Source organism: Thamnophis sirtalis, unplaced genomic scaffold (genome assembly GCF_051295495.1).
Source record: "Thamnophis sirtalis isolate CommonGarterSnake01/CBP01778 unplaced genomic scaffold, rThaSir2_p1.2 scaffold_8, whole genome shotgun sequence".
In the NCBI taxonomy this organism is placed as follows: domain Eukaryota; kingdom Metazoa; phylum Chordata; class Lepidosauria; order Squamata; family Natricidae; genus Thamnophis; species Thamnophis sirtalis.
This window is the reverse complement of record NW_028261388.1, coordinates 20458969-20603147: the sequence shown is the minus strand read 5'-3', so window position 1 is coordinate 20603147 and position 144179 is coordinate 20458969. Positions and strand designations below refer to the sequence as shown.

The 144179-nt window shown below is 38.2% G+C and overlaps 2 protein-coding genes across 2 annotated transcripts in view; both read left to right on the top strand.

The window, feature by feature from the left end:
- The window catches only part of LATS2 (large tumor suppressor kinase 2), a 61066-nt gene extending 16036 nt beyond the window's left edge, over positions 1-45030 (top strand). Inside the window, exons 3-8 of the mRNA XM_087721215.1 lie at positions 32098-32230; positions 32905-34451; positions 36253-36835; positions 38660-38842; positions 39445-39551; positions 41643-45030. Coding sequence (XP_087577341.1) covers positions 32098-32230; positions 32905-34451; positions 36253-36835; positions 38660-38842; positions 39445-39551; positions 41643-42137 — 3048 coding nt within the window. The 3' untranslated portion in view covers positions 42138-45030. The remainder of the gene's footprint in view (positions 1-32097; positions 32231-32904; positions 34452-36252; positions 36836-38659; positions 38843-39444; positions 39552-41642) is intronic.
- Positions 45031-55218: 10188 nt separating this feature from the next.
- On the top strand, positions 55219-135391 carry XPO4 (exportin 4). The gene is made up of 23 exons (XM_087721214.1): positions 55219-55317; positions 71676-71781; positions 73543-73684; positions 76249-76387; positions 89882-89998; positions 92713-92866; positions 97511-97623; positions 100536-100693; positions 100901-101075; positions 105868-106044; positions 111841-111983; positions 112089-112231; positions 115717-115894; positions 117925-118084; positions 118844-119013; positions 120499-120673; positions 123807-124100; positions 125345-125525; positions 127092-127210; positions 128358-128488; positions 129110-129227; positions 130353-130445; positions 130705-135391. The coding sequence occupies exons 1-23, from the start codon at positions 55237-55239 to the stop codon at positions 130900-130902; spliced, it is 3465 nt and encodes a 1154-aa protein (XP_087577340.1). The 5' UTR covers positions 55219-55236; the 3' UTR covers positions 130903-135391.
- The last annotated feature ends 8788 nt before the right edge of the window (positions 135392-144179 follow it).

Here is a 144179-nt window from a genome sequence, read left to right as displayed (position 1 = left end):
CTATGGCACGCATGCTGGAAGTTGCACGCAGAGCCATCTCTCTGGGCACAGCAAACGTTGCCCATTTCTCTTCCGGGTTCCAGCACACACATGTGCACTGGCCAGCTGGTCTTTGCATGTGTGTGAGCAGGGGAAACTGAAAGAGCAGCTCCCTGGTGTGCATGCATGTGCCGGGCCTTCTGGTTTCGCACCGGCCAACTGGTCTTCATGTGTGCATGTGCGCCAGAATCCAGAAGACTAGATGACCAGCATGCATGCGCACACTGGAAACTGGTTCCCATCACTCCTCCATGAGCAGTCTAGTTTCAGCACTCGGTGCCGAAAAGGTTCACCAACACTGCTGTAGAAGTTGAATCCACACATCATAGACTTCTACATAAAAACTGTACTACTGAACTAAAGAGAAGTACACCCCCTGACACTTCCCGAAAAATGGTCTGAAAAGCACCGTGGCTAGGTTTGGGGGTGGTGGGAATGTTGTTTTTGCTTTTGCTTTTTGCCTAGTCCTCAATTCTTTCAGATTTATTGAAAGGCATGTGATATAAACACTGCAAAACCTGGCGTTATAAATCCAACAACTAGAATGCTCTGAAAATTTTATGACTGCAGTTGAAAGTTTAACGCTGAAGCCTAGCAATCATTTGTTGAAAAATAATACTATTTTTTTGAACAATTTATTGAATTCCTTCATAAATGTTGCAACTGTTCCCACATTGTGTGAAGTGGCCTGTTGTGTTAACCCAGGCATTGTGGTTGGTAAACTGTCACTTATGATTAGCATTAGGTATGATCCCAGATAGTTGTGGCTTATTTAGCAAAGCATAGTTAGGCAGGGTATCGCATAATCCTGTATGTCTCTTAAGTATTATAAATTTTATCTGTATAACTATCTACTAAGAAGGTCTTAATAAAACCACAACAATTAATTTTACTTTCTTAGTAATATCTGCATGAAGCTCACACTGCTATAGATGTTACTCTTTCGATAATTATAAGATAGCCCCAGAATTTGTACAACTTTAAACGAAAAGGCATGACCTTGCTAATTTAAAAAAATATGAAGCCAGAAATGCTGTTAGTGGCCTATCAACTGGTAAACAAAACTTGCTTAGCTTGAGAGTGCTTGTTGCAGCCTTCAAGAAAGAGTGGAGCACAAGCCAAATGTGTTTTTTTCTAGATCAGTAAGCCATTTAGAAGCACCCCAGGCTATTAAATGTGGAATGCTGTGTGCAGTTATAGATAGTAGCTTTCAGCATTTTAATTTCATGGAATGCAACCGAGCATGTGATTGGAAGAGTTCAACCACTTGAAGAGCTTTAAATTGTATTGTGATCTTTCTCTCTCTCACTGTTTGAAATGAAAAAAAAAAGCTGGCATGGTTTTCTTGTTTCCATTGTAAATCAGTAATGCGGATATACCTTTTTGAGTTGTTGCAATTTGTCATTGGATTACAAAGATGCCTTGAGCAACTATGTGAATGCACTTGGTTTTTCCACTAATACTATTTTCCATTATTGCCTTCTGGTTTGTTTGTACTTCCCACTATCCACTGTAGCCCTGAGATTTAGTGGTGGCTATTATTGTTGTTGTTGTTATAAATCTGCCTTTTAGATTGTTAAGGGCACCCAACTACAAAAAAAAAAAAAAAAAAAAGACTAGGCAGCTTACAAAACCAGATCTGATCATACTCAATTCTTTTCAAGTCAGCTGTATCAGCCCCCCCCCCAAATTTCTTGATATTAGGATCAACAGAAAATCCAGGATTGTAGGGTAAAAAAACTGTTGTAAAATATATTGAAAGAAGACAAAAAACAGACCATTTCTGTACTTGAAAAAAAATGCATAGATGCATTCATGTTTTCACTAGAATTCAAGCTCAGCTCAGTAGCATCTTTGCTTCTTGAAACTCAGTTAAATTCTTCTTCTCCTTCTCCTCCTCCTCCTCCTCTTTTCTTTGGCATCTGAAGAGCCAAGGTGGCGCAGTGGTTAAATGCAGCACTGCAGGCTACTGCTAGATCAGCAGGTCAGCGGTTCAAATCTCACCGGCTCAGGGTTGACTCAGCCTTCCATCCTTCCGAGGTGGGTAAAATGAGGACCCAGATTGTTGGGGGCAATATGCTGACTCTCTGTAAACCGCTTAGAGAGGCCTGAAAGGCCTATGAAGCGGTATATAAGTCTACTGCTATTGCTATTTCAGCTGTGGTTGTCAGAATGCTAAATTTTGTATTCACTTTCCAGTTCTTTGCTTAGGCAGAGCTGAAGGCTGTTCCTAAGGGGCTGCTCTTTAGATTAATAGCTATTCAACTTATGCCCTATTGGGTCATCATTTCAGAGACATTTCCTTACCTAAACAAAGAAAGAGAATAACCAAAAGGCAGTGGGAGCAGAAGAAGCTTCCAACTTCCTGCCAACTTGACTTGCAGCTGACTATGGTGGGACCAGCCTACCTGGCCTCCACAGGGCTTGGGTGGGACCAGTCTACTAAACCTCTGGGCAGTGGCTCAGGAGACTTAAGTGACCACAAATTTGAAAATTTCAAGCACAAATGTCAATCCCATTGAAGACATGGTTCCCAGAATTTGGATGCTTTGTGTAAATTAGCCCATTTGAGGCACCTTGGTTCAAAAATGTTGCCTTAGTTCAGAGGTCGGCAACCTTAAACACTCAAAGAGCCACAAAGGTCCTAACTGGAAGCCCCCCCCCACTTTAATTCTTGAGCTGACTGGAAGTCCGGTTCTCCCACCATAGAGTCTCTTCCTAGTGCGGCATCGTTTTTCCTCTGCAAACCGGAAGTTCGGTTCCCCCACCATAGAGTCTCCTCCTAGCGTGGCATCCTTTTGCCTTTACCTGTCCTAACCAAAAGCCCTATCAATTGTGGAGCTGACCGGCGAAAGGGAGCCTCAGCAGAGGGATGAAAGAGCCACATGCGGCTCCAGAGCCATGGGTTGCTGACCCCTGCCTTAGTTAAAAGTTATAGACAAAAGAGTTTTAGTATTGTATAGCTACATTATATAGGAATCTGAAATATTAAACACTTGATCTTAGCCAAAAGACTGAGGAGCAGTGGAATATTGATTACTTATGGACAATGGTCAGCATATCTGTGAACATCTGCTTATGCCTATCTTAAAGATACAAGATTGAAATTTGTTATGGCCACATTCTTGATTATACTGCATTGTGCTAGATGCATTCTGAAATGATAAGGTCCCGTAAAAGCTAATGCATCCATTAATTTGTTTTTGTGTGTGTGGATGACAGTGCTTCCCCCCCCCACAATCTGATGTAAGAGACTATTGCTGTGTTTCTAGAAAATGCAGCAGTATATGTTTATGATGCTTAAAAGCCTGCTTTAGAAAAGGAGCCAACATTGTCAGATCAAATACTTATGCAAATGCAGGGAGGTTTTTTCATCTGTTGGGAAAGTTAACAACACATTTCCTGGTAAAAAGCTTGAGTTGGGAAAGAGGTGACTCTGGTTTCACAATATGCAAGTGACTTACAGGATGCTCTTCTCTAGTGAAGGTGGATGACGCAGACAGGTAGGAGGAGCAAGATGGTTGAATGTTCAATTATGCATAGAATTGGGAACAGTCTGATTGTGGATAAAAATTTCTGCCTAGCTATAATTGTAGAATGTATTATGAATTTTCCGCTCTTTTCAAATATGTACATCTCCAGCCAAAAATAATCTGTTTTTGTTTCCCAGTGTCTGATTTCCTCCTTAAAAGAAATGTCATTTTTATACTGGCTAATTTTCCTGTAAAATTCACTGGCAGAGTTGAAGCCTTTTCCCCAAATTGTTAATTAAACAGATATGTAAACAATAAGACATAGGAGTTTCTAGTTCTCAGGATTTTTTTTTTATGACAAGGAGCATTCACAGGACTAAAACAAGACTCAGTATATTTCTTGTTTTCTGTGAATATGCAACTAAAGAACAGGACAACAGTTTTGTAGAAGCAATATAAATCATGCATTAAAAATTATCTTCCAAACTGTAGGACTATGCAGTGCTTTATATTCAAAAATAAGAAGGTACTTCAGAACACACAGGGATGCACAATATAGCACTCTCTGCAGTTTACCTGAAATGAAATATAGGAACCGTATTTTTGGAGTATAAGACGCACCAAAATTTTGAAGAAGCAAATTAAAAAAGTTTTTGCACTCTGCAAACCTCCCAAAAACGGCCTGTTTTTCATGAAAAAGGGCCCGTTTTTTTTTAAAAGGGCATGACTAGCCTTTAGGAGGCTTGTAGAGTGCTTCTGCGGGGTGGGGGCAAAAACAAGCAAAAAATGGCTCAGTTTTTGCTCATTCTGCCCTCCCAAGCCCCAGGAGTATTCTGGAAGCCTCCTAAAGGCTATGTACAGCCATTTTTGCGAAGTGGCAGGGTTTCGGGAGGCAAACAAAATCCTGTATTCAGTGTACAAGGCGCACCCAGATTTTCAGCCTAATAATATACCTTTATAATATCACCTATATCATTTTATTATTCTTATGGTATGAAAAATTATCCAACCTTTTTCATTTCCATTCCATTTTTTTATCTAACCACTTATAGAATAAATCCCATACTTTATAAAATTGTTCATCTTCTTGTTCTCTAATTTCAAATGTCAATTTTCATTTCAGCACATTCCATTATTAAAAAGAAAAGAAAAGAAAAAGAAAAGGGTGCGTCTTATACTCTGGAAAATACAGTAATCCTTGACTAATAACCATTCGTCTAGTGACATTTAAAGTTAAAACAACTTTGAAAAAAAGTCACTTACAACCTGTCCTCATATTTATAACTGCCACGGCATCCCTATGCTCATATGGTCAAAATTTGGGAGCTTGTCAACTAGTATTGACAATTACAATTGCAGTATCCCGGGGTCACATGATATCTATTTGGGACTTTCCTAACTGGCTTCCGACAAGCAAAGTCAATGGTGGAAGCCAGAATCACTTAACCACCACAGTAAAAAAGGTTGTAACATTGGGCATGACTAAGTTAACCACCACCTTGCTTAGCAGCAGAAATCAACTACCAAATTAAAGTTGTAAATGAAGGACTACTTTTATGCCTTTTCCCAGGACTGAACTGCAGATGCAGAGCACTTGCAAAAGCTTCAGAAAAGACACAGCTGCTTTCAGAAGATGCAGAGAGATAGGTGTTTCATCTTTGTGCTTTTGACTCTCAAGCACTTTGCAATCCTATTAAATTGAAATATTCTTTCTTTCATTTAACCAAGTTGTGTTAAACTTTTACTTAATATCATTATTTAATTTTATTATGAGTATTATCACTTTTAAGAAGAACTTGCTGACTTTCTAATCATAAGTAATATAAAAGTTAACAAGAGAGCATTTAGAATGCACTCAGTTGCCTGGTTCTAAATATGGTTTATTTGATTTTGTGTTAGTGTGTTGTATGGTTCTAGCCAAGTAGGTTGTGTAATGTTACCTGTATCATTTGGCACTATATATTACTCCAGTTGTTGAACAAGCCAGGGCTTAATGTGGCCAAGATTTCATATTCAGAGGAGATATTTTTCCTCTTTTTTTGCAGTTTATCATAGAAATCTTGGTTTCTATATTTAAATATGCAGGTAGTACATTAGATATTTGGAAGCCAAAGGAAGTACAGGCATATCGGATAGGGAAATACTAGTCTTCCTGATATTTTGAACCCCGTGTCCCACTATTGCATTAAGTCATAAATTATGGTTTATAATAGCAGGGTTAATATATCATGCACATTTAATCAATGTGTTTTGCCTGATCAGCTGAGCAACCCAGGGTCTTTTCAGTGAGGTTAGCTTGTAAAATATTGCACTTGTGGAATAATTAAAAGCAAATGTCATATCTTAATTCCATACATAAAATCAGTTTCCTTATAATAGGATGTGGCTGCTTTTGTGTAAGCAGAGTGTACAGTAATGCTGTAATAACTCACATGGTAGTATTTTATCCATGTATTTGCCCACATTAAAGAAAAATAAGGAGTTAAAATAAATAAAACAAGCTATATATGTGTGAGAACTACATCTTATTTTGCAAAGAGGAAATGGCTTCACCAGGTCATAGATATTTCTATTACTTGTACATTTGTATGGTCAAAAAAGTAACTTCTGACCAAAAGGTTAAGAATGCTATTAATGCTTCCGGAAGTGATATCACAATATTATCAGGGTGTAGTGGTTCCTCTTGGAAGGTTTTTATGAAACCTTGATTCTTCTTGATAACTTAGCCTTGACAAGATTCTAAATTGTTTTGGGAAAAACACAAAAGCTATGTTTTGTGGATAGACCAATCTCCTTTAAAAAAAAACTTATAGAAAAATCAGTTTCTTATAAGGCAGTTTTGGCGATCTCTATCCAAGATTAGGCTTATAGCTCAACATTTTTATATTTCTTGATTTTCAGATAGTCTCCTCTTTTTTCTTGACCTCATAGAATGTGGATTTTAAAGTATGAAGTAACAATAAATTCATTTTACTCACCAGGAAATATTTATCATTAGAACAGATTTCACCAGAAATAGCAGAGCTCCTTGGTTGACTTGTATAATGAATACAGGTAGTCCTCAACATCCGACCATTCATTTAATGACTACAGTTATGATAGCGCTAAAAAAATTGGTCTTCACATGTGACTGTCACAGTGTCTTAAGTAAAATTCAGGAGTATGGCAACCAGCATTTATTTAGGATGGTTGCAGAATGGTGTAGTTTCCATCAGTGGTGGGTTTATACCAATATTACTACCGGTTTGCTCATTCGCATGTGCAGGAGCATCCGGGCGAGTGGATGGAGCCTCCTGCCGCCACCACTACTGGTTTGGCTGAATGGGGAGCAACCCACCTCTGGTTTCCATGATTGCTATTTGCAATCTTGGGGCTTCCAACAAGCAAAATCAATGGGGAAAGTTGGATTTGCTTAATGTCCACATGATTTTCTTAATGACTGTGGCAACAAGGTAGTAAAATTCGATGCAACTCACTTCACCTCATTACTTAGTAACAGTTCCAGTCCCAACTGGGCTTGCAAATTGACGACTACCTTATATATAATACAATGTAAGAATTTGTATTTGTTGTTATAGCAATTCATCCATGCAGATTTGTTCCTTAAAATTACAGACAATTAGCAATTACTTCCTAAGAAAGCCTTTGAGTTTATATATAGTTTCCATGGAAGCTAAAATATAACAAAATTAATTGTGGTCAGGATCTTTATGGAATCCAAATGTACGCACATTATAAACTATGAATCAGTCACTATGACTGGGGGCACACATTTTAAGCCGTGATGTGGTTTGCTTAGTTTTGGCTTAGTATGTTGAATGAACCCAGCCACTGAAGTGGTTTATGGCTTATAAAAAGAGATTTTGACAATATGAACCAAGTTAAAATGAATAATCTAGTCGTCGGAATGAACTGGAGATGGCTTATTACAACAAACTAAATACAACTAAGTACAGTGTGTAAATCTTACTTTTGCTTTAGTACCTTGGCTCAAAATTAGAAAACAAGCAGTTAGAAACACAGAGGCTGAATGTGAGAGGATCAAATCCTGAGCTATTGCCTTAAGAGAGATAATGACTAAAAAGTAATAGTTGTCTTCCAAGCATCAGAACTAGAGGCGGCGTTCAGTGGTTCGGACTAGTTCTGGTGTACTGGTAGCGGAAATTTTAAGTAGTTAGGAGAACCGGCAAATACCACCTCCGGCTGGTCCTGCCTCCGCCATTACCTGTCCTATATTCCCTTGTTTTTTAGCTCAGCTGATTTGCACGGCAGAGCGGATTGCTGTGCCTCAGGTGAGCTGAACAACAGCTCAGCACACTAGCGCTGACATCGAGGGCGGTCTTTGAGTGCTGCGGCAGGAAAATATTTGGAATCCCACTGCTGATCAGAACCATAGGTTGGTTCTATACTGGTGATGCGCTTGTTTCTTTGCTTCCAGAGATTTAGTACATGAAGAACGACAGCACCGAGAGGTGAAAATAGACTTCATCTACTAGTCAGGGAAGGGGAGAACATTCATTATATTGATATTGTTCATTCTAGAGTTTGCAGATGCTTAAATCACCATATTTCACCTAGTGACAGGTAGTTGAATAAGAGAGAGATTGTAAGCAAGTAATTGCATGACTCACAATACGAATGCAGTTGTGAAGAGGTAAACAATTTAATAGATCTTGAAAACAGAAGACGCTGAAAACTGAGTTGCCGGAGACATCCTACGCTAAAGGATATTAATGCCAGTAATATTCAGCATGTTATCAGTCAGGAAAGTATGACGAGGTGCTTTGGAATGCAGAAGCTACATGCCAATTTGCACTGGGCTATCATTTAAGGCACCATATGGATATGGGGTGGAATCAAGATTTTCAGGTTTTTCTCCTAGTTTGGGGGACAAGTGCTGAAAAAGTTTGCTTTTAAAATTATGTCAAATCCCTATACTACAGCTTGTGTATATTTTTTTTAACTAGAAACATGCAATTTCTAACAGTTTACAGACTGTCCCAGGCTTTGTAGCATATCAGGGGCCGTCTACAAAACTGAGTGGTTCAGAATCTTTAATAAAACATATTTAGAAGCGAAATGAGCGTCTTAAGCCTCTGTGAAGCTTGTCCATTAAACCTCTAATTACAAGTAAAAGATATTATAGGAGGTGAAATGTTTGGCTTTGTGTACTCTGGGGGGACTCCAGGGGGATTCAGGTGGGCTGTGTTTTCTGTCTTTTTGGCCTAAACTGGTGTTTTTCAACCGTAGCAAATTTTAAGAGGTGCAGAAGTCCACACATCGTAAAGTTGCCAAGATTGAGAAACTCTGCTCTAATAGGAAATTCTGCTGCTGCATTGTAGCAGTAGTGGCCAAAAAAGACACCAAAGGGCCACAAAAAGGAATTTGGGACCATTTGTGGCCATTGATAAATCTTTGGAAAAATGTAAATATTTGGAAGAAGATTCAGAGTAATCATTCTCAGCTTTAACTTGTAAGAATTCATTAATTTGGAAATGTACCTTGTTTGTCGAAAGCATAATAGTTCTAAAATCTAGAAACTTCAGACCATATTTCAAGATTGGGGAACTTTAACATCAAGAAAAAAAAGTCATTGTGTTTTGAACATTTATTGAGCTAATACATGTGGAATGAATACTGTCTGTAATTAACTTGTGCTATCATAAAATTGCAGCAAGCTAAGTTTAATAACTAATGATATGTCTGAAGTTATTACACATACACACACAGACACACACACACACACACACAGAGAACAGACGCACACGCACTCTCACTCATACACATATCTTGTATGGAGTATTTTTCTTGCAGCACTTTTTACATTATTGCCATGATGAAAGAAACAGAATATTTAAACAGATTTGAAACTGCAGCCACATTTACAAAAGTCAATAAAGGCTAGGAAAGTCATAAGCTAGCTGGTCTCAAATAATTTATGTGGTTGTCTCCAATTTATTTGGCACTACCGTATTTTCCCAAAAATGAAACAGGGTCTTTTTTTTTTTTGACCCCTGAAATAAGCACTTGGCCTTATTTTCAGGCGGTCTTATTATTTTTGAGGTGCAGGAGGAAGCGAACATGGTCATCTCATGGCTGCTGCTGTGTGTTGTAATATTTTTGGGAAGGGCTTATTTTCAGGGGAGGGCTTATTTTAGCGCATGTGCTCAAAAGCCCAATTGGGCTTATTATCCAGGGAGGTCTTATTTTCAGGGAAACAGAGTAGACAAATTTTGAAAATTGGCGGGGGGGGGGAGAAATATGGTCTATCTTGTATATTTTATGCTACCTATTTTGCTCTGGAAATTTTATGTTATGTACCACCAAGAGTTGTATGATTGTGGTGGCATACAAATATTTCCAAAAAACAAGGTTTAGGTGAATGCCCAATGTGGTGATTCCAGGTTTAAGACTTCTAAACAAGATCAGTACCTTGAATTGAGTCTAGCAACGCATTGGAAACAGCTGCAATTAATGTTAGAGTGGTATAATGGTCATGCAATAGTTAATACAGTATATTTTCCTGTTTTCTGAGATGAAGGTCCTGCAGCTGTTGCTTGCTTTCTCCCTGGAATCTTATTCTTGGTCAATTGTAGACCTAGACAGAAATTGAATAATATTGCTGCAGCTGCTTTGCATGGAAATGCCTGACCTTTTGGATGTTTCATCTAGCTGATTCTTTTGCCTCCAGCAGGCACTGAACAATTCAAAAATTGTACCCTACCTTTTTCAAACTCAAAGCAAACTGATGGTGTATTAATTAACAAGCCTCTCTTCTAATGGTCTAGTATGTTGACAGTCTAAATTCCAGTCTTGCAGCTGTTCAGGCTGTATCATAAGAGTATATTCAAAGAGGAGTTCTTTTTTCCCCTTCTCTCAGGATTTTAATATTCCCTTCCTTCTCCGTCATTTGTTGTGTTCTGTCTGTATGTTATGTACAAGTTGGTTTGGAATGTCCTGGCAGCTTTAGTGGAGATTTAAAGACTACAAGGGAGACTGAACAGAAAGCTGTGGAAGGATTAGTACACTGCAGATAAAAATAATAATTTATTAGATTTCTAAGGCCACCGATTCAAAAAGACTCAAGAGGGCATGCAGAATAAAAACCACAATAAGAAGATAAAACCAGTACAGAAAAACGAATGTATTATCTCTCATATTGTTTCTGGGTACCATCATCTACGGCAGGGATCAGCAACTTTAAACACTCAAAGCCATTTGGACCCGTTTCCCACAGAAAAGAAAACACCGGTAGCCACAAAACCCTTCCGTGCCTGACTGTTTCCGGCCACAAAACTAGCATATGTAGTTGAATTAAACATTCTGTTTCCTTCTGAAACTTTTCTTTTCTTGGCTGGCTTACCGGGGATCGAAAAGCTCAATAAATCGCATGCCAGTGGGTGTCGCACATTGGCAGTTGTGACGCATATTTTGAGCGACAGGGAGCTGCAGCCGAAGGATAAAAGAGCCACATGCAGCTCCAGAGTCGTGGGTTGCCAACCCCTGAGTATCAGCTGCCGGTGCCTTGAAAGAGAGCCTTATCTGCTGCGGCTCCTGCCCTTTGAAACATCAATTTCCCTGGGATTAGATTGTCCCTGTCCCTGTTGGCTTTTCATGAGATCAGGTCTTATAAAATTATCATTCTCTTCCCATCTTTCAAAGAATGATAATTTGATAATACAAACCCCAAAGGCATCTGTGCTGTAATATAGATAGTCCTCAAATTACAACTGGAATTTCAGTCATAGGAAACATTGAGCGGGTCACCATGAGACCAGGCCCAGTGTTGTGTCCTTTTTGTGGCGCTCATTAGGCAAATGTGCCAGTTGTTAAGCATACCCATTGTACCCAATGAGCAGTTTTTGCTGAAACAGATGTAAACACCAATTTCTGGCAAAAAAAATGCCGTGTCATAGTCACATGATCACGAGACACTGCAAATTGCGAGCCGGTTTCCAAGTGCCCAAAATGGGGGGAAGGAGCACTTTGACATGGGGTCATAAGTAGCTCTGGGAGGGTCATCATAAATTTGAACATTTGCTAAGGTACAGGTCGTAAGTTGAGGACTACCTGTTCTATAACAAGCGGAAGAAAGGCTAACTGCACAAACTAGAAATCATTCCCTACACCAGTGACAGTGAACCTTTTTGGCTCGCATGCCAAAAGTGGGGGGAGCGCATGGGGGTTGTGCGCAGGTGTGCCACACCCATAATACTATGCACACGACTCCAGTGCGCATGCACGCATGACCAGCACTTCTCCCTGTTTTTGGTGTGCTTTTTTCACCTTCCCCAGGCTCCAGAGGCTTTATAGGAGCCTGTGGAGGATGAAAACAGTCTCCCCCGCCTCCCCGGATGCCCTCTGGAGGCTTCAAGAGCTTCCCTGAAGCCTCTCGAGCGCGAAAAACTGACCCTATGGGCAAACCGGAAGTTCATGAATGGACTTCCAGTTTGCTTGCCGGGTCGTTTTTTGCCCTCCGGAGTCTTCATGGGAGAACGAAAAAGGGCCCTACGGACAAACCAGAAGTCATTTCCGGTTTGCACGTAGGGTCATTTTTTGGTCCTCCAAAGCCTTCAGGGAAGTCTCCTGAAGGCCCCGAAGGCTCCGGGGGGCTAAAACGGGCCCTATGAGCAAACCGGAAGTACGTTCCTGAAAAATGCCCTCAAAAGAAGGCAAAAGTCAGCTGGCCACCACGTGCATGCGTGCTGGCCAGGTGACAGGGCACTGCCTGAATGCCCTGACAAATGGCTCCGTGTGCCACCTGTGACACGCGTGCTATAGGTTCGCCATCACAGCCCTACACCAATTCTTACATTCAGCTGGATCAGAAGGGCTATTCATTTTCATAGAAGAAGTAGGGGAAAACAATTTGTACAGAATAATGTAAAGATCAGTGGTGGGATTCAAATTCTTTTACTACCGGTTCTGTGGGCATGGATTGGTGGGTGTGGCATGGATTGGTGGGCGTGGTGTGGTGGGCATGGCAGGGGAAGGATACTGTAATCTCCATTCCCTCTCGATCAGCTTGGACTCAGCAGAGAATAGATGGGGGCAGGGCCAGTCAGAGGTGGTATTTACCAGTTCTCCGAACTACTCAAAATTTCCACTACTGGTTCTCCAGAACTGGTCATAACCTGCTGAATACCACTTCTGGTAAAGATCCACATTGAAGCAATACCTTTTTGTTAGATGAATTCATCTTTTTGATTGTGGATTCTGTCAAGGAAAATGGCAAACACAGCAAAAAGTAGATGGAAAGAAAAGAACTGGCAGAGATTCAAGCCGTATCTGTATTTTGTTACAGACTCGGATGAAATGTGGGAGTGAGCCACAGACATTCATACAGGGTTCCCATCAGGTGCGAAGAGAGTGTCAAGTTGCATCAAAATTCTTTGAATGACTGCTAGGAAAAAGAAGCAAGCAAGCATATATCATACAATTCACCAGTACAGAATAATCTCGAATCTTTGGCAAACATACCGGTACATAGATCATTTCGCGGGGGCTGGGAGTAAAAGATAAAGAAGGGGGGAAATGGAGATTGTTTAAAATGTCTTATTAGATGATCAAAGATGAATTCTCTTTAAAAAAAAAAACCCTGCCTTGATATATTTCAAAACCAAAACGAACCAGGGGAGTGAAAAACATTTTCCCCAGCTGGAGGTCTTGACCCAGGTGGAGAGTTTATCATCCATCATCCATTGAGAGCTGAACACTCAACTGGAGAAGACTGACGGAGACAATTCGAGGACCAAAAAACAGATTGTGGAGAAATGAAGCAGCAGATGGTGGACGGAAGAGCGAAGTGTGGGAGGCATCCGTGCTTAGAGGAAATAATCAGCCAGAGATAAGGCATGGCAGATAGCAAAGCACAGAGGTTCAAGGAAATTACCAGGATCCGCATAAGAAGAGAGGGATGAAGAAAACAGGTTGCAGAAATGAGGAGTCTCATATGGCAATTGGTTTAGGAGTTTGTTACCCACACCAGAAGCTCTTACGATGCAGCTCAATTTATAAAGGAGAAGAAGGAAGGATTTGTGTGTATGTTGAATGGGAGACTTTTTGCTATAAAATTATGCCCTATAGTTCTCTGAGCTAACAAAAATGCTTAAGCTGTGTATCCTGCACTGATAGAAAGTTCCCAAAGAAAAATATGATTTAAATAGAGCCATTCAGATCAGCTGACCCTAAGGATTTATTGCCTTTAATGTTTTTCTGAGGTAATATTAAAGATAAAAATGAGGCTCTTTAACAGAATAAAATAGTTGGAAGGGACTTTGGAGGTCTTCTAATCCAACCCCCTGCTCAAGCTGGAGACTATTCCATTTTCAGATAAATGGTTGTCCAATCTCTTCTTAAAAATTTCCATTGTTGGAGCACTCACAATTTTTGGAGGCAGATTCTTCCACTGACCAATTGTTCTCACTGTCAGGAAATTTCTCCTTAGTTCTAGGATAATTCTCTCCTTGATTAGATTGCTTCTTGTCCTGCTTTCATGTGCTATGGAGAATAGGATGGCCTCTCTTCTTAGATGTTGGAATACTGCTATTATGTTACTCATCTCCCTTCTTTTCGCTAGACTAGATACACCCAATTCCTGCAACCGTTCATCATATGTTTTAACTTTCAGTACCCTAATCATTTTTGTTTCTCTTCTTTGCACTTGTTCTAGAGTCTCAACATATTTTTTAAAACAATAATTTAACAATTATTATTAAAGCTCATAATACTAAACTTCATACAACTTTGTCTTAAATGCAAAGGAGCCTTTTTCTTTTAGAAATATTTGTGTATTCTATGTGAGATTACCATGCTTACCCCCTAAATTGTTGATTTTGTTACTCTAGTCACCACATATATCCATAAACTGTTACTGCTAGAGTGGCACAAGCTTCAGTCCATGCTTTTTATTGTCATTCTGCTGCAATTATTTATAATTAAATTTATATGCTGCCCATCTCACTGCCAGGTGAGTCTGAGCAGCTCTGAGAGATGTAAATTTCCAGGGAACAAGGATCATATTTGGCCTTCAAATAATATAGTGAGGCTTGTCTTCAGAAAAGTAGTGAACACAAGAAGGAGAAAAATTAGAAAAAATAATTTGAGGATCATGCGCAAACAGCTTTTGGGGAATACGTATCTCCTATGAACTATCTAGTAAATAAATTTGTCAATCAGTAGAAGAATCTTGTTACTAGAGGTGCTTCATTTGAGCAATGCCTTTAAAATATTAGTTTTATTAGTAATTACTCCCCAAGTTGCCTGTAGAAAAGCTTATGTCCTTCTATGCATGTTGTTGTTCAACAGCATCTGAAGAACAGCACAATTCCAGTTGTAGACTGGCAACAAAAGCATGAAATTCAGGTTTGTATAAGCAAAGCTTCCATTACAAAATAGTATGGTTACGCTACATCTTCTTATATTTTCAAAAATTCAATTTTAAGGGGAAATGCTTTGCTTGGGCTAGTTCAATTTACCTACCACTGCTTTTGAATGCTTTGGGTAGGCTTATCAGTTTCTTTGAGTTCTTTAGAAAAACAATGCAGCAGAAAAAAAGATAGGACAACATTCTGTAAGGATATAAACTTTAATTAATTAATGATCAGTGTATAGTGGGGAATTTATATACAGGTGAAACTCAAAAAATTCAAATATCATGCAAAAGTTCATTTATTTCAGTAATGCAACTTAAAAGGTGAAACTAATATATGAGATAGACTCATTGCATGCAAAGCAAGATAGCTCAAGTCGTGATTTGTCATAATTGTGTTGATTATGGCTTAGAGCTCATGAAAACCCCAAATCCACAATCTCAGAAAATTGTGAAAAGGTGCAATATTCTAGGCTCAAAGTGTCCCACTCTAATCAGCTAATTAAGCCACAATACCTGCAAAAGGTTCCTGAGCCTTTAAATGGTCTCTCAATCTGGTTCAGTAGGAATCCCAATCATGGGAAAGACTGCTGACCTGACAGTTGTGCAGAAAACCATCATTGACACCCTCCATAAGGAGGGAAAGCCTCAAAAGGTAATTGCAAAAGAAGTTGGATGTTCCCAAAGTGCTGTATCAAAGCACATTAATAGAAAGTTATGTGGCAGGGAAAAGTGTGGAAGAAAAAGGTGCACAAGCAGCAGGGATGACCGCAGCCTGGAGAGGATTGTCAGGAAAAGGCTATTCAAAAGTGTTGGGGACTTTTACAAGGAGTGGACTGAGGCTGGAGTCAGTGCATCAAGAGCCACCACACACAGACGGATCCTGGCCATGGGCTTCAAATGTTGTATTCCTCTTGTCAAGCCGCTCCTGAACAACAAACAACATCAGAAGCATCTTACCTGGACAAAAGAAAAACAGACATGGCCTGTTGCTCAATGGTTCAAAGTCCTCTTTTCTAATGAGAGCAACTTTTGCATCTCATTTGGAAACCAAGGACCCAGAGAATGGAGGAAGAATGGAGAGGCATACACTGCAAGCTGCTTGAAGTCCAGTGTGAAGTTTCCACAGTCTGTGTTGATTTGAGGAGCCATGTCATCTGCTGGTGTTGGTCCACTGTGCTTCATGAAGTCCAGGGTCAAAGCAGCCGTCTACCAGGAGATTTTGAAGCACTTCATGCTTCCTTCCACAGACGAGCTTTATGGGGATGCTGACTCCATTTTCCAGCAGGACTTGGCACCTGCCCACACTGCCAAAAGCACCAAAACCTGGTTCAATGACCGTGGGATTACTGTGCTTGATTGGCCAGCAAACTCACCTGACCTGAACCCCATAGAGAATCTATGGGGCATTGCCAAGAGAAAGATGAGAGACATGAGACCGAACAATGCAGAAGAGCTGAAGGCCGCTATTGAAGCATCCTGGTCTTCCATAACACCTCAGCAGTGTCACAGGCTGATAGCTTCCATGCCACACCGCATTGAGGCAGTAATTGCTGCAAAAGGGGCCCAAACCAAGTACTGAGTACATATGCATGCTTATACTTTTCAGAGGTCCGATATTGTTCTATGTACAATCCTTGTTTTATTGATTGCATGTAATATTCTAATTTTCTGAGATTGTGGATTTGGGGTTTTCATGAGCTGTAACCCATAATCATTACAATTATGACAAATCGCGGCTTGAACTATTTTGCTTTGCATGTAATGAGTCTCATATATTAGTTTCACCTTTTAAGTTGCATTACTGAAATAAATGAACTTTTGCACGATATTCTAATTTTTCGAGTTTCACCTGTAAGGCTTACCGTATTTTTCGGAGTACAAGATGCACCAGAGTATAAGACACACCTTAATTTGGGGGGAGCAAATCAGGAAAAAAACCTTTCTGCCTCTTTCCCAGCAGCATGCATCAATATTCATCTGGCTAACATCTTTGCTGCCTCAGTCGGAACCGGATTCCTGAAACTGCCTGGGGAACTGTGATGAAAGCCTTTTCAATAAAAGCATTTTTTGTGTGTAGGGTCTCTTCCCCGATTCCAAAAAGGACGCATGCTGAGGCCAAACAAGTGCATCGTGTTTCAGGTGGCAGGCAGTTCCAGCACACGCTGCCACCTGAAAATGCTTTCCTTCCCAGTTCCCCGGTGCACATCACAGAGCCACGTGCCCTCCTGTGAGAGGGCAGCGCAGTCGGGCGAAGGCGCAGGAGCTGGGCGCGGACACAGGGCAGGCAGATTAGAGGCAGCTGGCCGATTGCTGGCTTGGCGGCTTGGCTGCTGGCCACCCAGTGTGCGCAGGCAGCAAAGGAAACCTGCATTGTGGCTCTATTAAAATGTGCATTTTGCGGTGGGGCACAATTTGGGAGTGGCAGGTGGGACAGGGAATGGGGTGCCCTGGCAGCCACTTCTTGGAGCCCACTGCCCAAGGCCTTAAGTGTCACTGCCAGCGACCATGGTTTCATGCCCCCTCTCTCAGATAACAGCCCACAGAAGATGAGAGGCAGCATGCCCGGCAAAGTTTCACCACCCCAACGAGCAAGGGCAGAGGAGAGTCCAGCAGTGCCCAGGATACTTCTTTGCCACTACCAGTGCAATTGGTTGGCTGCCTCTAATCTGCCTGCCCTGTGTCCACACCTGGTTCCTGCTCCTTCGCACGACTGTGCTGCCCTCTCGCTTTTCTCCCTGCCTCTCCCAGCCGATGATGCTGGCCAGGAGAAAACAGGCGGTGAGTTTGTAGAGGAGGAGGAGGGCGTGTGGCTCTGCGATGTGCACCGGGGAACTGGGAAGGAAAGCATTTTCAGGTGGCAGCGCATGCTGGAACTGCCTGCCACCTGAAACACGATACACTTGGCATCTGCATGCGCCCTTTTTGGAATCAGGGAGGGGACCCTACAGCCCAAAAATGCTTTCATTGAAAAGGCTTTCATCGCAGTTCCCCAGGCAGCTTCGGGAATCAGGCGCCATGTGAAAGTGAGGATCCCCGCCGCTTGGAACCCCCTGAAAATGCGCGCGTGGAGCGGGTGGGTGGAGCTACATTTGGAGTATAAGACACACCCAGATTTTCACCCTCTTTTGGGGGGTAAAAAGGTGCGCTTATACTCCAAAAAATACAGTATGTATTTCTTCAAGATATTCTGTGGGCAGTGGGTTTAATAATTTGATCTGTACACAACTGATGGATTTCTTGGGTTCTGTCTGACAGGATTATTCTCTTTGAATCCTAAGCAGAGTTGTAGACAGAACAGATTTTGTACATAATTTACATTTTTCTCTGTGACAGCATAGAAGGAATTAATAGAATCTAGCTGTTTCAAAAGTAGTAACTGCAATGCTGAAATGGTTAACATATTATACTTTTTATAAAAACAATGTCATCCAGCAGTATTTTGTTATAAATACAGTGTTTGGAAAAAGTGTGTATGGTAAAATTAGCAAAATGCATCATTGATGCTAATGACGGAGAATAACCTCATCACAGAGGTTCATTGGAAGTGCTATCCAGACAGATTGCTTACCCTGAAAGTTGAGGTCAAGATGTTGCTATCAAGTGTATTTGTGTTTGTGGCTATGGGAGAATGCAATAGAATGAATGGTTGCTATTTATGATGTGGTATAATTACACTCTGACAGCTGAACACATGGAGAGTATGTCTTGATGATAACTAGTAGAACATCAGTGGGGGGGGGAACCTGTTATCACAACTCATTACTCTTAAAAAACCACATATCAATCACTATTTTTAATTACAGATAAACAAGCAAGTGCATCTTGCTTGAATGCCATTGTGCATATGTTCTACTTTATAGAGGAGAATATAGCATCTGAGATCTTTCAACATGGTTATGCTATTTTCCTTATCAGAACTGAATGAATTGAAGTAATGAAAAGAAGCATTAGGGTGACATGATAGCAGTATTCCAATATCTCAGGGGTTGCCACAAAGAAGAGGGAGTCAAACTATTCTCCAAAGCACCTGAAGGCAGGATAAGAAGCAATGGATGGAAACTAATCAAGGAGAGACGCAACCTAGAATTAAGGAGAAATTTCCTGACAGTTAGAACAGTTAAACAGTGGAACAACTTTCCTCCAGAAGTTGTGCTCCAACACTGGAGGTGTTTAAGAAGAGATTGGACAACCATTTGTCTGAAATGGTATAGGGCCGTAATTGTGAATCTATGGCATGTGTTGCATCACCCGTTCCTCTTCTGGGCTACTGCCGCACAAGCATGGGCGATGTTCATCTGGCCTTCATGCATGTGGCAGAGTCGGAACCTGGAAGAGCTGGTCTTCCCTTTTCTGGCATGACCATGCGCGCTGGCAAGCTGATCATCATGCGCGCATGTGCGCCAGTAACCGGAAGTCTAGCTGGCTAGCGTGCATTTTCCAGCATGTGCATGTCCCCTGGCCAGCTCCACTTCCAGGTTGTGTCCCAAACTTGGTGCTGAAAAGGTTCGCCATCACTGGTATAGGGTTTCCTGCCTGAGCAGGGGCTTGGACTAGAAGACCTCCAAGGTCCCTTACAACTCTGTTATTCTGTTATTGTCTTGCAAACGGGAATCTTTCTTCTTTTGACTTACTTTAGTAAATTAGCAAACTGCCATCTCTGAATTCATAAACATGTCAGCCAGGTTTTAAACATTGCCTTTGAAGATGTCGGTGAACTTTCCCTTTTGAAATATCGTTGGATTTCCTTACTGAATCAAGAAAAGATATTGGCTGGGTACTGCTATGTAGAGCAGTGTTTCCCAACCTTGGCAACTTGAAGATGTCCGGACTTCAACTCCCAGAATTCCCCAGCCAGCGAATGCTGGCTGGGGAATTCTGGGAGTTGAAGTCCGGACATCTTCAAGTTGCCAAGGTTGGGAAACACTGATGTAGAGGATGGGAAGCTTTTTTTTAAAGAAATGTAGCTCTCAGCTGACTCAGTTGAGTTTTACATCCAGTGGCAGAGCCAGAACAAAACCGGGAAAACAGCTTTTCCTCTACGCATTCCATAGCTTCCTTAATCGTTTGCACAGCCATAAGTTGCTGAGGACTTTTCAACTCAGCATTAAGTGCTCTTCTGAAGCCAGGTTTTCAAAAATATTTTGGCATGTTTTTAAGATTTAACAATATCAGAACCAGTTCTTTCCTTTTGCAAAATCTCATTTCTTTTGTAAAGAAGAAGCAAGTAAAGGGTAAAGGAGTTCTGTTGCGTTTTGCTATGCTAATTGTTGCCAATCATATGGGTCGGGGCTCTTCTCCATTACAAGGCCATTGAGCCTGCACTATTAGAAGACATTTCCACAGTCATGTGGCCAGAGTGATGTCACTGGATGCTGTTACCTTTGCACCTAAGTGGTACCTATTTATCTACTTGCATTTGTATGCTTTTGAGCTGCTAGGTTGGCTGGGGCAAGAATGGGAGCTCGCCACATTGTGGGTCTTGAACCAGGGCTGCCAGTTTTCCAGCCAACAAGCCAAGTGTCTTAACTGTTGAGCCAACGCACCACCCCTCTTGTGTCAAGGGAGAAAGGAAGGATATATAGATAGTCTCATTTAACAACCACAATTGGGATAGGCAACTCTCTGCTAAATGATACAGTCATTAAGTGAAACATGATGATACCGATGATACCTAACTCATGATGTCACTTCTACTGTGGTCAGTAAGTGAATAATCAGCGCAATGTCACATGATCATAACTTTTCTTGTGGCAATTTTCCCATTTACTTTGCTTGTGATAAGTCAGCTGTGAAGGTCTCAAGCAAAGTTATATATGACCACAGGATGCTGTAATAGTTGTTCGAGAACTGCTTTTTCAGTACTGTCCTAAATTCAAACGGTTGTTAAGTAGGGGAGTCATTAACTGAGGATTTCTGTATATTGAATAAATAGCATATTGAGAGCTGTCAGAGATTTGATATATTTAGATTTTACATTGTAACGCAATGGATCAAATTCAGCTGCTACATACTGAAGAGAAATAAGCCTATAAACTGTGGCTGTTAAAGTTGCTTTCAACATTACCACTACATTTTCAGTTTGTGTATTCAAAATGTATTTCAATCCACAATATTAGAGATTGACTTTGAAACAATATGTTGATCTGATCTAATACGAAACTTGTTATATGTATTCAAAACGTTATTGTCTTTTCACTCTGAAAAATAGAATAATTACAGCAAGATTATGACAATGTACAATTACTGGAGGAACAAATTCAAAGATTAAAATAAAAGGCTGTATAAAATGGATCCTTTAATCCAAATAAATAAATATAGTTGTCTAAGGCTATACTGAGTTTCCTGCAAATGTGGGAAATGCCACGAAAATATAAAATGGCCTGCCCCAGTTCGTGGCGTCCAGTTACATTGTTATAGAAATTACCGTATTTCTCAGAGTATAAGATACATCTTTTTGCCCTCAAAAAGAGGGTGAAAATTTGGGTGCGTCTTCTACACTGAATACAGCATTTTTAGCCTACCGAAACCCCACCCCCTTTGCAAAAATGGTCATACAGATGGTCTGGGAGGCTTCCAGAGTGTTCCTGGGCCTTTTTTGCCCCATCCCAGCCGCCAGGAGCACCTCTACAAGCCTCCCAAAACCTCTACATGCCCCTTTTTTGTGGAAAATGGCTCGGTTTTTGCTCATTCCACCCCCAGCCTCCAGGAGCACTCTACAAGCCTCCCAAAGCTCTGAATGCCACCCCCAATTTTTATTTTTATTTTTTGCAAAAAACAAGGCATGCAGAGGGTTTTGAAAGCCGGCAGAGTGCAAAAACTTTTTAAAAATTTACCTCTTCAAAATCATGGTGTGTCTTACACTCTGGTGCGTCTTAAAGTCCAAAAAATACGGTAAATCAATTTACATCCATTTTTAAAATTTTGCTTATTATTAAAGATTTGTACCGCTTCTTTTTGAAATGGATATTAGTTCTAGGATTAGCAGAGATAATGCTAAATAACAGACACACTTATCTCCAAGTTTTGACAGTTTGCAGAATTCTGACCTTCGGTTGTCTGACTGAAGGTCACTTGGGAAGTTTTTCACAGAATCATTCTGCAGAACGGTTTAAATGAAAATCTCATTCGGTTGTGTTTTTTTTAAATCCCAGCCATATTTTCTGTTACGCCCTGTGCTGATTGCTATTATTAGCTAATTTATCATTTAACCATTACATTTGAGTAACAGAAAGTCATGCACAAATGTCAATGGAGATTCTCAGTCATCCAGGTCATGGTTATCCCAAAGGGAACTTTTTCACAAGGGAACTGGACTTTCTTGTTTTTCGCTTCTCATCCTTTGAAGACGTTTGACTTCTCATCATTCCCCACCATCCAGTCAGAGCTGAAGAAGCTTCTTGATGAGAAAGCTAAATCTCTTCAAAGAAAAAGCAGAAAGTCCAGTTGCCTCTTGAAAAATCACCTTTGGGGCGACATGCGCAAATGTTTCAAATCTTCTGCTAAAAGGGGCACATCAAAACCTGAGCCTCTTTAGGAAGAATAAAAACCTATTTTTTTCATCCTGAAGAAGTGAATTCTGAAATGAAACTCTTTCTCAAGTCTTTCAGCCTATTGAAGGACTTAGCAGGTAATCTGCCATCAGCTCTGAGCCTGTCATTCTAGTCAAATTGGCAAAGGACAGATTTTGACCTGTTCGCCTGAAGGTCTTGGCTAGTAGCCCTGAATTTGAGAAACGTGCAGTCTATCCAAATTTAGAAAATATAGTCATTGAGGGTTATCATTACTTCCAGGTGAAAGCTCCAATTAAGTTGTATCTTATGGTCAAACAGGTGTGGCAATAAGGACTAAACAGCAAAAAAAAAAGGTTAAATATTATTCATAGGTAACTACCATGTTTCCCCGAAAATAAGACAGGGTCTTATTTTCTTTTAACCCCTGAAATAAGCACTTGGCCGTATTATTTTTAAGGTGCAGGAGACGGTGAGCATGGTCACCTCATGGCTGCTGCTGTGTTGCAATATTTTTGGGGAGGGCTTATTTTAGCGCATGCACACCAGTGGTGTGTTTCAAAAATTATTCGAACCTATTCTGTGGGTGTGGCCTCCTTTGTGGGAGTGGCTTGCTGCCCATGTGACCAGATGGGAGTGGCTTGCCGCCCATGTGACCGGATATGAAGATGCCGACGACACTTGTCAGAACCACCTTAAATTACCTCACACACAGCACTGGCATGCATAAGAATATGATGTAAACTTGTTTTTTTAAAAGCATCTTTGGTTTGCGTTAAAACAACTTCAACACACACAATGTTCTGATTGCACCACAAACGCAGTAGTCATCCTTACCTTTCACAGAGGCACTGAGTTGTATAAATATGAGCATGATAGTGTAGAATAATCATATCCAAGGACCAGTGGTGGGTTTCAAAAATTTTGGGAACCTCTTCTGTAGGTGTGGCCTGCTTTCCGGGTCCACTGGTGGAACCTCTTCTAACCGGTTCGGTAGATTTGATGAACCGGTTCTACCAAATAGGTGCGAACTGGTAGGAACCCACCTCTGATGCGCACCAAAGCCTGATTGGACTTATTATCCGGGGAAGTCTTATTTTCAGGGAAACAAAGGAGAAAATTGCTCTGGTTTAAAAAGTTATGGATCGCATAAGAAAAGAATTTTGCTTATCTCATACAGCTAGTCCTCGACGTACGATCACAATTGAGCCCAAAATTTCCATTGCTAAGTGCTGTTAAGTGAATTTCACCTCATTTAATGACCTTAGTTGTTAAGTGAATCATAGCAGTTGCTAAGTTAGTAATATGGTTGTTAAGTGTATCTGATCCCCATTGACTTACTTGTCAGAAGGTCGCAAAAGATGATCACATGACTCTGGAACAGTGGTGGGATTCAGCCAGTTCACACCTATTCGGGAGAACCGGCTGTTAACTTTCTAAGCAGTTTAGAGAACCGGTTGTTGGAAGAAATCTCCTTTTGGTTTTTCCCACTTTACAGGACTAATCCTGTAAGGAAGGCAGGAAGGAAACATTCTGGTATTGTTTATAGCCTAATCTTTATTGCCCTGCTTACAGAAACTGCCTCTCCGCTTAACCCTTATTACATTGTAACAGCCAAGGGAAGCGCCTATCAACGTGAGTGATGTTGAGTTGGCCACACCCACCCAGTCACATGACCACCGAGCCCCGCCTACCCAGCTTGTCATTAGGGCAGAGAACCGGTTGTTAAATTATTTGAATCCCATCACTCCTCTGGAATATTGCCACCAACACATGAGTCAGTTGCCAAGCGTATGAATTTTGATCACATAACCATGGGGATGACGGTCCTACTCATAAGTCACTTTTTTCAGTGCTGTTGTAACTTCAAACAGTCACTATAGGAAGTGTTGTAAGTCGAGGACTGCCTGTATAGCAATTAGTTCCCATAGAGGTTAGAAAGATGCAGGATATGAATGAATAATGCTCTTCTATCCCAGCAAATAGACATCTGTCTCTGAATATCAGAAAAATGTAGCCACAATCAATCAACTGAAATCCATCATTACTTCTTAGGTAGTAATGATTTATTTTAGGTTGTTATTTTGCAAAGAGTTTTCTTTTACTTTTCCTCATTTGACTAGCTTTCAGGTTTATTGGATGACCTTAGACTTCAATACTGTGAGAGAGAACATCTTCCTTTCTGGTAGGTGGCGCAGTGGCGCAGTGGTTAAATGCAGCACTGCAGGCTACTGCTAGATCAGCAGGTCAGCGGTTCAAATCTCACCGGCTCAGGGTTGACTCAGCCTTCCATCCTTCCGAGGTGGGTAAAATGAGGACCCAGATTGTTGGGGGCAATATGCTTACTCTCTGTAAGTCTACTGCTATTGCTATTGCTTTCTGAACTATTTAAATTTTAGATATTTCTACCATATTCCCCCCTCCCAATTGACTATTTCTGAAGCTAAAAAAGGAAGATCCTCATACAGTAGGTCCCTTGATCAATTTAAGTGTTTGTTTCATCCTTTTTGAAGTATAGTTATAAAAAAATATTCCATGTATGAATGCATTACTGATTAAATCATGGCATCGTATTGAAACTATCAATTTTCATTTTATTTCCTAATGATACCTCACTTTTTTTTAATTAAGCCCAATAGTACTTTTTGGATCAATCACTGCCACCTCAGATTTCTATCAGTTTATATACTGAATTACTTTTTGGGGGGTTTTCTTGTTTGTTTGTATGCATTTCCTTAAATAATTGGATACTAGCAAAATCAGTCAACTCACTTGCTAATCCCAGGTTAATGACTGTAGAATAAGTTCAAAAGCAGGGCCCCAATATGTATGCTGCAGGGGTGGGTTGCTGCCAGCATTACTGCTGGTTCGGCACACACAAAAATTTTGCACAAAAAATGTGTTTGTGGGCATTTGCACCTAAAAAGGTCTGTGCATGCGCACAATGTTAGAAAAGGGAAATATTAAATTTTTGCAATGAAGATTGTTCCGCGCATGCGCAGAACCAAAAATCAAGATGGCAGTGCCGAGGATAGAACAGGTTTGGGGGCGTGGCAAGCCGAGTTACTACCTACTGATAGGTAGTAACTCGGTCCGAACTGGTCCGAACTGGTAGGAACCCACCTCTGGTATGCTGGAAAATTCTCACCGTTTAAATTCTCTAGTATAAATTATTGATTGATTAGTCCTCTCTATTTTCTGTTCTTTAATTAATGACTGAGTTAAGGAGAGCTCTTGTCTTATGTGGATGCTGTATTTTCTCAGAAACCTTTACAAAAGCCTTTTTAAGAGGTCAGGCAGCCATTGTCTGCTAGATTACCTCATTCACATGCTTGTTGACGCCCTCAGAAAATTCAAAAAGGTCAGAGAGGCAACCATGTTGATGATTCCTTAACAAGCTTTATCTTCCTATAAACCCGATCATTTTAACTCTAATAACACTTGGCACCAATTTACCCACAACAGATGTTTCCTGGAGCTTTCTTGGTTCATGTACAAAAATGAACCACTGCCCGGTCCTGTTCTGAAGGTCATCTCACATATATTTGCAGAAGGATCAGCATGTTTACGTTTTAGTGCTTTAAAATCTCTTGGATGGATTCCATCTGAACCAGAGGAATTATTTGTTTTTCATTTGCCTCTTCAACGTAAAACGTATCTTGTCAGCACAATCTTTCCTCAGATTTCTCTCATTAAATTATCAGTTCAGATACGGATATTTGCACCAGGATGCTATGTGCTGACTACTAAATTACTTTGGGGACATGTCCTAGTTATATTGCTCTTCTTTAGGAATTTGCCCTTCTAGTTCTAGTTCTAATTTCTAGTTTATAATATGACATTGTGCTTTCTTTCTGAAGTCCGAAGGACAGTATTTCCCATAGACTTTTATGCTAAGATAACTATATGCACCTATTTGTCTCTTTGTCATTAACTTTCTTTTTAGCCCTATAGCTCTGATCCCCCAAGCACCCCAGTTTCCCCCTACACACACACACACACACACACACACACACACACACACACACACACAGAGAGAGAGAGAATTTTGGCTCAAAGACTTTTAATATTCACTTCTGAACACTTAGACAGGATGCCTTTAAGGAAACATCTCTGCCATACGTGTTGTCTTCTGTGAGCACTTGACTTCTTTGATTTCCCTGCTTTATAGTTTGTTTATGTCCTACTTTTTAATAATCAAACATTTTTACCTGAACTCTGCAGAGATGATTGATGCCGAACCAGATGTTTTCCAGCTCATTTCATTTTCCTGGCTGGAGATGGGATGGATCTGCTAGTAGTTCCATCCTGTTTTAAATTGTTACCTTCTTTTTAAACACAGTATTATTTCCACGGTGACTATCAAATTGGATTCTTCTGCCCATGCATTCCTTCATATTCCTCAGGTTTTCCAGGTAGCTGATTTTGCATATTCAGTGGTGGGTTCCTACCAGTTTGGACTGGTTCAACCTAACCGGTAGTGATTTGACGGCCTGGGTCGCTGGAACCGGCAGCGACCCAAGCCTCCACACCTTCAAACCGGTTCTCCTATGGTGGTGCCATTTTGATTTTCAGTTCTGCGCATGCACAGAACAATTTTCATAGCACAAATTTACCCCCCCCCCATTTTTTTAACATTTTGCGCATGCACAGACCTATTTATGAGTAAATGCGGTACACACACCGAACCAGCAGTAATGCCGGGAACAAACCATCTCTGCACATGTGAGCTATGTAACTTTTCAGTTAAATATAGCTTGATCCTCTCAACTTCCTATTTAGAAACCTGCACTTGGCTTCCAGAACCTCAAAAATCACCATGTCATGGGTTCCACATTATTTACGCCAATGTGCATCATGACTGCTGAATCAGTCGCAGAATTATTTACCAAGCTAAGTGAGATGTGTAGTTTTGTTCCATCATGCAGGATGACTTTTACAAATCCTCCTGTCTTTTTCTCTGTCATATCATCTACTCCTATAAAATATCAGAAGCATATCCATGACAAAAGAGAATATCTGTTCATCACCAAGAAATCGAGCGCTTCTAATATATTTTCATACAAAAAACCCCAAAACCTCCATAACAGCAGAATAATTGTTACCTTGCTAATGAAATGACATTGTCTTATCCCTGCAGACCCTCAGCCGAGGTGGCGCAGTGTTTAAATGCAGCACTGCAGGCTACTTCAGCTGACTGCAGTTCTGCAGTTCGGCTGTTCAAATCTCACTAGCTCAGGGTTGACTCAGCCTTCCATCCTTCCGAGGTGGGTAAAATGAGGACCCGGATTGTTGTTGGGAGCAATATGCTGACTCTCTAAACCGCTTAGAGAGGGCTGAAAGCCCTATGAAGCGGTATATAAGTCTTATTGCTATTGCTATATTTCCATTTCTCCACATCAGTTTTCCTGAGAAAGAATTCAATCCAGAAAACACTATCCCAAGTATATTCTAGATCAGGGGTGTCAAACTCATGGCTCGTAGGCTGGATGCGTCATGCCCGCCCAGTTTAGCGAAGGGGGAAAAAAGTCACGATATGTCATGTGACGATGCCCTGACAATGCAAGTTTGACACCCATGTTCTAGATAATAAGTCTAAGCATGCTTATATAAGGTCAAAAAAAGTATTTAAAACTCCATGTAAATGCAACCATGTTCAACCATATAGCCTCATCTTTGTTCTAGCTGACCTGTGAAAATGAGGCAGCTGCTTTAATGTGTTGACTCATTAAAGGAGCCATACCTTTTCTTCTCTTTTTGCAGGCTTGTGCAGAAGCATGAAAAAAATGGCTAGTTTAATGAGTAGCTTGCATGAAGTTTGAAGCAGTTCATTCAGATTATTTGCAAATTGGTCCTCTGCACTATGGGATAGGTCCATATCTCTGCTAGTTTTCTACCTCTATAGCTCTCTTCCTTAATTTCATTTTGTTTACTTCTATGCACTATTGCTAAACTCACCTGTCTGCCTAACCTCTTATTATAATGATTTATAATTTAGATGTAGGTACTCTCTTAGACTCCCGCTCATGTCCTGAGAACTGTTCTCCATCAATGCTCCTCTAATTTACAATACAATACAATAGCAGAGTTGGAAGGGACCTTGGAGGTCTTCTAGTCCAACCCCCTGCCTAGGCAGGAAACCCTACACTGTTTCTGACAAATGGCTATCCAACATCTTCTTAAAGACTTCCAGTGTTGGGACATTCACAACTTCTGGAGGCAAGTTGTTTCACTGATTAATTGTTCTAACTGTCAGGAAATTTCTCCTCAGTTCTAAGTTGCTTCTCTCCTTGATTAGTTTCCACCCATTGCTTCTAATTCTACCCTCAGGTGCCTTGGAGAATAGTTTGACTCCCTCTTCTTTGTGGCAGCCCCTGAGATATTGGAACACGGCTATCATGTCTCCCCTAGCCCTTCTTTTCATTAAACTAAACATACCCATTTCCTGCAACCGTTCTTCATATGTTTTTGTCTCCAGTCCCCTAAACATCTTTGTTGCTCTTCTCTGCACTCTTTCTAGAGACTCCACATCTTTTCTATATCGTGGCAACCAAAACTGAATGCAGTATTCCAAATGTGGTCTTACCAAGGCATTATAAAGTGATATTAACACTTCACGTGATCTTGATTCTATTCCTCTGTTTATGCAGCCTAGAACTGTGTTGGCTTTTTTGGCAGCTGCTGCACACTGCTGGCTCATATTTAAGTGTTTGTCCACTAGGACTCCATTTCTAAGCCTCCCACTCAGGTTTTCCTTTTAAACCCCATGTAAAGGTTCAATTTCATTCACCAACTCAGGATTGCATCTCCTAGGACTAGCAGAGTATTTATAGAGCTGAATAGCTGCTGGCCCATCCCCAACTAGCTAAATAAATCCCTTCAGCCACTACCTTGTGCTCAGTGGAGGTCTATTGTAATGAAGTTGATCCAGTTTTCCCGTGTGTGCGTTTTTTTTGTACGGTATTTTTCCATATTTGTTGTCTTAATGCCTTAATGTATGTAACAGGTACAATTTTAAAAATGTAATTATAGGCATATCCTGCAGAAGCCGGGGGCCCTAAGTAAACTATTATAAAACCTTCATAAATGGCCCAGAAATAGAAATTACCATGTGTTCTGGGAAACAATATTGTCTTCCTTGAGGCTTAGCAGCATGAATAATCACAATGAACTTTCCTTAAAAGGCTAATTCTCCTTTCTTTTGAAAAAGCCCATTCTTCTGCCACTCCCTTGAAGAGCTCCTCATCTTCTTCCGGCATCTGTTGCCCGTCCTTCTTGTGAATGGAAAAGCACATTGTTTATGTTTGTATTAAGGATGGGAGTTTTAGCGGTTTCCTTTGGTCCACATCTTGAACTGCCTGTTGTCTCCTTCAGACATACCAATCCTTGGGAAAGGATTCTTGTCTGTTTTTGAGGAGAGGAGGAATCTTTCCATAACTTCTTTCACAATCTTTACTTATGATTATAAATATACTCTGGCAACCAGCTCCCTTTTTTCCCCCTCTCAATGAAAAATGTCGCTGGGCAGTCTTATAAAACAACTGGAGTCCTATCCTCTGCCAATGCGAGTGGGGAAGTAAGCCAACACAGAGGCTAAAACAGGGGAAACTGTCCGCTGCTATTCCAGCCTTGATGAAATAGTATTTAGGTAAAGAGCGCATGGAAATAACTTCTGGCTATGAAACGATATTTATTTTCTCCAAGTGGGGGTGGTTAATGTAGTCCCTGCTTAACAACCAATCATTCAGCCAGTAAATGAAGTTACCGACGGCAGCGAATTAATGGTAGTTACAATTGGTCCTGCAGTTATGGCCATTGCAACGCTCCACAGTCATGTGATTGTGATTCGGCCACATGGCAACCTATTTGCATTTATGATAATGGCATACATTTCAACTCCCCCCACCCGACTGTCTACCGCCATCTCTGCTCTCTTGGCCACCCTGTACTCCCCAACTATTTGTTCTCATATAAATTATTTTAAAAGAATATGAAGTCTCAGAAGGATGCTATCTCTAGCATAATGTACGAAGAGCTGCTGCAAGGTGTTGTGGCCCGCCAGTGGCCAGTGGAGCTGGTGGCAGACTCAGTCAGTGAGGAGGTTGGGGAGGAACATGGGCCAGTCCTGGAGTCTGGGGAAGGCTCTGATGAGTGCTTTGCGTCAGAGGTAGAGATGGGGCCAGGGCTGTCCGACAGTTATCAGCTGCCTTCAGAGTCAGATATCAGTGGGGCAAAAGAACAGCTGGAACCTGTTCCCTATGTGCTCATGCATAGAGTTGCCAGGATAAGGGAACAGTTAAGGAACAGGGGCCAACTCAAGAGTAAAGGCACAGATGGGCAATGAATGGCTCCTCCCATAGGGAATAAAGAGGAGCAAAAAGGGAGGGGAGTTTTCAGGAGACAATTAGTTCAGTTCATTAGGGTGAAGATCTGTTCCTGACTTTTTGCCAAGTAATTGCTGCTACAGCATGGGTTTGGAAGATATCAGCCTGGCAAGTGTCCAAGCCTGATAAAGGTCTGTAGTTGTAAAAACTCATGAAAGACTGTTTGCCGGGACTTTGCTGGAGAGGAATTCCCTTTAACCTAAATAAAAGTTTTTATCGGGACGAGGTCTGCTTCATGCTCTTGGGAAACCTAGGTTAGAACAGGTGTCCCTGTAGAACTGAATTTTTTTAAAATATTTGGAGCATTCTAGCTACAGGCCAAAACCTAGTTCATTTGAGTTTGTGTCTTGAGTTGCTAGTGGGGTTAGTGGGCATTCTCAGCCAACTAGTTCTAGAAAGCTTTGTTCTACACCTAAGTGATAAAATATGTGGGTTTCTAGACCTTTTGAAACACCTCCTTGTTTTTACTTTTTAGTTGAATAGTCAGTTAATTGGATTGTACATTTTGAAGCTTGAAACTGGTTGAACAAAAACCTTAAAACAACCATGCAGCTATGGCTGTTTTTAAAAAATGAAATGGGAATTACTTTTGCTACCAGTGTTTATAGAAAGATGGTGCAGGAAAGAATGCCTCTTTTAATATAACATTTTCTGTGAAGTCTGTACATAGACTGTAGTGGTTCAGATGCTGGACTAAGACCAGGGAGATTCAGGGTTGGATCTTCTCTCAACCACAGAAATTCATTGGGGACAGTGGTGGGATTTAAACAAAAATAACTACTGGTTCTGTGGGCATAGCTTGGTGGGCATGGCATAGCTTGGTGGGCATGGCAGAGGAAGGATACTGTAAAATTTCCATTCCCTCCCCACTCCAGGGGAAGGTAACTGCAAAATCCCCATTTCCTTCCCATCAGCTGGGACTCAGGAGGCAGAGAATAGATGGGAGCGGGGCCAGTCAGAGGTGGTATTTACCGGTTCTCCTGACTACTCACAATTTCCACTACCGGTTCTCCAAAACTGTTCAGTACCTGCTGAATACCATCTCTGATTGGGGGACTTTGGACTACTCAAAACCCAATTTACCTCATGAAATGGTTGTTGTGGGAAAATCAGAGGAGTGCAATCTATATGATTTTGAGCTGCTGAAGGAAAGGCAGGATACAATAAATAAATATTGCTTGCATTTTTTCTTTTATTTTAAAGGCATAACATATTCAGATATAATGCATCAATAAAATGCATCAGTTCGTTGTACTTGTATTGCATAAAATACTTCCAGATTGTTTACAGATATCTTGTGTTTGTTTAATTTTGTCTAGGAAATGGCTGTTAGAGCTCTCAAACAGACTGGGAGCAGAAGCATTGAAGCAGCTTTGGAATACATTAGCAAGATGGGATACGTAGACCCTAGAAATGAACAAATAGTCCGTGTAATTAAGCAGACTTCTTCAGGTAAGCAAGTTACACATCTTCTACATGAGTTTCTCAACTACTTCAAGGTGGATCTAGCTCTGAATGTACACCAGATTAAGACGTCATCTCTCCTAACTTCGCTAAATGTAGCACCACATTATAAGAGAGGAGGAAGAGAGATGATGGTCCTATGGAAATCTCTACATGAAGTTCCATGACTAGATCGTTTTATGTGATAATCTCTCATGTAACTGAGTGGAATCCTTGTGGAAACTCCATTGCATTTAATGTTAAAAGATTTGCGATTGAAATTTCCTTTTACAAGGAAAAACTAGATGTAAGAATTCCATGCTGTTTTCAGTGCAAACAGAAAAGGAATATCATAGTCTATGTACATCACTATTTTTCTTTCACATGTGCAGCAAGACAAATATGCTTATAAAGAAACTTCAGGAACATTTTATTTTTCCCCAAAATTGATTTCATGCACAATGAAAAGTAAACTTGACTGGGAACCAGTGCTTAAACAGTGGACACAATGAATAATTGTTTTAAACCTGGCATGATTACATAAGGCTCTCTCCTTCCTTCCCTCCCTCCCTCTCTCTTTCCGTCTCCCTCTGTGTGTCTGTGTATGTTTGAAAGAAAGAACAGCATTTATTCATATACCTATCTTTCTGATGTTAATCCGTTCATTGTGTTATTCTCCACAGGAAAAAGTATAATGCCAAGCAGTGTAAGCCGAAGGCCAAGTTTTGAAGGAACCCCTGAATCTTTTTCACCTTATCACCAGATAACTAACCCAGCCTATGAAGGCACTGGCTTTGGTGCTGAATCTGCTAATGTGATCAGTGAGGTTCCCAGACCATATATGGACTATTTACTTTCTGCTTCTCAGTCTGCGACCATGAATGCTCCTGTACAAAGGCCACCATGCTTAAGCTCCCACAACACTCCTGGCAACCTTCAACAGAAAGCTTACCCTACCAACATGGATTCCCCAGTCATCAGCTATCCAGTGGCAGGTCATAGTAACCAAGCTTTGCAGTTGCAGGGCACCCATGGCTCAAATAGTCCACATTATGGCAGACAGCCTGTGATGGTGCAGAGTGAGAGCCTTGGATATGGAATTCAGCGGAGCCATTCTTTTCAAAATAAAATGCAACAAGAAGGAGGCTATCCGAGCCTCCCTAACAAAGCAGCTGTTGCACCTAACAATTCTGGCCATGGGTTTCAGCAGGCACCGGCTGGTCTATATATGCCACATTCCCATCACAAACAGCCAATCCCAAGTTCTCACCCAATTCATGTAATCACCAGAGGTGCTCCATTTAGTAATGAATTTTCAGACAGCCCACCCCAGGGTCTCTTAACCCCATCTAGAAACAGCCTGAATATGGACCTATATGATTTGAATAACTCTCAGATTCAGCAGTGGCAAACAACCTCTTCCTCCTCTTCCTCTTCTTCATCCCGTCGTGATTCACTGCAGAGCCAAGCATTGGAAGCCTCCCCACGGCAGCATGCACCCTTCAGGCCAGATGCCTGTGTCCCCAGTAGAACCAATTCTTTTAACAACCACCAGCCACAAATGCCCGTACCTTTGAGGCAGGCTGCTTCGGGCAAAGCTGAGGCCTCCATTCCTTCTCCAAATACCATCACGGCTGTCACAGCTACTCATATTCTCCAACCAGTGAAGAGCACAAGAGTGATGAGGCCTGAACCTCAGACTGCTGTAGGCCCCGCGCATCCAGGTTGGTTACCGGCACAGTCCTCACCACTAGACAACCTAGGAATGATGGAGCAACACCCCCTTCCTGTTGGGGGAGCAAATGCCTATCAGTTAGATGTTGATTATAGCAATCAGGAACTCAGGTGCCCTCCACCGCCGTATCCCAAACATTTGCTGCTACCCAACAGCTCAGAGCAGTTTGATATGAGCTGTTTACGTCCAGGAATGGAACAAACCATTCGGAGAATCCCAAGCTCATCAAGCAACAAATCTGAGGAAAACGGGGAAAGGAATGACAAAATCAAGACAGCTAAATCAGAAAAAGTGGGCAAGGATAAAAAGCAAATACAGACCTCCCCAGTCCCAGTGCGGAAGAATGGCAAAGATGAAGAGAAGAGAGAATCCCGAATCAAGAGCTACTCACCATTTGCCTTTAAATTCTACATGGAGCAGCATGTGGAGAATGTTATAAAGACCTATCAGCAGAAAATGAATCGCCGGCTGCAGCTAGAGCAAGAAATGGCCAAGGTGATTTATTTTTGTGGGGCGGTGTATTTGATTTTGTAAAACTTGTTATGTTAGGATTTTCCATGTACCCATAAATCATACATAACAGTGCTGTATCTAAAGAAAAGCAAGTTTGTAGGTCTCTTTTCTACATACAGCATCATTTTGTCTAAAACCAAAAGGACATTTCTGTTCCTTTAACATGTATTTGTACCCTATGATTATCTTTAAGTGTTGTACTTTATGATTCTTGACGAATGTATCTTTTCATGTCTTTTTATGCACGCTGAGAGCTTATGCACTAAAGACAAATTTCTTCTGTGTCCAATCACACTTGGCCAATAAAGAATTCTATTCTATTCTATTCTAAATAAAAAACGTAGATATAAAGTTTTCCTCCAGCATGATTAAGGGTTATTCTGGTGACAGTCCCTGCCACTTTCTTGGCAAGATTGCGGAACTGATTTGTCATTTTCTGTTTTTTGAGTGTGATTGGACCAAGATCATCCACTGGCTTGGTGCCCAAGGTGAAACTAGAACTCACAGTCTCCTGGTTTCTAGCCTGATGCTCTAACCATTATACCAAACTGACCTAAAAAAGCAATTCTCACAATTACATGTATTGAATCCAACCATTTTTTATGTTTGTCAATCGTGTCATGAAATGAATACGATTCTGGACACGTTGGGAAAAACTCATTGCGGAGGCCTATGCTGCATATACTCCTCCCCTGATATCTAATGGGAAGGTCCTTCTCTGCAGACTTTGGGCTGTCCAGGCAGATGTTAGACGAAGCCTGGCTTAACATAATCTGTGCTGTATTTTAAAATGTAGAGCCCAGGGGTGGTATTCACTTACCTTCCCTACCAGTTTGCAAATGCGAGCCTGCATCCATGGGATGCCATAGAGCCGGGGTGGGTGGGTGTAGCCACCTGCAATTTCTGTTACCGGTTCAGGTGAACTGGTTCGAACCGGCAGAATACCACCTCTGGTAGACCCTCTATCCCAGTGATAGCTAACCTTTTCCCCATCACGTGCCAAAAATGGGAGTGCAGGGGGACCGTGCATGGGCGTGCCACACCCATAATGCTATGTGCGTGACCCCGCGCACACCACACCACCCAACCCCCGCTTTTGGCATGCAATGGACCAATTTTTCGCCTTCCCCAGGCTCTAGAGGCTTTCTAGGAGACTGAGGAGGGCAAAAACAGCCTTCCCTGCCCCCCCCCCCCCCCGAGGCTCTCCGGAGGCTTCAGGAGGCTTCCCTGAAGCCTCCAGAGAGTGAAAAAAGGGCCCTATGGGCAATCGGAAGTTTGGGAACGGACTTCCGGTTTGCATTTTGGGCCATTTTTTGCACTCCAGGGGCTTCAGGAGGTTTCCCTGAAGCCTCCGGAGGGTGAAAAACGGCCCAACATGCAAACCGGAAGTCCGTTCCCAAACTTCCAGTTTGCATGTTGGATTGTTTTTCACCCTACGGAGGCTTCAGGAAAGCCTTGGGGGGGGGGAGGTGAAAAACGGCCAAAAAGAAGGCCAAAGTCAGCTGGCTAGAGTGCACATGTGCGCTGGAGCTGACAGGACAACAGCTTGCATGCTCCACGGGCCACCTGTTTCGCTCTCATGGCTCTACCCCCAACCTGATTCCCTCCAAATTAGAGGAAACTAGCTTAGAACTTCAGAATTGGACAAAAAGATGATCGGCTGTAATTTAGAGTTACAGTATAACTAATATACTTGTGTAGGTTTCTGATAATTGTTGCCATGATACTGATTATTTTGCTTCTTTTTCTTCTCTCTCCCCCCCACCTCCTGATTTTGACTAAGGCTGGGCTTTGTGAAGCAGAGCAAGAGCAGATGAGAAAAATTCTCTACCAAAAAGAATCAAACTATAACAGGCTGAAAAGAGCTAAAATGGATAAATCAATGTTTGTAAAAATCAAAACTCTGGGCATTGGTGCTTTCGGTGAAGTCTGCCTTGCTTGCAAAGTAGATACTCATGCTCTTTACGCCATGAAAACACTGAGGAAGAAAGATGTGCTCAACCGTAACCAAGTGGCTCATGTCAAAGCTGAGAGGGACATCCTTGCAGAAGCAGACAATGAATGGGTGGTCAAGCTCTACTACTCCTTCCAAGATAAGGACAACCTGTACTTTGTGATGGACTACATCCCAGGAGGAGACATGATGAGCCTGTTGATCCGAATGGAAGTCTTCCCAGAAAAGCTAGCTCGGTTTTACATTGCTGAACTAACTTTAGCCATAGAAAGTGTTCACAAAATGGGATTTATCCATAGGGACATCAAACCAGATAATATCCTGATTGATCTTGACGGACACATCAAACTGACTGACTTTGGCCTCTGCACTGGATTCAGGTGGACACATAACTCAAAATACTATCAGAAAGGTAGAGTGCCTATATAGTTTTAAAAAGGAATAACTAATAATGCTAAGCTTTGACATTTTGGTTACTAAATTGTCACTTTTCAGGGTATAAGAATCAGATCTCTCTTTTACAAATTTACAATCTAAACATGTTGCCCAGAAAATAAGAGGGATTGGGTGCAGGGTTATTATAGTAGAAGTATGCATGCTGTTTTTTATTGATCATTGGATAAGCTGAAGTGCAATGCAGCAACTCTTCAATTTGACAACTTTCTTGGAAGGCAAAGCAAACAGAGAATTCACAGAGTTATCGTGCGAATTCAATTAGACTGCCAGATTGGGTTAGGCTAAAGTAGAAAAATATACATCACAGCTGTTTAAAAGCCCATTCCTGAAGACTATTCAGAAACACAGTAGAAATTTAAGATAGTGTCCAATGTTTATTTTAATAATTCATAACTCACTTATTACGTAAATTCTTTGAATGGTATGCAAAACATCAAAAACATCAATATTTTAAACAGAACTATGTAAAATATCTTAAAAGACATAAGAAAGGCAATACCCTGTGGTGTTTTGGGAAGGAATTCCAAGTAGAGATAGCAAGGGAAACCTTGAAGAATCAGGGAATTTTTGGTAAGGTTGGTAAGAGATTGACGAGAAAAAAGAGGGTGGAAGGCAGACTAAGTAGGAATGTAAGAATAAAACTAGGAACAGACACAAAATCAGTACAGCTAGTTCTCAACTTACAACCATTTAATGACCATTTGAAGTTAACAACAGCACTGAAAAAAGTGACTTAGCATATTTTTAGGAGTATACGATGCACCGGAGTATAAGATGCCCCAAGGTTTTGAAGAGGCAAATTTTTTAAAAAAGGTTTTGCACTCAGCAAGCCTCCCAAAAACGGCCCATTTTTTGTCAAAAAAGGGGCAATAGGAAGCTTATAGAATGCTCCTGGGAGCTGGGGGGGGGGGGCAAAATTGAGCAAAAAACAGCCCATTTTTTTGCTCATTTCTGCCCTCCTGAGCCCCCAGGATCTCTCTGAATGCCTCCTACAAGCTATGCACAGCCATTTTGGTGAAGGGGTGGGGTTTCAGGAGACAAAAAAAATGCTGTATTCAGTGTATAAGACAGTGTATAAGACACACCCAGGAGCTGAGGTGGCGCAGTGGTTAAATGCAGCACTGCAGGCTACTGCTAGATCAGCAGTTCAGCGGTTCAAATCTCACCGGCTCAGGGTTGACTCAGCCTTCCATCCTGTCGAGGTGGGTAAAATGAGGACCCAGATTGTTGGGGGCAATATGCTGACTCTCTGTAAACCGCTTAGAGAGGGCTGAAAGCCCTATGAAGCGGTATATAAGTCTACTGCTATTGCTATTGCTATTCAGCCTCTTTTTGGGGGGGGAAAAGGTGCGTCTTATACTCCAAAAAATACTGTATGATCTTTTTTCATACTTGTGATTGTCATGTAATCAAAATTTGGATGCTTGGCAACTGACATGATGGCTGCAATGACCAGAGATCATGACTCACTTTTTGCAACCTTCTAACAAGCACAGTCAATGGGAAAACCAGATTCACTTAATAACCATGCTACCAACTTAACAACTGCAATGATTCACTAAGCTGTGGCAAGACAGGAAACTCTTTATAAATAAATCACCCACAGAAAAACGTTAATACAAATTGCAACATAAATGAATTACATTCTTCATATCTAGAATATTGTAATGCAATTCAGTTTGAAGAATGTCCGCTTTTGTTTTGTAATTGGAATGGTTGTATGGATCTTTGATTGTAATCTGCTTTTTTGTTTTGGTTTTTGTTTGTCGTCTTTTGAAAGGGAGTCACATCAGGCAGGATAGCATGGAGCCAAGTGATCTTTGGGACGATGTATCTAATTGTAGATGCGGAGACAGGTTGAAGACCTTGGAACAGAGAGTTAAAAAGCAACATCAGAGATGCTTAGCCCATTCCTTAGTTGGCACTCCCAACTATATCGCGCCAGAGGTTCTTCTACGTAAAGGTAGATAGTTTTTATCTTTGTTAGAAAGGCATTGTTACTTTGAGACCCTGTTGTTCTCATTTGTGCTATTTAATATTCTCTTAAATCCAACTGCTCATTTATTTATTAAACTGTTATTTACCATGTGAAAGTGTGAATATGCCATCCATACCTAGATAAACTCTTAAAGCTGTAGGATGTTCAGCTTTTCTTATAACAAAGATAGAATTACATAAAATCCATAACTGACTTTCCGATCTAGACAATTTCCAAGAAAACAGACTTGGCAAAACCATTTTTACAACAAATATTGGGTGAAACAGATGACAGCATTCAAGATAGGTGAAATTTTATGAAGAATACAATGCTTTGTATGTTTTCTTAGCTTTACAAGTTCACTGAATAAAGTAAGCTGAATATTCTTGAATGCACATTTTGTTTGCATTAGTGGGTTCTAAATGAACCATTTCCATGATTTCATTTTTTTAGATTAAAAGATTTAATAAGCCTTCTTATAATGGGATATACATTATGGTGGTAGTGTTGATGGTGATGGTAACACTCATGATCTTTAAATCTAGCACGAAACAATGAAAACATTTATTTTTCTGCTTACCTTTCAGGATATACTCAGCTTTGTGATTGGTGGAGTGTTGGTGTAATTCTCTTTGAGATGTTAGTGGGGCAGCCTCCATTTTTGGCATCAACTCCTACAGAAACTCAGCTAAAGGTATATTCACTTATTGTTACTTTTATGTATATTTATGGTGTGTCAGTGGTGGGTTCCAGATCCCGTTGCAACTGGTACACTGCGATGGGGCTGGGTGACCACCATGGGCGCATGCACAACCACCGCCCTGCAATGCTCCAACTGCTCGGAGTTCACGCAGGCACTGTACGCTGCGTGTGCATGCACAAATGGCCCAATTAGCTCAAACAGGTAAGGAACGAGTGTGGGTCCTCCAAAGCACTGTTCCGGTACGTTGGCGGCTGCTCCCAGCCAACAGCTGGAACCCACCACTGGTGTGTGTGTGTGTGTAAAGGGTCAGACTACCATACATTAAAATCATCTCAGAAAGAACCAGTAAACCAATAGACTATTACAATCATATGTCATAACTATAGGACACAAATCAAATAAAGCCCTTCCAAGTAAATCAAATATATCCAAAGATCCAGTTGTCCAAGGGAAAAAATAGGGCTAATATACAACATAGATTGTAAGGATTGTAACAGCCACCATGTAGGTCAGATAGAAGACTAGCAGAATGTATCCACAAACACCAATTAGCAGTCAGAAGACACAATGAAAATGCCTTAATCTCTCAGTACATGGACAGACTCAAACATGGTTTCAGCTTAGAAACTCTGAATATACCAGACCAAGTTAATCCAAAACCGCTATGGAATTCCTGAAAGCTTGGCATTCAGACAAATCAGCCATCAGTAGACACATAGATATAAACTATGTTTACATACCATTCAAAACAGACAATAAAAAGCTTAAAAAGAAACAAAAAGATCAGAATCCCTAGCAGCCAATACTCAGATAAGAGTAAAAAAACTCTTATAAAATATCCCAATCAAGGTACCACTAACAAAATAACTGCATCCCCACCAACATTGATAGGACAAGCTACGTACAGTAGACAGGGAACAAACTTCATACTAGCACTGAAGATGTTTTCTAGTTGGGTAATGAAACATCAGCAAGCAAACACTCAAGCTCAGAGAGCACCAAGGACTCCACAGTTTAACTCTAATCTACATATACATATTCTTTCCTGTTGATTATTATATAATTGTGTTGTCCTTGGAGAAAGTTAAAACTGTTCTCTTTTTCACACAAACACATATATCTATTAATCTAAATAGGATTGATTGTTATTAAATACTTAATCAAAATAGCTTTATATGTGAGCTAATATATCTATATTGGCAATCAATCTTGATTTTTATATTGTATATATAATACATAGGGTACTTCCGTGGCTTCCCCAAAATAAGAGCCAACTGGAAAATAAGCCCTAGCATGATTTTTCAGGATGCTTATAACATAAGCCCCATCCCAAAATAAGCCCCAGTTAAGATTGTCTGCCAGACGGACACATTTAGTACCGCATTACCCCAGAAATAAGACCTAACAGGATAATAAGCCCTAATTCGTCTTTTGGAGCAAAAATTAATATAAGACCTGGTCTTATTTTCAGGAAAACATGGTAGACTACTGTATTACATCCCTGGGTGCCTCTGTTCTTCTGAAGGTGGATCAGGTTATTTGTGGGATATCATTTGTTTAGATAGGCATATCACTTAAGTGGTCGCTTTATGTAAAAGTAAAGTAATTTAAGGGTTTTTTTTTGGTTGTGTGGAGATTATTGGAATTATCTGTGCATTAATTTGAAAGCATTTTTGCTTCTGCCGATCATTAAGTAGGGCATATTTAGCAGTGAGATGGGCCCCTTTGCACAGTGGTATCTGTAGTTTCACTAAATATTTGCTACTCTCCTTGGTTCAGAGACAGCAAGACTTCAACAAGATTATGATGAAAGAACTGAGTCAACTGAGGACTATGCTAAATATGCAATTAAATTTCTTCCTAGAATCTCTTTATGAAGTAAGAGTCTTTCTGCCGTGATCTGGTTATCTATTAAATTTGCTCTCTTTGTAAGTGAAGTGATACATACAAAATAAAACAAAAGGCAGAATTGTCATTGAGTACATTGGGTACCAAACAACTGCAGAATTATTTTGCATGCGGATGCCTTACACTTCATGCAGATTGATATTCAACATTAACTATATACTTCTATTTTTTTAGGTGATAAACTGGGAGAATACTCTGCACATTCCCTCTCAGATTAAGCTCAGTCCTGAAGCTAGCGACCTTATCACAAAACTCTGTTGTTCCGCTGAAGAGAGGCTTGGAAGAAATGGAGCAGATGATATCAAGGATCACATCTTCTTTGACTCCATAGACTTCTCCACTGACATCCGCAGACAGCCAGCTCCTTATGTCCCAAAGATCAGCCATCCAATGGACACTTCCAATTTTGATCCAGTTGAGGAAGATGGGCCTTGGGATGACTCCAGTGAAGACAATGCCAGGGCATGGGACCCTCAGGCCTCATCTAATGGCAAACATACAGAACATGCCTTCTATGAGTTCACTTTCCGAAGGTTTTTTGATGACAATGGATACCCATTCAGATATCCAAAGCCTTCTGGGCTAGATATAAGCCAGCCTAAAAATCCTGATACAGAAAACAAAAATGGGCTGGATCAGAATGGAGCCTGTCAACCTGTATATGTGTAAATGACTGTAAAGAATCCTAAAACAAAACTTTATTCATAAATTTAGGGTCTTCCTTACATAGTTCTTGGTTGGGATCAGTTCCAGTTCAGGATCATGCAATTCTGGGGAAAGAAAGACTTGAAAAGAAGGTTCTAAATGCTAGCTGTTTCAGATTTTAGGCCGTATAGAACTGTAAATAGCTTTGTTGATGAGTGCACTTGAAAACCAGATTTCAGTCTAGTTTCTAAGGCCTGGTGCGTTGCATTCTTAACCAATTTTTTCTTATCTGCTGTTGCATTTACATGCTTCTACAGCATTGTGCTATTTTTTTATTTTAAGTGAGCAAAGAGCACTTATTTTTGTTTATAGCAGGGTTTTTTTTCCTACTAAATTATAGGAATTAACTTTGACAAATCATGCTGCTGTTCTTCTTTTTCTCATTTGTTAAAATTTGGATCCATCGCACTTATGTCACATTTTAGGAAAATACATAAGATCGAAGAACATATGATTAAAAGTGTCTGTGCAATAATATTTAGTCAGAGGAAAAAATGTATTACGTCTAATGTCCTAAATTTACCGGTGCCATTTTTTGTATTCAGACCCTAATCTTTATGTGTATTTTTCCACATTTCAAAATTCTGACACAATTGTCGAAGCTGCTTTTATTTCCCTTTTGAAAAATATGTTGGAATTTAGTATAATCGTAGTCTGAGCAAGTGGCAGTCAGGATGTGATATCAATGATTGGTGTGTGGAGAGTGCTGCATGGCTTGTGTTATTTTGTTTTTCTGTTTGAAATGACCTTTTTCTTGCCATTCACAGGCAGGTCCTGTGCATCTATTTTTAATGAAGATCTTTAATTTTAGACCTTCAATAGGTGTGCTGATAAAGTATTGTGTGGATGGTTTTTCTATTATGATTGTGTGCTATCTATTATACACTATATTGCCAAAAGTATTCGCTCACAACTGCTTCTGATTATGTGGATGGGCGAGTGAATACTTTTGGCAATATAGTGTATGTTCTCTAAGACAAATGGCAAAACTCTAACTCATGTAGGGATTGATGGTGTGTATAGGAGGAAGGAGAGCTTGGTTTAATCAGTTGTTTAACTTCATAGGATACTTAGCCTCCTATAAAAGGATAAACACCAAAACATAGCTTTCAAGATCACTTTGTGATCAAAGTCTATGGCCCATCTATCTAGCACAATGCACAGTATTCAGTGTGTTTGTAAGTTGCCATATAGTATTCATGAATATTATCATTTAGTATCTGTATGCAGAATTATATAATGAGAATGTTCAGTTCTCTGTGCCTTAAAATGGAATTAGGAGCCTTATATTCTTTTTTTAAATTTATAGGACTCTTCTAAGCTATAATGCTAAGTGACAATGAATTTCTGGAATGTATTGGACATATAAAGTTGATTTATTGATTCAGATGATTAGGAATAATGTACTGACTCCAGGCAGTGCAGGGTAATTTAGCAAGCTGTTCCTTTAAAACAGAGGTTTTCAAAACCCTGTTGTCTAAGACTCTTTTATTGGATATGCTGGAGATTGAAAATGGGACTCTTATCTACAATGTATACGCTTCATCAACAGGTTCTTCTAGTCTTCCTTAAGGTGAATTATTCATTGTTGTGATTGCATTTTATGGTGGAAAAATCAAAGTGTGCAGCTTCCTTTAATCATTTAAGCAAGAGTAAAGAACTTTTTCCTTCAGATGTTGCTGGACTAATAATTCCCTTGTTATCAGTTTCATAGCACAGTCTTTAATGAAGAATGTTGGGTTTTAATGAGTGCCAGCATCTGATTTAAGCATCTCTTGAGACCAAATGAATATAACAAATTTTGGGTATGGGGTTTTTTTTTTTTTTTTTGCCTACCCGTGATGATTTCCAGATCTAGAAACTACATACATGATAAAAGCATGGAGCTGTATTTTGTTTGAATCTGCAGGTAAGCCCTATGTCATCAGTATAAAGAAAATCAGAGATGGTACAATTACATAATGGTTTATCTAAACTACGTAAACACAACAATGCTGACACTTCCAAGGGTGCTTGGAACTGTGAACTATTATGACCTGTTTAAGTGGAGAGATTTATCTTAACCAAGTATATACAGAACAGAATCTATTTAGGTGGCAGCCATAGTTGTCTTAAGTGATGTATCAAAATGTTGGTCTTGATTAAACCTGGTCCATTATATTGTTATGTATTATGATAGATCAAACTAATCCTTCATCTCTATCAAAATACAAACATACATTTAAGATTTTTTTTGTTTAAAATACACATTTTATTAGCTATGTTAACATAAAGAATACTCAAAGTGATAATGGAATGCTAAAGATAATTAAGCCATAAATAGCATCATTTATATTCTATATATACCTAAATAGATTTTTCTTTCAAATCCTTAATTCAGATTAGTTTAACAGTCCTATTTTAAATGACTGATTGCAATAACATTTGAGGGCAATATTCCACTGTGTGTTTGCTTATTTTATGTTTTTAAATCTAAAGCTTCAGTTTTTCCTATGTTATTCCATATGTTATTTCTTAATATTTTAATCTATCATATCGTACCCATTGTCTAGATACTATCTAAAACAACATCTTTAAATCCATCAGAGTAAACTAAGCAAAATGATTGTGTATTTGTTTACATTTGTATGAAAGGAGTGTTCTGAGATATGCAGTGCTTGTGTTGTGGTGGTTTATGAAAGATTCAGTATTACTACTTTTTATATAATGCCATTTTTATATTTACATCTATCTGTCATCCTTTTATGTGGTAGGTTCTTCCTCAGGAACTCAGTTTAACTGTTATTTATTTATCATTTGCCTTTTGAAAGCTTCTGCTGGCACAATTTATTATTAAAAAAAATGAATCAAACTCCAAGATGTCTCTTTTGGATTCTTATGGGCTATAAAATGTTTGAAGATTAAACCAAAATTGTGGTCTGTTGAGCTGAAGATCAGCATGGACTCGGTACAGGGATTTCTCATTCACCTAACAACTCCTAATTGGAACTGGCAACTCTGTCACCAAGCAGCATGGTCATTAAGTGAAATGTCATGTGACCGCTCTGCTTAGTGACAGTAGTTCCAGGTGAGCATGAGGTAAAGTTGTCTTAAGTGAAGTAAAATATTGGTGTTGATTATACCTGTTGCATTATATTGTTATGTATTGTGAGAGATCAAACTAAATCTTCATCTTTATCACAATACTTTTATTTTTTTATTTTTTTTAATACACATTTTATTAGCTATGTTAAAATAAAGAATACTCAAAGTGCTAATGGAAGTACTTAAGTGTAAGATAAAGGACTTGAGGTAAAGGGACTGTGAGTCCCTTGGACTGCAAGGTGGTCAAACTGGTCAGTCCTAGAGGAGATCAACCCTGACTGCTCTTTAGAAGGCCAGATCCTGAAGATAAAACTCAAATACTTTGGCCACCTAATGAGAAGGAAGGACTCAGTGGAGAAGAGCCTAATGCTGGGAAAAATTGAGGGCAAAAGAAGAAGGGGACGACAGAGAATAAGGTTGCTGGATAGAGTCACTGAAGCAGTAGGCGTGAGCTTAAATGGACTCCAGAGGGTGGTAGAGGACAGGAAGGTCTGGAGAAACGTTGTTCATGGGGTCGTGATGGGTCGGACACGACTTCGCAACTAACAACAACAACAAAGGGCCTTAATTCCCCCATCCATCTATCTCACCCCCATCTTTTTTCCTTTTGGCTGCCCCGGCTGCCCATAGCCCTCAGCCCTTCCAACTGTGCCCTCAGTGAAAGAAAAACCTGGCTGGCACATGAAAAAGGATTCTAGCCAGTGCACAAAAGAACATCACAGCTGGTAGAGTAGTAGCATGTGATGCAGCGGGTGTGGTGACACAGGGCAGGGCTGGGCAGCTGCTGGCAGCAAGTAGGCAGCCGAAAGTTCATAAATGCAGGTGAACCTGAAATTTGGTTCAGATCAATGTAGGGCACACTGCAAGAGATGAAACTTTGATGGCTCCCCATAAGTCCCTTCGTTGAGCACCATCGTAACTTCAAACGGTTGCTGAACAAGTGTTTGTGAAGTGAGAACTACCTGTATAGCTTAATCACAATGAGTCATAAACCAGGAATGCAAACTGTTCAGGAAAAGCTAGGGCGGTGGCAAGAGGTCAGAAGAAGCCATTGAGGTTGAGAATCCAGAAATTGGAGAATGAGAAAAGGTATTAGAATTGTTTCATAATAAATTAAATGCTAAGCGGAGTATCCACAGTTACAGCTTTACTCTATTTAGGAAACTTCAGGGCTTTAATTTACTTGTTCTTTTTCCCCTGGTATGTTAGCTTGTGACAGGGTGAGAAATTGGCCAGCTATAGCTACAATTTGGATATCTCTTCTATTTCTGAACCTGGACAGAAGAAGGGAAGATGTTCTGCAGCATGGGATGTCCAATAAGATTCCCCTGATCATTGAGACATCATTACTATCACGAATGTTAAATGGTTCAGTGATGATGAGAAATTGGAGAGAGCAGCCAATGAGTTGTCCATGAGATTAATGTGTTACATTTTTGCTAACATGGATAAAAAAATTGCTTTCATAAATATCCCTTTACGGGTTTATTTAAATGGACTATTAAATGACATCAACTGTGGGTTCTTACAAATAATATTTTCATAGGAATTCCTGTTAAGTTGGGTATGTTCCAAGCTGGTTTTAAGAGGTTGCATTTTTAATAGCTGCAGTGAAGTTTGAAAAGAATTTATAAACTTCTTAGGGCAAATGGAAAAACTGACAAGAGAAACCTAAAGAATTTTCATTAATAATATTTCAGAAATAATAGGAGTCACAGCATTCTTCTATTAAGCATTTTAGGTATCATTTTAGTTGGAATAAGAAGGCTAGTCATGGTTAAAGTCTGAAGTCTCCAGAGTTAAACTGAAAAAATAATATTAACTTTGTATGCATTCTATACTGTTAGCATGCTCATGAATCCAGACAATTTAGACTTTGATAACAAATCATAGTTTATTTCAGTGCATGAACCCATCGATTATTTAATTCTAGAATATTTAGAACAGTAACAAGGTAGGTTTTTCTGAATTTTGTGACAAATTAGCTTTATACACTTTTATTTTTGCCTGCACCTCAGTTCTCTAGCTGTTTTATAACATTACCATGAATAGCTGCTGGCTTGAATCCTGTAAGTTTGTGGAGAGAAAATTACTAGTCTCCCTTTCTGTGTGCAGCCCCCACTTAATTCAGGAAGGGCGCTGAATCTCTAGGAATGCTTTTTCAAAGGGCACAGTAGGCTGAGGGGAGGAATGGGTGGGAAAGTTTCCTTCCATAAACATTCTTAAATCATCTTAGAATCCAAGCCATTGTTCTGTACAAAGCAAAACTTGCCTTTAATGAGAACATTTTGAAAAATGCAGTGATATTGGCAGATAATCAAACATGTCATTCCAAACATATTTTCCCCCCAAATACATTTTTTTGTTGTTGAGATGATAGTAAATTTAGAAAGTCATATGGCATAAATTACTGTTACTTGTTATCTTCCCAACCAATTTAAAGGAACTTGAGCAGGAAACAACATATACAGTCAATGTTAGAGCAAACAGAGCTTTGAATATATTTACAAATTATATTAACATTACAAAGAATTATGTTCCCATTAAAATTATGCCAAATCCCTAAAGAATCTCATGGCTGAATAGATAAAATGTATTTAAAGATATTTAACCAAACTAGTAAAAAACTGCAGTGCTACAGTGCTACAGCTCCAGGAACTCTTAGAGGAAATGGATTATTTAGATATTTACCAGTCTGGCTTCAGACAGGCATTTGGCATGGAAATGGCCTCAATTACCTTGATAGATGATCTGTACTTGGGAAGAGGCAAGAGGAGTGTTTGATACTCAAGGACCTCTCAGACTTTTGATAGTGTTGACTAGGGAATGAGGATGGTTGGGATGAGAGGCCCTATTCAGTATTACCTCCAATTCTACTACTTGTGTGCACTGGAAACCAGAAGTGCATTTCCTCTTCCTGCTTGCAGCTCAGACACAGTGTGCTTTCATGCAAAGCATGCACTCGCAGTGCTCCCTTTTCAGCATTCTATGCCATGCATGCACAGGTTCCCTTTTCAGCACTCGGGGCCAGAAAGGTTAGCCACCACTGATATATAGCAAAACCTGAATGCACTGAGTTTTATAGTCCAGGTTTTCCATCTGTGACTTAAATTTTCCATTTCCCACAAAACAAAATCCATGAGCATTTAAGATTGAAGCAATGGTGCGTCCCTTCACTCTGGATTCAGTATTTGCTGGTTCTGTAATGCTTGGAGATTCAGAAGGCTGATTAGTTTGTGTTAGGAACTATGGGTGAGATTTATGACAAAGAAAATGAGATGTGCAGTATACCTATTATGGTTACAAAGGGCCCCCTAGTGGCAAAGAAAACATGTGTTTCAATAGTCCTATACAGACATTACCCAGCTTATAAACTTTTGAGGTTTGAACTTTCATTGATACAAGTCTCTCTGCAACCCCATCCAGAAAGGTTCTAGGAGGAGGCTGGAAAAGATTAGCTTCCAGCATGTCACTTATGTAAGTGACGCACCAGAAACTAACCTTTTCCCGCCTTCCTCTTGTATACTGTTCACAGATCTATTTGTATACTGTAAGATGAGAACTGTATTGTGCATGTTTTTTATGCTTGTTGGACTTGAGGACTTAGGAACTCCCAGGATGTAGCCCATTTGCAAGAAGAGTACTGTCTGTACTATATCAACGTTTCTCAATCTGGTGTCTTCTGGAAATGTTGAATTTCATCCTTAGCCAGCAAAGTATGGGGAGACATGATAGCAGTGTTCTAATATCTCAGGGGTTGCCACAAACAAGAGGGAGTCAAACTATTCTCCAAGGGACCTGAGTGTAGAATAAGGAGCAATGGGTGGAAACTAATCAAGGAGAGAAGCAACTTAGAACTGAGGAGAAATTTCCTGACAGCTAGAACAATTAATCAGTGGAGCAGCTTGCCTCCAGAAGTTGTGAATGCCCCAACACTGGAAGTCTTTAAGATGTTGGATAGCCATTTGTCTGAAACGGTATAGGGTTTCCTGCCTAGGCAGGGGGTTGGACTAGAAGATCTCCAAGGTCCCTTCCAACTCTGCTATTGTATTGTATTGTACGCCAGCTAAGGATATGGGAGCTGAAGTTCCACACATCTGCTATGCATCAGAAAAGGGCAAACTATGTAGCGGCTCTTTTTTTTAAAAAAATGATACTAATATATAAAATTTTAAATTAAATGTAGTCTCAGTTTGATCTAGCAGTTTAAGCACCAGGATTGAAACTGGCAGATTGAGAATTCTAGCCCTACCTTGGGTATAAAGCCAGCGGAGTGACCTTATGCCAGTCACTCTCTCTCAGCCCAAACAACCTTGCAGGATTATTATTGTCCTGAAAATAAGAGGAAGGTGCATTCAGTATGTTCACCATCTTGAGTTATTTATAAAAATAATAAAGGTGGAATAAAAGTAAATAGCAATAGCAATAGCAGTTAGACTTATATACCGCTTCATAGGGCTTTCAGCCCTCTCTAAGCGGTTTAGAGAGTCAGCATATTGCCCCCAACAACAATCCGGGTCCTCGTTTTACCCACCTTGGAAGGATGGAAGGCTGAGTCAACCCTGAGCCGGTGAGATTTGAACATCCGAACTGCAGAACTGCAGTCAGCTGAAGTAGCCTGCTGTGCTGCATTTAACCACTGCACCACCTCGGCTCTGAATAAAATTAAAAACATTAAGCATTGTTCTTCATTGAAAATTGTTCAGTCAATTTTCTTTAAATGCTAAGTAATATTATAATAATCTGAAGAAATATGGTATTATGGTTATATGGTTAAGGTGTTATGGTTGTAAAGTGTCATTACCATAATACTTTACAGTGATGAGGAGGTGGGGTTTACAACTGCTCTCTACTGATCATAACCAGTGGTGGGATGTTTTGCTGGTTTACAACCGGTTCAGTAAGCCACATGTGCTTAAAGCGCTTGTGCGCAGCGCTGAAAATGGAGCTTTAGAAGCTCAACTGCTTTCCTTCCAAGTCAGCAATGGTAAGTAAAACTGCGAGGGGGGGGAATCAGCTGTGCCATGTGATTGAGATGAGCTCGAAAGCAAGAAATAAAAGTTACGATAGAGCAAGGGTGGGTGGATGGGGCCAACTGATTGTCGGAGCTACCGGTTCGCCTGAACCGATCTGAACCGGCTGAATGTCACATAAAACTACCCATTTTTTTTCACAACTTCATCATATTTGGTTGTTACTGAACTCTTCACTAAGTTCTAGTTACTAAACTTTCCAAATTCTGTTTCCAATTTAATTTTACCAGCATAGATCATATCAACATATGGAAAGGGTTTTTTTAAGCAGCACAGTACATTGGTTTGCATTTGTTTTTACTTAATTACATTTCTCATATCTATGATAAGTCACTCTCATTGCATTTGCAAATAAGCCATTTGGAGTTTTTCTCTGTAACTCCTAATAATCTTCTAGTTAGTGAAGAACTGATGAAACATGAACTTTTATCTAAATAATAAAATATCCACCATATGGACAAGTACAATTTCAATAGTAGAGTAATTTAGCTTTAAAAGACTATTTATTTCAAATGCTGAGGCACAATCTGTCCAGAAGATTAGATTCATGATGTACATGCAAGAACACTTTGTCCGGGGATACTGCTGTGTTCCTTATGAAATAATTGGTAAGATTATCATTTTTATATTCTTTTTTAAATAGTATAATAGTTTGCATATTTAGTTTTGAATAACTGTGATATGTGAATCCAGTCACTGTGGTTTATGCCATATCAAACTATACTTTATTCAATTAATAGCCGATAACCCGGTGTTGCCCGGGTATTTATTTATAGGGGGAACATGTCTGGACCAAACGTAATTTCTAATGTTGGATTTTCTCCCTTACTAGAGGAAGTTCCCTTATGAAGTACTGTGAAGCCATTACCGTGGCAACTCCACTGCGCTGTACAGTAGAAGCCAGTACAGTAGTACAGCACAACAGGATTCATCTTAACAGAACACCCCCCCAGGAGTTTTAGGGGTGTCTTACCCCCATAGTATTTTTCTCCAGAGAGTAAGTCCTCTGTGTACCAAGTATGGTTGAAATTGCTCGATGCATTCCAGAGTAATGCTGGAACATACACACACACAGCTGTTTTTATATATATATAGAAGAAAGATGGTTTATTAATGATCAAACTATATAGCATCTATGTATCGGTGTCCATCCTTGTCCATACTTCCATACACCTGATTCATGTACAAAATAAATTAATTTTCAGAATTAAAATTTGTCATGATATGAAACAAAATGGTAGCTTCTAAAATGATTTTCACTTTCAAGGAAGCCCCTGGATGCTACACAGGTTTATGACTTCCTTACAGATAAAAGTTATTGGCAGTTATAATAATCATTATATTAAAAAGGCAGAAGTGATAACCTGGAGGAAGAGGAGGAAGAATCTCAACTAAGATTATGGTCAGATAAAAGAAATCTGAATCTTTTTCAACACCACAATTCAAAAGTTCAAAGTTCTTTCTACCCTGCTTCTCCAAAGTCCTCCTTTTGCTTCCAATAGTGTCATAGATAATTGTTTGTGCAGTTCTGATTTTTGAGGCATAGACACATCACAACATGTGAATATCTTTTCCCAAGACCTTCACAGCTGCTGTCCCAAGTCCTATTTTGTGGTTATGCCTTGACTGCTTGTTGTTTTATAAGTGGTGGTTGATCTTAAAAGCCTGAAGTTATCTACCATTTAGATATAAATTCTAAGGCTGGTTTGTTATATCCACTGGCATTAGTTTGGTCTTTATATTTAATTTTAGGCCATGTAGGAAGATTGTTTCTTAGCAAACAAAATTAGAAGTGATGGAAGAAACTGGAAATTAACAGAATTGAAAGATAAAAGAATAGACACAAGTAAGAGAAAGAAACCTCAGGGTCTGGATCAGTGCACAAATATTTTATTGTGTATATAATCTAGAAAACTGAGATGGTTCACAGTGAACATTAAGACCAAATCAACCAAATAATGTTTTAATATACCATGTTTCCCTGAAAATATTTTCTTTTGACCCCATGAAATAAACACTTAACCTTATTTTCGGGGAGGTCTTATTATTTTTGAGGTGCAGGAGGCGGTAAGTATAATCACCTCATGGCTGCTGCTGTGTTGCAATATTTTGGGTGAGGGCTTATTTTCAGGCGAGGGTTTATGTTAGTGCATGTGCTCAAAAGCCTGATTGGGCTTATTATCCAGGGAGGTCTTATTTTCAGGGAAACAGGGTAGGTGTTCTTCCATGACATTATGGGTAATATCCAATAGATTATTATTTTTTCCCTCCTGGCTCTTTTCCTGATTTATCTGAGATTGCAGCAAAGCTCTTTTCTCCTTTTGCATTGCTGCAGCTTGTGGGTGGTTTGTTTCTACTTGACAGGAACTCTTGCTTTCCAACTGTCTCCGTGTTCTGGCCCTAGTACCATCTGTAAGTATTTAACTTGTATGTCTCTTTTTTCCCAGTCCAGTCACAATGGGCAGCCATGATGAAAAACAATGGGGAAAATAAATGGTTGCAAAAAGCCCAGGGGCTTCATCCTTTCACCTTCCCAGCTTAAAAGGATTTTAAATTGGCAGCTAGAAAGCCTTTCCTTAATGCAACTGATATCTCCCCCTACACACACACAAACAACACACACACTTTTGAGACCTGATCAAGAGATCAAATTCAAAATGAATTGAAAATGTTAAGAGGGAGTATGGGAGGTAGGTGACAGGAGGGGATACTACAATGACGAGTTCTTTGCATTCCCCTATTGGTCAACTAGAAGTGGGTACTGGGTGACTCAGGGTGTTCTGCAGAGTTTTGAGCATTTTAAGAATGAAAGAAGTGAAGATGAATGAAGATTGTGCTTGAGTTGAAAGCTCCTGAAAGAAAAACCAATACTGTTTACATAATTTAATCACAATGGATCAAGAATGCGGCAACTGCACTCTTAATGCTTAGACCTTTTGGTCTAGATGAGATCATATTCAGAATATGCTAGACATAATGGAGGTGAATGAGTTGAATGGTCAAAAGATATTCTGAAGATTATAAAGATTATAAAGTTGGCCTTCCCACAGTAAAGAAATAAACAACCTTGTGAATCAGTTTTGTTATTAAAACAAGGAATGGATGGATACAATATCTCTACCCCAAAGACATTAATTTCTAGAAAAGGGCAGAAGAAATTAAACAATGATACAATAAATACAGGTAGCATTCGACACACAGCAGTGATGTGAATTCTTTCGTAATAGCATCTTGGTTTTGTTAAATAACTCTGCTTATCTGAGCCTTTGTGTCTTAGGAAATACTTTATTGTAGTATATGCCTTGCAAGCCAGGAAAATATTATTTACAGTAGTTGCTTCATTTTGTTTTCAATATTGCCCTGGTGTCTCAGGATTGATGCTGCTATTCAAACACTGAAAACTTTGGGCCAGATAAAATGTACTTGGTAGACAAGTATGATATACAGATTAACAGAGTTGGAAGGGACCTTGTAGGTCATCTAGTCCAACACACCCCACCCCCGTAAAATACCATAAGGATTTCTACATGACTTACAACATCTGATATCTGATATGCTGACTCTCTGTAAACCGCTTAGAGAGGCCTGAAAGGCCTATGAAGCGGTATATAAGTCTACTGCTATTGCTATTGCTATTGCTATTGCTATATTGCTATTTAAGTGGATTATATACTATCATGCACTACATGATCTTGCATAATTCTTACTATACTGAATTATTTAAAACAGAAGGCCATTATAATAGAGATATATATGGTTGGTTCCATGCTTAATTTTAGATACAAAATTATATAAATTCCACATTATGTAGTATTATGCAAACTTCTATCACTTTTCGGATGTCTCTCAAAATTTAGCTATGTGTTGTGCTTTTTGGGAGAATCTACCCTTAAAAAAAAACAAAACCTAAATGCCCCAAACCCCGTAGACGGATTGCATTAGCTTCCAATCTGCTTGGAGAACAAATCCTTTGACCTGGATGACTCTCAAATATTTGAGGGGCTGCCCTAGAGAGGAGGGAGTCAAGCTATTTTCCAAAGCACCGTAAGGCCAGACATGGAATAATGGATGGAAAACTGGCCAAGGAGCTATTCAACCTAGAAATAAGGAGGAACTTTCTGACAGTGAGAACAATCAACCAATAGAAGTTGTGGGGGCTTCGTCACTGGAAGCTTTCAAGAAGAGATTGGACTGCCATTTGCCAGAAATGATGGAGGGTCTCCTGCTTGAGGGGGGGTAGACTAGATGACCCATAAAGTCCCTTCCAACTCTTTTAATCTGTTAAATCTCCCTAGAATCATTTAAGGTTGGGAACGGATTGGAATAATTTGTGGCTGAGAATGGAAAGGACCAATCCCACCGGCGTTTCTCGCAGTTTGGCTGGCAAAGGGCTTAAATCAGGGGTCCCCAAACTTGACAACTTTAAGACTTGTGGACTTCAACTCCCAGAATTCTCCAGCCAGCTATGCTGGAGAAGCTATGCTGGCTGGAGAATTCTGGGAGTTGAAGTCCACAAGTCTTAAAGTTGTCAAGTTTGAAGATCTCTGGCTTAAATGAATCTCGGGTTATTGAGAGCTGGTGGGTGTTGGGTCAAGGCTTCCGACAACCCGCTCCAAGCCGTCAGCTCTTCAGGGCTGCGAGGGGTGGGAAAGAGTCAGGTCACACGCGCCCGCATCCCCCCTTCCCCTCCCGCACCTGACGGAACTGCTCTCTCACCATTCCCTTCCTTCCCCACCAACCCCGAAGCCATTTCAGGAGGACAACCCGCACGCTTCCGCCGCCACCCCCGCAGCCGCCGGGGAAAGTGCCTCACGACGGCTCTGCCCGGCCGGCAAGACCTCCCCGGCCCTTCTACTGCCCCCCCCTCCACCCTCCGGCCTCCCGGATTGGCTGACTGGCCGCCTCGTCCCAGAATGCATTGCATGGCGCGTCATTGAAGAGAGACCATGATGGCGGCGGCCGCGGCGGCGGCGGGGGGAGCCTCCGAGGTGATCGCTCAGCTGGAGAGCGCGGCCAAAGTGCTGATGGTGAGGGAGCCCGCGCGGGGCGGCGGGTCGGCCGGGGGGTCGGAGCGGATGATGGGGCGGGATAACCTGGGCTCTGTCCTTAAGGGGAAGCCCCGTGTCGTGCCCCTTTCCCCGGGGATGGCTCTTTTTGGACTCCTCTAGGGAAGCATCCTCGGATAACCGGGGAGGTGGCATCGCCTTTCGTGCCCTGGAAACTTTTGCAACAGGACGGGTCTTCCTCTGCCTTCTTGTCTGAAGCGGCAACCCCGTGCATCTTTCCTCCAGCTTTATATAAGCCTCTTGGATCCCCCCCCCCCCAAAGGCGGGCAGAATCACGTTGCTTGGCCACCCTTCGCTTTTGTCCCTGCAGCTTTACCATCACCTCTTTAATATCCTGCGAGGCTTGGATTCCATTCATTGGTATCATCGTATCCCAACATGATTCTTTCCTTTTCACTTCGACGTCCACGTGCTCAAATTTGTAGACCAGGAGGAGTGGTTCCCCCCCACTTCCCAGTTTCTATCCTGGTTCTCTTCTCTTGCCTTCCCCCCCTTCCCTTTTAATACCATTTTTTCAGGTTTCCTGATAAGAATGTTTTAATGTCAGCCTCTAATCAGGGGTGGAATTCAGCAGGTTCTGGAGAACCAGTAGCAGGAATTTTGAGTAATCTGGAGAACCAGCAAATACCACCTCTGGCTGGCCCCAGAGGGGGTGGGAATGGGGATTTTGCAGTATTGTTCCCCTGGAGTCGGGAGGGAATGGGGATTTTGCAGTATTCTTCCCCTGGAGCAGGATGGGAATGAGGATTTTGCAGTATCCTTCCCCTGGAGTGGGGAGGGAATGGGGATTTTGCAGTACCCTTCCCCTGGAGTGGGGAGGGAATGGGGATTTTGCAGTATCCTTCCCCTGGAGCGGGATGGGAATGAGGATTTTGCAGTATCCTTCCCCTGGAGCGGGAAGGGAATGGGGATTTTGCAGTACCCTTCCCCTGGAGTGGGGAGGGAATGGGGATTTTGCAGTATCCTTCCCCTGGAGCGGGATGGGAATGAGGATTTTGCAGCGGGGAGGGAATGGGGATTTTGCAGTATCCTTCCCCTGCCACGCCCATCAAGACACGCCCACAGAACTGGTAGTAAAAGAAAAACGAATTTCACCACTGCCTCTAATACACAGCCATTTTACCAATACTGCATGTAGTGTATTGTCTTTTCCATTTTTTCTCTCTCTCTTATATTAGACCGTGTTACCGAAATGGCTATTCAGTTTGCTTTTTGTCTTTCTCAAGGGTGGATGGATAACAACCAAGTTTCAGTAGCAGAAGCTTTTCTTTTGTGAAGGTTTTCTGCAAGGCTAGCAACTTCATGCTTCAAAATGCTACTTGTGACTAAGCTAAAATAACTTTGCATTTGTTCTCTCTCAATGAATTAAATATATGAAAACAGAAAAAGTTCAAAACCGTTCTCAAAGAGCAAAGAATGTTTGTCTGTAATATGCAATCTTCTAGATTAGTAGCCTTTGCTGTACCAGTGTATGGGATGTGTATAGATTTACTGAGTAAATGGATCATAATCTGTTCTAATTCCCAGGCAGTAAATAGTGGACATTTTGTATAATAACTCCTTGCAAAAAAGAAACAAGCTACAATCAGGATAGTTTTATCTAGATTTGTTACATTGGCTTTCTTTTCTTAAATTCAGAATGGTACTTCATATTTTTTATTTCCCCCCTTCTTAACAGTTCTTTGGTGTAATAGGCTATCAGATTGCTTTTTTGGAAATAACAGGGCGACAGACCATATAAACAGATTAAGAATCCAGATGGATTTGAAATAAGATTTTGAAATTAATTATAAGAATCTTCCCTGTGGGAAAATGGTGTTTTGATTTTTTTAGAAAAACAATTGGAGAGGATTTTGAACACTGAAATTTGACTTACTGTTATAGAATGGAGCAATGTCATTTTAGCTAATGAGATTATTGGTACATGTTACTGAACATATCTCTTGTTATCAAATATACACCAATAGCTCTTTTATGGCAGGTGCTTTACAGTTTAGCTGAAAAACTATGTGAAATGCAAAAAACACTCCTACCACATTAAAAAGTCAGGACAAAAGAGTCCTAGCTAGTCCTCACTCTCTGTGGTACAAAGTTTTATTAGAGGGTGAGATATAGCATTCAGAAAAATAATTCTGATATAGTCTATTACTGTACCATATGAGACTGAACATCTAGCTTGGCTCTTAGGAAGTCTATAAACCACCTGAGGCAAGAGTTTAACTTGTCTTTTTGCTGCTAAACTTGAGCAATTTTGAAATACAAAGCAGGACTTGCTAATGCAGAAGGTGTGATCCAGGATCCCACTAGATGTGTGCCAAATGATATACTTATTATATAGTCTGTACTTGATCGTGAATACATTTTTATAACAATTTTATTGAAATTTAAAATTACAAATAGAAACTAATAGAAACTAAGAAAAGTAGAAACAAGAAAAAATAGAAATTGCAAAAAGGAGAAATATATATTAACAATGATAGAAAAAATGTAGAAAAAAATAACTTTCCCTTCAATAAAACAAGTATAAACATTTTCAAAAGCTTAACACATCTCATATTTCAATCCAAACTCTCTTCATCCCATAACTTGTATGTATAAAATAACAAAATTGATTTCATAATTCACAATTCTAGGTTGACCATGAATAAGTTTAGTTAACTTGCGCTGTTTTCTTCTACCAGTCAATGCAAAGCTTTGACTTTTTAAATTATTTATAGATCTCCAAACCCTCTGAGAGAGAGCAATAAACCATGGAGAATATATATCTAAATCAGAGTTGTCAAACTCACGTCATCACAGTGGTGTCAAGTGACATATCAGGATTTCCCCCCCTTTGCTAAACAGTGTGGGCGTGGCCAGTGCGTGATGTATTCGGCCTATGGGCCGGGAGCTTGACAACCCTGATCTAAATGAACTTATTTAGTAGACTTTAAGATTGCCTCCTTTCTTACAAAACTTGAATCTAGTCAGGAAATTGGAGTATCATAAAGTACAGTAATATGGCTTTAATTTGATCTGTATAATTCTTTTACACAAAGTGGTAGTGTTGAAAATCTTAGAAGTTTGCTAAAAATTCTTGATGGCAATGATGCAAATAATGGTGTGAAGTGTCTCCTAAAATAAATTGTAAACTTCGGGAATTGGTAAAAGTTTTTTTTAAAAGAGTGCTAAATAATTTGGCATTACATTATCCCCATTTTATCCACCTACTTTAAGGTTCAGACTGCTTTGCATTATTCTGAAGTTGTAATGAATTCCTTGCAAAAGTACACAATGTGTGAACCTAGCAAATAATGCTGAATTACATCTTTTAGTATTCTTTACTATTGACCGAGTGGCTGAGAATTACCCAAATTCTCAATGTTTGCATTTGTGCACTTTCGATATATAGATTTTAAAGTTTATATATTCATAAGGTAATTCAGAATCACAAACTAAGAACCTTACTATTATAAATTTAGTCTACAATTTTGTAAGCATATGTTTGGCTATTAGTGCTACTGAACTAAGTGAAGTTTGATTTTGAGTAAGCATATTTAGGACTGCATTTTCAAATAGCATGTCTAGATATAATAAATGTAGGAATTATATAGCTGCTATTTGTATCTTGAACATATCCATAGTTATTTTCATTTGTCATTTCACTAGTTTTAAGTCAAGTATCTAGTAGAAAATGTGAATAATTTTTTATCAGATTTGCCCAAATTGCAAATATTTGATTTCCATAATTGCAAGTATCTATACTGTAATTGTATGAATTTGTACTGTAAATGTACACATCTGTAAAAGATGAAAACTTGATGGAATGTTTTTTCCTCTAGTTTTCCCCAGGACTCGTGTGTGTGTGTATCTGTGTGTGTGTGTGTGTGTGTGTGTGTGTGTGTAGTCCTCAACTTAAAACAGATCATTTAGCGATCGTTCAAAGTTACAACGACAATGAAAACAGTGACTTATGACCATTTTTCACACTTATGACTGTTGAAGCTTACCCAGAGTCATGTAATCAAAATTCAAATGCTTGGCAACTGGTTCATATTTATGATTGCAGTATCCTGGGGTCATATGATCATCTTTTGCAACCTTCTAACAAACGATGTCAATGGGAAAGTTATATTCACTTAACAACTGTGTTATAATTTAATAACTGCAATGATTCACTTAACAATGGTGACAAAAAAGGTCATAAAATGGGGCAAAATTCACTTCACATTGTCTCGCTTAGCAAGAGAAATGTTGCTCTCAGCTGTGGTCGTAGGTTGAGGACTACCTGTAGCTCCTGCTCTTTCCAGTTGACTTAGTCTTCTTCCTAGTTGCTATCCCTAGTTGCAACTTCTTTCTAGTTACTATCCCTTTCCCTAAAGATGCAGCTTTCCTACAGCAGTTGGAACAAGTAAAGGTGCCAACAATAACCATGAGACCAGCTTTTGATGTTTCAGGTCTTCAAAGTGCTTATATACAGTAGAGCTGGGTGGGGTAGAGGAGCAAATTTCGGTTCAGTAGGTGATACTTGGATACATTTTGTAAAAACATCAGTGAATTCATTCAAAAATTAACTTTTTTTTCTTTTTGGTGTAATTAAGCTCAGCAGACTATTAGAGAAAGGCAGGTGTAGCAACTTTGATTGTAACTGATGTTGTACATAGATTTAACCTGCAGCAACTTTATTCATCAGAGCAGTCTGCATATTAGTAGGTGCTGCCACCTGCTAGTAAAGCTACAACACAGTACAGTACAAGTAATCCTTGACTTACAACAATTCATTTAGCGACCTTTTAATTAAAATGGCACTGAATAAAATAAACTTATACCAATGACCAGTTTTCACACTTAACAACCGTTGCAGCATCTCCATGGTCACATGATCAAAATTCAAATGCTTGGCAACTGATTCACATTTATGACGGTTACAGTGTCCCAGGGTCATGTAATCAAATTTTGCAACCTTTTGATAAGCAAATCAATGCGGAAACCATATTCGCTTAACAATCATGTTACTAACTTAACATGTGATTCACTTAACAACCATGGCAAGAAAGCTCATAAAATGGTGCAAACCTCACTTAACAAATGTCTCACTTAGCAATAGAAATTTTGCGCTCAATTATGGTCATAAAGTCGAGGACTACCTGTACAGTAAAGCAAACAGACAGAAGTCTTGCCAGTGAGAAAGTTCTCTTCTGAAAATAATCATGAAGAATGGGAGAATTCATGATAATCATGCCCAGCTTCTAAACACTGTCTATAACATTTCTGGCAAGAGATCAGGCGTTCCTAAAATTTGTGGTTTCTAGATGATTGACTTTTTAATCCCATAATTTTTGGAAATAGAGCTATTAAAATTGCTGAGATTTGCTAGTCATGACCAGCCTAAGTCCCACTGATTTCACTAAGTATATCTCAGTGTGACTAAGTAGGGATCAAACCTTAAGCTTTTATACAATACTGTATTCTTACGGGTTGATAATTCAGATAATATCTTAATGTATTCTGTGTCATGACTGATGATCTTGGCATGGGCTTTGCTCTCAAAATTGCCTGTAAATATTTTAAACAAAGAGTTAGTTATAGAATTACTGCCTTTGCCAATAACTTGTTTGAGGAAAGGGTATGAAAGACTCAGTAAAAGTACCATATTTTCCAGACTATAAGATGCACCAAGGTTTTGAAGAGGCAAATTTAAAAAAAAAGTTTTTGCATTCTGTAGACCTCCCCAAAACTCCCTCTTCGTGAAAATGGGCCTGTTTTTTGTCAAAAAGGGGGCATGCATAATCTTTAGGAGGCTTATAGAGTGCTCCTAGGGGCTGTGGGGGGGGCAAAAATGAGCAAAAAAGCCCCCATTTTTCGCTCATTTTTGCCCTCCCCAGCCCCCAGGAGCATTCTGGAAGCTGCCTCAAGGCTATGCATGGCCATTTTTGCAAAGGGACCAGGTTTCGAGAGGCCAAAAATGCTGTATTCGGTGTATAAGATGCACTCAGATTTTCACCCTCTTTTTTGAGGAAAAAGGTGTGTTTTATACTCAGAAAAATACGGTATATAGTACTTTCATTATTAGAGAATATTCTATAAAGCAGCATTCCAAAACTTTCTATTTTCCTGTAATGCGTCTGGAGTACATCAGTTTGAAGAAGGTTCCTGTAAAGGAATATGGGACTATTAAGGCATCTGGAATGAAAAAACTGGATAAATGAGGATTACAAATATAAAGTGGCTAATCTAATTAAATTGAATTGGGGTATTTTTTTTAGAGAGAGAATTGATTTATTGTAAAGAAATCACAACATCTCAGTATTTTTTGACACCATGGGAAAAATAATTTTAGTTTTGCATGCTAAATTCAACATACAAAATACATTTTTAATCCCATAGCCATTCATGAATAAGGAAGTTCCTTCCTAACAAAATATGTACGCTTGCCTGCAAAAAACACTTAACACATTGACCTGGCTCACACAACTTACTAAGCCATAATATAATTTGTTTGCTTTTGGCTCAGCATGTCATACAAACCGAGTCAATTATGATTTATACAATAAGCATGCCTAAGCAAATCATGGCTTAGTGCAGTATGTGAATTTAATTACTGACTCCCCCCCCCCTTTTTTTTTTTTGTATTTTAACAAGTGCTACAGCTTTGAGTATTAAATATCAAAGAGGATTACTCTACATGTAGATTTCTGCAACATTTAATTTTGGAGTTTCTCAAGAGCTTAAAACACAAAATTCTGCACAAACTGTTAGGTTAGTTAGATATTCTTGTCAGTTGTGATTTTGATGGCTTATTTTTGTTGTGGCCTTGCTGCTAAGAATAGCTTTTAAACTGAGATATTATCTTTAGATACTGTCTTGATTCAATATTACTTACAGAATAATAGAGGAAAGTATTTTTTCTTTTTTGTAAAACAATTCGTAAATTGCCCTTTCTATTTCCTTTTTCTTTTGTTTCCATTTAGTTCCTAAATACTTTAAAAAATAAAATACAATAGAGATTAAAAATATTGAAGTGTGTTGGAAGTGCCTGTTAAGAATGTCATGTCAGCAAATTCTGACTTTGAAGATAATCTGTGTAAAAAAATGTTCTGTTTTCTTCAACTATAGCCGTTGTCCCTGTATTGTTTTTGAAAGAGCCTTGTGTTGCTGATAGCATTAGCCGTCAGCTATGCAACTAAAGTAAAATTTATCATCTATGTACACATATTGTTATGTTAGTTTTATATCCTGCCTTTCTCTGGCTTTTCAAAACATTCTCCCAAAAAGAATTATAATTATTTACCTCTAATATCTTGAGAGGAGCATATATTTTAAACAGGTTTTCTATTTGGCCTATTGTCCTGACTTTCAAAAACTTCCAAGAACTTGCATTTTTCTATCCCTTAATTTTTACATTCCAGCACATCCTTTCCCGTGACCTTCAGTTCCCTAGTTCAGTTCAAAGGCTTCCTGCTTTCTCAGAAGATTATACTCTTCCTGTATTTTCTCAACATCTGCAAGAAGCTATTTCTTTATTTTTTTTCAAATCTCTCTTCAAAATGCTGCTTTTTCATTAACCATCTGGCAAAGCTTTCTACTTCCTCTTCTGTGCCATGTTGGGCAAAAACTCTGGGAGTCATAACGAATCTGGAAAGCAGTAGGTTGAGGAAATCTAACTTAGAGTGATCACACCTGTAATAAAAGAGTAGCTGGGCGGTTTCAGTTATAACATTGTCAATTTTACATTTTACCTATGCTTCTTTTCATGTGACTGCTTGTTCCTTAGCAAATGCTATATTCCAAGTTCATTGGAAGAACAATCTTATCTTTTTTTGCTATCTTTAACCATTTTGGCCGATGATTCATCTCCCCCCCTTTTTTTTTCTCTCCTTGTACACATAGCTATGTGTGTGTGTGTGTGTGTGTGTGTATGTATGTATGTATGTATGTATGTATGTATGTATGTATGTATACGTATTGCAGTGGTGGGTTCTGGCCAGTACGCCCCGGTACGGGCGTACCGGTGGCTGCTGGGAGCAGTAGTCACCATACTGGAAAGGTGCTTTGGAGGGCCCACCCGCCTGCCCTCATTCCTGTATTTAAGCCAACTGGGCCATTTGTGCACGCACGCGCAATGTATGGCACCTGCATGGCGCTCTGGCGAGCAGCTGGAGCGTCGCAGGGCAGTGGGTGCGCATGTGTGCACAGCGCGTGTGCCTGTGGTACACTCCCGGCCTCGTCACAGCATACCGGTTGCGGCAGGATCCGGAATGCAACACTGATGGTGTGTGTGTGTGTGTGTGTGTGTGTGTGTGTGTGTGTATTATTGTGTTCATTAGTTGTCATTAAATTTCTTTTACACTAAGAAAACCAACTTTGGATACATTGGGAAGAGTTAAGTTCTTTACATAGGAAACAAGCAACATTCACTTAGATACGTTTTCTAATTGGCAATTACAGGTAGCCCTCAAGTTAAGATGGTAATTGGGATGAGACTTTCCATAGTTAAGTAATGCTGTCAAAGTGTGACATCATGTGACCTCATTTAGTGACAGCAATTCCCATTGTTGTCATTAACTGAATCCCACAGGGCAAAGATCTACCCTGATCCAAGCCATTCCTGGTTTGTTCTTCCCAGTAAGGAGCTTAAGTGAGATAAGGAACTCTTTTCTCTGCCTGCTCTTGAAAGCACCCACATGCACACACCTATTCCCCCCCCCCCCGCCCTTGTTTCTGTCTTTTCTGGCCTGCCCAAACATCAGCAGTCTTCGCAGTGATGGCGCTGGGACTGAAATAGAGGCCTGGTGCCTTTAGCAGTTTCAATCAGCTACCATCTCCACCCAGGCCTCTACTTCAGTACCATCAGCACTGCTATAGAGTATAGCAATAGCATTTAGACTTGTATACCGCTTCACAGTGCTTTCCAGCCCTCTCTAAGCGGTTTACGGAGTCAGCATATTGCCCCTAACAATCTGGGGCCTCATTTTACCCCACCTCGGAAGGATGGATGGAAGGCTGAGTCAACCTTGAGCCTGGTGAGATTTGAACTGCCAAATTGAAGGCAGCCAGCAGTCAGCAGGAGTAGCCTGCAGTACTGCATTCTAACCATTGCGCCACTGCGGCTCACGGTATCATTCAAACCCTGTGCCACAGTATCCTGGCCACAGCCAGCAACCTCAGTGCCACAGCGCAAAGCCCAACCACTCTCGCTAACTTGCACTCTGCCTGCCCTGCCCTGCCCTGCCCAGTTAAATTTTGCATTCTTCCACTGCTACTGAAGTGCATGTGGCATGGCCCTGTGTGAGGCAACTGCTGGCCATGCCAGACTTTCTTCCCAAGGCTGCTCATGCTGTCCTCCAAAAAAGCGTGCATTTTTGCAGTGCTTCAGAAAGCTTTTAGGGACCTTCTGAAGCATTGCGAGAATGATGGCTGCAATCTGGAGCACCGTGGGTGCAGCTCCAGAAAGAGCCTAGTGTGGCCAGTAACCTCCTCACATAGGGTCAGTCTACGGGTGCCTCACCAGCAATGGGATGAAGGCCACCTGGTTGTGACAGGGCCTTCAGAGCACAGAGAGGTGGAGGTGGCTGGGCTTTGGGTTGAAATTGATTGAATTGGCCACTCCTCAGTGATAAGGGGTGCTAGGGTTGTAATACAGGTAGTCTTTGAGTTACGACCACAATGGACCCCAAAATTTATGTTGCTAAGTGAAACACTGGTTAAGTGCCTTTTCCCCATTTTACGACTTTTCTTGCCATAAGTTGTTAAGTGAATCCTTTACATTTGTTAAGTTAGTAAACCCGTTGTTCAATGAATCTGGTTTCCCCATTGACTTTGCTTGTCAGAAGACCCTGAGACACTGCAACCTTCATAAGTATGAAGTAGTTGCTAAGCCTATGGATTTTAATCATGTGACCATGGGGTATGCTGCAAAGGTCATATGCGTGAAAAATGGTCATTTAAATCATTTTTTTCCAGTGTTGTTGCAACTTTGAACAGTCACTAAATGAACTGTTGCAAGTTGAGGACTACCTGTAGAGACTGGGGCAGAGGTAGTTGGCTGAGACTGAAATGGCTGAAGACCCTCGGCCAGTTCCAGGGCTGCCACAGAGCAAGGCTCTGTGCAGGGCTGCCAAATGGACAGAAATGGGGATGAGGGTGCAGAGTATCAAAGCACCCCGTACGTTATAAGGGCAGTTAGTTTTCCAAACACCTGAATTTTGATAACCATCACTTTGGAGACCAGTCATAAGTACTACATGGTTGTTGAACAAATGGTCATTAAGCAAGGAGTAATTATATTATGTGAGACACGGAGGCTCAGTGGCTAAGACACTGAGCTTGTCAATCAGAAAGGTCAGCATTCGGCAGTTCGAGTCCCTAACGCCACGTAACGGAGTGAGCTCCTATTTCTTGTCTCAGCTTCTGTCAACCTAGTAGTTTGAAAGCACATAAAAATGCAAGTAGAAAAATAGGGACCACCTTTGGTGGGAAGGTAACAGCGTTCCATGCGCCTTTGGCATTTAGTCATGCTGGCCACATGACCACGGAAAGGTCTTTGGATAACGCTGGCTCTTCGGCTTTGAAATGGAGATGAGCATTGCCCCCTAGAGTTGGGAACAACTAGCACGTAAATTACCTTTAATTATATTATATAATTACCACACTAAATTATTTTTAGTATGATTCAAAGGCAAAAAGATGTTTTGGAGCACTTGGAAATGCTCCTTATGGCAATTGCCTGCAATTCCTTAAAGCCACTACATCTTTTCTTGAGGTGGCAGGGAGCACAGCTACTCTTCATAGCTACAAAGAGCTATGAAGACAAGTGTTTTTTGAAGTTGTACACAAGTGTGAACTCAGATCCTCAGAAGACCTTTTGCCTTTGGAGCTCAGGTTCTGCATACTTCTATATCTATATTTATATTGCTCAGAAGGGAAAAAGAATCCATATCTTCTTTGCTCAAGTTCCGGAATACTTGATAAAATCATTACTTTGAAAACTAAATTTGGACTAAATCACAGGACAAGCCATGTAAAGAAGAGAGCAGTTTCAAAAATACTTTTACTTTTGCTATAATGAGGACTCATCTGTTTAAAAAAAAGTCCACTAAACGATCACAGAAATCGATAAGTTTAAGTAGCTCTCTGGATGGTTGTTGAAGTCTTAATTAGATATCCAGAAATTTCCAGAAATAAAAACTTGAAAGCAAAGCAGTTTTCCCCTTTGTGAGATACAAAGTTAATGTTGGTGGTTGACCAGCACAAATGTTACAATTCATTTTTTAACCAAAATAGGATATATTTGGGGACCCACAATTTTGCCTAGAATTGCAGTGTTTGATGATGATTTGTATTTTGAAAGGGTCATCATTTGCACAATGGAACTTCATTTCCCTCATTTTCCTGCAGACCTCCATCCCCCCCCCCAAAAAAAAATCTTTTACACACAGGGAAAGGAATTGCCATGTTCTCTTGATGGAGGCCATTCCTGTGTACAACTATTCTTAGCTATGAAATTGCTTATCCGGAGCAATATAAATTCCTTAAGAACGGTCTTGTTAGTCGATTTTTAGTGTTCCTCTCATTCATATGTGTTATAAAATGCTCATTGGGCTTTTTTATTACTGTAAATTAATGTACTGTTGTCAGTTTTTCCCCAAGCTATCTATAATTCTCATAAATCCGTATAACATTATGGTAGTACTATTATTCACAGAGCCTGGGACAATTTGTCTAGACAAAGCTTTCCTAAGCTCAATATGGTCATTAAAAATATTGCTGTTACGTCTTTGTCTGATGTTTTCTCTAAGTAATAAAATTTCTCAAGTGTGGGTTTGATCTCAAGTGTCTTTTTGCTTCTTATTGTAGAGTGTTTGAATAAGTTGTCCTTTATTGACTCGTCCTCTTAAAAAAGCCATTGAGCCATCTTTTGTAATCTCTTGGGCTAATGAAAACATGCTTGCTTTGTCTTTCCAGTACATTCTTATTCTTGCAGGTTTTTTAAAGAAAATATTCCTTCTTTCAAAATGTCTTATCGGAAGAACAAAATATTTTATTGGTTGCCAAAGTAATTTAATAAGTGCTGCAATGTTATAGCAAATAATATGTGATTTGGAGGGTTCCGGTAGGGCTGTAAGTTCCTTTGAAGTACATGTATGTTAAATTGTGCAACTTGTTGAAATGTTGCAGTTAGAAGAAGAGATCAGATATGAATTTCAATCAAGTGAAAGTGATCAGTTCATCACTTTGTCTGTAATATGTATGTATGTATGTATGTATGTGTGTGTGTATATATATATATATATATATATATATATATATATATATATATATATATATATATATATATATATATATGTGTGTGTGTGTGTGTGTGTGTGTGTGTGTGTGTGTGTTTTTTATTTGTGCTGATAAATAAATAAAAAAATCTAATATATATATATATATATATATATATATATATATATATATATATATATATATATATATATATATATATATATATATACACACACACACACACACATACATACACACACACACACACACACACACACACACACACACACATATATGCCCAAATATGGGAGGAAGATCAGTACTTCCATTCTCTGTCCTTCGGCTCGTCACAAGAGACCATCCAGGCAGAAACCCAATATTTTTACAAATACAACATATGTATGTACGTACATACATACATACATACATACATACATACATACATACATACATACATACATACATACATATATATATATATATATATATATATATACTGTTTATGGTTTCTTAGGTGTGTTTTGTATCTACTGCTTATACAAGGTGATACACCCATATATTAGCTAGACTTTAATATGCATTTTGTGTGCAAAATTACACATACTGCTTATACAAGATAATGCACATATACTTTAGCAAGACTTTAATATGCACTTTGTGTGTGTAAAATTACAGATATTACAAAAGTCTCACAAATCCCTTAAGTTTAGGCATTTGTACAGTGCTCTGCTATGATTTTATTCAGTTGCTGTTTTCTGCTAATTGGGACCATAATTCCTTTTGATAAGCTATGCGGTTGTAAAATGCAGTGTCATTTGACCTGCCATTTAATGATGGCAGTTCCAGTGATCCCCAGATATTGCTGTTAAGTGAGGACCATGCAGGTCACTATAAGCAAAAACCTCATGTGATTGCGACTCCAACTTTCTGCCAGCTTTCCCATTGATTTTGCTTGTGGGAAACTGACACAGAAGATTGTGAATTACAATCACATGACCATGGGGCACTGCAACAATTGGAAATCCGGGCCAGTTGCTTAGATCGTGATTGTGTGACTGTAGTGATTCTGCACCGGCCAGAACGTTGAGGACTGTTGTGTTAGGTGCAAGTAACCAGGAACAGGAAGCACTAAAAGTTTATTACATGCAGCTTATACACAAGAATCTGATTACTAATGGTCAAGCCAAATTGGTGCTAGATAAGGGTCAATGGAATTTGTGGGGTAGGGGGACTTAGGTCTTTTCTGAGAATGCAATGACTCTAAACCAATGATGTGTTTAACCCCGCCCTTAGGCCCCGCCTGTTCATATCCTACATGGCCATAACTACCACTTGTTCAAGCACTGTCACAAATTTAAATGGTCACACTGAATGAGTGATTGTTAAATTAGGAACACTTGTACTTGTTAAATTATATGGGGATCTTCTATTCTGATAGAACTATGGATCCATTCCCTTCATCATAATCTCAAATTAAACAGTTTGATAGAACTCTCAGTGTTAGAACAATGGATGGCTATTCTAAGGAGAAAGATAAAAATTTTGCCTTCACGGGCATTTCTTTACATGGGTTGTGCTGTAAAAATGCCAATGTCATGTGCATATTCCATGAAATACCGTATTTTTCAGACTATAAGACACACCGGTGTATAAGATGCACCAAGATTTCGAAGAGGTAAGTAAGAAAAAAAAGTTTTTGTCTTCACCGGCCCCCAGGAGCACTTTGCAGGCTTCAGCAGGGCTGGAGGTAGGCAAAAATGCCCCTGTTTTTGAGAAAAATGATCCGTTCTTCACCCATTTTTTGCAATAATGGGGGAATTTTTGCCTTTCCCCAGTCCTGCTGAAGCTGCAGAGTGCTTTTGGGGGCTGGGGGAAGGCAAAAACACCTCTGTTTTTTGGCAAAATGGGATGCGGGGGCAGGAGGCCAAAAATGGCTGTATTCAGTGTATAAGACACACCAACATTTCCACACACTTTGGGAGGGGGCGACGGTGCGTCTTATATACTCTAAAAATACGATAATAGGTGAGAGAAGAAGATATTGGCTGGATAAGCGAGAGAGAGCTATGGACCTTTTTCATAAGAATCCTATAGTTATGAAATATATCTTGTGGGAGTCATCAGACTCTATCTGTACCATTTATTTATGCAATCTTTTTCTGGACTTAGTACTTTTTCTCACCATTTGGAACTGATAAGCATTTTGGAGAAGTATTTTGATCTTTGTAGTGAGTTGGCCTCAACATAACTTACATTACAACCCAACTTTTATTTTAACCCAACAGATGGCAGTACTTCCCAATTGTATCTGATTTTAGAAGCTAAACTATATTGGCCATGTTTGGTTGGGGGACCACCTTGAAACCACAGGACTGTAGGCTAGACATCCTGGAAGAAGGCAATGGCAAACAACAGCCATGCTAAAACTGCATATATGGCATTGTCAGAAGTTGAATGTAACTCAAAGGAGGTTTCATCTTTTTAGTGATTCTAATTAATCAAACTCAATATGAGCAATCTTACTTTTTTCTGAATTAATGCTGGAATTGCACTAGAGGGCAGCATGCTACTAGACTACAGTGTCTGAAAATTCAGGTTTCTTAACTTTTATTAGTTTCTTCCTGGGAAGAAGTACAGCCACCTATTCCAGCATTTTTACATAAATCAAGTTAATTTTAAGGTGTGTCATTTTGTATACAAGAAAATGATAGTAAAGGGTATCGTAATCTTAATTATTTGCATGCCACTGATAAGAATAAGTTTATTGTAGAACTATGATTTATTGATATATCTTATTTAGTTGCTTCTCAGCTTTGTGAAATGCTAATAAAAAACATCCAAGGTAAAAAAGAACCAAATATAATAATGATCACACTGTAGGCATGTTACCTTCATAAATTAATATGTCATAATATAACAAATACATCCGATCCAACATTCTTTATTGGTAAGAAGATACATAATAGTAGAGTTGGAAAGAGCTTTTTCCCACATTTAAATTAACATTTCATTACTCTTTCTGTGAAATATTGGGGGGGAAAATCTCAGTAGAATAACTTTCCCTAGCTTTGGCATCCATCAGATGTATAGGCTTTAAGCCCCAGAATTCTCTACATGTCTATCCTGGTAGGAATTTCTGAAAAAATCTACATATGGGGACGGCGCCGACACAGCAGAAAAGCAGCAATAGGACAACTAAATGATTCATTTGAACACATCTTCAGGGTACTATTGAAAACCACATCATAGAATCAATTAATTTTAATTTTTTTTTAAATTAAATTAAATTAATAATAAATTAAAATTAAATCATAGAATCATCATTATACAGTCTTATTACTGGAATTATACCACCATTTCTAGGGATGTTGTCCTTTTACTCTTTGTGCATTATTGTTTTCATTTAGGGGTTTCTTGGTTTTCATCCTGTCTTCACCTTCCAAAGTAACATTTGCAAAATGGATGGCTATACAAATCAATATCATCTGATCTGCAAAAATCCACATAAGTGCTAGATTTCCATCTAGCTAAGACCGTGATGGTGAACCTATGGCATGCGTGCCACAGGTCGCACGTGGAGCCATCTCATCTCTGAGGGCATGCGAGCTGTTGCCCTAGGTCAGCTGCAGCATGGATGCGCACACGGGCCAGCTGATTTTCGGCCTTCGAAGGACCTCTTGGGGGGCATGGGGGAGGCTGTTTTCACCCTTTTCAGGCTTCAGGAAAGCCTCTTAAGTCTGGGGAGGGCAAAAATGGGCCTGTCTTTCAGTTCAACATTGACAACATTGTGAGTTGTCTTGTTATACTGTCATATCAAATGGTGCTAATTACATATTGTAGGCTGGATTGAATTGGATTGGATTAACAGGTTGCAATACAATACTTCAATGGACTAGGTTAAGTGATGAGCTTTCATCTGATTTATTAATTAGTTGCTACTTTATTACTACTGCCTTAATTCATTGTGTTTTTTATAGATGAAAGTAAAGGCTTTTTATTGTGATATATACTTAAATAAGAAATGGCAATTTTTGATATTCTATAGTAAGAAAAAGTCTTTATTTTCTCTGTAGGCACCACCCTCCATGGTCAATAATGAACAACGTCAGCACGCCGAACACATATTTTTATCGTTTAGAAAATCAAAATCGCCGTTTGCAGTTTGCAAACATATTTTAGGTAAGTCCTATGTTTTGATCAATGTACGATTAATTGATAATCATGTAGCTTTCTAAAACAGACTAGGGATATATGTGTGAAATGCTACTTTTTCTAGCCATGTCAATATGAATGTAGAGATGCACATATTAAGCACTGTTAACTTGAAAATAAATAACTCTCATTTATCCTAGTGAGTCTTGGTTTTATGTAAACATGGTTAAGAAGTTTGATTCAAATATTCAAATACAGCTGATTCCAGAAATTGTATCCTTACACCATCTTAAGAGCTATGACACTTAATTTATGCTTTTTTGAAGAAAACTACAGCAATTTAAAATATTTTTTGCTTTCTTTTCAATGAATCAAATACAAAGTAATTTTGCAGTATTTAAAAGATCATCACAAAACCAAAATGGACAGATTATACATGTGTAAGAAATTGATGTTAATAATGAAATAAATATCCAGATAAAGGTTAACAGAATACAGGTAGCCTTCAGTTAACAGCTATCTTGTTCAGCAACCATTTGAACTTACAACAGCACTGAAAAAGTTGGTTTACAATTTGTCCTTGAACCTATGGCCAGTTCAAGGTCCTTGTAATCAATTGATCAGAATTTGTGCACGTTGCAACTGGCGCTCATATATGATGTCATCCTGTGGTCACATGATTTCCATTTGTGACCCTCACAGCTGGCTTCTGACAAGCAAAATCAATTGGAAAACCAACAGGTAGTAGTAGCATTTCGCAATCGTGGACATTGTGTTTAATAGCTATGGATGATTTGCTTAACAACTGAAGTGAAACTGACATCATTGAGTCAGATGTAGCCATGTGATGTTTCACTTAATGATAACTTCAATTAGCATTGGACTTGCCAGCCCTAATAGCAGTCATTAAATGAGGAATACTTGAAGAACTATTATATATGGTGTTTTAATTAAAGCAGTGTTGTTACCAAATAGAAATGTCTTGGGTAGGTGTTACAAAAGCATCCAAAAATACTAATAATAGAAAAATGTCAATGGGAAAATGGCTAAAGACAATGGTGTACATCATGGGTGTCAACTTGTGGCATCACGTTGCTGTCATGTGACATGGACTGGGGTGGGTGTGGTCTGCGCAGTACGCATCTGGCCCGCAGGCCGTCAGTTTATATGCTTCTCGGGGGAAAATTACACACTATTGGGATAGAATCTTCTGATTTCAGACTGCTGTTTTGTGTTTTCTTGCTAGTGAGTTGAGCACAATAGCATCATCCTTTTAGTGCCTGGGTATATGATTGTGTCTAGGATGGTGTTAATACATTGAATTGGAGGACAGCAAAATATTATGGAATATTTTCATGTCACCACTGGATTTTCACTGGGAGAATTGTCTCTAAAAGTGTCTGCTTTTTGCATTGATGTGTGACCATTCCCTATAAAAAATCACCTTGGGTTTAACACTTATTTATGCCTAATATTTACTTACTTCTAATTTTAACTTGCTGATGCTAGTGCTTCAGTAACTTGTTGTTGTTTCTGCTGTTGATTTATGTATTTTTATATATTTTTAAATATCTGCTGCAAAATATATATATAGCTGTGTTTGAACATTGCAAAGGACGGGCTTATAATTGCTGTGAATCCTTTAGAAAAAGCTAGTTCCAGTCTATAATTTCAGACAAAAGTAAAAATAACATTAAAATTATATTTTTCATGTGGAGATCTACAAGGTATGTTTTTCAAGCTTTTGCCTATAGATTATGATTTTGTAAACCTGCTTTTCTTTAACAGAAACTAGTAAAGTGGACTATGTCCTTTTTCAAGCCGCCACAGCGATAATGGAAGCAGTTGTACGAGAATGGATTCTGTTGGAAAAAAGCAGTATAGAATCACTACGAACATTCCTTTTAACGTATGTCTTACAAAGGCCAAAGTAAGTACAGAGCATGGTTTAAAACATTGATATAGGTTTTTGAATAAGAACTTTAAAAATTATATGCTTCCCAATTGAGATAAATAAAATCCACATAATGAATTGGCTTCTGTTTTCATAGCCAAAGAAAACATGATTCCCTGATAGAGTCAATGCCATATATACAAGGGGGAGTTTCTGTCCCTGCGATTTCTAGTTTAAAATATGATGTCCAATGTAATGGAGAGACATTCTAGGATCGTGATGGCGAACCTTTGGCACAGGTGGCACACGGAGCCATTTGTTAGGGCATGCGAGGCGTTCCCTGTCAGCTCCAGTGCGCATGTGTGCGCTGGCCAGCTGACTTCGGCTGTTTTTCGCCCTCCAGAGGCTTCCTTGAAGCCTCCAAAGCATGAAAAACTGTCCCTATGGGCAAACCGGAAATTCAGGAGCAGATTTCCGGTTTGCTTGTAGGGCTGTTTTTTACCTTTCTTTTGCCCTCGCCCAGAGGCTTCCCTGAAAGCTCCGGAGGGCAAAAAATGGCCCTACGAGCAAACCAGAAGTCACCGTTCCAAAACTTCTGGGTTGCCCATGGGGCCAGTTTTTGACCCTCCGGAGCCTTCAGGAAAGCTCCTGATGGCTCCGGAGGGCCTCTGGGGAATAGTGGGGACTGTTTTCGCCCTCCCCAGGCTCCTAGAAAGCCTCTGGAGCCTGGGGAAGGCAAAAAAAAAGCGCACCAAAAACGGGGGGGTGGGGTGTCATACTGGCTGACACACATAGCATTATGAGTGTAGGCATGCCTCTGCACGCCCCCCTACTCCCCCCCCCCCGCTTTTAGCATGAGATCCAAAAAAGGTTAGCCATCACTGTTCTAGGATGATTCCAGGGACAATATTAATTAATACAGACTACTTGATGTAGGTGATATAAAAGAACTTCTTATGTTCACATGCATGTTAATAGTTGGTGGTGATTGTTTTGGGCCTCTGAGATTCTTTCTAGAAGTTGGTGTAAATCAGAGGGGATGTTTCACTTTTGGTAGGGCCACTCTAAAAGTAATAGGGGTAGTCATACCCTCCTGGAGGTTTTGCTTATTGGGGTTTTGTTGTTCATTGATTCCTCTTGTCTCTACAAGCCCATCCTTTGGCTTAGATCTGTCTGAACACTGAAGGGATATTGCATGAAAGGAGGGATTGCCCAAATTAAAAGGATTGAAGATACAGTTGAAGCTGTATCTCCAATATAGATACCGTTTGAGAGGTTGCTCTGTGTTCCAGCCTTGAATGATGCACAAAGGGCAGCTTAAAGGAGAGAAGAAAAAAAATGAGAAAAATCCCTGTCTTTAAATAAGATTTTCTTCTTAGTCTTGCATAAAACTTGGGATTAGGGTACATGAGAAATTAACATATGCCTCTTCATCTCATAGATACCGTAATAGGCTTCTCAGAGAAAGAAGGTGGCAATTTGCAAAATATTATTAAGTACAGAATATTTGCATGTTTTTCCTTTATCAGGAAAACAGGTAATTGCCTCTCCAGCATTTCCATGGGTGGTAAGCAAAAAGATCAAGAAAGTTCTGTCTTAACAAACTATAAAGATAAATAGGCTGCTAAAATAAACATATCCAGTTGCTCAATTTTTATAACCTAATTCCTTTTTTTAATTTCAATAAATATGATTAATCTTCCAAGATAATGTTTATTAACTATTTTAATGTACTGTATTTTTCGGAGTATAAGATGCACTTTGTTCCCTCAAAAAAAAGGCTTAAAATCTGGGTATGTTTTTGGCCTCCCGAAACCCTGCTCCTTTTGCAAAAATGGCTGTGCATAGCCTTTAGGAGGCTTCCAGAGTGCTCCTGGGGGCTGGAGAGGGCAAAAATGAATGAAAAACAGGCCATTTTTTACCCAGCCCCCAGGAGCACTCTACAAGCCTCCTAAAGACTATACGTGCCCTTTTTTGACAAAAAACGAGCCCGTTTTCGCGAGGTCTGCAGAGTGCAAAACCTTATTTTTTTTAATTTGCCTCTTCAAAATCTTGGTGCATCTTATACTCCAGTGCGTCTTATACTCTGAAAAATACGGTACTCCAGAAAGTGGAAAACCTATTGCTGATTACATACTGCAGCTAAGTCTAAATGTACATTTGAAAACCAATAAGCAAAATATCAGGGTTGAATCTTATTTCCTGATCCAAATAAATAGATGTCACCATTCTAGAATTTAATTCAGCCAGATAAAACTATTGTAAACAGCCACAGTCACTATATGACAATTTAATAAATAAAAATAAAACTATTGTAAACAGCCACAGTCACTATATAACAATTTAATAAATAAAAATAAAAAGTGTGCTATGTATATACGAGCTGTGCAAATTACAATGGGAGATGTGACATAGGGGATGCTGCAGGATATGAACTGAATCTGTCCCAAAGACTAGATACTCCCCTGCCCCCCACCCCCAAGCCTCCTTTCTAAAAGCAGTACAGCTAAGAAGAGTTTGTATGTTTTTGCTTTGTAAACAATAATGTGGTCACTTTGATCAGGGCTGAATGTATCTTATGTATGTATTTTATTTTGCAGCCTCCAGAAATATGTGCGGGAACAGATATTGTTAGCAGTAGCAGTAATAGTGAAACGAGGTTCTGTAGACAAATCAATTGAATGCAAAAGCATTTTTCATGAAGTCAGTCAGTTGATAAGCAGCGGCAATCCCACAGTGGTAAGTTCTCGTGTTTAAAAACACAAGTTTGTTTACATCATCCTGGACATTTTCTTCCCTGTCATTATACTAATTATTTACTTTCAGGAATAATTTAAATCTCCCTCCATGCTTGTGCCTTCCAAATCTGCCTGGAATTGCTGTATCCATTGAGCATTCTCAAGTCGCAATCGCAACACAGTTGGAAATAAGGAGTTGAGGAAAAAGACATTAATTCAAAGAGATTCCCCATTCTGCTCCATGAGTAGATCAGACCTAAACTGCTCAGGGGGGAAAGTTTGCCATTAAAAGGTAAAAAGGATAGGCAGCTGTACAATATATTTAGCAATTGAAGTATAGCAATAAATTATGTTCTGTTTTTCTGACACCAATGGTATTGGTATGCTTGGATTCAACTTTGCTCCTTAACTACCACATAAATTGTTTTTGAGTATCATATATTTTTGACTTCCAAGTTAAATTATTAAGTGATAGATAGAATAACAAAGTTGGAAGGGATCTTGGAGGTCTTCTAATCCAACCCCCCCTACTCAGGCAGGAAACCGTATACCAGTGATGGCTAACCTTTTTGTTGTCATGTGCTGAAAGCATGTGTGCGCCCGCACCTATAATGCAATGCGCATGCATCCCCCCGCATATGCGCACAACCCCTCCTGCGCCCTGTTTTGGGACTAGTAGGCCTCCCTGAAGCCTCCTGGGACCAAAAACAGGCTGGGGGGCGGCTGCCGTTCACCCCCCCGCACTCTCCTCATATGCACGCACATCTCCCACATCTCCCCTGCCCCCTGCACATGCGCAGCAGAGACCCGAAAATCAGCTGTCCAGTGGGAGATGCGTGCACATGCACGGTGGAGCTGAGCTGGGGTGATGGCTCGTGTGCTCGCAGAGAGGGCTCCGCATACCATCTCTGGCATGTGTGCCATAAATTCACCATCATGGCCCTATACCATTTCAGACGAATGGTTGTCCAATCTTGTCTTAAAAACGCCCGGTGTTGGAGCATCCACAACTTCTGAAGGCAAGTTGTTCCACTGATTAATTGTTCTTACGATCAGGAAATTTCTTCTTGATTCTAGGTTGTTCTAGATACCCAGATAGATGTTGAGGTTGAGCACTGAATTGCCAAATTTGAAGGGTCATCGCTTTTTGTATCTGAATGGGTTTTCAATAGTTATCAGAGATTTTATTCCTATTTGGTTTGGTTTACATCTGTTCCCTTACTGTGTTCAGTCCGTAAGTCAGCTGTTGGAATGGCCTCATGAAAGACCTTTTCCATTCCCTGGGGAAGTGGTAGGGTTGGGTAGAAGGGATGTGTGCCGACTCGGAACTGAAGATGGCAATATAAAATTTACTCATGTTACATTTTTAGAAGCCAATGGGGAAATATCCTCCACCCCTTCATGCAGCTGTAAATAGAATTCCAGCACCTTATTTCCACTTGCGCCGTTAGTTCCAATTCCATATGGTGTGCCAGAAAATGCTCCACTCTGGAAATGAGTTATCTGTACTGCTTGCTAAAACCTTTGGTAGCTAAAACGGAATGGTCTGAGAGAGCTTATCTGCAATAAAATGAATCCAATGCCATGTGTGTGGTGTCAGGGTTCCTAGTAACAACCCCAACGAAAGAAGACTCCGAGGCTTCCAGACCTGACATATAGCAGGAAAAAGAAGGTCTAAGAATAGCAAAACACATGTCCCAGGGCTGCAAAATGTACAGATATTCATAAAATCCTTTACCTGTAATGATGACAACTTCAACCTTAGATTAATAAAGCATAAGTTGAGCATTTGGCAGCCATTTGATTAGTTTAAACATTCCCCAGCTTTGTGACTACTTGAACTACAATGTTTTAACTCTCACTGGAAGATTAGGACAAGGTTGGTATCCATACTTAATTACAACTTGAATTATTTTTGCTAGTAGTTCAAACTTAGCACTGTTTCTCCTCTCATCCATTTCCATTCTGAGCAAGGGAAACTTTTAGCTTTCAGGTTATTCAACTCCAAATCTGTCTTACGCTCCCATGTGAGTTTCCAGATATCAATCAAAATAATATCTTTGGTTTTCAACACTTAGAAAGCGGTTCCCTCTGGAATATTATTCACAAAGACTTACTGCATTATTGCCAAGTATGGGATATTTACATTTGTACATTTACCTTTACATGTCAACTTTTTATTCTGTGAACTCAAGATAACATACATAGCTCCTTCCTTACCATTTTATCCTCACAACAATTTTGTAGGGTTAGGAGTTAATAATTACTGAGTTCCTGCATCTCAGAATAATTGCCTGCTCTGTCATGGTGTAAATGCCACTCTCTTTCTTAGACTCGACTCTGAGCAATCTGTTTTAAAATTTGATTGAGTTAAATTTGATATGCTAAGGCCTGGTGCAGGCTGCCCGTTTATGATCCCTTGGGAAGAGTCCCATATGCACAGTTGATTGGTTGATTACCGTATTTTTCGGAGTATAAGATGCACCTTTTTCTCAAAAAAGAGGGTGAAAATCTGGGTATGTCTTATAAACTGAATATAGCATTTTTGGCCTACCGAAACCCCGCCTCCTTTGCAAAAATGACTGTGCATAGGCTTTAGGAGCCTTCCAGAGTGCTCCTGGGGGCTGGAGAGGCCAAAAATGAGTAAAAAACATGCCAATTTTTGCTCGTTTTTGCCCCCCCAGACCCCAGGAGCACTCTATAAGCCTCCTAAAGGCTATGTATGCCCCCCCTTTTTTTTTTACAAAAAGTGGGCCCGTTTTTGTGAAAAACTGGCAGGTTTTTGCTCATTTCCCCCCCCCCCCCTGAGTACTCTACAACAGTGGTCCCCAACCCCCGGTCCGCGGACCGGTGCCGGGCCGTGGAGTACCTGGCACCGGGCCGCGCAGCGGCCGGGGGCCATGATCGCTCTTTTAAATCCGCTCCTCTTAAATGCATTTCTCTCCCCCCCCTTTGGTCCCACCCTCGGCTCTCTCTCCCTCCCTCCCTCGCCGTCTCCTCCCTTCTCTCTCCCCCCCTCCCGCACCGATCCATCGCCAGGGAAAGAAAGAGTGAGAGAGGAGAGAGAGAGGGAGAGAGGGAGGGAGTCAAGAAAACTGTTCCGGCCGCCGCTGAAATGACTCAGTAACTTTTGCGCTTGGATCTGCTTTTTCAAACCTCCCCCAATCATCATCGCCACCCTCTTCCTCCTCCTCCACCACCACCGTTTGTTCCGCTAAAGCTCCTAAAGCTCTCTCCTCGGCTTTTCCTGCTTTCTCCCTGTCACCCAGATGCATGCTGTGGTTCGAGAGTGCGGCTCGGTTTTATGTGTCCGCTTCTCTCCCTTTCTCTCCACACACCCCCCACCTCCATTTAATTATTATTTTTTTAAAGAAAACCGTAGTTCTGCCAATTGCAAAAAAAAAAAAGTGTGTGTGCGTGCATATCTGCCGGCGGGTGTGTGTTTGTGGTGTGTGTGTGTGTGTGTGTATGCGCGCGCGGAGAGAGACTGGTTGGAAAGGAAGGACAGGACTGGCGGTGTGTGTTTCTGCAGCCCCTCCGTTGGAGGCTGCACTAGCCGTCAGATCTGGTGTTTTTTTTTTCCCCTCTCCTTTTTCCGGCAGGTCGTTTTAATCCTTGCTAATTACTTTCTGTTCTTCGCTTGCCAGCTTCCTTCCCACCCTCCTTCCTCCTCCTCCCCCCCCCGGCCGGGTGCGCCTCCCCGCTTTTACTCCCAAACAGTTATATATTTATATATATATTTATTTTCTCTCTCTCCACGGCATTCGCGTGCGCGCGCTCTGTTCTTTGCCCGCCGAAAGTGGTGGGGAGGGGGAGGGTGGGCAGAAAGGTTGGTCCGGGTTGAGGGTTCAGGATGGGCTTTGAGGAACATAAGTCTGTCCGGGTGGGGGGGGGCATATTAAAGCACTTTATATTTATGTAATTGTATTTTAGTTTGTAAGGCATGTTTAAATACAATAAAATAAAAGTTGTTTAATCAAAACAATCTGATATATAAACAATCAATGTGTCGTCGCGAACAACGCTCCCCCACCCCTGCGCGCGCTCAGCGGGCCACGGTAAAATTATCAAAGGCTGACTGGTCCGCGGCGATAAAAAGGTTGGGGACCACTGCTCTACAAGCCTCCTAAAGGCTATACATGCCCCTTTTGTTGACCAAAAACGGGCCCGTTTTTGCGAAAAACAGACCATTTTTGGGAGATATGCAGTGTGCAAAAACTTTTTTTTAAATTTGGCTCTTTAAAATCTTGGTTCGTCTTAAACTCCGAAAAATACGGTATGCGCCATCAGATCGTGTTGACTCTTAGTGACTACATATATTTTCTCCTCGACAATCTGCTTTTATATACAACCGGTGGTACACGTAGTCCTCAACCTACAACCACAACTGAGCCCAAAATTTATGTTGTTAAGTGAAAAAATTGTTAAGTGGATTTATCCCATTTTACGACTTTCCTTGCCACATTTGTTTAAGTGAATCACTGCAGTCATTAAATTAGTCACATGGTTGTTAAGTGAATCTGGGTTCTCCATTGACTTTGCTTGTCAGAAGGTCGCAAAATAACTCCTGAACACTGCGACCGTCATAAATATGAATCAGTTGTCAAGCATCTGAATGCAAATCACGTGACCATTGGGATGCTGCAATAGTCACTATTTATATGTCTATTATATGTCTATACAACGGCACTATTTTCAGTGCCGTTGTAACTTCAAATGGTTGCTAAATGAACTGTTGTAAGTGGAGGACTATCTGTATTTAGTAAATAGTAATCTACACTTAGAAAAGTGTAAAAACAAGCTTTGGTTACTCACTGAGGCAAGGCAAGTACGACATTCATAGAGCATGATTTTATCTCAGGGAACTGATTCAATACATTTAGTACCTTTTCCCAGTATAGCTAACATTGGTCTCTGATGGACAGAGCTTCTGCTAAAAAGCCAATTACTAATTTTAGTCTGGTTAATTCATGTTTTCCACCACTGATTCCAAGATGCTGAGGAAATGTATGTGGAATAAATTCCACTTAACCACAAATGCCTGCAGTTCATTGGTCCTGGACCTCGGTACAGAATTCTCTTTTCTGCTTTGGCTATTTGGAAAGATTCCCCATTCTGAGATCTAGAGTGCAGCTTCGTGTGTGTTTGTGTGTGTGTGTGTGTGTGTGGCTGTGTGAACTTTCAGCTGCTGGTGGAGCCTCATATTAATATATAAAAATAGTCTGTTCAACAACTTGGCAAGCGTTGCTCCTAATGTGTTCACTGAGTTATGTATGCCTTGAGGTCTTCACTGAAGGAAGGTAAACATGTTGACCACGAGCCATGTAAAATAACAGAGTTGGGTAAATTAGATGATTGTTAAAAACTGCATGAATTTAAAAATGGATCACATTTCCCCCTTAACCCTGCACACGACAGAGCAGACCCCAAAAGAAATATAAGAAGATGCTAATATATCCTCAGCCCCTGGTTTATATTTGACACCAGTAGTCTTTTAAGTCTTTGCATTGTTACCATTTTTTGTGTATGTTTTGCAATTAGACATGCAGAGTTTGTTTCTGGCTGTAATGTAAGCTAAAACCCAAGGAAGTTTTTCAAAACTAAAAAAAGGTTTAAAAGATTAAAGCGATTGCAAAGAACAGGATTTCTTCAGATCTGTCAAAGACTGTTAAATCATTTGCATGCCATAAGAAGGAACAATACAAATCCCCTTTATGCTAATTACATTTAATATAACACAGTTCATTTTTGAAGACTCAGAAAAAGTTGGTTATATAAATGTTATGCTACATTAGTACCCCAAATCCAAAATAACACATTTCAAAAATTCAAGAAGAATATGATTTATAGGAATAAATAAGAGCCTCGGTAGCGCAGTGGTCAGAGTGCAGCATTACAGGCTACTTCTGCTGACTGCCGGCTGCCTGCAATTTGGCAGTTCAAATCTCACCAGGCTCAAAGGTTGTCTCAGCCTTCCATCGTTCCGAGGTGGGTAAAACGAGGACCCAAATTGTTGGGGGAAATATGCTGACTCTGTACACCGCTTAGAGAGGGCTATAAAGCACTGTAAAGCGGTATATAAGTTTAAGTGCTATTGCTATGTGCTAATAAATGATAAGAATGCAGTTTATGATTTTATATTTTAGAACAGCTTATTAATATTAAGGGGGGAGGGCATGGATAGAAAATGTTCCTTAGGTCTAGGAATTAAATTAATTAGAAGTAGTTTCAAGCTTAGAAAAAAAAAGAATAACATTATTCTGTGCATTATTTATTTAATGTATGGCAATGGTACATTAGCCAGGAGACTACATGGTTAATACATAGTAGCTGTTTGGCTGCCTAAGACTGCTAATCCATTCGGATCACGCTCATGCACTATCCAGAGTAAACCACAAGGCATTAACTAGCTCTGAACTCAATACTAGGCATTGAAAGCTGTTCTTGAAAAACTGTATACTCGATGCTGATTTGGCTGACTGTGGTTAACAATGTTTAAACAATGATGCTTTATTATCAGTTTTCATTTAGGGATGGGAAAAAGACACAAGGAATTTCTGTAGACAATCTCTTCTGTGCCTGACTTATTTCCTTATCCTCACAGAGCAGAGAGATTGGAGAAGAAGGGATTACAAGAGAATAAGCAGGCACACAGTGGGGACTACAGAGGGCTGTTTGCATAGTGCACTCAGGTGTAAGAAATCAGGAACCTGGGTTCAAATGAGTAACCAGTTTATTCCATGCTATCTCTAAACAAGAAACTGAACTAATGATGGCCAAAGTAAATTGGCAATAGATAAAAGTTAAGGGCCTGGGGTTAAAGAATGTAACTCACCCCCACCCGAATGGTATGAATGTTGTGTTCTATTTTTAATTATGTATTGTCCTTATGTGTTATTGTTTGTATCCCCCTCCCTTTGAGTTGTAAGCCGCCCTGAGTCCCCCCAGGGAAAAGGGCGGCCTATAAATAAATTTTCAAATACTCAAAAAAAAAAAAAATCAAGGAGGGCTGGATTTAGATCTCTTGTGGGTGTGAAAGGATCATAAACTGATGATGCTCTTGAACCTTCTCTCATGCTCAGCCTGGTCATCTCCTACACAACCCTCCTGGCTGCTGGTTCCATTACATTGCTTTTGATGTGTTACCCATTTGATGTGTATTATCCATTACTTGCTTGCTTGTAATTCCTTCCTCTCCAATCTATGGTATCCACTTGGCAAATGGGGGCAGGAAACACAGGTCACATACAGAATAACATGTACTGACAGTAATGGTGATCTTATAACTAAGGAACACTGCAAAGATTGTAAATGTGGGCATTGGTTATAAAGTTATTTTTTTCAGCACTTTTTTTCAGTATTTTTCATGTTCCAATTTCTCCTTTCTAAAAAATTTATTATTAATTTCAAACAAACATACATAAAATAAAAATGAACAGTTCACTGCATGTGAAAAAAAAAGGACAAAAAATAATGAAGAAAAACAAAAAAAGAAAAATATTTAACTACAAATATATTTCAAGTTCATGTGGTTTAAAAAGGGAAAACTATGCTTTCAGTGTTCACCAAACCTCTCCCCAAAAAATTTCGCGAAGGGAGAGGTAATTATTTTTTGATTAACAAAATATGTAATTGGCTCAAAAATTGCTAAATCTTATATCTCTGACATCCATCCTTTATATCGTCAGTTGAAATATGTTTCCATCTCCAAAAACATTTGCTTTTTTCCCGGTAATTCAACATATTGTACAACATTACTCCAAAAGGAGACTAAGAAAGAACATGATAACATTGGAGTTAGAATGACCTCAAATACTGTATCTTGCAATGGCTAACACAAATAATCATTAGTGGTAAGTGTGTTGTGTATCATTCAGAGTTTATTTTTATTTGTTAGCCTACACTTTTGTTATACCTAAGGTGAATTTTTGTACCTTTTCTCTGATAGAGGTTGTTCAAGGACAAGAAATTAAGAAAGTCACTTCTGAGGTAGCCTTTCTAGAGACTGTTTCTATTTCGTTTTGCTTTCATTGTTAGCAGAGTTGTATGGTGGCATCGCGACTATTTCCTCCTACTGTATTAGTTATAAGTGTCTCTTGAAGGATGTTATCAAATACTTCCTGTCTTCTTAGGCATCAGTTAACACTGACAATATGGATTTCACAGAAGCATTTGAAAAGAACAGCAGCCCTATAAATCATCTTGACAGTATGGGAGAATGATTTAAGACAGTAGGATTAACTCGATGGGCTAGGAAAACACAACTGTGCCACTTCTTTGCCTAAAGTACATTATTCTTTTGCTGTTTCCATAGATATAGAGATAAAAATATGTTTTCTTCTGCATAGGAAAAGGGTAAGATCGTCCTAATGGATTCTGAAGTTTTGAGAGTTAATTTTTTTAACAGCCAATTTGGTCTAAACCAAATGTTTCTTTTAATGCTGATGACTGAAGCACAAATGCTTGATGCAGACACAACAGTTTTAGCTCTGAAATTTATTCTCTGATCAGTTTCTAAGTTTTGGACAGGTGTGTACTAGCCTCTATATTTTCCTAAACTCTTTGAACTCTTATATCCTTTCATCCCCTGTAACCTAAGCACATTCAAATACTGGTGCACGTTTTCCACCAACCGCCCAGTCACAAGTGTGAAATCCATTCTAACATTCATTAGAGCTTTAATTTTTTTAATTTAAATGAAATTCTTTTTTTAAAGGCATGAACCATCCTTTATCCGAATGCAATAATGTACAGAAATATTTCACAATGTTGTCTATTTTTCAGTGCATTGCGGTAGTTTTTGTTTGCTTCTATTTTTAATGGGGAAGTAGCTTTAAGAGGGAGTTTATTAAAAGTTTTTTTAAAAGAAAAAACAACAATGATTGTCTAAGACTGCTTAACTTCCACTGAGTATCTGATTGCCCAGCTAATCTCTCTTAGCACATTCTGATTGATCTCCTGTTAGAGCAGCTGAAAGTCTCTTTTAAGCGTGGCAGACTTTTATAACTACCCAACTGGGGTAAGTGCCAGGCTATTCTAAGAGATAATCCACTCTCCAAACAAGAGAAATATTTTATGTTGTCAGACCAGGGTTATTGTTTGAGTATGTGATTTGTTCATGTGGTAGAACTCATAACATTTCTGTTAAGTGAGGCAGTAGACTAGTTTTATAGGTTCACCCTTAACTGGAACGATGTTCTCTCTGTACTTGCTCATTAAATCTGCACTATGAGCTGCAGTTGTTAAAAGCACATTTTTGGCCGTTTTTATTTTAATTTTTATAGAGTTCTATGATATCTGGAAATGAGCATTCCAACACTAGAAATGCAGTTTATATAGTTCTTTAGCCTCTTATCTGTTCATGCATAATCCAAATCCTTCCTCGTTCCACAATCACCTATAATCTTTCTGGCTCCAGATAATAAGAAAATAAAATTCTCATTAAGGCCAATCCAGACTGTAGTGGTGCATGTAGTTAATGGCTTCTGTTATTCAGTGCATATGACACCACAACTCCATGAGGTACATTGCTTCAAGTATGCTTCTGGGTGCAATTCATGGTTCTGCCAATCACCTTTAAAGCCCTTCATGGTTTGGGGCTGGATTACTTGCGGCAGGGGTCCCCAGCCCCTGGGCCAGAGGTGGTATTCAGCCGGTTCTCCGGTTCAGGCAAACCGGTAGCAGTGGCTGCGGGAAGCTCCGCCCACCCACTCCGACATAATGCACGAGCACTGCACATGCACAGAATGTGGTGTGCATGCGCATATGTGGCATGTACGCTCACATTTGCAAATCAGTAGGGAAGGTAAGTGAATCCCCCCGCTGTCCCGGGCCATGGATCACTACTGGGCCATGAGCAGCAGGTAAGCGCGTGCACGCATGTTCCATGTCCTTCCCACCCCCACTGTTCCACAAAGCCGGAAAGTTTGGGGAACTCTGATTTATGGGACACTGTCTCCCGAATTGTTTCTATCCATCCCATCTGGTCTGGCAGAATAGACATGCTTTGTGTCCCGTCTCTGGAATGTCATCCCTCCAGAGATCAGATTGGCCCCAACTTTGCTGGCCTTCTGCAAGGCTCCGAAGAAGTACATTTTCTGGTTGTATTGACTGTATGGTGCTTTTGTAATTTTCTCTCAGGGGATACGCAATTTATATTTTTGAGTTCAGCAGCCATATAAATCTAATAAAAAAGTTTTAAAAAATGAATATGAAACTTTGTGTCATTGTGGATAGAGAGTCCAGGATCATTATGGAAATCAGCCATTACATTCCGCTTGCATATATATTTCTAAATGGTTTTTTTTATCTCTTTGGGATTTATATAGCAAAGAAGCCTATTAATTTTGTACATAGTGGCTGTGATAACTAGCTGTGTGTGGGGTCAAGGTATTGACATCAGAGGCATTTCTGAACAAAAGATGTTGCAGTTGGTGGGCGGATGGCACTACTGTCAGCTGTTGCATGACCTCGCATAAATAGTATCATCACAACTTTAATCTTTCGGGGGTTCAGAGGTAGTGTGCATATTTCTGTTTAAACCCTGGATGCTTGCCTGCATTCATGACCCTTTAACAATTCCTATTCCTCTGCCCATCCGTGACACCTTGGCTCCAAATTGTCTAGGGATGAAGCCAATAATTGTATACTTCCATTGTATGTACACCTATTGTGACAAATATAAAACATGCTACCTTTTGCATAATATGTGGAGGAGCGAGATGTTATGAAATAATCATTTTAATGTTTGATACATTAACATTTACCTTGAATATTCAGCTTTAAATAATATTGGATGAAGAAGTACCTGTACATGATTCATTTAATTCTGGAAATTTATATACTTAGCATTTGGCAGTTTCACATATATGTTTTTCAGTGTCAACTAAACTTACACAGATCTCTACTACTCTGTCGAAAAGTTTAGTGGTATATATGGGGAGGGTTGTCTTTGCATTTAGCCTTAATTCTAGATAAGCCCTATTAACTTTCAGAACAAAGCTATAGCAAATGCCTTTATTCTTGGGGAACGTTTACTACTAATTTAAAGTTTTAAATTTTCATTAAGAAGGCATTGATTATAAGAATTTCTTAGCTAAATAGCAGGATTTGACTGACGCAGCAGGTGACTTTCACATATAAGCAAATTTATAGCAATGATTTAAATGCACCATAAAGTCTGTGTAAGTGAACCATAATTTTCTTATAAAGTGGACATTTTTAGCTACGGTATTCTGTTTAAACTGATCTTTTCCAGCAGTATTAACTCACCTTCAATAATTTGATCTATCCTGTTATGAACTCCATTTGGTGGGCGGGAAAGGGGCGAAAACCTCCTAATGAATCAGTGTCTACTTGATGAAGTTTTAAAATTTGTATGCTTATAATAGTAGTGTTCACCAAGACCAATTAGGGACTTTTAATTAATACATGGTTTTGGGTAGTATGTCATGAACTTAACAAAAATTTACAAATATATAAAGTGCAACAAACGGTAAATATTGAAACATCTTAACATGAAGAGTTTACACAAATGTTACCCGAGTAACATTTTCAGCCCAAAGATAATTTGCGCTACTTGCCTAGTAAATTATTTGTCTAAAATTATTTGTATACTGTGCTAGATTAGGCCAGAGACACACATGCATTCCTGTTGATTTTAGTTCAAAATGTGCTCCCAAAATAGGACAAATCCAAATCAAGAGTTAACTTAAGGAAAATCCAGCACTGATTGCTTTGCTGGGATGACTTTCATTGGGGTCTGAAAAGGAACAGTTCCCTTATCGTGGCACTATTAAACTTCTCAGTAGCATTCGTATCACCAATTATGGCATCTTTCTGGAATGTCTATGAAAATTGGGAGCAAGGGGAACTATATTACACTCTTTTTGGAGTGCCAGTTCCAGTTAGGGGTTTTGTAGCAGGAATATAGAAAGATGGAGTTACTATTTGTTTGTTGAGGTTCTGTGCCACCTGTATTTTTAATTCTGAATAGATAGAACTTCCTCTGAAATAATTGGCCTATGATTTTCCATCATGGCTGGAGGGGGTGGTCTTTGCCCAGTTTTAATTTATGTGCCAGTTCTGGCTTACTGGGTTAAGAGTTTTGGCCATTGTGGAAGACTCCACCCATACTTCTTCCTTCCCCTGCATTCTTGGCCCTCATCCTTCATCAGTCCAACTCAGCTGCCAATCAAACAGCAACCACCAATCAAACAAGAGAGGAGGAATGAAAAAGAGAAGATGGCTTCCTGGGAGCTCTGCCATCAAAGGCCTTGTGAGAAAGAAGCTGAATAAACAAAGCCAAAGTCCTGGGGTCAAATAAAGAGACAAACTAAATGATAGCCAGCCTTGATGAGATGAGACGCAACTGACTCACTGAAGGGCCATTTATTTTCTTCCCTTTACCATTTACAAATAAGCATTCAGAATAAGGGGGGAAGAATCAAGAAGCCCAACGAACAGAAAAGGTAAAGAAATAGTAAAAACTGTGACAGAAGAGAAATAAAAAGCAGAAACTAAAAAAGATAAATGGCAAATTTAGCTTTGTAAGTTTTCCCATGATAAAATAAAAGCCATCCACTAAGGGATATGCAACCCAACCAACTTCCAAGTTTCCAGTGCTTTGGGCTTATTGAGTCTGGGTCAAACTGGTTACTGGTGATTCAGAAAAAGAACATGCAACGACCACGATAACTCATACCTTTATCGTCATATGACTAAATTACTGCAATTTACTACTGCTCAGAAACAACTGCGGTCGTAAAATGAGGTGGCCTACAGTTTGACAAATAAAAAGTCCTATGCTGGCTTCCAGTAGGTTTATGGTTGCCATTCAAAGTGCTGATTTTAACGTACAAAGTGCTATGTAGCTTTGCACCTGCTTTGTCCAAATAGAACCAATCCAACAATATTCTCTTGATTTGGGGACGTAAGGATGGAACGATGCTGGAAGCAGTTTTTCCAATGATGGTCCTTGCTCTATGGATTAATGTCCTTCCAGATGCCATTTTGACAATAACCATGACAGTATTCTGACAACTGGTGAAAATGGAACCTTTTCTGAAGAGTTTTGGGGGAACAAGGGAGTAAGCCCCTAGATATGGTGGTGGATTAGACCATTACTATTTTTATGTGTTTCATTCTATTATTGTTTTATTATATTTTATGGCACTTTTTTTTCAATAAGTCTGGGGATTGTAATCAAGGCACCATACAGAATTGCTAAATAAATAGATGAATGTACCTACTTCTGAATTAGTAAGCATTCTCTGAAATGTCTATTATGCACAAAATAGTTTCTTTGCATTTTTTAAACTACCATGGGGTTCAAAAACAACATTATCAAGGCCAAGTAACAAGTGCTTTTTTGACTAAATTCAAATTGGAGAATAGATGTGACATTATTTTAATGATAATAGATCTGATATGGCATAATAAAACTTTCATACAACAAATTATTCAGCTAATATTTTTTTTATCAAATTTTTCTCAGCAAACTCTGGCCTGTTCCATTTTAACCGCATTGCTAAGTGAGTTCTCAAGTTCAAGTAAAACCAGCAACATTGGATTAAGCATGGAGTTCCATGGCAATTGCAAACTAATATTTCAGGTTAGTATGTGTTTCTATGTTTCCAAGAACAATGTGAACAGGGAAAGATTCATGATATTGCAGATATATGGAAGAGAACCGTGTAATACTAATATGCAGGAGGAATTAAACTTTAAATTAGAAATTGTGTGTTTGGGGTTCCTATGTAATACTTTTGTCTTTTCCTTCTCTAGCATATATTTCCAGTTACTCAAATGAAAATAATAACAATTGAACCACAATGCATACCATAAGGAAAGGTTGCAAGTACTACTAAGAAATAGAAATAAAAATGGAAGGCTGTCCATAGAGTAGAATTGTTTTCCAAATGATAAGAGCCATGGTGGTGCAGTGGTTAGAAAATTTTATTGCAGACCAACTCTGCCCAAAGTCAGGAGTTTGATCCTGATGGGCTTAAGGTTGACTCAGCCTTCTGTTGGTTGGTAAAATGAAGACCCATATGGTTGGGGGCAATATGCTGATAATGTAAGCCACTCAGAGAGTTCCATAAAGCACTATGGAATGATATATAAGTTTAAATGCTATTGCTATAAGCTTAGAGGAACACAAGTTTTAATAAATTAAATACAAACAAAAAAAGCCTTTGAGCAGCCATACCACTAATGAAGTATTTAAAAATCCAGCAATTAAAAACCACAAAACATTTCTTTACATTCTTTGGAAGCAAAAGAAGTTGACATCATTGACTGAAACCAAATAACTAGTTCCAGATGCAATCCATCTAAGTGTTTTTAAAGACTAACATGTGAAATTGCTGATCTTCTAGGAAAAATATGTAGTATTATTCTACTTATTAGAGAACTGGAATGGAACCCAGGAATTATCAAGGAGGTTACATGCCAGAAATTTAACATCTGTTCTGAATAAATGTAGAAAGCACGATTAAAGATAGAATTATCTATCACATCAAAGAAAAATAAAATGAAGAAAAAAGTATACAATTGTCTTTTAAAAGTAAATCCTGAATCCTGGCACATTAACTATATCCTGAGTGTCAGTAAAAATATGTATTAGTCAGGGAGACAGTAGGTTTTTCAAAAGCCTTTTGTTAAAACTCTCTAAAAATTCCTGGAAAACTTAATGCCCTTAATTACATATTAACAAACATAACGTCATAGGTTTACATATTAACAAGTAGCGAAATTGGTTCAATGTAAAGGGATGCACATTGAGGGAAAAATCCCATATATACTGCTGAGCCTGGTGATTGATTGATTGATTAATTGATTGATCTGATCTGATCTCAGCAGATGTCTCTGGGCAACTCACAATTCAGAAACGTATTATAATTAAAAACTTAAAATTTTTAAAACAATAAAAAACATTAAAACACCTAAAAATATTGAAACGTCTTAATTTGAGTACATACAAAATAAGATAACTGGCTGTTAACAATAGGAGGCATGGCCATTGGAAGGTAGCATCATAGGCTCAGGAACATGGCCAGGTCTTTAAAACTTTATGGAAGGCTAGCAGGGTGGGGTCTATGTTGGTTTTATATTGTTTGGAACTCTTCAGGAAAAAAGTGAGTAAATGCATTTCTGTTTGAAGAAGCATGAAGTAATTCATAATGGGCAAAGACATCTAACTTTACAATGCATTGATGAAGCCAGATGTGTATTGCTAATCATGAAAACAAGAGGGGTGGCTCAGTGGCTAAGACACTGAGCTTGTCAATCAGAAAGGTCAGCAGTTTGATGGTTCGAATCCCTAGTGCCATGTAACGGAGTGGGCTCCTGTTACTTGTCTCAGCTTCTGCCAACCTAGCAGTTCAAAAGCATATAAAAAATGCAAGTAGAAAAATAGGAACCACCTTTGGTAGGAAGGTAACAGTGTTACCATGCGCCTTTGGCATTTAGTCATTCCAGCCACATGACCATGGAGACGTCTTTGAACAGTGCTGGCTCTTCGGCTTTAGATGAGCACCGCCCCCTAGTGTTGAAAACAACTACCACATATGTGCGAGGGGAACCTTTACCTTTAATCATGAAAAAAAATGTAAATGTTAATGATGAAACTAACTTAGTGTGTGGCAGCTGTGAAAAACTTATCAAGTGATTCGAACAGCTGCCTTATGGGAGAAAAGACTAAAATATTTGGGACACTTTAGTTTGGAAAAACACTAATGATACTCCTGGTTGAGTGCAATATGAGAGTAATAGTGAGACAGGGTTCTTTCTCCAGCTCCTACTTGTGAGTAACTCAAAACCAACTGTTGGCCACCATGAGAAGCAAAGACTTAAATAAGATGGGTTTTAAAGCCATCATGACTACAATTATGTTATTTGGACAAACTAGTAAGAGAAGGTCTTGTCATAAGCAAATCTGAATGTTTCATGATTCAGAACTGAAAGAAAGGTAGTGCTTCATGCTCAGAGACATAGCAATGGCAGTGTGTTGTAATGCTACATGAGCAGATAGTGGAATTGCACTCCTTTTCCTCTTCGTGGATTTCCTGTAGGCTTGTAATATATAGCATACTGGAGTAGGTGATCTTTTGATATGATTTATATACGATTAACCTAAACTTCTCAGCTGAAAAAGAACGAACTGTTATTTCTGTAACAAATGCATGATTTCTGTGTAAAAGATTCAGTCCGTGAGGGATAGAGTTAGATAGAGTTGTAATTAAAATGCTTAATTTTATTTGCATACTGATTTGTATTGGGCAAAGTTGAACGATTATTAAAACATCTGGTCTTTATTCTGTGCAGGAGGATGATCTCCGTCAGATCTTTATGCTCACAGTAGAGGTACTACAGGAATTCAGCCGGCGTGAAAATCTTAATGCTCAGATGTCTTCAGTCTTTCAACGTTACCTTGCACTAGCCAATCAGGTCTTAAGCTGGAATTTTCTTCCTCCAAATTATATCCTTTTGATCATTTGTCAAAATTCTGTGAAAGTATACCTCAGTTTCAGTACTATGAATCCTGTAAAGGAGAAGCAATATCTTAGATCTAAAGAAGGTTAACATCTGAGCATGCTAGAAGTCTATCAGGAAGTAGATGTAGTGATTATTCCAAGGTAGGTTTGTGTGTGTGTGTGTGTGTGTGTGTGTGTAATCACACATTTCTTTCTTTTTTTTCCACCCAGAAATATCTAATCTACTTAAAAATGCACATGAAAAAGCTAGATACAGTGTAATAAAAATGGTGGCTTTATTAGTAATATGAGCATAAAACATAATATTTATTATTGTTATCACTATTCTAATAAGCAAAGTTATTCTCTAAAGCATGTCTTTTTATAGCTACATAAAAGTAAAAGTCACATTCCCCATAATTCAAATTTCTTGGGTAGCCAAAAGGCTCTGAGGGGACATTAAAGGATAGATAGACAGGCAGAGAAATGGAACAGAAAGGGTGACTTCTGGTCAATATCCTACTGTATATTGCAAACTGAGAGGGGATAGTTTAAAATCTGCCTTCAGATCCCCTTTTCCAAGAGTTCCCTAATAAAGAACTTACATTAGGCCAATGCCAGTTAGATTGAACCTCTTGACACCTTTAGTCTATAAGCTGGGAATTTCTTAGTTGCTCTGGCAAAAATTTCACTCTTGCCCAGCCCAAGACATTCCCTTATATCAGTGGTTCTCAACCTGTGGGTTGGGACCCCTTTGGGGTCACCTAATACCATCGGAAATCACATATTTTCAATGGTCTTAGGAACCGAGACACCAATTTTATGGTTGGGGGTTACCACAACATGAGGAATTGTACTAAAGGGTTGCGGCATTGGGAAGGTTAAGAACCACTGCCTTATATCAAAGCTTATATGGTTAGAAAAGTATACTTATTGGGGAAAGGGAATATATCACATAGAAAAAAGTGAATGCATATGCAGAATTGTGAAGAAGATCAACACAATTAATCTAGGCTGACCAGGTGCTTGTTATTTTCTTGAATAAAACCTTGACTGTCGGCATATGAACTGTCACAGTTCATAGCTAGGGATCTAGTTAGAGGTAGCATCTAGAGCTCTTCATGGAACATTTATATGCTCCACTTCTCTGTCTGTATATTTTGTCCCTCTCTTTTGTCTTTTTTTTTTAGCATCATCCTCAGTTCTACAGAACACAGAGGAAAAGTGAAAGCCACTTTCTCTGTGAAGGTTGTTTTGTCCAGCAAAGCCAGAATGCTCAGCCTTGGATGTTCTGGATCTATCTAGCAAGTAACAAATTATTTAGCAATTAAAGCCATCTTAGTAATACTTGATAAAATTCTAAAGATGCAGTCTATTTTCCCCAAGTTATGACATTGTATAAATAGGATTACATGGCTTTTTAAGGGAACAAAAGCTGGATTGTTTTGATTCTGGCTTCTAACTGTAGGTCCAACTTATCAGACACTTTAGGGGGCACTGTTGTGCCATATCAAAAATCTAGAGATTTGTCTTCTTGCCTTATGACAACAAAATAGTTTGAGAACTGGGATAGCTCCCTAATGTAAAAGGACTACAACTTTGGGATTGTTTAGAACAAAAGACAGTGTAGGGAAAAATAATAGAGGTTTTATGTACATATTCCTCTTAATGAAGGAAGATTCAAGAGTGACAGAACAAAATGCTTTTTCAAACTACATACCATATTTTTGGAGTATAAGACGCACCACAGTATAAGACGCACCAAGGTTTTGAAGAGGCAAATTAAAAAAAAGTTTTTGCACTCTCCCAAAAATGGTCTGTTTTTTGCGAAAACAGGCCTGGTTTTTTGTCAAAAAAAAAAGGGCATGCATAGCCTTTAGGAGGCTTATAGAGTGCTCCTGGGGACTGGGAGGGCCAAAACAATCAAAAAATGGACCATTTTTTGCTCATTTCTGCCCTCCCCAGCCCCCAGGAGCACTCTGCAAGACTCCTAAAGGCTATGCATGGCCATTTTGGTGAAGGGGACGGAGTTTTGGGAGGTAAAAAAATGCTGTATTCAGTGTATAAGACACACCCAGAGTTTCAGCCTCTTTTGTGGGGGAAAAAGGTTCGTCTTATACTCTGAAAAATACGGTAATCAAAGTGTGGAATCTGTTGCCAGCAATTATAATGGGTGTTAACTTGGATGGCTTTAAAAAGGGACAAGACAGGTTCATGAAGGATTAGACTATCAATGACTAATAATAGTCATTTACTACTTTCTGAATTATAAGCAATATGTCTTTTATACAGCATAAAGGGAAGATAATGTAAGATAATATTTCCCTGAAGTTCAGGCTTTATTTTTATTGTTTATTTGCTACATACTGTACATATATATCCCACTTTTCCTCCTGGAACTCAAGGCAGGATACATCGTACCCCATTCTTTTTTAATCCCCACAGTGACATTCCTGTTAGTTTGGTTGTGCTGAGAGAGGAGGGGAGATAACACCAGAATCACCCATTTGGCTTCCAGGGCTGAAAGTGGATTTGGGCCCTGGGTCTTCTCAGTCCAAATATTTAACCACTACACTGTAACTTTGGCGAACTTCCAAGTAATCCCTGTCACAGAATGCAGGATTGTATGGGATTGTTTAACAAGTTTTAATTCATAACTCTTAATTCTTAATTCCATTTCTTCTTCAGAAAACAGATGAATTAAAAGGGAATTTGATGTGTATCCGCTTACGCAAGCCTTAATGTTAAACTGCATTGAAAGTATGCTTTAAGTGTCAAAGTGGAGAGCTACAGCTTTGGCTTACAGAAAAAAAGGAGAACATCAATTTTTCTCCAGCAATTGCTATTACAGGACTTACAATAATACAATACAATAGCAGAGTTGGAAAGGACCTTGGAAGTCTTCTTGTCCAACCCCCTGCCTAGGCAAGAAACCCTATACCATTTCAGACAGATGGCTATCCAGTGTTGGGGCTTTCACAACTTCTGGAGGCAAGCTGTTCCACTGATTGATTGTTCTAACTGTGAGGAAATTTCTCCTCAGTTCTAAGTTGCTTCTCTCCTTGATTAGGGTTCCACCCATTGCTTCTTGTTCTACCTTCAGGTGCTTTGGAGAATAGTTTGACTCTCTCTTCTTTGTGGTAACCCCTCAGATATTGGAACACTGCTGTCATGTCTCCCCTAGTCCTTCTTTTCATTAAACTAGATGTACTCAGTTCCTGCAACCGTTCTTCATATGGTTTAGCCTCCAGTCCCCTAATCATCTTTGTTGCTCTTCTCTGCACTCTTTCTAGAGTCTCCACATCTTTTTTACATCGTGGCCACCAAAACTGAATGCAATATTCCAAATGCCTTACCAAGGCATTATAAAGTGGTATTAACACTTCATGTGATCTTGATTCTATCCTTCTGTTTATGCAGCCTAGAACTGTGTTGGCTTTTTTGGCAGCTGCTGCATACGGCTGGCTCCTATTTAAATGGTTGTCCACTAGGACTCCAACATCCCTCTCACAATTACTACTACTGAGCAAGATACTACCTATACCATACCTGTGCATTTTGTTTTTCTTACCTAAATGTAGAACCTTACTTTTTTCACCATTGAATTTCATTTTGTTAGATAGTGCCCAGTGTTCAGGTTTGTAAAGATCTTACTGTATTTTAAGCCTATCTTCTGGAGTGTTGGCTATTCCTGCCAGCTTGGTGTCATCTGCAAATTTGATGAGTTCCCCATTTATTCCCTCATCCATTCTATTTTATCTAGTAGTAGGTTATGGTCTACTTTATCAAATGCCTTACTTAAGTCCAAGTAAATTATATCAACGGCATTCTTCTGCAAGTGCATATGTATTCTGGATAACTGCCCTGTGTTTTAAGTATTCATAGCTTGCAACTTTGGAGTAGTGTTTAATGTAAATGCACAAAATGATATTATGTTTGTATTTTTACATTGATTCTCTATGTATACTAATATCCTTTTTGTAGGATCATCTTGTATTATCGGAAGCATAGCATATGTTTTATCTTTTAAAGACTGCTCCTATGTAAAGTTATTAGTAAAGAAACTCAATCAAAATTAGTGTGATGTGTGTGCATGAGGTTGGGATATAAAGTTCCAGATTTAAACCATGTATCCATTATCCCTGCTGTGAAGTGTGTAGACACGCATGCATATGTGTAATTGATACATTTTTTAATCTAACAAGAAGCTAAACTCAATTGAATCCTTTGAAGTATGTAGGATATGCTAGTAGGTTTCAAAGACTTAAATTTCCAGGCAGCATCTGACAAAACCAGCCAAAAGCATTTTAATATACAAAGCATATTTTGGACAGGTTTGATACCTGTTGAATGTGGTGTCATTTTTGTCCCTTGTCTCATCGGAACGATTATTACACGATTAAGCCACTATGGAATGTTTCGTCATTGTGATCAAACTGTTATCTGGCATTCCTAGGGTGTTCTTTTTTGCAGTACAATGTCTTTTATTCCTTGTCCTCATGCATGAATTATGCTGTGTATGTGAAGAGGCTTAAAATTTGTTTCCATTGCATTCTTTCTGAATGGGACCTGTTGTATCAGGGATTTAAAAAAAAGAAAAAGAAGAAGGCCAAATTGGAATGTTGTTGTTGACCTTGACACCAGACAACTAGGCAGACATTATATAGCTATGTTTGAATCCTCACAAAATGTGATGCTAAAGCCAACAGAGTCCTGGCGTGAGACCCTCCTGGACAGCAGAGTGATGGAGCTTTTCTTTACAGTAAGTTCCATTGTTCTCTTTTGCTAGTTTTAGCAACAACGCTACAGCTCCCATCACTTCTTTCTCAGATTGTTGTTGGATTTTTCCCTCTCTTGGATGCGGTAGGAAGACTTCAGGTAAGAGTTGCATAAATCATACTCTATGCTTCACCAACACAACCGGTTAAATCTTTTAAACCCGTCAATGTTTGCACTGATTCCTCTGCATTGTGTTCATTTAATTTAACAGTGGTTGTGATTTGAACAGCGTTGTTGGATATCTTTCAGTAACTTCTTCAGTATTGCTGGTCAAATAAAATTTCTCTAGTTGAGATTGTAAACACAAATTAAGCTATGCCTGCTCTCCTCTTAGGCATTATGCAAATAGAGTAAAACAAAAGTAAAGGGAGCTTAAAGCTGCTTCCCATTTGGCAACTTCCTACATGGGTAATGTTTCCATTTAGGAAACCTATGTTTATTCTGGCATGTACCATAAGAGTGCCTGCATGATGCATATGGCTTTTCCTCTGGAATCTTAGTTCTGTATAAGAATTTGTGGCATTTCATGTGAACCAGCCTGTGCTATTTGCGTTCTTCATTAAATGTTCAGTCCAGTCATCTGCAAGTTCAATATGCAGAAGAAGGAAATCCCAATTTAACTACGATCAATATCCAGCAAAGGAAAAAAAGAAAAAATCAGAAGCAACAACCAAGCAGAGATAGTGTAACAGTCATATTATGTCTAAAAATTAAGCCAAGGTGAGGAACAAATTGAATAAAATATAAGGAAATGGTGTAAAACAAGCTAAAAGCTTGTTTTAAAAGCTCAGAATCTATGTGAATTTTAAAAAGGTTTTTATTTGTTAAATAGAACCAAAATGTAATAAATAATCATTAAAAATACAATAAAATACTAATTAGAATGAATTAAAACTAACAAAATCCCATGTAATACCTATTATTCTAGAATTAGCTCAGTGCTTTAATGTATTATTAAATCTAGACCATATAGAAATTGCTCCATATTCTTATGTTTCAAAAATTGATAGAGAATACATCTCCTGAATAGCAATACTTTTTTCAACATGATGAGTATACATTTTCTCCCCCAAGGTATTATTTTCTATGAATTAATGGAGAAATTGACCATGTTTTTAGCATTAGACACCTGCCTTAGGTAATCTATTTTTGGAAGATAAACAGCAACTGTCCCCCCCGCGCCCCCCCCCCCAAATTAGAATGAGATAGCTAGAATTTGGGATTATTGCTTCTAAAACAATTGATGAGTTTAAGACTTTTTTAATGCTTTTATATAGCATGCTATTTTTTCAAAACATTTAACATTTAGTATGGTTATGTAGTTGTACGTTTTTAATCTTGCTCAGGCATTTAAAAAAAACTTGCTGGCAGACCACTTAACAGCTGCACACAATATGAACAGCTGTCTAGACAACCAGACAGTTGCTACTGTCAGCTGGGACCTCCTCAAGAAAATAGCTTTTAGGTTTACAGGTTAACCCTTTCTAATGTAATTCTTCATTAGCCAGTTTGGGTTAAATTCCTTTGCTTGCTGGTAAAGGAACTAAATTTTAGATTTAAGTATTGTTTTCACCAGATTCACTTTTCCCAATAAACATCAACTCTGTGTTAATGAAATAGAGGTTAATAGTTTTATTTGTATGTACTGGATCTCCAAAAGAGCTATTGTCCTACATATGATTATAAATTCCTCATTTAGAGTGGATTTGCTCCATTTGTAACTTAATTTAAATAATATATTCCTTGATTGTCAACAAAATCAGTAGTGAATTTAATTTTTAAAATAATTACATGTGTCTTTCATTATTATCCAGAGAATATATTCTAGTTTGTAGGTATTATATTTTTTTAACTAAACTTCCAATTTTCCCTATAAATAAAAATAAATTCTCCATTTTTCACAACTGTGTATTTTGTTGTAGGTATAACAACTGTACATTATACTTTGTTGTAGGTTTCTGCATTTATTAAACTCTATGTATTGTGAGCAGTTCATAAAACATGTTAAGCACATCTAATAATATGATAACAATAAATATTAATTTAAGGTGCCTTTAAATTGATTGTGAGACTAGTATTTGTTAGGTTATAATGACCATCTGAAGTATTAAATTTGTTTAAACAAGGAGAAAACAGTTGTCCCATATTATTTTATAATAATATATCCTAAAAGCATATCAGGACATTGAATTCAGAAATTATATTGTGCATCCAAGGTTGTCTTTTAAAGATTGGTCTCTTGATGCCCACACTTGCTATAAATATTCAGTCTACAAATGATTGATCTATAGGAGTGATTTATCATCCATGAGGATCCCTTAAGGAGGCTAGTGCCAAAAAGGAGAGCAGTCTCGCAGACTGAAACAATAGGATTGAGACTAAAGAGGTTTGGGAAGTTATAAGAAGATTTTGCTTCAAGGAAATGCATTTGGTTTCTTGAGAGTTTGGTGTTTACCTCTACTAAAGAAGCATCTATATAATCTTGATTGAACTTGTCGACTAACTTTAGCAAGGCACTGTAGCCCAGGCATAGTTAGCATAATAGAGATGGCTGTCATTATTGCTGTTTTTAGAAGGAGCAGCATGTCTGACTGGCTGGCAACTGTTTCCCTCTCAGACTTAAAATGCATAGACAGTTTAACATGTAGGTAGGTCCCTGGCTTTGACTAATTTAATGTGACTGTTTGAATTGATCTTCTGAAGTGGCAGTTTGCATACATACCAAGGAATGACTACTAATACACGAGATACTAGGGAAGGCTGTTTATGTGGTGGTGGGGTGCATGTGCGTTTGCTCACGCTCTTTAGGAGTGCGTCATGTGATTATGGTAAAAGAACATCTTCTTTCTTCTCCCCACCTCCTCGTGTGGTGTTAACCCTCTCACTTCTGAAAAGGTGCATCGAAAAATTAGAGAAGACACCGATATGGCACAAGACTCTCTGCAGTGTTTAGCCCAGCTAGCCTCTCTTCATGGGCCAATCTTTCCAGATGAAAGCTCTCAAATTGATTATTTGGCTCACTTCATTGAGGGATTGCTCAATACTATCAATGGGTAGGTAATATGCTTACTTCCTAGAATTTGGGATTGCTGGGGAAGGGAGGTGGGACTTCTGTTCTGTTGTTTGAAGAACAGTTTGAAGAGCGGCATAGCATTAGAACATAAAAGATACCTTTCTGAGCAATAATGAAATGCTTTTCAACTTTACAATAAAGTTATTGGGCTGTTCTCTCTTTTTTTTTTAAAATGTTCTGTCTACAGGATTGAGATAGAAGATTCTGAAGCTGTGGGCATATCCAGTATAATCAGCAATTTGATCACTGTATTTCCTCGCAATATATTAACAGCCATTCCAAATGAACTTTTCTCTTCGTTTGTTAACTGCCTCACACATCTCACTTGCTCTTTTGGAAGAAGTGCCGCCTTGGAAGAAGTTGTAAGTAGCAACTTTAATTTTGTGAGGTTCTTCCAAAATGTTGAAACTTTAAAATACTTTTAGTTTTATGTAATGTCTAGCTTATGGTGCTATTCCCCCCCCCCCCCAAAGTACTCAGTTAATTTGTAATGGTTACAGTGAGATGCATCCTTTTCTGTGGTCCTATTCTGTTTTATGAAGAAATTTATAGTTGGTTTATAGGCTCCTAATGAAGTACAAAATCACCCTGACTTAAAGCAATGTTCTAGAACTAGATGCAGAATTGGCAGTTCTGCAGTGAACTATATATTTATGTTGTGTTTTGATATTTTCCTCAGTTTAATATTGTTTGATATTAGCATGAAAAAATGAAGTTTTGGCATTATGTTACTCCAATTAATACATTTTAGTTCCTGTTATAACATTTTGTGTGGGGATTATATGGGTATTGTTGGATGTAGCAGGTTGAACTGGATAATTTCCCACATGTGAACGTTTTTGTTGCCTTTACTGCATTATTTATAAGTTTAAAGCAATTAACTGAAAAGAAATAACTAAATCTGTATACCTTGGGATTCATATTATAATCCTTATAATATTATTCATATTATAAGGATTCTTCTGTAAAGTGGCTTATAGTTGTAACTGTATGTATAACTATTTATAAGGAAAATACAAAACTGAGTAAGAGCAAGGTATGAAAACTGGTAATGTAGGCTTTTTTAAAATCTGAGCTTCTGGTGTTAAAGAATCTGTGTTTGGTATCCAATTTAATGGGATTTTTTTTTTCATTTAATTGTTCTTTCCTATAAAGCACTCCATATCTCTCTCATCTTGCATTTTAATTTACATATATTTTATCTCTAATTCTCCTGCACTATTGAGTAAGAGATCTACGTACCATCTGTGTAACATCTAGTTTGGGCTTCCAGAATTGTCTTCAGCTTTTGCTATGTAAAATTAAGATTTAGGAATAAGAGGCGAATTTCAAAGTTCCACTTTTCAAATTTAGCAGAACAGGTCAAGAGCAATTATTGGATGGACCATCTACTATATATTGCCTGTGGATTGGACAGAGCAGACCAATTTCCCTACTCTGTGCTGGTGTTTACTTTTGAAACTATAAAGTGATTTTTTTAATATATTGGAATAAAAGGTTTTTTTTTAACACTTGTGAATTTTGTCTTGAGATTGATAGTTTGAATAAAATATCATTTACATTTTTACCATCATTTAAAATGCATTATCCTCAGAAATTCAGAAAGCCATCTTATCACAGCAATGCTCAAAGCAATTAATAAAATATTTGGTTTTAATTTTAGAATTCAATTTTAGATATTAAATCATTGTGGCCTTTAGTTTTCTGGTTTTGGCACATATGGCGGTGTCTCAAACACCAGATGGGTATAATATTTCCTGCAGAGGAGTTTGCTTTGACAGTTCTTAATACCTTGTAGGTTTATACTGGCACAGTATGTCCTTGTGTCCCAAAAAGGTTTTAAATGTGTGTTCTTAAGAATATAAGTATAAGTATAATCTTTATTGTCATTGTACTTAAATACAACAAAACTGGTTATATGAAGAAGTGATATGGTAGACAGTGTATTTTTTCAATTGCAAATGCAATTTTCATGGGTTGGCCACATATTGATAATGACAAACTTATAGGATATTGGTGCATTGGAATCTAGGAGAGATATCCAATGCTTCAGATCCAATTCTAATTAGATACTACAGATGATATAGCCATCTATACCCAGCAAAAGATGCAGCTGCTTTAAAGAGTTGAGATAAATACAATATATGTGCCTCTAGATAGTCAAAATAACATTTTTTCCAAATCAGAACTGAATCTCTATATAGTTCTAGAATCTAGCGTCCTACCTTATTTATGAATTTTTCACGTGGTTGTACCTTGAATTACTAAAGGAATGTTTTATTAGCCCTGTCAATACTACACAGATTTTAAAAAAAACAATAGAAAGTTTGCTCCTTCCTTACAGTATTGATTTTTGCTTTGTATATTTAAGTTCATAGTGGAGAAATAGATTTTATATGGAGCAAAAAAAAGTGGGGGGTGAGTTTTACTGTTGTGCTGTATTGATTTTCCTCATCACCTTTGACAGATTTTTCCATAAAGTCGTTAGTATGGGGCTAAGATCCCCAGCGCGCTTGCTAGCATATAGCAAGCAGCAGGCAATTATCTTCCCGCATTCTTCTTAAATAGCAACGGATTTTGGCATCGCACTGGGCTTTGTAGTAATCAGAAGTGTGAGCCAGTTCCAAAGCTCCGTATAACGTGAGCTTTACCTCAGGCCATTCCACTCATGGAATCATTAGAAAAGTTTTGTCATGTTGACTGAGAAAACAAGCAGTAGGATTTGTGAACTGAACCATGTTGGTTTCGCTAGCTCTGAAATCTTGAAGTAATGATGTAAGATAAGTCCTAAGTCTTCTTCAGGAAGGGCCCGTTGTGGCCACTTTCACTATTGGAAATTCACAACTAATGAATAAGCCCCATTATCCTATGTATTGCAGTGTGAAATTATTAATTGTTCATTAGTTTAAACAGTATGTTGAGCTAACCAGCAGGTTGGGAATTACTAGTTTAAATTTTTTTATGGGGCTTTTGCTAATGTGTCAGTATTAATAGGAAATTTTTTTCCCCGTAGTAGCAGATTTGTAAAAGAGATGTGAAAACTCCTGTTATTTATTTATTATCTGGAACCTATCTGTTATTAGTTCTAGCATTGTAGCAAATCTAATGCTCAAGTAGGATTTAATTCTTATTTATTAGATTTATAGCCTATATTTATTTTGTACAAGGCATGGTAACATGAGGTACACAATATTCTCCCCTCCTATTTTCCTTATGACAACCTTACATTGTAGCCTACGTAAGAATGACTATTCAAAAGTTAACTAAGTTGCCTGAGGGGAGACTAGAGCTCATAGTTTTCCAGTTGCTAGCCCAGCACTACGTTAAACTGATTCTCACTTTTTAAATGAATTTAATTTTTTTAAAGGAAAAAATATATAAAACATTTGATATAAGCAACATGCACATAGGAAAATCATGCCATCTTAATCAGCTTGACCCCTAAACCCCACGTTTCTTCTGTATATTGTTAACAAAATTTGCAGATTTTTTTTAAACAATGAAATAAAATTGGAGCTTTGCTTCTACTTTTCAGAATAGTAATTTCTAACATTATTTTCCAGTTGCTTTTTTGTTTTTATTTGAAAAATCAATTTTGTGTAATTTAGTTTGCCTATAGATATATTTTTGGATAAGTAATAAATAAAAGTATAGTTTATTCGAGCAACACTCCTTCCTTTTTGGATTAAATTTACTTTAAATTAGTAAATTTAGTCTCAATTTCTGTTATAGACAGATCTACAAACTAATAAAACCTAAATAATATAGCAAAAAATTTGTAACAAAGAGTAAGTCATCAACGCTATTATGTATATTAAAGCCATTTTGCCCCTCGCTATATTTTGTTACTGCATTGCTTTTCAGAAAAAGAGAATTAACAAAATCAGAGAACACGTTTGCCTTGTGAAATGTTGTAAATCTAAAAGGCTATCTGTATCCACAAGAGAAGCTCTTTTTTCTCGTTTTGCTTTAACCATTTCCATGGACTTCTGAAAAGGGAACACTTGTCTGCATTTTTTTTAACCTTTCAGAGCAGGGTTTTCAAACTGTATTCCACGGAACTATGGAGTCCCATAAGAGTTTGACGAGATTCTGTGAGAGATTAAGGGGGGAAAAGTTACTTATATTCAGCCAAATAAATTTTAAATTTGACCTTAAATTATAGCATTTGCGGCCCCAAAAATGTGAAAACTCCTCTATTAGGGGTCAGAGGTTTTTTTGGTATGAACATTTGAAAACACAGATTAATTTCTTTCTTATCTTGTCATTTTATATATAGTTTAAAATGTACTAGGAAGTATTTGTGATCCAGGTTCTTTTAAAAATGAATTTTTCAATTAAATTGTTTGGGAATAGCTTTTTAGTTTCTTCCGTTCACATCTTTATATCTAATGCCATATAAATGAAAAATAAGACTAGCAGAAAATCTCCCTCATTCACGTTTGATTATATTTGTTGAAAAAGTCTGCTGGATTACTTGACCACTGTAATCTTACTGTGTAAAGATTTAAAAAACGAAGAACTTCATATTTCAAAAGTTAAAATGTGATTTTTATTATAATAACACTTTCTGATCATTTATTCTTGAGCTACTATTGGGTTTACCCTTTTATTTGGGAGATAACTGAATTGTTTTAAATCTTCTGATTTTGCATAAGAGAAACATGTTCTCTGTGTGTGTCTGCCCTATGTCTGTATGGGTATGTGGTAGTGTTTATTTATCCATCAACTTTTGTTTTCATTTTTAAAAATAACAGTTTACCGGAAGAGATTTCTTTTCCCAAATACGAACTTCCTTTCTCATCCTTGCAAAATTGGTCCAGAGGCTTGAGGGAATTTGTGTAACATTTTGACAAGAGAGTAGAGACACTGCTAATGGGAAGGAATATCATATGTTATTCCAGTTGTACAACTATTTGTTTAGATTCATTGAAGGTTTATAGTGTAGGGGGTTCAAATCACAATAAATTATCTGTTAGTCTAAAAGCCTACTGCAAACAGTGGAAAAAATAGATATTGTTGCACTTTAAAAATTGGAATTAAGCATATAGACAACTAATGGGGAAAAAACTATTATTGCAAATTTACTGAGTAAATATTGATGAAGGCTCTGACAACTTTTGGATAACTCGTATTTTTGCTTTATTTCTTCAGCTTGACAAAGATGATATGGTATATATGGAGGCATATGACAAGCTTTTGGAATCATGGCTTACCTTGGTACAAGATGATAAACATTTCCATAAAGGCTTCTTTACTCAGCATGCTGTTCAGGTTTTTAATTCTTACATCCAGTGCCACTTAGCTGCTCCAGATGGTACAAGGAATTTGGTAAGTTCTAAAGGCAATTTTGAAAATCTTGAGATGTAGAATAATTAAAAAGTTGATTTATTTAAACATTATCATAAATAAGGTATTGACCAAGATTAAACAATCATATTAAACCTTTGGTGTGTGTGTGTGTGTGTGTGTGTGTGAATGAGAGAGAGAGAGACAGAGAGAGACAGAGAGAGAGAGAGAGAGAAAGAGAGACGGTATACGGTAAGTGTAGTTTTCTCTGTCCCGATTTTGCTGCCTGTTTAGTAAAAGCAAATGTATTTATCTTTACAGTACTACACAATAGGTTAAACAGTGATTTCTGTTTAAAAGATCTTTAATAAAATGTCAAAGACAAGGTGACAAGTCTAATGAAATAATAACCATAATAATAATTAAAATGCTTTGTCAAAATAATGCAGAAATCCAAATCCATCTCCCTTTCATACTGACTCCTCCAGTTTTCTTGATTTCTTACATTTGATTCCGAGAAATCAGAGTTTAACTATACTAATATAATTATCACTATTTATCTATCAGCCTTGGATTACTGAAATTGGATTTAATGATAATTCTAGCATTCCTCTTGGACACAGAGAACACTTATTGATGATTGAGGACTCTCAGTCCTCAGTGACTAGGTTGATGATGGCCAAAATGCCAGCCAATATATTTCATAATTAAGGCCTTTGAGTTTGTGGCTAGATCATTCCAGCATAATTAGATTGTGCAGATAATTCATTAATTGAGATAAGTTCATCCCCGTGCCTGTTTATTTAGAAGCCACAGCTGACAATACAAAAATTTCTGGTTTGTTCAATATCAAAGCAGCAGCTAGTGTTTTTCAAACAAGAAGCACTCTCCATAGACAGCTGTGGCATTGCAGCTATTAAGAACATTATTGGGTGGTGGGATCAAGGGAAGAGGATTGAAAGAGCCTCTTAGAAAATGAAAGCATAGCTTGGTTCTAGTTTCTAGTATCCTTGCTAAGATATCTCCAATGATTTTAGATGGGATTTCAAGGTTTTGGGGTGTATGTGTGCTGCGGAGAAAAACCTGGTTTACCTCAGTTGAAAAATATGGTAATTATGAGTTGATAATTAAAAATAAATATTTATTCTTAATTCTGTTTTGTCCTAAACAGCTTCATCATTACAATCTAATGTGTTCAAAAAGGAACAATACTGTTTTGCGTATGTTACTGCAGACTGCTATTGCAGGAGTCTTGGTTAATGTTAAAGGATTCTTGGTTAATGGCCATATTTGGAAAGCTAAGAGTACCTAGTAGTGCTATGACTATCATAGGGGAAGCTTGCCTATTTAAAATACAGCTGTCACCATCAGTGCAACTGCCATAAATCAGTGAGTTCTGGAAGATGACATGGGATAAGTCTGAGGACCTATTAATTGGGAGTGTTAGTGCTACTGTGGATGATAACAATATGCTCTCAAGTATATCATGAACTAGAAGTATGAATCTTATTTTTGAGCGCTGGAATGATAAAATCATGAGCATTTATGTCCTCCTCAGTTTCGGAGACTGACTTAGTTTCTGCAAATGCTTAAGTCCCTAAAAAAGCTGTATTTCCAAGCTGTACAGAATTGCAAATGAACCATACATTAGTAGTCTCCTCTGTCATATGCAGTCTGAAACTCAGCATGGTTGACTTCTCTCTTGGGTTTGGAAGGCAGCAGTGAGCAGAGTTTGTAAGTTTGATAACAAAATAACAGTAGTGAGCAAATTTGGCTTGTTACAGAAGAGGTTAAAATTTGACCTCTTGGATGTTTTGCATTTAAAAAAGAAGAACCACTAGTTCCACTTCAAGTACTAGTTTATGAATTGTAAGACCTTAAATGGAGCCTGCCCATTAGGGATCTAAGTTAAATGACTGTTATAAAATGAATTGGACTTATTTAAACAACACTTTTATGGCACTTGTTAAGTGAATCCACTGGGTTGATATAGGTACCAAAATCAGGGTTGCTGCTTGCTTCAGTTCATTAACTGACCTCTGTCATTATTAAGTGAACCAAGAGAATTTGCAGGGCTCCCCAGTTGGAACCTTCAGAAGAAAACACTGTTGCTCATCGATGAGGCATCTGTGTGCCTCGGAACTGCAGTGACTCCAGACATGTGCCCAGATTTAAACTGGGGTATGTGTGTGGAGGGGGGGGGGTGAATTTTGAGGACACTGAGAAGAATCTCCAGAGGAAACCACTGCTGCCTGCCCATCAGCTGTTCTACCAGCTCTCTACCTTAATACACACTAATCCTCAAAGCAAAAGCAAACAAACACAGTACAGTGGAATGCAAGCAATCGCAAACTACATATAAACAAACAGTACATAGAAGGCAAAGGAAGTTTACAGACTGAAAGTGCTCCCTGTAGATGCCGGCTAACATTTGTACTAGCAATTTCAAAGCAAAATGCAAACAACCACAGTACTAAAAAAATGTTTGTAAAAACGTATTTACAAACAAGCACCATAGTACAATCAAAAAGAAAATTTTAAAGTACTTACCAAGGCAACTATTCTATTCCTCAAGGTCATGTGGCCATGAGAAAAAAATATGTGTCAATCATATGGGCCTCCCCTATTGTAACCGTTGGTGACCAGGGCAGACATAAGACTAAAAATGGCCACTGCTTCAGAAGTGACTGAATCCAGGTGACATGATTCTAGAGGCTTCATTTTGGTTGCAATTTCAAATCCATGCTTTAAGTCCACTTTTGGGAGGGCATTCATAACTTCGAACAGTCATTAAATGGCCCTTTGTACCTTGAAGACTACCTGTAATTAAGAAATGTATAGGTGATTTCCTAAGGATTAAGTAAAAAGAACAATTTTTAAAACAGCATAGTTTATGATCTTGGTACTTGTGTTCACTATAAATCTTTGATCTCTTTCTGCAGGTGCTCTCTTTATTGCCTGCTCTTCAGAATTGTTATTTAGCGTTTATTACGTTGATGTTTTGTGACAGAACTTTAAAAAAATATTTGCTCTCTTTCTGCAGGTGCTCTCTATTGCCTGCTCTTCAGAATTGTTATTTAGCGTTTATTACGTTGATGTTTTGTGACAGAACTTTAAAAAAATATTTTGAGGCATTTAATAAATAGTTGTACAAAACTCATGTATGGAATTACCTCTTTGTAGATCTGATGTGTACAATTTTATCGATTTGCTTACCAGGACAGTGATTGGGCTTAGAAATCACGCTAAGCCGCGGCTTGCTGCACAAGCCATTGAATCCTTATTTACACCTTTCCCACCAGCCTTAAAATGCATAGATAATTATATCTCCTTGTCTAATCAACAAAGATCAGGTGATACCTTTCCTCAAGATTAATGGATATGTGGAAAATTGAAGAACCTAAAGAGGCTGCAGTGTGCCTCTCTATGTCCTGTTTGAGTTTGAAACGGTAGCTGCGGCTAGGAGTACAGAGTAGAGCATAGTACTGTGAGACCAAAAGTTACAGTGTAGTGATATTATGAATATCAAAGTCTGTTATATATTTATGTTCTTGATCTGCCATTGATAAGCTCACTATCATTGGTTTACTAGTGGTCATGTGGCAAGCCCAACTGCCACATAATAACCCCATCTATGACATTAACATCCCAGAATCCAAAAGCTGATGGATTTCTGTGTCCATGGAGGTGCAGAGCCTAAGGATTATTTTCTGGTGTCAGATATTGGAGCTCTTCTTAATTGTAAGGGATGGGGGCGAGAGGGGCTTCTGCAAAGTTTCCCAAAGTCGAGTTTTGCAGATATTTACTTGCAAGCTGTCCTAAAACTGTATAGGTGTGATATTTTACAGCCAATCCAGAGCACAGAAGCTTAGTGAAGTTAAAAATAGTCTAAGGCAGGCCTGTTAAACTGGCGGCCCTCAGGCCGGATGCATCATGTGCAGGCCACGCCCATCCCAGCTCTGCAAAGGCAAAAAACTTCATGATACATCATGTGTTGCAATCGAGTTTGATACCCGTGATCTAAGGTCTCCTTTTGTTTCTCTACTGCAAATGTGGTTTTCTTTTTTTCCTTGGCCTTCCCACCTTGGAAGCGAAGAAGGCAATTTTGGGAGAGGGAAGGTTGAAGAAAGGGTTATTTCCTCTCTCAACTTCTCTAGGCTACCATTAGCCACCATACAATGTTGAACTAATTCTTCCAAGACCTAAGGTGTGCCTTGTCATACTAATTGATCTTCAATTAGTAGGAGAGATCTTCTTAAATCTGATTGATTGGGGCAAAATCATTCTGGCACATGGCCCTAGCATATACAATTGAAAATATGCTATTTCATCAAGTATTTGGCATCTTCCAAATCATAATTTATTAATCTCCCATTTAGTAATTATTCTCCAGGTGGAATCATCAAAAGCAGCACTGAACATCAACATAACATTTTAATAGGTATCTCATACAGTATGTTTATTTCAATGAGTAGTAATGCCCATCTGCCTGCTCTTTCTTTCAAATGTCACCTTGGTATGGTCTGTAGGGAATTCTGCCCAACTGAACTGAATAGGGAAAGTAAGGAATTGTTTCTCCCCTACAATTTCTTTGGCAAACCTGCATAGGAACAGAATATAAGTGTCTGCATAACAACCTGTGGGACTCGTCCTTGTAAATGCTTGCCAAAATACTGTTCACTGTGCAAACCTGTAATATGTAGCTCCTCCCCCTGAATTTGCTGTAATGGAGCACATATGCCGCTTGTTCTGTCAGTGAGGTATCCTGAACAACTGGACCTCTTTAAAGGCAGATAATAAGGGAGCTTTCAAGTTTAATGTCAAACATATGAAGCTGACAAGTATAGAAAGCAAAAACCACTTGTATTTCTGGAAATACCTTTATTGCTACATACTAGTGTAATAGAATTCTAAAAGCCTACCAACTGATTTTCCTGCATGAGCTATATGTAGTGTAGTAGGCTTTTCTGAATCTTTTTCTTGTGCTTCCCCCTTCCCTGGATTCAAAAATACCTTCTGTAATGATCCTGTTTCTCCCTTAGCTGTTTTGCTCCGTGCTCCGTATTCTCATGGTTTGTTGGTTGTTAGTTCCACCACAGAGATTCTCCTATGCAACCCCTTTGTTCTAAGTCCTGTAAAATGTTTGGAGAACTGATATTTGTAATAATATTAGGCTCCTGTTTTTTTTTTCTTGAAAATTTGATTACACAGAACTCAGTCAATAATCTCCCCCCTGCACATAGTCGAGCAGTATTTCAGCTTTGATTTTAACAGACCAAAATGAGCATGAACAAGGACCTCTAGCTATAATAACTGGGAAGGAAACTTGACATTCCAGGACTGTCAACATAAATTTCTATGTAACTTCAGAATTTTCTTCCACAAAATATAATAAGGGCCAACTTGGGGTAGCTTCATGGAGGAGAAGGTCCTAGTTTATGCTACTTTTAGTCACTATGGCTGTTTATTATCTCTCATCTCTTAAACAGTATGTATGCTGATTATTAAGAAACATGATCAGAAGAATTTTCCACAGATAGCTGATTTTCCCCTGTGGGATTGGAATGCTGAATTGGGTGTGCTTTTGGTCCTATCCAATAAAACGGTCCTGTGTTTTTGATATTACAAAGAGAGAAAGAAGAAACATGCAATAGCTGCAAATCCACAGTATATCTTTTTCTACATTTGTACTTTTTCACCTTGAATAACACCTGGACATATTACCTTATATTTGCTTGTGATGGGTCAGTTTTTAATCTATTTTATTTAAACTATTAACACATTCTAGAAAATCAGTTTTTACAATGTGACAGGCTTGCATTCTCTTTTTCAATTCAGACTGCCAATGGTGTGGCTTCCAGGGAGGAGGAGGAAATAAGTGAGCTGCAGGAGGATGACAGAGAACAATTTTCCGATCAGCTGGCCAGCATAGGCATGTTAGGAAGAATTGCCGCTGAACACTGTATACCTCTTCTTATCAGGTATAGCTCAAGTCATTTGTATCCTTTGACATTGTCTTTGCTGTTTTCATTCAATGCATCTTCATTGTGGAAAAAATAATAAGTTTGTTTAATGTTTCCCTTCAGTTTGTTAGAAGACAGAGTGACAAGGCTTCATGGCCAGTTACAAAGGCATCAGCAATTAATAAGTTCAGCTGGATCAAGCTCCATTGACAATAAAGTGCTTGATGACTTGTATGAGGATATTCATTGGCTTATTCTAGTCACAGGTGAGTAGAGACTTCTGCACATGGGCAACTATTGGAAATGGATTTAATGATGGAGGTTCCTTTGTCAAAACTATTACAGATTAGCTCTTCTGTCAATTGTGTATGTGTAGTTTACTCACATAGATGCACCCTTATTTTCACAACACTCAAGTCAGGAAAAATGGTCTTATGTGTGTATTTCTTTAGCACACAGCAAAAAATCCAACCAAAAAACCTCACCAGATTTGTAGATTGGGTACAAGGATTTTGGTGCTTTTGTTTTGTTTCCATTGAAAAAGAGGGAAAATACAGTACCATTAAGCAATATTTTGGGATTTTTGTTGATAAGGGAAAGCAGTTTTTGTAGGCATGAAAGTTTTCTTGCTATTTTGGCCAAGTTGGAATTTTATTCAAGCGGAAAGTAGAGGAGCAATTTTACCTGGCATCATTGAGTTGAGGTTTCCAGCTGTCCAGTATGATTCAGTGAAGCAAATCACTAGCTTCCTGAGCCTTTAATCCCTTCCCTCAAAAACCCAGAGTTACAACTTTGAAAATATAGTTTAATTGTTTTACAGTATTTGAGAGCAATTGCTTGTTTCTTGAATGAGGATTGCTGTATTTAGGAAGGATTAGCATTGGTATATGCAATACAGGAAACCTTAACATTTAGCTCAAGGCCTTTGGAGTAGGAAAAATAAATGACTGTTTACGAAAAGTCCATCTACACTGGACTTGAGAAAATGGCTATTATGAATTAGCCCAAGGCTTCATTTATTTATCAGATTTCTATGCTACCCATATCTCACTTAGGTCACTGGGTGACTTACAAACAACATAAAATGAAATAAAAACTTGACTAAAAGCTCAATATAAAATTAAAAGCAAGGTTAACATTTACAAGTTAATTTTTTTTAAAAAAAAAGTTAAGAAATTAGGAAGGCTACAGTATATTTGCTGTATTGCACTACTACAGTCCAAAAAATTTGGACATTGACATAAACTCCTAGATTCTTTAGATTAGTACCTGCATTAAAATAGGAAGGATGCACAGATAGGGTGAAATTTAAATGCATTGCATGCTGTTGAGGACTCAGTAGTTATAGACCATACAGGAAAGAAGTCTCTTGAAACAGCATCTAATGATCTTCAGTTGCTTGGGAAACCAGCGTTGTGTGAGCCCTGAAGGCCAAATTGCCTCTTAATCTGTTGGCCTTCAAGAATAAGAGCTTCATCCTATTATAAACTGCTTTTCCATTAATCAGCACAAAACTCACTCATATTTAGGCTCAGCATTTAATTCAGATGGAATGTGTGCCAATACTTTGTACTAAAAAGATAACTGCTAATAGAATTACTATAGGGACAAATGGAAAGGTCATCCGTTTCATGGAGAAAATAAAATGCGCATTCATAGAAAGTGAAATATTTGACTTTGTAATAATATATACAAAAAGAAATTTGAAATTGTGGTTGATTATAAAACTGAATATGAGTCAAAAATGTGTCATGGTTTTCGAAAATGCTTAAGGAATGTTAAGTTTTATCAATACAAATATGCCTCCCAAACCTTAGAATAGTTTTGCTTTGCTCTGCAAAGGGCAAACTGAGGTACTTTGTTCAGTTCTGAGCATTAACATTTTTAAAGGATTCAGTCAAACTGGAACAGATACAAAGAAGACAGTGTGGATGACCTGAAGCTTGGAAATTCAGTTCTATGAGAAAACATGTTTAATGTTGAGAAAATACAATTGAAGAGGGTCATGATGGCATTCTTCAAAAAATACAAGAAGTTGTGTTTGCCATCATCACTGTGATGGTGCAGTGGTTAGAATGCAGTACTGCAGGCTACTTCTGACTGCCAGTTGCCAAAAGTTTGGCAGTTCGAATCTTACCAGGCTCAAGGTTGACTCAGCCTTCCATCCTTCCGAAGTTGGTAAAATGAGGACCCATATTGTTGGGGGCAATATGTTGACTTTGTAAACTGCTTAGAGAGGGCTGTAAAGCACTATGAAGCCGTACATAAGTCTAAATGCTATTGCTATTCCAGAATGCAAGGCAGAATAATAGATTTGAGTCTTAGGAAGAACAATTCCAACTGAATATTACTAAAAAAATGTCCAAACAATAAGAATAAATACAGAACAGAACCAATTTTTGAGACAGGATTGGTTCCTTTTTGTTGGATGCATTCGAGAAGGAGATGGCCATCTGTCTGGGATGCATTAATTAGGATTATTGTACTGTGCACAGGGTTGAACTCAGTAGTCTAAATGATTTCCACTGTGCTATAATTTTATTTCCATTATTTACTTTAGCATCTTGTTTGGAACATATAGGCACAATCCTATGCAGATATCTCAACAGTCGATGTTTCCATATGGTAATATATCAGATATGTGTACGTGTTCCAAAGTGATCTTAAAACAATAGTCCTGTTTTACTGACATACTGTTCCACAAATATACAAACAAAGACTTTTTATTGAGGTTTTATGGAAAAGATGGGCTTAATTCACATGCTATGATGTCTTATCCATGTACTTTTTGGCACATAAAATTCTTATTTTTGAGGGTCCTAATGGCCTTCATGTGCTGTTATGCTGATGATACTGCATGCAAATGAATTGGGGGATTGAAAGCACTCCAGCCATTTCCACTTTGGTCTATCTCAGGGTGTGAATGTTGGGAAGGTAAAGCCTGCTATTTGTGTATTATGTTGCAAATTAAGAAGAGGTCTACTGCCTCTGGAGGAACAGACACTGCAGGCTTCAGGCAGATCCATGGAAGGAGGAACAACAAGATTATTTATGTCCTTCCTCAACACATTGTTTTGACCTTGAAATTTGTGTAATTTCTCTGTCCTTCCTCTGCATTTTTAGCTATTACTAGCTGATAACCCTGCGCTGCCTGGGTATTTATTTATCCCAACCCTCCTTCCATGAACGTCGCCACAATTTCTAATACTGGATTTTCCCCCTTACCAGACAGAGCCCCCTTGTGGAGTACTGTGAAGCCTTTACCATGGCAACTCCACAGCGCTGTACAGTAGAAGCCATTTTAAGGCACAATGGGCTGTATCTTAACAGAACACCCCCTCCCCCGAGGGCTGTTAGGGGTGTCTTACCCCCACAGTATTTGTTTCTAGAGAGTAGGTAATCTGTGTACCAAGACGTAGTAGTGACATAATGGCCAAGATGGGCGATGTATTATTCAAAAATTATATTTGTTATGGGATTTAAGGTGAATTTAGTTTTATTTGCTACTTTCTCCCTAGTAATTGTAGCTGTTTATAGACTTTATTTTGACATGTAGAAATCAAATACAATACCAGACTGAACTATGTAATATAAATGCAAGTTTTAATTTAAGCATATCATATAATTTAGCTGAATATTGATGTCAGTTCTCTCAGCATCTTTTTGATGGCCCTTAAAGCAGTATTTAATTTAGGCTAGGTAACCTGAGGTCACTACTTTCTTTTTTTGTTTGTTTGCTTTTAATTTTAAGGCTACCTCTTAGCTAATGATACTCAGGGAGAGACTCCGCTAATACCTCCAGAAATAATGGAGTATTCCATTAAGCATTCAACTGAGGTTGACATCAATACAACGCTTCAGATTCTTGGATCTCCAGGAGAAAAGGCCTCTTCCATTCCAGGGTACAACAGAACCGATTCTGTTATTAGGTAATTTATTTAGTATTTTAATGCCAAATATTGAACGGTAAATCAGAAGTAGATAGGGCTATCATTGTAAATTATTAATCCATGATAACAATGTGAATGTCAGAACTGGTGAAAGAAAGTTAAATAGGCTTTCTGTAGAATTAAAGTGTAGTGACCTAATATTGATGATTGAGGGGAAAAACTGTAATATAGTTAAGGGTTTTTGCTCTAAGCAAACATTACGATGCACTGTGATATAAGTGAAATTCTGAGGGGGGGGAGGGATGTTAGTATAAGAATAACACAACCCCCATTTTTGGAGGACTATGTCAGACAAAGGAAATACATTGCTTATTAAATGAAAACGAAATGAGTTGTTGTGAACATGCTTACAGGCATGTGACATGGGTGCATCTTTAAATCAAAATAAATATCTTATAGCAAGGCAGAAATGACTATTCAGAATGTGTTTCCCAGAACATATTTTTAGTTTTGTAAGCCAGTATGAAGTCATAGAATGCTTTCTAAGTCACTAAAATTAAAATTCTCAAGTAATTTTTTGGCCTTTGGGTAAAAATTCAGAGAACTTTGAGGAGAATGTGTTAAAGGGTTTTACTCTGTTAAAAGAGGAATGCCTGTTTCTAACATCTCTCAGTAAGAAAGCATTTTGAATTACAATTTTAGTATCTATCTGTTTAAAAACTTTTGTTTTATAAGAGAAAAAACAATCTCTTTATTAATATACATATGATCTCTATTATTTGCTGTAATAAAGCTACTACATATGGTCTGTAATGTTGTATGTGTTGGCAGTAATAAGTATTTTCTGCAGATCTCAAGATCAAATTTCTAAATGTAAAGAAAGATGGACATAGAACTCTTAAATTTTAAGGAAATAAATAATTTGACTGTTTAAAAGATAAGTATACCATAGACTCTCTGCATTTCCAGAATACTTATAAAGCCACTTTTCAAACCAGGATAGCAAATTTTTCAGCAGTTCCTTCATGCTTACAGGAATTGACTAAATAGAAGATATATGGAGGTTGCTGCAGAAACATTTTGTAGTGATACTAAGAAATAAATTTCTAAGGTATCAGACTAACAGCCTAGTGCTGCCTTCTATTTGGTTAAAGCTCCCCAGGTGTGTGAGTTAAAAGTCTATCGCAACTGGGCTGCCTTAGAGCATGTAGACAGGAGGTGCAAGATAATTCATTTGGTGTTCCTTTTGGGGGATCTGTATGTGTTGCCATTGAACTGTGGCATCACTTTCCCTCTTTCCTCCAAGATACTTATTATCCTCTGAAGAGACTGTTTCCTTTGGGTTAGCATGCTCCTTCATGGATTAAATAACTGAAAACCAATGCTGGGTCTTGGAAAACTCTTCAGCAATATTAAACTAGTCTTGGGCTGAAGTGTTATAAGGTTAACTGGTATAAAGTCTCAATAAAAATTTCAAATGTTCTAACCAGGATTGTTGTATTAATCTTGGAGAATGAATTCTTCCTGCAACAATAACCTGAGATTTCCAAATTAAAGATTGAGGATTTTCATACTAGTCTCTAAGGTAAAAGAATAGGCAGTATATGCCACTATTTAGCAGCTGAAAGAGTGAATACATGGAAAACCGAATACAGAATACATAGAGCCGAAGTGGCCTAGTGGTTAAAGTGCAGCACTGCAGGCTGACTGCTAGCTGCAGTTCAGCAGTTCAGATCTCACCAGGCTCAAGGTTGACTCAGCCTTCCATCTTTCTGAGGTCGGTAAAATGACGACCCAGATTGTTGGGGGCAATATACTGACTCTAAACTCCTTAGAGAGGACTGTAAAAGCACTATGAAACAGTATATAAGTCTAAGTGCTATTGCTAAAATCTTAGTGTTTCAAACAGAAAACAGTGTTTTCTGCTGGTAGAAATGGTGACACTGATTGTGTCACTCAGTTATTCCCCTGACAAAGCCTAAAAAAACCTAAAGTTTTCATGTGCTTAAGCATAAAACCAACATCAATGAGTACTAGGGGGAAATCACGGTATCTTTAATTTTCTTCAGGTTATTATCTTCTGTTCTAAGAGTTTCGGAAGTGGAGTCTCGAGCAATAAGAGCAGATCTTACGCACCTTCTGAGCCCGCAAATGGGAAAAGATATTGTGTGGTTCCTCAAACGGTGGGCAAAAACCTATCTCCTCGTAGATGAAAAGCTATATGACCAGGTAAAACAATTTTAAACTTGTGAACATTTTTACATTTAATTTCGAGTTTCTTAAAAGCATGAACTCCGAGATTTTGCAACAAACTGCATGAGCTTATTCATTGCAATACTTAAGTATGATCTGATCTAAATGTACAACAAAAGAGTTCTTTATCAATAATAAATAAAGATATTCCTTATAAATAATAAAGAGGCTTTAGAATGGCTTTTAGGGAATTTATATGGGAAAAAGCATTCAAAATAACACACAGTTTTTATGATGTGAAATGATAATCTCCCCTCTCAGCGGCTTCTGCTGCATGTGTGGACCACCTATATTCCTCTAAATTTAGTAGGTGCATGCCTGCAGAAACACCATAATGCAGTTGCCCCCCTCCCCAGCCCTTTGGGTGCCAGGGACCAGTTCCATGGAGTGCACTTTTTCTGTGGACTGGGGAGGGAGAGCATGGTTTTGTGTGCTGCCTGGATCCCGTACTTGTGCGGATGGGGCTTCATTCACTTGCGTGGCCCGGTTCCTGGCGGGCTTGAAGGAGTGCTGGTCTCTGGCCTGGGGATTGGCGACTCCTGCCTGCCATAATAAATTTGTCTATTAAATCTGTATGTGCCTTCAATTATGTTATTCCTAATGCATTTTTGAACAAAACAGATATGTATTTTTAACTTACAATAAACAAAAAAGCTAAGCAGTCAGACAATGTTCTTATCAATACACTGTACTACATTTTGTGGCATTCATAAATATTACTTTTTTATTTTTTAGATAAGCTTGCCATTCAACACCGCATTTGGTGCCGACACTGAGGGAGCCCAATGGATTGTGGGCTATCTTTTAGAAAAAGTACTCAGCAATCTTGCAGTATGGAGTTCTGAGCAAGAACTTGCCAATGACACTGTGCAGCTACTGGTAACTTTGGTAGAAAGGAGGGAGAGGTAAGCCTAAAAGTTACACTCCTAGATGAAAAAATAAATGTTTTTGTAAGAATTCTGTGAAAATTTCTAGATGAAATTAGATGTGAGTAGACTCTGTGAACATATAAATAGTAGCTGTGAGAAATATTAGTAATGCTGAAACATCTAACTGGTGCCATCTATATGGAAGGCAGATAGATGAAATATTTTTATCTTTATTTTTTCATGGGTTGACAGGTTAAATACAAAGTAGATATGTCAAACCTAATAGAGTTTAAAAATCACATAACCAGAATGCATAATTCACAATATAGATTGTTTGCCCATCAAAAGTATGTTGTAAAGATACATGTTTGAACTACTTCAAAAGAGTTTTAGATATACATTGAGGAAAATAGGAAGAGGTTAAAATATTTGGAAGTGTTCTTACTATCCAATAAGTTCAAAATGATACTGTTTGAATGAACTATATTGCAGGTACGGTTATAAGTTGAAATCCCACCTGACTAGACCCAATTTTACAATATTTTTTTTGCAGTGGTCATTAAGCAAAGACCACAGTCATAAGAGCACCCATTTTCCAAAACAGACACTTGTTCATGCCAGTCGTAAATTCAAATGATCTTTAAAAGGCTGGTCATCAGTTGAGGACAATCTTACTTAGGGGCTGGAATGTAAATACTTAATTTACAGAATGATTCTTTCTAGAAGGTTGATGAGTCTAGTGCTAAGCTACCATTGTTAAGATACCATCAGTGGTGGGTTCCTACCGGTTCGGCTGATCGAGTAGTAGCTTGGCGGCCTGGGTCGCTGGAACTGACAGCAACCCAGTCCTGCCACGTTCCTGAACTGGTTCTCCCAGTGGCGCCATAGGGACCGCCATCTTGTTTTTTGCTTCTGTACATGCGCAGGGCAATTTTAGTTGTACTATGCATGCTCACATAATGTGCATCAAGCGCATGCATGGCACATCCCTGAGTGAACCAGCAGTAGTCTCTGCCGGAACCCACCCCTAGATACTATACTTATTTCCAAGGCATGGAACATGATTGTGATTACAGTTTTTGATTTGATCAACACTAAGAATTAAAAAGACAATTTGCCAAGCCTCAGTTTTACTGCTAATCTCTTCCAGAAACTGATTGCTTCATTTTATTAAATAGAAATGGCAGTTCCAAAGCTTACTTCTAAAGTTCCTTTTAACTTATGCTTTTATATAAATACATATAAAAAACATGCTATAGCCAGTTCAGGTTTAAGTGAGTTCCCAAAAAAAGAATATTGACATAAATTATTTTTGTCCTTTTTCTACTCATGAACAAAACAAAAGGGAAGAATTTTTTGGGCGACACATAATACTAGTGCCAGCTCACACCATGTCATTAGATAAGTATTTGTTTGTTAAGGATCTGTTTAAATTGTTTTATCTGGAAGAAAGCTGGTTTTATTTAACTGTTCCAGGCTATTGCATCATTACTTAATTGTGTTTCAATGTTTTTCTGTAAGGGCAAATTTAGTCATTCAGTGTGAAAACTGGTGGAACTTAGCAAAACAATTTGCTAGACGGAATCCCCCTCTTCACTTTCTATCCAGTTCAGTGCAACGTACGTTAATGAAAGCCTTAGTTCTTGGGGGTTTTGCTCATATGGATGGAGATACCAAACAGCAGTACTGGACAGAAGTAAGTGAAATCTCTGCTTCAAAATTCGGGATGAGTCATACCAGCAAGTGACAGTTTGTCATTCAATAATCTTGATTTGTTATCCTTGTTGACTTTATTATTTTATTTATTTATTTATTGGAATTTGTCAAACAAGAACAAGAATAAGAGAATAAAAATACAATGACAGGGACAATAGGCATGTTAGTGCACTTATGCACGCCCCCCCCCCCTACTGATCACTTAAGCATGAAGTAAGGTCCACGAAGTCAATTTGTGACTGAAACTGTGAAAATTTATAGCTGAGATAGCTGAATCAGGTAAGGCATTCCAGACTTTGACAACTCTATTATACAAGTCATATTTTTACAGTCAAATTTAGAATGATTTACATTCAGTTTAAAGTGGTTGTTTGCATGTGTATTATTGCAATTAAAAGGACTTAAAGAATCCCTTATTTTATATTAAAAAGTTAGAGCATTAATTACCCACTAGCATTACATTATTTGGGAGTGGGTGCATACCATTGAGTCAGTTTTTGATTCTTGATGACTGCCTGAACTTGTCCTTGCAGGTTTTTTTTGACAAGGTTTAGTAGTTTATCATTGCCTTCTTCCTAGGGCTGAGAGTGAGTGACTGGGCCAGTGTCACCCAGCTGAATTTGGGCCTAATGCAGGAGGAGTCCTGATTTCTAGCCTGATACCTTAACCACTACAGTGAAGTGGTTCTCATATATCTAATAATGCAATATTTTTTGCAGTGTAGTTTATTTCACAAAGTTTCTTAGGTAATATAATCTATAAATTTAAGCAGTATACTTACTTAACATTAAAATGAACCAACACTTTTTGCATATCCAGAGGTTAAATGAGTGCATATAAAATATATTGGTGATGCATAGCTGCATACTCTCAAAATAGAATATTTTCTATCTGTTTTCTTATCATTTATTACCAGAAATTAGTTAATCAGGGATAAGGAAAGAAATCTGTTACCAACCTTATTTTTGATTCTGGATTGGGAAATCATGGGATATATTATCTTGAACTGCAAAAATATTAATTCTTACAATTTGAATGCAACAATAAGTTGATTTAAATAATATATTGAAATACTTTAACAGTCATTCTTCATATTCATGCATCAATGCTTTCATTTTTATTGTTGAAAATTAAAGTTCTAATATTGGTCATTGTGCTATCAATGTCATAAAATTCCATGAAAAAATGTTCTGGACCTAGAATAACAAATATTAAACAAATGAAATCTAACCAAAATATCTTATTCCTGACTATCCTTTTTATTTTATTTTTATTTTTCACTTTGTGCAATGTTGCTTAGTTATATTTATTGATTTAGCATATTTTAGAAACCTTTTTTTGCTGATAAACTTTTATTTAAATAAAAATCTATTTAAATAAAAATAGTTCACCCATCATTTTAACTCCACAGTTCAAGACTACTCCTGTCCACTGGGTCATCCATCTCATCCTTTAGATCAGAGATGTCAATCCCACGTTGTCACGGCGGTGTCACATGACATCTGGACTTTTTTCCCCTTCGCTAAACAGAGCATAACCAGTGTGTGATGCATCTGGCCCGCACGCCGCGAGTTTGACAGCCTTGTTTTAGATCATTATTTTTCAACCTCAACTTTAAGATGCATTGACCTCAACTCCCAGAAGTCCACACATCTTAAAAGATGCTGAAGTTGAGAGGCATTGCTTTAGAACAGGGGTGTCAAACTGGATTTCTTTGAAGGCCGGACCAGCATTGTGGTTGTCCTCCGTGTGCCAGCTGGTGGGGGAGATGGGATGAATGGCAGACAGGACAGACACCTCCTGCAGCACCCTGCCAGCCAAAACAGGATGTGCACACCCAGCCACCCATTTTTTTACTAGCAGAGGCACCGTGGGCCATTCCTTTGCTGTTTCCACGCCACCCCTGCAGGCCAGATCTAGGCACCCTGTGAGTTTGACACCCCTGCTTTAGAAGCTGTTTTGAGAGGGTATAATAATTTCTTAATCAATACTTCCCCTTTCCTCTTTGAGGAAGCTTCTCCAAAAATGACTTTTTAAAATAGTATGATGCATGTGTTGGAAAAATGTGGCTGCAAAAACAAAGGCTGTATTCTTGAGCCAGAAACAGCTAGATGTACAATTTTACAATGGATAATGAGCCCTTTTGACAAACAAAATATTATACAAAGCCAGATGGGACAAGTCAACATAAAAGAATTCAAACCATGCTTATCAGGTTTTGAAGGCCTAATGTGTTCAAGATGTGTTAAAAGAGCAAGAAATTATATGACTCCTCTACCACTCTCATTGTGAGACTCCAGAGACAACTGTTCTGTTGTGACTCAGTTTCTCCACTCATCTCTTCCTCAATTGTTTAAAACAATCCCACTAGCCCTTTATAATCCAATTTTGCTGCAGATGCCCCAAAAGTGTTTTTTTCAAAAGGCGACTGAACTTTCTTAGGGTTTTTTTTTTCATGAAAACCTTTCATATTTAAGAAGCTTCTTCATTTCTGACTGAAGGAGAAAAAAAAAAACACAAGAAAATCCAGTTGCCTTTGGGAAGAAAAAAGCATCTTTGAGACAACCATGACTTGGATGATTGAGGATCTCCATAGGCATTTTGCTATGGATGTTTAGGTAAAAGGTAAAGGTTCAGCAGTTTGAATTCCTAGCGCTGCGTAACGGAGTGAGCTCCTGTTACTTGTCCCAGCTTCTGCCAACCTAGTAGTTCGAAAGCATGTAAAAATTCAAATAGAAAAATAGGAACCACCTTTGGTGGGAAGATAACAGCGTTCCCAGCGCCTTCAGCGTTTAGTCATGCCAACCACATGACCATGGAGACGTCTTTAGACAGTGCTTCGGCATTGGAATGGAGATGAGCACCGCCTCCTAAAGTCAGGAACGACTAGCACATAGGTGTGAGGGGAACTTTTACCTTTACCTTTAATGCCTCTATGATCAATCTTAAGCTTCCTCTAGTCTTGGTTATGTTATATAGGTTGTGTTATATATAAAAAATACTGTTATCCAAGATAAGTGTATTTACATGAGAAATATTTGGGTCAAACACTTTCTGTCTACAGCTTTCTGCAGGAAAGCTACAGTATACTTCTTTTTATTTTTGTTTTGCAGGTTCTTCAACCATTGCAACAACGATTCTTAAATGTGATAAACCAAGAAAATTTCCAACAAATCTGCCAGGAGGAGGAGGTGAAACAGGAAATCACTGCCACCTTAGAAGCACTTTGTGGTATTGCTGAGGCTACCCAAATAGACAATGTAGCAATTCTCTTTAATTTTCTGATGGACTTCCTTACAAATTGCATTGGACTAATGGAAGTGTACAAGAATACACCAGAGACTGTTAATCTCATTATAGAAGTTTTTGTTGAAGTTGCACATAAACAAATATGCTATCTTGGAGAGGTAAATAAATTTAAAAATATATTCTAGATATAGGATATATACTGGAAATGTACATATATGTACAGTAATATCAATTTCTTTTCACACCCTTAAAGCCTTTTAAAAATTTTTTATTTCTAATAAAAGAAATTATTGAGCTCTGTAAATTGAAGCATATCCATATTTTGGGAGAATCTTTTGAAGAGCTTGGCATTTCTAAACATTTTTAGTATTATCAGTTAGGTTGAATTAAAACAGAGAGTTGATGATTCACGAAATGATGCATTCGTTTCTTTTAGAATATTTTCCTTCACCTTTGTGCTGATTTGTCCATTTGGAGAGAGTTTGGGTTGGATATATTTATGTCTCATGCTTTGCTTGCATTATCTGTATGGTGAAGCTGTGTTTCTGTCAGATAATGGAGAATATGATCATGTCTAGAAGAATACAGGTAGTTCCTGACTTATAACCATTTCTTTAGTGATCATTCAAAGTTACAACGGCATTGAAAAAGTGACTTATGACTGTTTTCCACATTTACAGCCGATGCAGTAATTACCATGGTTGTGTGATCAAAGTTTAGGTGCTTGGCAACTGGTTCATATTTCTGATGGTTGCAATGTCCCGAAGTCATGTGATAATCTTTTGTGACCTTCAGACAAGCAAACTCAATGGCAAGCCAGATTCACTCTACAACCATGTCACTAACTTAACCCCTGCAGTGATTCACTTAACAACTGTGGCAAGAAAGGTCATAAACTGAGACAAATCTCACTTAACAACTACCTCACTTATTAACAGAAATTTTGGACTCCATTGTGGTCGTAAGTCAAGGATTACCTGTACAGGTTCTCATCAACAGAATACTTACTGCCTCAGAAGCTGTAATTTAGAAGGTGTATGCCCCAATGTTAACTGTTAAAGATACATTGGATGTTTGCTTACTTCTTCCAGGCACAGGGCTCCTAAACATGGAGAAATTAATAATACCAAGAGATAGAATTTCTTATAAAATATTATACTGTAACTATACAATGGAAATTCTACACTGCTTAAATGTATTCCTGACAATGTGGTTTACTATGTTGGATTGTATTCCCTTCAAGCAATAGGATTAATAATGATTAAGAATTGTTATTTTATTGTTTTAAACCCTTGAGCATATTCCGCTTAGTATCAGTTGCAACTGAAGTAGTTTCAAGGCCTGAGTAATAAGTATTTTCTAGCAAATGTATATCCTTCATTTTCTTTTTTTTTTTCTGCAGTCTAAAGCCATGAATTTATATGAAGCTTGTCTGACCCTACTTCAAGTATATTCCAAGAATAATTTAGGTAGACAACGAATAGATGTTACAGCAGAAGAGGACCAATACCAGGATCTTCTTCTCATTATGGAGCTTCTCACTAACCTACTTTCAAAAGAATTTATAGATTTCAGTGATACAGGTAAGGAGAAATTTAGAACTGAAAATAACATGGATGAAACTTAAAGAGCTCTTTATCTCTTGACACCAGTATGTAATGAACAAATAACAGAGCTCTGTTGGTTCTCTCTCTCTTAAATATCAAAGTTAAACCCTTAGTTCACTGATGCATTTATTCAAGCGGTTTGTGATGTTTTCCTGTTTGGTTCTTCAGTGGCTTTCAATTTTTTTTTCAATGTTTCTTCAATCTATTGTTTGTATTTTTACGGAATGCTTAAACTAATATTGGAGAAATTAAGCAATCTGTTGAGAAATAAAGGTAATCAAATATCTCTTTAAAAAGTAATATAAATGTTTTTGAAGCATTTGCATAATGGCATTCATAAATAGTAATTATAGAATATAGATACAGATAGTCCTCGATTTATGACTTACAGAGCTCCCCAAAAGCTACTTACAACTTGGTTCTGAAGTTATGGCAGCTGCAGTCATTCACCCTTAAACTGACCAAGGGGATATACAGCACCCTCTCCACCTATCTCCCCAAGGGTGGGAGGGTGTGGGGCCCAATGGTTTGGGAAGCAAGCCCAAGGCATCTGGTGACCCCAAGGAGCAGGAAGTGAAGTATGTGATGCCTCAAAATGGAGAAGGCCTGAAGCAGGACCTGTTCATTTTGATACCTCATCAGGAAGAGCAGGAATGATGGTGTGTGTGTGTGTGTGTGTTATGAGGTGATCATGTGGGCATTTCACTTGTTGGCCGATATGACTTCCAACCTATCGGGGAGATGGGCAGCATATTCATTTAAAGGAAGGAAGGAAGGGCTCCATTATAGTTGATGATTGAAGACTACCTGTAAGTTGGTAAAACTGTATTTGTCTGTTTATAATATATGAAACCACTCAACAAGCAGATAATTATTCATTGTAAGCACAGTTTTTCATTGAATTTTATATTTATTTATCAGCCAAATCTTTGTGGCTAATAAGATTACTGTTTGGGTTTTTTACCTTGTACATTTTGAAATATAAGAAGATATGTTTAATTAGAAGTTAAGCAAATCATTAGTGAAACATTGCTTTAAAATATATTAAAGTGGTCTCCCCTTATGACAAATCTAAATTTGAAAAGTTTGAAATGTATATATCTTACAATTGTATATCTAGAGGTATATTAATTTTGACTACAGTTGATTACAAAATATTTTATAGTTTTTGTTAGAATTTTAGACTTTTTTTCACCTTAAAATTGATTTCCCATTTTTCTTGTTCAACATCTGAGTCTTTTTATTCACTTAAAATCCAAAGAAGAATAAGAAAAAAGCAGGTATAATTTAAATATGCCTCCCTATACTGTTTAGTTTTTCTAAAGGAAATATGTTTTTAAGATGAGCTGCAGAAGGAAAAGTTACGTTTGGTTTCACCTTACTGGGATTCAAGCACTGCATTCCAATTACTTTAATTAATTTATGAAATATGTCATGCTTACTAAGGATGTATGACATTCTAAGCTTGGAGTTCAGAAAATATTTGCAGATAGTTGAATTTGTTCTTATATTCCTATAATTCTCCCTTCTCCACCTTTTTAGATGAAGTATTTAGGGGACATGAACCTGGGCAAGCAACAAACAGATCCGTATCGGCAGCAGATGTTGTCTTATATGGAGTGAACCTAATCTTGCCTTTAATGTCCCAAGATTTGTTAAAGGTATGTACAGTTCCATGCAGGGTTGCAGAAAGAGATGGGGAATTTTGACCATTCGTCCAAAATTTTTAATCATTATAATGATTAAAGAGCCAAGGTGGCGCAGTGGTTAAAAGCAGCACTGCAGGCTACTGCTAGATCAGCAGGTTAGCAGTTCAAATCTCACCGGCTCAGGGTTGACTCAGCCTTCCATCCTTCCGAGGTGGGTAAAATGAGGACCCAGATTGTTGGGGGCAATATGCTGACTCTCTGTAAACCGCTTAGAGAGGCCTGAAAGGCCTATGAAGCGGTATATAAGTCTACTGCTATTATTGCTATAATATTGTGTCTCTAAATATGGCCATGGATTTTCTACTACTACTGGTATTCTCATGGCTGAGTAAAAATGGTCTTTGGCAGTAACTCAGAGCTTCAGCCAAGCTCATGCCTGCCTTTAAACAGCCTTTTAAACCTAGTACTGTCTAAATGTGTTAATAGTACCATCTTTGGAATAGCTTGGTATTGGAGAATTAGCATAATGAAGCAGTTAATATACTAGGTTGAGTCCGAGGAAATAACATGCATAGTACCTCCCTTGGGTTACAATTTTCAGAAGTTTAAATCAGCTTTACCAGCAGGGGTGGTATTCAGCAGGTTCTGACCCGTTCTGGAGAACCGGTAGCGGAAATTTTGAGTAATTCAGAGAACTGGTAAATACTACCTCTGATTGGTCCCACCCCCATCTATTCTCTACCTCCTGAGTCCCAGATGATTGGGAGAGAATGGGGATTTTGCAGTAACCTCCCCAGGAGTAGGGTGGGAATGGAAATTTAACAGTATCCTCCCCTGCCACGTCCACCAAGCCATGCCACTCCCACCAAGCCATGCCCACAGAAGCGGTAATAAAAAATTTTGAATCCCACCACTGTTCTCCAGAGTTTATTACAATAAGTGATCTATGGTTTCAACAGTGGGCCATGAATTACAAAAATATGTCATCTTTAATTCTGTATTGACCTCAAAAAGCTAGGACTATCTATGTATTGCAAATTATGAAACATATAAAACTAATAACCCTTACTTTTGAATGCCTGATATCACTTTGTATTCTTGAAATGTAATTATTAAGAAGCCTCATTAACATGAACTTATTTACTTTTTCCTTCCATAGTTTCCATCACTATGTAATCAGTACTACAAACTAATTACTTTTATTTGTGAAATATTTCCTGAGAAAATTCCACAGCTTCCAGAAGACTTGTTTAAAAGCCTTATGTATTCATTAGAATTGGGGATGACATCGTATCCTTTAAGATCTTCTTTTGGGGGAGCAGGGAAAGGACGTACTCAGTTGATCTCTTTATTTTTCTCTCTTTAAATTATATTAAATTAAATTATATTGCATTATATTACTATATACTTGATATATACCCTCTTAAATATATGCCTTAAGAATGTCAAGAATTTCAGTTATTGATTGTTTACCTGAACATTTGCATTGTGTTGTTTTTTGGTTGTCAGTTATTTTATGTGAGAGAATCCACCTATTTCTTATTTTATTTTGGCAGAGAGTCTAATATAATCTTTCATCAGGTTCTGCATATTCTTTGCTTGAAGTAACTTATCTTTATAATGAGAAGCAGTTATTCATTTATTGCAACTTTATTGCAATGAGACCCTAGTTTGGTTCAGGCTTGGGGCCTACTTTGGTTCAGCCTGCTACCTCAATAAGAGCAATTTCTAGGAAGAAATAACAGAGGAGGAATCCATTTCAACCACTTAGTGGTAATCTTAGCTTGAAATATATAGGAAAATGGCAGCTTTTAACTTCTGTTTACTGTTTTTCCTGACATAATGTACAATTTCCAAATACCTTCCCCCCCCCCCAAGGAATAAATATATTTCTTGACTTTGACTAATCAGAATGAGTTCAGATGTTTGCCAACTCTGCTTAGAAGCTCTAACGCCATTAGCAGAACAATGTGCAAAAACACAGGAATCAGAGTCACCCCTCTTTTTAGCAACAAGACACTTTCTTAAGGTAAGAGACATCATTCCATATATTACTGTGTAATATTGTGGCTTGGATTTGAGCATAGTGCAACACCATCGTGTAATATCATTGGTGTTAGCAGTTTTCCCCCAATGGTGAGAATGCATGTTTGACCTAGATGCTGAGAATTCTGGGAATTCCAGCTCAGTTCATTTGCTGTAATGGCAAATACAATATTGCAAAATAGGAAATAAATCAGTGGTGGGATTCAGCCAGCCCGCAACTACCTGGGGAGAACCGGTTGTTAACTTTCTAAGCAGGCCAGAGAACCGGTTGTTGGAAGAAATCCCATTTTTTTTTCCACTTTACATGGCTAATCCTGTAAGGAAGACAGGAAGGAAACATTCTGGTGTTGTTTCTAGCTTAACTTTTATTGCCCTACTTACAGAAACTGCCTCTCCTGTTTACCCTTATTACATTGAAACAGCCAAGGCGAAGCGCCCATCGATGTGAGTGACATTGAGTTGGCCACGGCCACCCAGTCACATGACCACTGAGCCACACCTACCCATTTGGTCATTAGATCAGAGAACCGGTTGTTAAATTATTTGTATCCCACCACTGAAATAGATGCTGAGTGGGAGAAGCCTTAGTGATCCTTCAAAAAGCTTTGAGAAATAACCTTATGCCATATTACTTATTGGAAGCCACTTTTTCTTGCCAGCTTTTTGGATGCAAGCCAGTAATCAGGTTAAAACCACATTTGATGCCAGTTTTTGTAAAATGAACCCTGCTTTTCTATACGTTTAGACTATTGGTTACTGAGGAGCCCAAATAATCTACTATTAAAAAGTATCCAGTTTTTCTTCCAGAAAATTCATTGTTTTATGTCCATGGGAGTGGGCTATATTAGTAAGGAAGTTCAAAATTCTTAACATGATTAAACACATTAGATTAGGGGTCTCCGCTTCAGCCATTTACCCTTCCGTTTGTTATATGGTGATAACATTGTTTTAACTTACACATTGTTGCAAGCAATTATGTATATCATTTGAAAGTTAATTTTTACTCCGCATCTTAAAACACAAGCTTCTACGAAGTAGTTGTCACTTTCAGCTTAGCACAATTTTTTCTTAAAAAGTCAGGAAATAAAGTTTTGTTTTTACATTTTAGATGGTTTTTGATATGCTGGTACTGCAAAAGCACAATACAGAGATGACAGCTGCAGCAGGAGAAGCATTTTATACATTAGTATGTTTGCATCAGGTATGATATTTTATGATGTCATTATCTCTTCCATGTTGCATGTTTAGGGGTCATAGAGGTCTATAATTGAATCTTACAGTCTTGATGACTTGAGGAAAGCTACTATCTCTTAATTTTAAAGAAATATTCCTAGCATCCCAAATTGGAAATGTACTTACATTGTAATTCTGTTAACAAGTCAGCCTTTGATATTATTTCAAAGTTAATTTTTACTAACAATTTTTTTTCTGAAATATAAATGTGATTATTTTCTTTACAGGCAGAATATTCTGAATTAGTTGAAACTTTACTATCAAGTCAGCAAGATCGCATAATTTACCAGCGGTTAGCAGATGCTTTCAACAAACTTACTGCAAGCAGCACTCCGCCTACGCTGGACCGTAAGCAGAAGATGGCCTTCCTCAAAAGTTTAGAAGACTTTATGTCAAATGTCGGTGGTCTTCTCTGTGTAAAATAAATACCAGAACTGTATGCCTAACTTAGACCCTTTTTGCAAAATGCACTGAAAAATGCTGAAAGCTGACGTAATCTTAAATGCCTGTTGCTGGGTTTTTTGCAGCCATCTAAAATTTCAGAGAGCCTGGAAGTTTTGAGCAGTGGAATAGGAGATGTCAACTCTAAAATCAGCTTCTGCTAATATGTGTTAGCCACCGTCTGTCATATACCTTTTATGTTGTACAGAATAAAAACAGAAAAACTGAAATGTTTAAAAGAATTCCACAAGTGCATACAGACATGGGCACAGTAAACAAAAAACAAACCCAAGAATCAGTGCCTTGTCCCAGAAGTCCTCAAGTAGTGATGAATCAAACTCCTATAATATTTTTTGTTATTGCTAAAAAGTCCTTTTTGGTGCGTGATTTAGACACATACAGAACTGTAAAACAATTCTAAGCTTTATTTTTCCTCTCTGAAAACTGTGTAACCCAGTGAAGAAAAAAAACCACCAAATGATATTTTTTAACTTGGATTTAGTGTTTTGTTTTTTGTTTTGTTTTGCTTTTTTTACATCAACCTGGCGTTGCATGTTTGTGTAATACAACTTTTTACATTATATGCTGCTGCCCTAAAGTTCAGAAAGAAGAAAGGTGTATATTTTTGTTTCCCCTGAAATGAACTTTAGGAACTGTAGCCATTTCATTGCCTTAATTTAAAACAAAAAAAAATAGCTGAAATAAGTTAGGTGAGTTATCTAAGGCAAGCTTTGAATCTTCAAAACTGGTTTAGAATGTTGGCACTAAGCTGTCATGTATCTGTTTGCAGCCCTTGTGAGTTGAGAGTATTATGTCTGTGAGTGTAAACAAAAATCAATGTATACCTTTACTTTTAATATTTGTTGAGTCACACCCATGTCATACACAACTGCAGTGTATTTCAAGATTGAATTGTTTGCTGAAGCAATAATGTTTCAAATTATGTAAATTATTGATTTCTACAATTTTTTTTATGTTGGGGCATTAGATTCAGTGGCTAGACTACATGAGCATCAAACTCTTCTAGCAAAGGCCGTGCATGTTTGACTTCTTGATTCAGAATATGGACCCGTGGTTTAATATTTTGCCACCATTGTCAAATTTAATAGTGCTGTCTTCTGCTGCTCTGATCCCACTTGTTTGGTGTGTTGGCACTTTAACTATGTAAGATTACCTGTATGGTTTCATCCTGCACTCACCAAATAGGAGGTTGCCATGGGAACAAAGTGGCAGGATATCAAGAATATGGAAACAGAACATATATTCGTAATTGTAAGCCAAACTAAACCAACCGGAATATGTATGCTGCTGATTAAAAATAACCTTTTTTAATGAAGGAAGGAGATAATTTGTCTCCAGAACCTTGTGCTTCATACTTTCAAGAACTAAGCTATTGGATATTAACAAATAAAGATTTTTACATTTTATATAGACATGTAAGCCCTCACCTCATCCTAGCATCATGTTTGCAATTCCATGCCAGTCTTGAGCTGTTCATCTCAACATTTAATCACACTACCCATAATTATTTATATATGATTTGAAATTTTTAATATTATAGAGTTTTATAAGGGTCCAAGACTTCTTTAATTCCTTCTCATTAAACCACAATCAGAAATCAAAGGAAAGATGGGCCATGGTTTGTAAATCTTTCCTATGAACTGTAATGTTTTCAAAACCTGAAGACTGGCTAGAGGAAGTTGCTTCCTTGAAGAAATAAACAAAAAGGTTAAATAAAAGAATGGCTCCGTTCAGAGATCACTATGAACTAAATGGCTTGGCCTTCAGAACATTCTGTGACAAACCCTTTGCACTTGATTTAATTTAGTATGCATGAGTGACTGAGCTGAGCAAATGATGATTATTTAGCCACTGATTGATCTCCTAAAAATAAATTTTAAAACACATATTCCTAACGAACGAATCCATAATTTGCCATGATATCTGAACTGAGCCTAAGTTGTTCAATTCTCAATCATATTGTTCCATCTCTTTCTGTTAGTGTTAATTGTAGAAAAGGGGAATTGTTTTGGCTTCTGATTTGTTTTAAAAATTGGATTTGTCCTGTGGCTCCAACATAATTATATGTGTTTTAATTATGATGAATTCTTGTCTTTTAAAACGGTTAACATTTAAGTTTCTAAACCAATTTGTTTTCAAAATTTTACTCATGATGTTGAAACAAAATTCTACTGCCTATTTTTAAATTGATGGCAATTTATTGATAGGATATAACTAAGCTCTCATTTATTGTGAATAACAATTCTAGCTTATAAAAATTAGTGCTTAAAGGTGCCATGTGAACTTTTGGAAATGTGAGACATAATGTTTATCTCTGGAAGCATTGAAGAGCCAGTTTGCACAATTTCCTTAAAGTGGAAATACTTGCAAGGCGACAATGAATTGTGCCCAAGAATTCCACTTTCTTGACTGTTTGGGGAAGAATCTGCTAAGGGCCTACTGGGCATTATTGGTTTGTTTCAAATGACTCTGTTCCAGATTTCTGCACAAATGAAGAATGGTGGTTGTGCACAACAGGTCTTAGTGGATTGTTTCTAAATTGTCAAGGATTATTTGCTATTTTAAACTTGCTTCCCGATTTAAAATGTATATTATATTAAAGGGACACTATCCAATACATTTTTATGTGGAATTTTGTAATCGCTAAAAAATTTCTTAAGGAGGTTATCTTTCCAGTTTTTGTATTTTTAAAAAAGTATGAATAATACTACCTTACTCCTACTCCATCCAACATGTTTCCAGATGTAATACAATGTATCTCCACTCCTAAATGTTGACATTTTAACAATCCAGAATTGCTCTACTAAATCGGAAAGCTCACTTTGCAGCATAGACAGATTTATCACACTGGAGAACTCTTTTATTACTGTACTAGACTCTCTCCAGATCTTTATAAGAAAGGAATCTTTCATGGGATACGATGTACTTCTTTTAGTGAAAACACAGACAAAGCCAATTTTAAAAAATGCATTTCAGTTAGCTGAGGTTCTTTGAGAATTTAGTTCAATATTCAATAATCCCAATGAGTCTGCCTTCAGGGAAACTTAAAGAAAAGAAAGTTAAAAAAACCACTTGCTGTAAGATCCCATTGTGCAACCTACAACTTTATAATTCAGACATACCAAATATGATGCTTCGACAGAGCAAACCATTTTCTTGGACTATCTTTCTAATGGTAGCCATTGCTGTTCTGTATTTACTTCCAAATTATATATTCAGCTCTATTGCTAGATTTTCAAAACATAAAAAACATGAATCACATGCTTTCAGCATAGATAAACTGACCTTGTTTTTATCTTAGGTGTTGATATTACTATTACGCATTTCAAAGAGAAGGTCTGGAATTCTAATCTGAGCATGTTAAAATGCAATTCAAATATTGGGTTGTCATTTATTATATTTAGTGAAATATATGCAACTTCCATATAAAGACAATGTAAAAAATTGATAAATCGCTTAAAATTCAAATTAATTGTCCTATTTGACAGCTAATTTATCACAATAGATTTTGAAATAATACAACCTTGTCCCAGCAATTATTGGTGTTAAACATATACAGTAGTAACATATCTGCACAATAATACCAAAGTCGGTTATAGTAGGTTCCCCACTATTCTGTGATTTTATTTGAGTGGTTTCCTCTAATGAACCACTTCCAAACAGAATTTAAACCATGCAAAAGAAATCCATCTGAAAAACAATATCCTTATAAATTATTGGAACTGAAATTTAATAACAGCATTTTCCATCTTATTAATCTGTGAGCTGCTGAACAGCTTATGTTTATGGGTTTATCTCATTCTGAGAGTCAGCTTCATTAAATATTATTTTAAAAGCAGGCCTCAAAGTAATACAAATCTGTTTTTCCAAATCTCGTCTGCAAAATTTTGCAAGTACAGTATCACTTTTTGTGGTGCAACATGCTTTGTATGTCACTGTTCTGAAGATTTAGCAGCAGTCATATTTCAATCTGATAATCACAATTGGAAGCAATCTATTGAATTTTGTGAGCCTTTTGCATAGGCACACGTAGCCTTGTGCTGTGAATATTGTCACTTAATGGCTATTATAGAAATGGAAAGCTTGGTCTGAAGCAAACAAAATAGATTGGCAGAAATTACATGAGTTCCATAATTCCACTATTCATTACTATAGCTGGAATTGCTGGAATATTCCATAAAATGAAGCCATATTCAATGTAATATAAATAATAATATAATAATAATAAAAATCTTTTAAGCCAGAATATTGGGGAATGACATATTTCTTGTTAAATATTTTTGTGTTTTGTCTATGTGCAATTACTGCTTTTTTTTTACTATAAGATGACTTCCTCTGAAGCATAAAAATGGTTTTTCAGTTGTTTCTATCAAAGATAAATAAAAATAATGGATTCAGTTTTGCACTGATTCAGTCTTCTTGCTTTAGAATATCACTAGATACAGGTTGAATTTGACCACTGGTCTTAGTAAACCAAGCTTTTAGAATGAGGAGACAGTCATAACCAAATGTGCAAAATATAATTAACTTCATAACATCACTGATGCTATTTTGATCTTCTCACTTCTTCTTTTGGAAGAAGTAAAAAGTTATTAAATTCAACCAATTTTATTTATTACAGCCTTAAATTATTGAAATATTCCAATTACTGGAGTTGAAATATACTTTTTATTTTCTATCTTTCAGATTTTAATACCTAAACTTTATATCTGGCTGAATCTTACTAACATAAGTTCAGAACTTAACTGGAACATTGAGTTTGCCAATTACACTTCTGTTAAATGTATTGTTTTTAATTTTAATAATTTGTTTGTTTATTAAGCTCAAGAATTACTATTGATTTAGGTCAGTCTCTTTTTATTCCAGTCCTTTTGTGCAATGGAAAATATTTAAAGCCACAGATTGTCTGAAATTAAATTTTGCTTTAAATTAATAAGATCTGGAATAAACTTGAAAGTCATGGGGGGAAATGATACTATTTTTATGTAAAGAGACAGATTTATGCTGTCTTGCATGATTGGATTTGGGTTCTTCGTATGCTTTCATTTTTTAATACTACTGCTATTCAAATAAAGCAGCCTAGTCCAAAAAAAAAGAAAGAAAAGAAAGAGAAAGTCATGAAGGTAATTAAACAGCAAGAAATAATTTTGTTTTTCAAAGCAGTCTGCAATCTTAACCAGTTGTAAATGACAGTGGGTGTTTAGAAATTAGAATAAATGTTTTGAATCGCAATTGAAAACTTCTCTGTAAATGTAAATGATAATCTTGGTGCTTCAATATGTGAATTTCAGTACTTTATTTTTTTTCATTAAAAAGGGGCAGGTTCTCATTAAATGTTTCATTGCATAAATGTGTTTAGTTAAAATTCCAACTTTTTTCTATTGCATCTAATCCTTGTTTTTATATGATCTCTTTTAAGGTTTGTCTTCAATTCTAAAGTGCATTAGATTGCCTTTTAACCAAAAAATACTGAGGAATTATATGAGAACCTTACATAGTTTGTATCTTTTGAAGGATGGGTGATTACTACAAGAAAGATTGCAAAGAAAACTGTCTGATTATGTCTGATTCTTTGAACTTAATTTAATCTATCCCACTACAAAATGGTTGGAAGAATTTTCACTGGCCCCCAATAGATATATTTGCAATGCTGTTTTAAATATTGTTGTTTCTATTGTTCATTTTGCTTGTTATGCTCCATTACTTTTAAACGTTTTGCTATTTTTGAACTATTGCTGTATTTCTAAGAAATCTCTTAGGAAAATCTCTCCTCACAACATCAGCACTACTGGCAGTGAATTCTTACATTCTTCTATCCGTCCTTATTGAAAGACTGTTGGCCAAAATATTTTTGGACTGCTTTAAAGCTGTTAACGCACTTTTATGACTTTATGGCTGTTGAAAATGAATTGTCTTGCAAATATTTTGATAAACATATGTACTCAATGAAAAACAAAAATTTACTGACTCAGGAAAGCAAGTTGCAATAGATACATGTCTCTTCTTTTATAAGTGGAATATTTTCATCTGCATATTTTAAATAGCCAGATTATGTTTAGAAGTTAGAACTTTAAAAAGCGGGGTGGGGGGTAATTTAATGTGAAGATGTGAAGAACAGGTCTATTTACTTTTAAATGTATTTGTTCTCCAAAGTTCATGAAGTTAAGTTATATATTTTACCTAATAGGTAACAAAGAGTCAAAGCTATTTTAAGTTATTTTCTTTAGCAGACAATCGTGAGGAGTAGGATAAAGGGGCAGGATAGTTAATTTGAGGCTGCTTGAAATATAGTCAAGAGACATTTATTTAAATTATTTAAATTATTTAAATCTTTAAAGACAGAGGAATAGGATGTACTGAAAATAATTTGCTGATGGTTTGGCTAAATACATTACCTTTGAGATTATTGGAGAAGGATAATTGTCCTTTTCTTCAAAAATAGAAATGAATAATTTGACAAATTATGGACAGGTCAGTCTAACAATATGTAGGAAGATTTGGGGGAGTAGTTCATTAAATGTGGTAATTAACATATATCAGCTTCAAGTATTCACCCATTTCAGTTACAGTAGCAATGAATGCACCAAGGACAACATTAGGACAGATTGTCATGGAGAAAATCTAAGTGTGATCTTTAAGAGTTTTCCATGACTCAATGGCACATAATTAATCTTGACTATAACTTTGAGGTAGCTTAGTAGATTGTGGGAATGCTATATATAAACCATGATTTCCAAAAAGCATTTGACATGACGTTCTGATTAGCAAATTAGGAAGTACAGGTTGCATATAGTTGATATAAAAATCACAACCATCAAATTAGAGTAAAATACTATGTAAATACCACACAATTTACATGGTATTTTACTCTAATTTGATGGTTGATGGATGTATACAGCCCCAGGTCCTGTATACATCAACCTTTTTATTAATTTGAGTGAAGAAATAAGGAATGCTTCTTAACTCTATCACTAACACAAAATTTAGGAGAATTCTTTATACCCTACAAGACATAAAACTAAATGTGAAAAGATCTTGGTAAATCAGAAAAACAGACGGGGGGGGTAAAAAACATCAAATTGAATACAGTGAAATGTGAACATTGTCAATAGGAAAATTGTCAAATTGGTAGGTATGGATATTTGAAATAATTATGAAAAAGGGTGCTTGTTATACAGAAAGGAAGTCCTGATGAAATACTGTCAAGGAATAGAAGAGTTTTTGTATATAAGAGACTGAATGCCAGTCTCTGAATGTTGTAATGCGAAAAAAGTCAATAAATAGGGCTTACAGTGCAACGCAGAATGAAGGAAGCAAAGAACAAGATAATTGTAACCCTCCTGAAAAATCACTATACAGTAAAGCAACCATCATTTTTCCTGCCATCCATCCTGCATTGTTATGACTACTGTATGAAATCTAAAAAAAAAATATTGGTACAGCATAGCAGTTTATTATAAACTGGATGTGAGACAGTAGGATATGACTATTTAAAAAGGCAAATGCAGTTATAGCTACAGCATATCAACAGAACTATAATAGTAGTTTCACTTTGTTCTGCATTGGTCAGACCAGTGGTGGGATTCAAAATATTTTACTACCGGTTCTGTGGGCCTGGTATTGCTTGGTGGGTGTGGCAGGGGAAGGATACTGAAAAATCATCCCCATTCCCTCCCAATCAGCTGGGACTCCGGAGGCAGAGAATAGATGGGGCGGGGCCAGCCAGAGGTGGTATTTACCAATTCTTCAAACTACTCAAAGGTTTCCGCTACCGTTTCTCCAAAACCTACTGAATACCACCTCTGGGTCAGACCCTCTTGAATATTGTGTGAACTCCACACTTTTAGAAGGATGCAGACAAGCTGGAACGAGTAATTGGAAAATGTTAGAAGAGTGGGGGATATAACAGTCTTCAAATATCTAAAATAAGAGGTGTACAGTCTTCAGATTCAAAATTGGAAAGTTATTTTGGATCCAGTATTGTCAGCTGAATCTAAAACAGAGAAGTTACATAAAAGAACGTCAAAATGCAAGACCTGGAATGAAGAATTTGAATCACCATAAGTCAGATTCCATTTTTTTTTATTCTAGCAAAAAGAGCAAAGTGACAAAGGTATTGGGTTGCTTCTTACCTTACAGATTGTACAATTATCTGTCTAAGGGTGCTTTAATTTCCTTTTCTGCACTGAGCAAGATGGCAAATTCTGCTCAAATGCCTAACTTTCCAACTTTATGGTTGTAAGATCAAAGGAAATGTAGGTTCATGTATTGTATTATATTTTCTCCTGGGAACCTCTGATGGTGTACCAGATGTATTGTAAACTAAATATTTGCTTCACTTGTGTTTTACCTTGTTTTGCTCAATTTACATCTTTTGATTCTCAAGTTATTATTGGGTTGAAAGGTTGTTTTACTACCTCTACAGATTTCATAGTGTCTATAGCATGACATTGAATGTAGCCTCAACACATCTTGGATTGAGCCAGCTAGGAAGAACATTTAATAGGAGAACAAGACACGTATTATTTCTTTGTAATATCCCATACATACTCAATAGACATCTTAATTTTTCATATGCAGCAGTCTCTCATACTGCAATATTTAGTGAAATTTGTTCCTGGACAAAAGTTTTAAATTATCCATTTAGTAATTTTTAAGGTATAGATGTGTTTTTCATAATGGTTTATTGAAGATACAAATGATGTATTATAGTGGTTAAGAACTTACATTGGTGATGTTAAAACTTGTAATTAAAAAAAGAGAAAATTAAAGGAAATGTACCAAATTTTTCGGAGTATAAGACACACTGTTTTCCCTCAAAAAAGAGGGTGAAAATCTGGGTTTGTCTTATACACTGAATACAGCATTTTTGGCCTCCCGAAACCCCACCCCCTTGCAACAATGGCCATGCATTGCCTTTAGAAAGCTTCCAGAGTGCTCCTGGGGGCTGGGGAGGGCAAAAATGAGTGAAAACAGGCTGATTTTTGCTCATTCCCCCCCCCCCGGAGCACTCTACAAGCCTCCTAAAGGCTATGCATGCCCTTTTTTGACCAAAAAACAGGCCCATTTTCATGAAAAACAGGCCGTTTTGGGGAGGTCTGCAGAGTGCATAAACTTTTTTTTTAATTGCCTCTTCAAAATCTTGGTATGTCTTATACTCTGGTGCGTCTTATACTCCGAAAAATACGGTATGTTTCTCATCTCACCAGACATCCATATTATAAAGAAAATAAGTACGATTAGAACTGTTTGATTCTACAGTATTTTAATGCAGGAGAAGCAGAGTTTTATTTTTTTGCATGTTGTTGTCTTGTATCACTGTCACTGCTCTCAAGTATCACACATCTAAATCTATCACCCAACATTGTGTATATCTATCCAATTAGCAAGGATACTGCAGTCACAATGTTCCTGAAAACATTCTGAAATAAGGTGGGTATCCAAAACAACTTTAAGGATTCCATTGTCCCTACTTCCAAAAACGGCAATCCAGAAGACAAAAGAGGTTTATGATGTGACCTGCAGTCAGTACAAGGATACCAAAAAAAGTAATTCCAAACAATGCAATATTTCATTGATTAGCCTACTATAAAATCAAGTTTGTACATGCATAATTTTGAAATCTTATCAAGTAATAATTTTGAAAGCATTTATTTTTGTCATTTTTTATACTGGCTTTCAATCATGTTCCAAAGAGATTTAAAAAAACAACAACTGTAGATTTACTCAATTTCTGTTTTTAAAAATAAAACCTTATCTTTTTTGCTTTTTCTCAGAATTTGGATTATTCTTCCGCAGTACCCAGTAATTTCTTACAGCCATCTAACATTTCAAAGACAAGCCAGATTTGCCACTATAATATGATGCCATGTGTGAAACATCAATTTAATAACTTTTTCTTCTGAATTTTTAGTTGAGGATTATGGTGGAAAAACATCTCCGCTTAAATAAACAATTGGGCTACCAGGCCTAGTTTGCAACAGTGCAAATAACTACTTGATAGCAACCAAAAGATACAGAAATCTCTACCTCTCTGCTTCCACTCTAGTGATTCTGTAGATGAAAGAGCCCTAAAATACATCTCTGGAATTTGGTAGCCCTTGTTTAGTGTATCTTATATTGGGTCTCTCAGGGGCGCGGTGGCTAAGTCACTGAGCTTGTCGATCAGAAACGTCGGCAGTTCGAATCTCTAGTGCCGCGTAACGGAGTGAGCTCCCATTACTAGTCCCAGCTTCTGCCAACCTAGCAGTTTGAAAGGACGTAAAAATGCAAATAGAAAAATAGGGACCACCTTTGTTGGGAAGGCAGCAGTGTCCTGTGCGCCTTCAGTCATGCCGGCCACATGACCACAGAGACGTGTTCGGACAGCGCTGGCTCTTCGGCTTTGAAATCGAGATGAGCACCACCCCTTAAAGTCAGGAATGACTAGCACATATGTGTGAGGGGAACCTTTACCTTTATATTGTGTTTGAAGTTACAACAGTGATAAAAAAAAGTAACTGCAAACCGTCCTCTCATTAACTTCCTTTGCAGATCTATAAAGCAAAGGAAAGCTGAAGTAAGATTTAAGCAGAGTCATGGTTTCACTTAGCAACTGCCTTGCTAAGCACGGCTCACAACTGCCGTCCAAGTTGTGAGTCCCAATTATGATTACTCTAATTCAGGGGTGTCAATGAGGGCCTAATGAGTCGCACACAGGCCACGCCCACTCCAGCTCCACAAATGGGGAAAACACCACGAAACATCACATAATGGCAATGTGATGTGCCAAGTTTGACATCCATGCTCTAACATATATAGGTTAGATGAGTACCCATATCTGAGTTAGAGTATACAGAAAATCTCATTCTATTCCAGAAGCACTGCATCTTATCTGTAGGCTTTTAATTGACAAGTATCAATCCAATGTATACTTGTTCATTTCCTAAGATAAAATTGCAGGAGATTCTCTGCAGAGCACATCTATCAACTATATCTTCAGTCAATTTCACCATGATAATACAAGTTTGGGACCCCAGTTTGGCTTAGTGATTGATGAGAAACAGGAGACCGTTCTAGTATCTTAGGCATGAAGCTAGCTGGGAGACCTTGAGCCAGTCATTCTCTTTCAGTCTTAGGAAACAGGCAATAGCAAACCACTTCTAAAATCTTTGCAAGAAAACTGCAGGGATTACTCCAGGCACTCACCAGAGCAAGATGGCTATACTGACTTGAACACACACAGACACCAAACAATTTTTGGACAAGTTATTAATTACATAGATGAGCTTTGCATAACATATTAAGCAAAAAATATACTGTGGCTGACCAGTCTGCCATTCAATTATTTAATAGCCATAGTACAACATAGAAAAGTGTAAACTTCTGAAAACATCAAATCAGATGTTAAATTCAGTTTAGATAAGCATTCATTCAGCTTCAATCTGAAGTGAATGTCAAGAGTCAATGGCGGGAGACAGTTGCCATTTCCCTGGGCTGTTCTATTTGAAACAAAGGGCATTTTATAATATTGCTAGTCCTACAAGATAGACCCAAATAGGAAATCATTGCCATATAGATCTATGCTACTTTTACTGTCAAGCTTAATACCAGAATTTTGCAAGTCTATAGAGTACGCTTCCGACTCCCAGGTTCACATGAGTTAGGGAGAGCCTTGTTTGAGATTTTTCTCAAGGTACTTTTTCTTGGTTCAGGCTCATTTTATTAGATCATCCTATTGCTTTGAAAGGCATTTCTTCCAGTCCTTCAAGGCCATTGCTTCTCTTTTCTAGAAGTATGCCTGCATGTGGCCTTGTCTTAAATGTAAGAACAAATCCCCCCCCCCCACAAGACGGAACTTAGTAAAGTCAGTAAAATAACATCTTACCATTTTTGGAGAGCCATATTCACACGTATTCATCTGATTTCACTGGCCTCACAAGAGGTCTGTGATGAATCATTTCTATTTAAGGATGAAGTAGCAACAAATAAGGTTTTTTTTGGGGGGGGAAACCACGCAAAAGTGCTACATTTTGTTTATTTTCAACCGAAAGCTTACTCATCTTTAATAAAAAGGCACCACTGGGAATCAATTTATCACAGAATTCACAAACACTTGCCCTTAATTGGTAGATTAACAAATGAGTGCCAGCCAACACTATGAATAAGTCCCACAGGTGATGCTTTTGAGCAAAATTGCCATTTACACAATTTACCGTTTGTAGCAATAGTGACTCACACAAACATCATTTTGGTAGGTTTGTTTTAGCCATGGAAACTGAGTGGAAAAGTCCTCCCCTGCGTTGCAAATAAATCTTGAAAAAGCCTCTGAAGTCCCACTCAGTGTTTTACCGTGACAGACGATAACATTGTCTCTCTGGGCATTGATATTAGATAGAATATAAAAAGAAAGGGAGGCTCTGTAAATCCTACGACAATCTAGCGTCTGTCCCATCCCACTCTTTTTTAGCTCTAATATGCCCTAAAAAAACAAGAATCAGGGAAGCCTTGTTCTTTAGCTCCCTTTTCTTTTTCTTTTTGAAATATATTTTTATTATTTTTACATTTAAAACAATGCAGTACCGCAGAGTTGAAGTGACCATACATTCACATTATACACAATTAGTCTCAACCATTAACTATTAGCCTACTTAGTGCATTATCTATCCTTCTGTCCAATCACAATATACAGTTTGTTCCAGTCTTGTCACCTTGTCTTATACCAATCGTAAAATCTGTTCCAGACTTCAAAATATTCTGATTCCCCTTTATTTTTAAGTTCAAGAGTGAGCCTATCTGCTTCCACACAGGACAACACTTTTCTGATTATATCTAGCTCTGATGGCGTATTTTCTTTTTTCCAATACTGCGCAAAAGTTATGCGCGCCACAGTTAGTACATGTATAATTAGATAGAGTACATTTTTCTTAAACCCCTCCGGTATTAGGCCTAGGAGAAAAATTTCTGGCTTAAGCAAAATTTGGTCTCCCACCATTTGTTCCAACCATGATTGAATCATTTTCCAATATCTTTTGGCCTCATTGCATGTCCACCACATATGATAAAAAGTGCCTGGTGTTTTTTTACACTTCCAACAATTTGGGGCTAGATTTTTAAACATTTTGGAGAGCCATCTGTAGAACATCTTATAAAGATTTTCTTTATACACTGTAGCCAATGTTAGTTTTCGATTAAGTATCCAAAGTTTTTCCCACTTAGACAATTCCACATTATAACCAAAAATTTTCGCCCAGGCGACCAT

Bases quoted from the DNA above. Each gene is read 5' to 3' on its own strand.
- XPO4 (XM_087721214.1), top strand. From the start codon at position 55,237: ATGATGGCGGCGGCCGCGGCGGCGGCGGGGGGAGCCTCCGAGGTGATC. The intron at 92,867-97,510 runs ATATCCTTTTGA...ACACCAGACAAC, and splicing joins GAATTTTCTTCCTCCAAATT to TAGGCAGACATTATATAGCT. The intron at 125,526-127,091 runs GTAAGGAGAAAT...CCACCTTTTTAG, and splicing joins TATAGATTTCAGTGATACAG to ATGAAGTATTTAGGGGACAT.